Source organism: Chenopodium album, chromosome 2, assembly GCF_948465745.1.
Source record: "Chenopodium album chromosome 2, dcCheAlbu1.1, whole genome shotgun sequence".
Taxonomy (NCBI): Eukaryota; Viridiplantae; Streptophyta; class Magnoliopsida; order Caryophyllales; family Amaranthaceae; genus Chenopodium; species Chenopodium album.
Genome location: NC_137835.1, coordinates 59,996,743 through 60,140,921, shown reverse-complemented (window position 1 = coordinate 60,140,921; position 144,179 = coordinate 59,996,743). Strand labels below are relative to the sequence as shown.

Genomic DNA, 144,179 nt, shown 5'->3' with positions numbered 1-144,179 from the left:
GATGTTTGTGATTGGGGTATTCTGGGACGTTTAGACTGATGACATGGACTATTGGATCGTTGTCTATTTTGGGAGGTTTGGATTTATGACACGGACTATTGGGTATAAGGTTCAGGACATAAAGAAAGGGTAGGTATAGTTTAATTTTATTGTCATGTAAACATATATATTGTCATATTTCAATATGTTATTGTCATATTTAACTTGTATTTGTCTAATGAAAATAGAGATCAGTTATTGTCATTTGTCATGTAAACATTTATATTGTCAGGTATCTTGGTGTCATTGTCCTACGTATATTGTTTACTGTCTGATTATGTCATCAATAACAAAAAGTCTTGTTGGCATTAATCATAAGTACATAAACTTTGGGATTGAGTTCAATTTCAATTAGGATTGTAATTAGGATTTAACTTCGAATTACATTGTGACTATAATTAGGAATGTTTAACTTGTTTAACTATAATTAGGATTGTTAATTGTTTGACTATAGTTAGGAATGTATATTGTAGTGTAACATGACTTTCATTTAAGGTTTTTAAATGGATGTCACCTTATATTAGAATCAATTAGGATTTCTAAGGATTGTTTATTGAGAATTGAATTTCAAAGGATTCAATTAGGATTAGTAATTGGGATAAGTTACATTTAGGATTGTAATTAGGATTTTCCTTTCAAATACATTGTTAATAGTTTTTAACTATAATTAGGATTGTTAATTGTCCATTAGCTAGAAATGTTTATAGTGTGGAACTTGACTTTCATTTAACATTGTTAAATGCATGTTACTTAATATTAGATTCAATTAGGATTGCTAAGGATTGTTTGTTAAGATTTGAAATACTTCAAAGGATTTTAAAGGATTCAATTAGGAGAAAGGCCTCTTCTCTTCAGATTAACATCAGTTTAATCCAATTAGTTAAGTTCAGTTCTCAGGAATTTAGTTGAACATAATTGAACTGAACTGAAGCGAATTCAATTAGGATTAAGGAATGTTTATAGTGTGGAACTTTCATTTAACATTGTTAAATTCATGTTTATAGTGTGGAACTTTCATTTAACATTGCTAAGGGCTGTTTGTTAATATTTTAAATACTTCAAAGGTAATGTATTTAAGTTTGGATTACAAAGGATTTAATTAGGAGTAAGGGCCTCTTCTCTTCAGCTTAACTTCAATTTAAATCCTTACCTTTTGAGTTCTGTTCTCAAGAATTGAGTTGAACTGACCTGAATTGAATTCAATTAGGATTAAGAATTCAGTATAATTAATGTTGATAACAATGTGATATCAACATTCCAAATGTTGTTCATTCAATTAGGATTAAGAATTCAGTCTAGTAAAAAATCAAATCCAATTAACAATCATAAATGATTAAGAATCCATCTAACAACACTATTCTAAGTTGCCAACAATTCAAATTAGATATAATTGTAACAGTTATTTACAAAATTGAAAAAATTGTTGTCAAATAGGGTATGAGTTATTGTCATTGTAGCATTAAATTACTGTCATCCTAGTTATTTACCGTCATCCAAAACAAAACCACCCACCTTCGACTTCCGACAGCCCCAAGCTACCCACACAACCTCCGAAAACCCACCTTCGAAACCCACCCATCCTTGATTTTTGACCACCTTACGCCATCCACACAACCCAAAAACCCACCTTCAAAACCCACCCGTCATCGAAAACCTAGAAAACGGCAGGGGTGGTCGGTAAGAAGAAAAATGAAAAAGGGAAGAAAGAGGGACAGCAGGTTGATGGGAGGGGGAATGGGAAAGAATTTGGTGGTAGAGGAAGGCCATCAATGTTGGCTTAGAAGAGGAAGTATTGAGGAGAGAGAATAAAGCGGGAAATCAAATAGAATTAGGGAAGATGAACAACGGAATATACATAATGAAACGGGTAGGTAATTCTCTTATAGTTGTATAGATATACATATGAACAGTGTCAATACAACCACAATACTTTCATTAAACGTGAAAATGACCGCCTTACCCCTGTGTTGGTCCAGCACCTTGCTGGGTTGAGCCAGCCTCCATTTAATATTGAAAAAATTGGTGTGTTGGTCCAGCACTTTGTTGGGTTAAGCGTCACCCCTCATACTCCTCCATATTAAACCAAAAAAAAATTCCATCCTTAAGACTTCTACTGTTCTACTACCCTAGTTCACTCTGAAATTATCAATCAAATCTCTTCATTATTCTGTTTGCCTATGAAATCTTTGTATTCTGACTTTGAATTCCACCATTTTGGTTAAAATTTTGTCAGGTTTGCTATACCATAAATTTTCACCTTTTTATTTTCGATTTGGGTAAGTTAGGGTTTTTGACCTTTAATGTATCTGATGAAAATTGAAAAAGCTCTGAAGCTTAAGCCACCACATTCTATAGAATATAGAAAGAAGAAAATGGCGGTATTTTGAAGAGGAAAGTGTTAGTTGAGATGATTAATACAAGAGGGGGGGTGAATTGTATTGAGTTCCTAATGATTACTTTTTGCGGATTAATAAATAATGCATATAGGAACTTGCTAGCACACACAGATTTTACGAGGAAACCTTCCAGGGCCCAACTGAAAGTAAAACCTCGAACCTGCCTTAGGGATTTCAAATACACAAACTTCACAATAATAGGGCAAACACCAAGTTACAACCTATTAGACACGAACCTTTAGTTTCACAAGATCCTCACTGGACTTGCTACTTGATAGGACCCTATCCTACCCAACCTAAGCACCACACTTAGATTCACTCGTACCACCAAAGAACTACACGTACTGCCAAAGTACAAAACTCTCAGCCTCACCAAGAAGCTTAAAAAAGTGTGTGTAAAATAAATAATAAACTCACCAAAATAACCCAACCCAATACAAGTGTACGACACCTAGTATGATAGGTAAGCAATGCACGAAATCCGAAACTAATATGACAAGTTAGAAGCTTGGTAAACTTACTCAATTATAGCACAATGATTTCTTCACGCATAAACTCACAAAAACCTAAATCCATTTTACTCTCCACTATTTATACAAGTAACACTCGTATAGAAAGTTGTTTTCTAAAAGATAAATAAGTTAACTTAACTTATCTTTAAAACATGGTTTTATGTAAATCAAGTGAATAAAATCTTTTCCGAAAAATAAAGATAAAAAGATATTTTGTTAAAAAGAATTATCTTTTTAACAACCCGATTTAAAGGAAATAAAACTTTTTAGAAAATATTTTCCTAAAATCTATCTTTTATTACTTTCCGTATTATTTTATATACCAAGCCAACTTGTCACGCCTCTAATAAATTTCGTGCAATAACCTACTTAACATATTAACAATAATCTAGAAGATAACAACCTTAACTAAAGTAATTGCTGCGCCGCGCCTTTGTTCAGGTAGATTACTTGAGCTCCAAGCTTATTAAGTTCCACCAAAGAACTTAAGCTTACTGTCTTCAAGTTCCTGTTAGGGAACTCATTTCTTGTTAGAGAACTAGTTCTTGTTAGAGAACTCTTCTTCTAATTTGTTTAACTTCTTTGATAAAGATCTCTTCATTTCTTCTTAGTTCTAGCTACCCTTCCATCACCATGATCAACTTCACCTAAACTAATCAAACACTTGAAAACCTTTATTAGTCGAGTTTGCTTTAGTTTAAGTTCCTCATCATCAAAACCTTTATGCTTCAACAATTTCCCCCTTTTTGATGATGACAAAAACTTAAGCAAACTCTAGAAACAATATAAACAAAATAGAAGGACATATTTTTGAGTTTTTGGTTTATTGACTGAAAGTAAACACACACTGAAATAAAAACAAAAACAAAGTAAACTAAACAGAAATAAAACTAAACTACTATAGCATCATATCAGAGAAATTTCTGATAGTTTCTCAACTAGAACCCAAAACAACTTCAGCATCCAAGTTTGCTTCTTCTTTCCCCCTTTTGGCATTATCAAAAAGTCTTGCTTTTTCAAGTTTATTAAGCATCTAGCCACAGCCCCAGAAGCAATTCATCGAGTGTGGGAAACTGAAGGCAACGCTGCTAACTTCCCTTTAGTTAGTTCCACTTTCCTGTATAAGCTTTTATAATATACACATACACACATGTATAGGCAGTTCCAAAAAGCATTCATAAAAAAAACCAAAAGATTAACCATCGTGCTGAACAAATTTTTACAAACCAAAATAAATTGATCAAGCATTGAAAACATAAACTGAAAACTTTCATGACTGCAAAAGAAACTGGGATAGGCTAGAAAGGTTAAGGCTTATAACAGGCTAGAATGGAGAAGATCCATAATATTTTTACAGTCCTCTCTTTGCTGTGCAATCAGGGCTTCAATTTTGTCTTTAAGACCCTGAATTTTCTCATGGAACTCATCTTGTTGCTTCTTCAGAATCTTGTCCTGTTCCTGGATCATCTTTTTCAGAGCTTTTAGCTCTTTGTTCTGATCTTGCACAGTCTTCTCCGGCTTCTGCACATGACTCTTAGCAGCATCTTTTTTCACCTGTCTGCCAGTTCTGCAACTTGCCCCTCAAGCACTCCTGCATCAGTATCCAGTTCCATTGGTGTCTCCATACTGGTTTGAGGAAGAGTACTTGTTGATAGCTTCCTGCTTTTCCTAACAGGTTGCTCCACCACTTCTTTTTCCTTTCTTTTTCCTGTTCTCTTTTCTTTCTTCTCCTCTTCCTTTTCCAACTTCTGTATTTTCCCTTGTACCACCTCTAGACTAAGACCAACCAGTGTTTCTCCATTGATTACATTTTTTGGCTTCTCATCCAAACCACCATACTTCCCTTTTAACACTACACCCATACTTTCAAAGATAGTAGACAAAATAACTCCATACCCTACTTTGGTCTTTCCAGGAATACAATGTGCTAAGTGTTGATACATTAAAGAAGGGAAATTAACCTTAATTCTCCTAGAAATGCAGAAAATTACTGCCATATCCATCAAACATGCTTCCCCTTTCTTAGCAGTTCTAGGCAGAATTGTTTTCTTAACAAGGTTAAACAGCAATTTATTCATAGGGTTAGATCATTATGACTCATAATGTTCTTCCCCCCTTTTCCTCCTAAAGCTTCAACTATATCCCCACTCAGATAATTTCCCACTTTCACACTAGCTTTTCCTTTGATGTAAGTTTCATATCCCTCAGTAGGAGTTTTCAAGATTTTACCCAGAGTTTCAACATCAAGTTCAATTTTAATACCATCAACTTCACTCGTAATTACCCCCAATTTTGCTTCAAAATTTTGACAAAATTCAGTCATTGCAATTGGATACATGAAATTATCTGAGGCTTTAGTCAACATATATTCCCACCCCTGGAATTTAATTAAATCAAGAAATTCTAGGAACTTAGCTTGTCTACACCAATTCAAATCAATTTTGTGACCCACTACATACCTCCCTGCTTGTGACTCAAGTTCAGCTTGATCAGCGATCTCCTCTTCTTCTTCCTTCTCCGATTCCTCTTTATTAGAATTCCTTATCTTCTCAGCGAAATCCTCAACTTCCTTAATGTGTTCTTCAACCGTCTTCCTCTGTCCTTGCTTCTCTTTCCATTCTTTCAATTTTTCGATCACTTGCTCATAGGTTAGGTTTTCGATTTCAGCGGATTTTGGATTTTGCATGCTGTTTGAAGGAGGGGGTACTGATTGTGTTTCGGTGAAGGTTACAATTGGAAGTGAAATTACTTCTTCCTAGTCAGAGTGATGATTATTTTGATAATTTTCGAAAGAGGCAATTGAGGTGATTATGGCCATAGTTATCTTCTTGAGGGTTTTAGGAAGGTTGTAGAAATTTTTCACTGAGGTATAAATTTGGTTTGACAGTGATGACATAAGGTGGGTGAAGATTCCTTTTATATTTAATGAGGCGGTGTAAAGAAGTTAAGGATTTTATTGAGCAGTCATTAATTAAACACGTTCAATTAATTTTCCAAAATCAATTTGGCAGGATGAATTTACCAAAATTCTTTTCTTTCCAAATTCATTTAATTTAAAAAAAAACTTTCTTAAAATAAACACGCAATTGGAACACACTTTCTACACACATGCAATGTACATTACTGCTAGAAAATTTAATTGAACGTTAAATGAACTAGCCTCCAGTGATCAACAACGGTGACACTTCAGCTATGTTTAGCACACCAAGATTGTGCTAAATGCTCTTTTTGCTCTATTTACATTATTTTCGACTTTGCCATATCTTGGAACTTCAGAAGCAATCAATTCAGCTTGATCATCCCAAGTTCCAGTCTCAATTTCTCAAATCTTTCTTTGTTCAAGGGTTTGGTCAAAATATCTGCAAGTTGATATTCCGTATTACAAAATTCCAATTTAATATTGCCTTGCTCCACATTATCTTTTAGAAAGTGATGCCTAATGTGGATGTGTTTTACCTTAGAGTGCTGAACTGGATCCTTAGAAATACATATAGCACTTGTCTTATCACAGTAAATAGGCACACATTCAAAAATAAGACCAAAATCTCTTACCTGTTGCTTTATCCAGAGTACTTGTGAACAACATGTTGCTGATGCCACATACTCAGCTTCAGCTGTAGATAATGCAACTGTGTTTTTCTTCTTGGAACCCCAAGAAACTAAACAAGGTCCTAAAAATTGTATCATACCTGAAGTGCTTTTTCTATTAACCAAATCACTTGCATAGTCAGCATCAGTAAATCCATGTAAATCAAATGAGTCACTTCTAGGATAGAAGAGACACAAGTCATCAGTTCCTTTCAAGTATCTAAGGATTCTCTTTACAGCTTTCAGGTGAGACTCCTTTGGATTTGCTTGGAACCTGACACACAAACCTACACTGAAAGATATGTCAGGTCTACTAGGTGTTAGGTAAAGTAGAGATCCTATCATACCTCGATACATAGGTTGGTCAACACAAGTTCCATTTGGATCTTCATCCAATCTAGTTGCTAAACCCATTGGAGTATCATTGGTCTTTGCATTTTCAAGCTTGTATTTCTTGATCGGTTCCTTGGTGTACTTTTGTTGATGGATCATGATTCCTTCTTCAGTTTGCTTGATTTGCAATCCAAGGAAGAAATTTAATTCTCCCATCATACTCATTTCAAACTCTCCACTCATAAGGTCAGCAAAATACTTGCACAAAGATTCGTTAGTTGCACCAAATAAAATATCATCTACATAAATCTGTACAACTAGGATATCAGTTCCATTTGATTTCAAAAACAAAGTTTTATCAATTTTAATTTGCCTCGTTTAAAATCATTTTTCAAAAGGAAATTTGATAACCTTTCATACCATGCTCTAGGAGCTTGCTTCAACCCATAAAGAGCTTTGTCAAGCTTATAGACATGGTTTGGGAACTCCTGACTTTCAAATCCAGGAGGTTGTTCCACATAGACTTCTTCATTTATAAATCCATTCAAAAATGCACATTTAACATCCATTTGGAACAACGTGAATCCCATATAAGCAGCAAAAGCAATAAGTAAGCGAATAGCCTCTAACCTGGCTACTGGAGCAAATGTTTCTTCATAGTATATTCCTTCTTGTTGATTGAAACCTTGTACAACAAGTCTTGCTTTATTTCTGACAATAATACCATGCTCATCTAGCTTATTCCTAAACACCCACTTTAAACCTATAGTCTTCTTATTCTCGGGTCTAGGTTCCAGATGCCAAACTTTATTTCTTTCAAACTCATTTAGTTCAGCTTTCATAGCATTAATCCAGTCTGCGTCAGTTAAAGCTTCAACATAGTTCTTAGGTTCCATAGAAGAGAGGAATGCATAGAATGCACAGAAGTTTCTAAGCTGAGATCTGGTTTGAGTTCCTTTTGAGATATCACTCATAATTGCATCTATAGGATGATCCTTCTGATATTTCCATCGCTTAGGTGTAAATTCCTTGATTGGATACAATCTTTTCTGATCATTGTTGACTGGTTCTTCTGTAGGAACTCGTTCTTGAGTCTAAGTTGCAACTTTACAGGATCTCCCTCATTCTGATTTATATTCTGTTCTTGAGGGGGAGTTCCTGGTGCAATCTCCATTTCTTGACCTTCATTTGCTTCAGGATTCGTTTGCTCAGCAACTTCAACTTGCTGCTTCTGCAATGATGTTGATTCTTCACCTGGATTTGTCTTGCGTACAAGTCCAATTTCAAAATCATCATCACAATCCTGTACATCATTCAATTGTTCATTTTCATTAAATATAATATGTACAGATTCCTCAACACACATTGTCTTTTTGTTATAAACTCTATATGCTTTACTGTTAGAGGCATATCCTAAGAATACAGCCTCATCACTACGTTCATCAAACTTTCCTAGATTCCTTTTACCATTGTTATGAAAAAAACATTTACAACCAAAAGATCTAAAGTAATAAATATTAGGCTTTCTCCCTTTCATCAGCTCATAAATAGTTTTGTTGGTGATGGCTCTAACTGATACTCTATTCAGAATATAACAAGCTGTATTCACTACTTCTGCTCAGAAGTTCCTAGGCAGACCACTAGAGATCAACATTGTTCTAGCCATGTCTTCAAGGCTTCTATTCTTGCGTCCCACCACTCCATTTTGTTGTGGATTTCTTGGGGTAGAGAAGTTGTGATCCATTCCGTGCTCATTGCAAAAGTCGTCAAATTTTGAATTTTCAAATTCAGTTCCATGATCTAATCTAAGGTGAATCAATGGATTACCTGTTTTTCTCTGTTCTTTTTTTACAAAAGCTAAAAATTCATCAAACGTTTCATCTTTACTAATAAGAAAGAAAACCCAAGTAAATCTTGAAAAATCATCAACAATAACTATAACATATCTCTTACCACTTCTGCTTTGGATTCTCATAGGACCACATAGATCCATATGAATGAGTTCCAAAGGTCTTTTAGTACTTACCATATTCTTAGACTTAAAAGAAATTCGAGTTTGTTTACCTCTAACACAGGCATCACACACTTTGTCATACAGAAACTTAATGCAAGGAAGTCCTTCCACTAGTTCCTTAGATCTCAATTTATCAGGTAAAGTGAAGCTTGCATGGCCAAATCTCTTATGCCATAATAGAGGATCATCCTCAATGACACTGAGACATGTTAGACTGCTGTTAGGAACCTCGTTAAGATCCACAACATATGTGTTCCCTTAACGAGTTCCTTCTAAAATAATGTTCCCAGTTTCATTGTGAATGATTCTACACTTATTGGAAGTAAAGCTTACAGAGTTACCTTTGTCACAAAATTGTGAGATACTTAACAAGTTGTGCTTGAGACCCTCGACCAAAAATACATAATCAATAGCATGGGAACTTGACCTTCCTACTTTGCCAATCGCAACTATATCTCCTGCCATGTTATCACCAAAGGTCACAGTTCCCCCATAGTAGGCATCCAGTGAGAGAAATCTAGATTTGTCTCCATCCATGTGCTTAGAACAACCACTGTCGAGGTACCAAGTGTTGTTCCCCCTCACTGGAACCTGCATGAGAAATCAAACGTTAGTTTCAGGAACCCAGGTTTCCTTGGGTTCCTATGTAACAGCAGCAGGTTCATCATTCTTCTTGATCCAAATCTGTTCTACATGTTTTTCATTTTTCTGTGTACTCTTTTCTTTCTTAGGAAACTTAGCCTATTTGTGTCCAGTTTTGCCACAGAAATAACAAACAATACTACTAGGCAGGTCAACATACTTCTTTTCCTTTTGGAACTTCTTTTTGAAACCCAGACCTTCTGTTCTCTTTGTTTGGGCTTTAGTGATCCAATCTGGAACTCTGTAGTCTATAGGTTGTTTAACTTTCCTGGCTTTCTCAAGTTCCCCCTCAATTATTTCCCTATCCGCTTTTATATCTTCCAGATCAGATTTTAGTTTTTTAAAATTCAGATATTGAGCAATGGGAGGAACTTCAGATTCAGGATTTTCAAGCAATAGTTTCATCAAGGATAGTTCCACATTTAGCATTATGTTATCATGTTTCAACCTGTCTATAGTTTCTTTCAAATAATTATTGTAATCAAACAAACTAAAGAATTTATATTGAATATCAAATTTCATATTATCGACCCACTCACTGTTTTCTTTATAAGTTACCAAAGCTTCATCACTTTGCTGTTTAGCTCTAAGCAATTCTTTCAATTCTTCTTGGATTTCTAAAACAACAAATATTAAGTTTTCTTTAGAGAAATTTCTAAGTTCTTTTTGAGAAAACCATACCTCAGATTCTAGTTCCTTCAGTTTTGCTGTTTCATCAGTTTTTTCCATCAAGCATAGATGTGCAATTTCTTCTGACGGTTGATCTTCCTCTGAATCTGAATCTGAATCTCCCCAAGAAGTTAGCATGGCTTTCTTCACATTGTCCTTGGTGAAGTAAGGCTTACAGACTCTTGACTCTTTGGATTGCTCCTTGCCCTTTGTCTTTACTTTCTCACCGTCTGGTAGAGGACAATCTTTGATGAAGTGATCTTTAGACCCACATTTGAAACAAGTTGTGTTTCTGGAACTTGCATACTTCTTGTTCCTATCAAACTTCTTGTAGTTCTTCATCCTTTTGAACTTTCTAACTAGCATTGCCATTTCTTCCTCATCAGCTTCGGATTCCTCTGAGTCTTGAGCCTTAAGAGCAAGACTCTTGTTCTTGGAACTTTCAGAGTTGGAACTCATGTGAAGTTCATGAGTCATCAATGATTCAGCTAGTTGTTCCATGTTAAACTTCGTGAAGTCCTTGGCTTCTTGCATGGAAGTAACCTTGGATCTCCATCGTTCATCTTGTGGTAGGCTCCTTAAGATCTTCCTAGCCTATTCATCAATAGGAATGTGTCTGCCAAGGGAGTTCAATTCATTAATAATATCATTGAACCTTGTAAACCTTTCCTCTATTGATTCCTTTGATTGCATTTCAAACCTTTCATATCCAGACATCAATAAATCAATTTTAGAACGTTTTACCTCATTGGTACCTTCATGAGTTACCTCTAGTAGATCCCAAATCTGTTTAGCAGACTTGCATCCCATGATACGATTATGTTCATGAGGTCCAAGTCCACAATGCAAATACTTTATAGCTAAAGCATTTAATTCAAGTTTCTAATAGTCTTCCTTATCATAATCAGAAATAAGTTTAGGAACTACCTCGTTTGGTTGCAGTTATTTCAAAATCACCAGTTTCAATAACACGCCAAACCTGGTAATTTTCAACCTTGATAAAGATCTCCATCATGTTCTTCCAGTAGGTGTAAAACTTACCATCGAACATGGGTGGACGTTGGGTGGAATACACTTCTTCAAGTTTCTCCTTATAATTCATCTCTCCAGGAACTTACTCAGCAAAGTTATTTGCTTACACGTGAGAACCTTGCTCTGATACCAATTGTTAGTTGAGATGATTAATACAAGAGGGGAGGTGAATTGTATTGAGTTCCTAATGACTACTTTTTGCGGATTAATAAACAATGCATATAGGAACTTGCTAGCACACACAAATTTTACGAGGAAACCTTCCAGGGCCCAACTGAAAGTAAAACCTCGACCCTGACTTAGGGATTTCAAACACACAAACTTCACTATAATAGGGCAAACACCAAGTTACAACCTATTAGACACGGACCTTTAGTTTCACAAGATCCTCACTGGACTTGCTACTTGATAGGACCCTATCCTACCCAACCTAAGCACCACACTTAGATTCACTCGTACCACCAAAGAACTACACGTAATGCCAAAGTACAAAACTCTCAGCCTCACCAAGAAGCTTACAAAACTGTGTGTAAAATAAATAATAAACTCACCCAAATAACACAACCCAATACAAGTGTACGACACCTAGTATGATAGGTAAGCAATGCACGAAATCCGAAACTAATATGAAAAGTTAGAAGCTTGGTAAACTTACTCAATTATAGCACAATGATTTCTTCACGCATAAACTCACAAAAACCTAAATCCATTTTACTCTCCACTATTTATAAAAGTAACACACGTATAGAAAGTAGGATTTCTAAAAGATAAATAAGTTAACTTAACTTATCTTTAAAACACGGTTTTATGTAAATCAAGTTAATAAAATCTTTTCCGGAAAATAAAGATAAAAAGATATTTTGTTAAAAAGAATTATCTTTTTAACAACCCGATTTAAATGAAACTAAACTTTTTAGAAAATCTTTTCCTAAAATCTCTTTTATTAGGCATATGGCAAAGTGGGTGAATAAACCAGCCTCCATGGCCGCTGTTTGTCGCGGCAGACAGAGAAAGATGGATTCTGTAATTCGTTAAATCCGGCCATCAATCCCGCTGATAATATTGTCTCTACTAAATTAAGCTTCTTAGGTATTTTTATATTTCAATTTTAAAGGATTTTTCTGTTGATTGTTCAATTTGTTTTATAATTTGATTGATTTCACACTATAGTTATTATTTTATTTCGTGTTCTGGTGGAAATTTGTTTTATTTTAGCGTTAGATAACAGTATTGTTGTGTATATTGTTGATAATTTCATACTCTCCCTTTTTTGAAATATTTGGTTCGATTAGGTGGAATTTAGCCTTTAGTTTACGGCTATTTCATCAAATGCCACTGAGTACTTAAAAAATTCAACAAATGCCATTACGGTCTGTTTGGATACAACCATTTCATTTGAAATTCTGCATTTAACTCAATTCATTTGTTTGGATATTTACAATATTTGGAATTGTATTTAAATGAATTCCACACACATTTAAATGTAACTTATATTTTGGAATTTCAAATTCAACTTTAAAACATGTCATTTCAAATTCAATTCATCAATTGTGTCATGATATTTTGGGGCTTGCGACTTCACTCTCAAAAGATGCTCTTATCTTCAACCGTATAACTATAGGCGCATAGGGACTATTGGTTTGCAAATATATAGGATGGCAAAGCTGATAATAAGTGGAACTTTATCACTGATGAGTGGGGCCTGAAAGTGCCAATTGGGATTCAAAGCCAACGGGAGTATGAGAAAAAATAACGGGGGGTGAATTTTGAAGCGGGAAACAAAATTTACCCCACTCCCCAAAAGAGTTACTTTTTGCAGAATAGAAAGACTCAGCAGCTTCACAAAGCTTCAATAGTGTGTTCCGCCATGAACACCTAATCTCAAGCGATTCTTATAGCTAGCTAAACCAAAATTGAAGTTAATTTTTGAATCCGGACTACATTTGTACAATGCGAAATCATTTAGTTGATATATTGGGAGTTGACTTAGCGGAAGCATTGCGGGAAGAAGAAGGCCATGGTTGCGCAAGGAGGGAGTTGCGTTTTGATAGTGAGAATGTAAGTGTTCGAAACCCTATGTAGATCGTTGCGTTGCATGAGGTTTTTTTTTTAACTTAGCAATCTAATGCATGAATGAGTACAATTAACACAGTTCAATTGAATTAGCTGAAAAGTTAGGGTTTTTTTGTGGTAATTCGAATTACATAATTGTTGATATTGAATGTGACAGTGCTTAAATTAGGTGGCATACTGTTTAAATGTAAGTCATTTTTGGAGCAATTGATGTTGGTATTACAAGTCAATTTTGGAGGAATTGATGTTGGTATTGCAAGTCACTTTTGGAGCAATTGATGCTGGGATTGTAACTCGATTAATTGATTTGGGCGTGGTTAATACGTGTGTTGGGATGGTTGATTTGTGTGTTGTGTATGTTGAAATTTGTAGTTGCTTGAAATTAATATTAACATTTGTAGTTAAATTTTGAAACTAAAAATTGGAAAATGGTTGTTCTGTTCTGAAGCTTTGTGTATGCTTGAAATTATAGGTTATTCTTAGTTACTTGTGGTGGTGTTGTGTATGTGATTGTTTTATGTGTGTCATTGTTTTAGGGTGGTGTTGGTAGTGATGATGATGATGATGTTGTATGTGGTAATGAGGAGGGATTTCAGAGTGAGCATGGTTATAGAGAAGGGGATGAGAAAGAGGGATCAGAAGATGATGGAGATGAATAGGGGTCTGATAGTGAGGGAGAGGAAGGGTGGTCAGATTCTGAAGAAGTAGAAGAGGAGGAAGGAGGTGAAGATGGAGGTGCAGCGGCAGGAAGTTCTACTTTCATAACCCCGAAGAAGAACCCCGTACTGGTTAGCACAGTATTTGGTGTGGAAGAGGAAGTACCAGCCCCGAGTCTGGGTATGGTATTTGGTAGTTGGGATGAGGTTGATAGTTATTTTTGGAGTTATGCTAGGCAAAAGGGGTTTGGTATAGTGAGGGCTACTGCTAGGTTTGCCAAGGTGAAGAGTGATTTGGGGGGATGGAACGTTTTGTAAGCAGAAGAGGAATGCTAAGTGGACGTGTGACTGCTACGGAAGACCCTCCAGGAAGCGTAAAGTGGATGTACTTAAGGAAGGGTTGTTGCATGATGAGGAAACAGTTGTGAAGCGGAAGACGAAAAAGTGTGGGTGTGAGATGGAGTTGTATGCTAGTGTTGATGAGGGAGGGAATTGGGTTGTTCGTAGGGTACACTTGGAGCACAAAGGTCACAAAGTCACACCGGGGAAGTCAAAGGATGTAACAATGTTCAAGAAGCATGAGTTGGTGTCTAAAAATGGGCACTTGGTGAACCGAGTGTGTAATGCAAATAAGTCTAGGGTAAAGGTATCGCAGATGTATAGTTGTTTTGCGAGGGAGAAGAACGGGGTGGATGAGATGTCATTTACCCAGAAAGACTTGGAAAATGCAGTTGCTGAAAAACAAAGACTTGAGCTAATCGAGGGTGATGCGAATGGAATGATAGAGTACTTCAACAAAATGAGTGCAGACAATCAAAATTTTTTCCATCTTTGTAGGTTTGGTAAAGATGGTGCATTACAAGATGTTGTTTGGGTAGATGCGAGGTGTAGAGCTGCGTATGAAGAGTTTGGAGATGTTGTCTGTTTTGACAGTACATACTTAACGAACAAATTTCACCTTCCTTATGCTTTGTTTGTCGGTGTGAATCACCACGGGCAGAGTATACTGTTTGGCTGTGCATTGATCTCTCGGGAGACGGCAGAGACCTACGAGTGGGTGCTGAGGACATGGCTACATTGCATGGGAGGCAAAGCTCCTACCTCGATCCTGACGGATCAAGATCCGGCTATTAGGAAAGCTGTGCATATAACCATGCGTGACACTTGTCATAGGTGGTTCATTTGGCACATCCTTCAAAAGTTTTGGAAGTACGTGGGTAAGCATGAGCAATATGATGCTGTGAAGGATGAGTTTGAGAATATCATATACGGTAGTTTAGATGCAGAAGAATTTGTAGCTCGTTGGATAGATGTAGTGGAGTATTATGAACTACAAGAAAACAGTTGGCTTGAAGGTAAGGTATCAGCTTTATGTGATTTGTTTGTTTTTACTGCTTTGGGTATATGGTTGTTGGTTGCTAAAGCTGATCTACCCTTAAGCTTGCTCGGTTACTCCACTTGCAGTTGGGGTGATTGTGCGTGCAGCATGGTTGAAGCAATTTTAGTGTTGTGGTGTTGCATGCATTTGTGTTATTATGACCACTGTATGTGCTGGTTGCAATTTAATAAATCAGGTGGCATTTATTTTGTACCACTAAGGTGGCAGATGCTATTTTCCATTATTAGCATTACTGACTCTAATACGATCCGCTACGTGAGGCATTTAAAGATGGACTTCCCTACGGAGGAGGTGTTCCAGAAGTGCTATACAGACACGAAATTCAAAGAAGTTCAGCGGGAGTGCACCAAGGTGTTGTATGTGCGATGTCTAGATCAAATTGAAATTGGAGATAGTGTGATTGAGTTTGTAATGGAGGACCGTGTTTGGATCAAGCCAAAAAATGCAAAGAAAGAGTCTGTGACAAAGGTTCGGAGATGCTATAGGCTTTTGTTTGATAGAACCACATATGAAGCAACTTGTGACTGTAAACACTTTGAGTGTCATGGAATCATTTGTCGACATATGATCTTGGCCTATGACCTTAGTGGTGTGGGAATTGTTCCTGAGAAATACATCCTTCGCCGTTGGAGAAAGGATGTTCAACGTAAACACACACGTGTAAAAGTAGCTTATCATGATCCACTTAAAACTGAAGAGGTGAGGCAGTATCACAAACTTATGGGGACTTGTGAACCAATTTGCTTGAAGGCGTGTGCATGTATTGAGGCCGTTCAGGCTGTGTCAAAAATGCTGCAACTCATAGACCTGAGAGTGGATGAAGTGTTGGCAATGGTTGCCAAAAAGCAGGAAGAGGCAGCTAAGGCCAATGTAGATGATTTTCCTGCAGAAGGTGGTGAAGGTATTGCTGGGACTCCTTCTTCTGTGGCGCAGAACAAGCTACCCATCCCACAACCACGCCAGTGACAGTTGGTTCCGATCTGCCAAACACCTCAACTCCAGTAAGTGGTTTCCAATGCAGTTGCGAAGCATCTGCCTCGGGGAGGATTAAAGATCCACCATTACCGAAGAAGAAAGCCCACCGTACTACAAATTCGCAGTACCCATCATGCACAGAAATTAGGTCATATTTGAGATAAAGCAGGAGTGCTTGCTAGTGACAATAACGTTGCACTAAAATTAGGTCGTATTTGACATTTGCAGACACAATTCTTTTATTACATTATTTTTGTTGTTGCTATTTTTACTGTTAGTTCAAAGTCAGCATGGAACAACGTACTTAGTTCCAAGTTAATGGTACAACAGGACATTTAAAAATGGTACATTTATAGAGAGTTTAATGTGCCACTGGAATTAAAAGAGTACATAACATTAATAAAACTACATGGAAAGCATTAGAAAGCAAATGCAAGAACTAGCAGGAATCAGTCGTCGTCCAACCCAAAATCATGGTATCCTTCCCACGGATCCACGTATGGGTCATTATAATCAGGCACATGTCCGTCCCAAAACTCCCCGGAATCCGGATTGACCTTGTTATCGTACATTTTCTTCGCCGCCTTCAACCTCTGGACATACCACTGTGGGTAGTCATCGTACTCAAAGGGCTCCCTAGTGATGAGATCCAAGTGTTGCATCTCATCGTAGCCATTTTCAGCCAACATCTTGCTCCTAAAATACATGCATTGCTCCTCGCTCGAATGGATCATTTCATAAGGATCCTCGTGCGAGAAATTCATCCACTCTACAGTGACATGAACCACGCCTTTGTCATAGTCGGACGTGAAATCATGGCCAAGTAGTAGAAGACAATACTTCTCACCTTCCTTACAGTGGTTGTTGAGCATGTCCTCCACATTTGCAGCCCAATCATAGTAACTCATAAAGAGTTCCCAAAACCGAAGCCAATGCCTGCAGTACCACGAAGATCGCACACAATCTATCATTGTTTCATAGAAATCTTTGAGGTTAACACTAACCGCAATCTTGTGAGCATCCACAAGGTAGTGCATGAAACAATACACCTCTTTGCGAAAGTCTCCGGGACCTCCTATTTTAAACGGTGTGAGGAATGGGTACTCGGGGTGGAAATCAATCCCTGTAATGGGATTTTGAAGCCCACCGCGAGCTATCGTCGCGGATTGGTGCGACCACATCATCTCTTTACCTCTTTTAGGGAGGTAAAAGTCTCGAATGACACCGTTAGCATCGTGATGGCCATTGTTTTTCATGTACTCCAGACGCTTCATAAGTCCCCTTGGGGTCTTACGAGTAGCCACTTTCTTTTCATCACTTAATCCCTTTGCAGCAAACACTCTCTTGCTCCTATTTCTCCCCATTTGTGTTAATTTTTTTTTTCTGAAAATATTGTATGCACTGACTTAGCTAGGCATGTATGAAGTTGGTCCTCTGAAACCGTGTCTTATATTTCTAAAGCCTTAATAAATTACCATCCAACTACTTTGTGAAATAAAACAATTTATATAATTCCCAGTGGAAGACTAAATGTGCCACTAGTGTAGATAAATAATAAACTGTTACATATAACTATACTTTCTCATACAATAGTGTATCACTGCATTCCACTCACTCACCTCACAATAAATAGTTATTTTTTATGCAAGAGTGTAATTCTGAAGTAGTTAGTTGGATAATAACTACAAAAAATAACTCCCCTACCGCCGTAATTAAAGTCTCAAAGTCAGAAGGGATAAAAGATTGGATACAAAATTTTACAGTAGTACATTAAAATCTCGTTGGTCTCCATATTGTGTAAAGTTAGTACATAAGCTTTCATATATTATACCAATAGCCGGGTACTTGTGTTTGTTATGACAAGACATCTCTGTCCCCTAGTCCTAATAGCTGAACCCCCTACGAGCTGGGAAGGACTCACCAATAAATGCATACGATTGAATGACTCATGGTGATTTGGCTACGAAAAATCAAGGTTACAGTGGTACAAAATGATTCTATATTGTACCACTTCTATATTAATGGTGTAAAATATATGATTTTTTGTACCACTATGTAACAAAAGGGTAGAAATTGCAGGCCCTTTGGGTAGGGACTTAGTGTGCTTAAAATTGTGAAGTTCACAAAAAAGCTTGAGTATTCCATGGTTTGGAGGTTTATTTAGTAGATATTATGGCGTTACGAGTCATTGGTGGTTTGGTAGAGGATGGAGTTACGTCTACCTTAAATCGAAACACATACGAATCGGAATCACTATCTTATCCTTGTATTGAGTTACTTTGTAACACAACATACACTTCCATCAACCCTTGTTTAGGTAGTTATTCAGCTAGTACGCACTCTATGCTTGTCGCTTATCGGAATCCAATTTTTAGTGCTTCAATGTTCTACCCTACTCCTAAAAACATGTTTAGGGACTATAAGGTCTCTTAATAATACCCTAAACATGTTGTATTCACCCTAATCTCAATGACCTTAACCATAACCACTTAAGCAGTGGTACATTTAACGGTCACTATTGTACCATTTTGGACGATATGGTACACCGATATTTTGTTAGGGTACCATTAAGAGGGAAACACGTTTAGGGTACCACTTGATTCTATATTGTACCACTTCTATATTAATGGTGTAAAATATATGATTTTTTTGTACCACTATGTAACAAAATGGTAGAAATTGCAGGCCCTTTGGGTAGTGACTTAGTGTGCTTAAAATTTTGAAGTTCACAAAAAAGCTTGAGTATTCCATGGTTTGGAGGTTTATTTAGTAGATATTATGGCGTTACGAGTCATTGGTGGTTTGGTAGAGAATGGCGTTACGTCTACCTTAAATCGAAACACATACGAATCGGAATCACTATCTTATCCTTGTATTGAGTTACTTTGTCACACAACATACACTTCCATCAACCCTTGTTTAGGTAGTTATTCAGCTAGTACGCACTCTATGCTTGTCGCTTATCGGAATCCAATTTTTAGTGCTTCAATGTTCTAACATACTCCTAAAAACATGTTTAGGGACTATAAGGTCTCTTAATAATACCCTAAACATGTTGTATTCACCCTAATCTCAATGACCCTAACCATAACCACTTAAGCAGTGGTACATTTAACGGTCACTATTGTACCATTTCGGACGATATGGTGTTTATGGTATAAAAAACGTTCTGACTTAATATACCATATTATGGAAATGTCCACGTAATGGTACATATGAAAGGGATAAATGTCCCACTATATGTGTCGTACTTAATGGTAACAGTCAAAATTGAGCTCGGTAAATGTAGGGTTCCAGTAAAAATCAGGCGCCAAAGAACAACAACTTTCCCGCTCTTTGTGGTATTGATCATTTACCCCTATATATATACTTCTTTCTTCTACCAAAGGGATTCCCTGTCACACTTCACCCTTAATTTGTAGCTCCGACCATTCCCTTTTCATACACAATCTCACTTGAGAAGCTTGCAAAGTGGTACTCCACAAACTATGTCAACAATGTCATCAGCCTCTTCGGGGAGTCGTGTAATTCGTCGACCCTGTGCATCTGCTGACATCTCATGGATCTCTGCAAAAATCTGCAACTGCTCCGGGGAAGATGCTACCCTCGTCGAATTCCGCATTTCGATGTCCGAAATGAATCCGAAAAGGTCGTATTATAAATGTCGACACTGCGGTTACTAGGAATGGGCCGTTGATTCCGACCTTGTCAAGGACGGACCACCGAACAACATCGGGGGCGTAGTTCGTAGGGTGGAGGTGTTGGAGCACCAAAACACAAACATTGTTAAGATCGGTCTTACAATTTTAATAATTGCAGTGTTATTGTATTTCAAATTGTAATTCTAGTCATTTGGGTAGTATGGTAATGCAAATGGATTCATGGTATACCAAGTTATGTAAGAATGAAGTACTCTTTCTATTGTTATTGTTTACAAATTATTGTACCAAGTTATTGTACTCTGTTTTAAGTTCATCTAAACAACCAAACCAGTTAAGCATCGACTAACATTGTTCTGTTTTCAACGATTTATATTGTTCTGTTAAGCAATGAATTTGTTATTGGTATTTTACTTAATCAAATAAATCATACATAAGTGCAAGTGGTATATTAGATATTGTTAAATGTACCATTGCGTATGATTAGGAACCTCAGTTGTCCTTTTAATTACCCCCATAAACTATAACACCATTGCCATCTATAAAATACATTTAAATGAGAAATGGTACATTATTCACGAATGTATGTGCTATCTTGGAATTGGGGACATTGAATGGTAGGTTCCTAATTGTGACATAGATTGGCGCGAAAACATTTGGATTTGAAGGGTTGTGTTTATACGTCACCCCATGATCTTATAACTGAATAACTTCCTCCTCCCACTATTTATTTATTCAACTTCCCCCTCCCACTATTTATTCAACTTTTATTCCTCTCCATTTCATTAACCACTCTCCGAAATCTCTTTCTTCGAGAAGCACAAATATTAACCTCTTTATTTGTTCCAAAAATGGTGAAACAGAACAAAGGAAAGCAGCCAATGGAACAATCACAAATAGATCAACCCAAATATTCAGAGCTACAGTTCCTTAAAATAAAGGAAGAGATGTTAACAGAGCAATTAAACCACCATGAATTCATATGCAATAGCTTGAAGGTTCAGTTGAATGATGTTTCAGCAGCCATTGCTAACATTAACAAAGAAAGGGCACAAACCAATGTTTCTCAGAGCACAAGTCTGAACAAAAGTCCCCTAAGGTTGGGTGGTAGGAGGAGACCCACCAGGGGAGCGAAGACGGCGGCTATGAAGAGGGTGTATGGTGCAGGAGGAGAAGCAGGAGGTACTGGACGAGGAACCACATATGCTGGTGGATCAACTGGGCAAGATGGGGGAGCAATCTAACCGCCGGTGCAGGTCGTGACACCAGAAAGGCCCAGGCGGAGTGTAGGGAATAAATTTCAAGCGTTAAACCCTTAGCTTGAACCCCACTGTGATCATACACTAAAGTATGGTGGCGTCCAAAAGAGAAGAAGATAGAGCAAAAGAGTCGCCAACAAGTTTTAGGAACTTGTAAACCATTCATAGGATGAAGGTTACATCCCTTAACGATTCAAGAGATCGTCAATTCCATAAGGTCTAGAACCAAATAAGGGTTCGGGGATGAAGGTACAAATCCAACCTAAAAGAGATTGAACCTGCCCTAATAATAGGCCTCTACTTTATTCAGATCGTATTCATGTGCGCTTTTTTATTAACATGCAATCAATAGGTTACCCAAAACCTGTTTATCTATATTGGTTGAATATTAAATGCACAAATAAATCTATTATTGGCGATCACTTGAAATTATAATCAAATTAACCCTAAACAAGATTATTAATTATCTTATTAAGCATGATTACAAGTACAAATTCCCTTTAAACATGCATAAAAAGGCGTGATCAAGCAATAAAAATAAATATAATAATCAATCATTAGAATAAACATGAATAATAATAATCATCATCATCATCATCATCATAATAATAATAATAATAATAATAATAATAATAATAATAATAATAATAATAATAATAATAATAATAATAATAATAATAATAATAATAATAATAATAATAATAATAATAATAATAATAATAATAATAATAATAATAATCATAAATTATAACAATTATAATCATAATCATGTTCATGTTAATATTAAAGCATAATAATAATAGCAAGATCCTAGGCATGATACTAACAAGATTAATAAAAAACCCTAGCATGTCACTAAGCAATAAAAATCAAATATTTAACCCTAACATGATACTAACAATCATAAATATTAGGAAGAACATAGGAAGCATCGTAACAATCATATTTAATATTAAAATTACCCTAGACATGATACTAGGAATATCATAATAATAATGTAAACATGATTTCTACATCATAATATCAATTAAAACCATTAAATTACTTACTTTGATGCCTCGTTCCTCTTTCTAATAACAAAATACACACGTTAGTAACTTCAAGGAAAATAAATAATCAAAACAATTAAATTAAATATTTGAAATAGAGATTTGGGACCAAACCCTCAGAAATTAAACCTTTCACGTCTAGGACGAAGGCAACTTCGAATATGGCTAGGTGTTTCTAGATCTAATGAATGCGGAATTTTGTATGTGAAAACAAAGTTTAGAGAAAAAAGAATTGATGAATGAATTAAGAGAGAATTAATGAATTAATGATTGCGAGTGAAAACTGATTGTAGGTGAGAATTCGTGAATGAAAACGGAGTTTTTAATACGTTATTTATAGAGAAATCAGCCAAAAAGATAAAATATCAAAACAAAGCACTTGGCGCACACAAAACGAGATTAGCGCACGCAAAACAGAGCTGGCGCCAACCCTGTCTAATTGGCGCCAGGCGCCAATGGCTAGCACCAGGCGCCAATGGCTGGCGCCAGGCGCCAGGCCTTGTTCCAGGCGCCAATGCCTGGAGTCAGGCGCTAGGCCTGTTTTTGACGCAATTTCGAAAATCAGATAAGTTTGCCGTACTGGAGGATAGAATCATATCTTTTCCTCGAAAACGCTTTTTGATTTTAATTAAAACTCTGAAAAGTCAACAAAAGTCAATTTATCAATGCTAATTGAATTAGGAATGAAAATAACCTTCTAGAAGAATCTAGAAGACTAAAACCATTCCTAATTGCATTAGGAATGATAAATCATATTAGGCCCTCCCCTAGATCATTGGGCCGCATATAAGACTCAAAACGGGCCCAGTTTTGTAAATTGGCCATAACTTCCTCAATATTCATCGAAATTGGGCTTATAATATATCGTTGGAAAGCTCTTGTCAAGCCCCATCCAACAACACTACTATTGGACCCATATCATGGACCAACCAAACTGGATTGGCTGTTTTCTTAAAATAAGTTTTCAAAAACAGAGAGAAAAGAAAAGAAATTAAAACTATCCGCAACGCTAGACTTTCCACACTTTCGCTTCATTCGATTATGATTCGACGCGAAAGGTACTCATCACTGGGTTTGGTTTTGGGGAGACAAAAATGGGTGTCTACAGAAGCCCCCACTTTGACTGAGTTTGGAGAAACGCAAGTTTAGAAAACGAAAGTCAAAGTATCGATAGGGACGGAGAATGATTCAGAACGTTCTGCGATCCTAAATCACTCTTGTAACGCCGATACCTACAAAACTAGCGTTAGTTAAACAGATAAAAGAGTCAAGAAACGCGTATCTTGCACCGTCGAGCACACGTTTCTGAAAGTAACCGATTCGTTTTGATGACCTCCTGCAAGCTAGAGAATGCCATCCCACTTGAAAACCGCTACGCCTGTAACTGCTTCCAAATTAGAAGATTGCTTCGCCTGAAACGATCCTCCTCCGCTTTGATAATATTCCACATCCAAGGGAATACTATCGAAGATTGCTTCTCTTGAAACAATCCTCAGTTACTTTTTGACAACTTTCCACAATCTATGGAATGCCATCTTGCTGCTTGTTTTGACGATCTTCCGCAATCTAGGGAACGCCGTCGATCAATGTTGCTACATCTTGAGCCTTTTCTTGAGTCATAGTGACAACCTTTCCTATCATAGCAAAAGTCATCGAAGACCTCCTCATCATGAACCGCTCTTCTCATATCTTGGTGACAACCTCCACAATCTTGGCGAACGCCGTCGAAGACCGCCCATCTCGTGCTATCTTCTCAAATCTTGGGTGACAACCTCCACAATCTTAGCGAACGCTGTCGAAGACCGCCCATCTCGTGCTATCTTCTCAAATCTTTAGTGACAACCTCCACAATCTTAGCGAACGCTGTCGAAAATAACTTTACTTGAAGTTATCCTCAGTTGTTGCGATAATATTCCGAAGAAAATTACCGAAGACCAACACTTGTCGATCTTTAAAGCTCGCTCGAACTTTGCTTCCGCTATGCCTGTACGTGGGCTCTTTCGTTGCTTTAACCCTATACGCCGTTGCCTTTTCTGCTTTTGAGCCAATGCTTAGGCGCTTTAAGCTAAGTGAGACGATCTTTCATCAGGTCGATCACCTATTTGCGGTTGTAATCAAATCGACTACTCAATCATGTCAAATTGCTTATGGGGGCTAACTGGCGTACCAAGGAACCCGAAATTGCTGTATGAGGTCAAAATCACCTTTCTGAGAGGCTTCGAGCTCTGTCGTTGTTGAGATATTTCTGGCGCCAAGAATTGACTCTGTCGCCGAATGCTGTGATAGGGTCTTCCCTATTCTGCTGCACCTGTATTTATTTTTTACTATAGAAATTTTCCAATATTTTTAATTATCTTAGGGTTGACCTAAGGCTTAATTATCTTAGGGTTGACCTAAGATAATGTTGCTTGACTCAATAACTTGACACGACTCAAGGTATAAACTTGACTCGAAGTGATCGACTGACTCGAGGTTGACTCGACTCGAAGTGAAATGACACGTGTGACTCATGACCCGTGTGTGCATAGTGTTGATTATGCGACTCGAAAATGCAAAAAGCAAAAATTTTCCGTCATTTTTGTGGAGGGTACCGACGTTCTCCCGAAAAAGAAAGACGCGAAAAAAGAATCAAAAGTTTTCGAATGCATGTTGAATGAGCTTAGTCAAATGTTGTTTGATACTATCTTTCAAGGTGCAAGGATTAATCCATCCTAGGCTATCTCAATGGGTGACTCAGTGATGAAAGTATTTGGGTAACTTAGGCACGGAGGCTAAGTACTTCATACTTTGTGATGCGATGACAATTATGATTGATGAGTGATGTGACAAGGCATGCTTCATTGTTATGTTAAGATTTCATGACAAAGGGTTCCTAAGGGAAGTATATTTGGTCATGTATCTGTGCGGTGTGTGAAAGTGACACTAAAGTTAGGCCGCAAGGGCTAAGTGTGTGGAAAAATATATTGAAAAGAGTCAAATGGTGGTGACTCTTAGGCTAGGTAAGCTAATGATGTAGGGATCAAGCCCCCAAGTCTAGCTCTAAGTGAATAGGGATGAGCATTGAAGATCCCTTGATATTATCATGGTGTAAGTGTGTGAATGTGAATATGAATGCATGTTTATTACGGCCGCACCTCGATGTGAGATTGCCTACGTATCCGTTAGGAATCAGGCCGAACGTAGCTCTAGCCGAACCTCGCACAAGTGTGTATACCTCAAAAAGGTCTTTTTAAGGGTTGTAACGTGGTTAGGCTAAAGGTTTAAAGAAGAAGGGGATAAAGGCTCAAGACCCTAGATAAGCCCCCAAGGTGTGCAACCTTGCTTTTGAATCTTTGTATTTTTATGCTTGAGGATTTTAACTCTTTTTTAGCTCTTTCTTTTGTTTTAGCATCTATTTTATTTTTATAAGTGTGGACAATCCCGAACATGCGGTCTATCACTCACTTGGCATTCATGTTTCTCAGGCACGGTACCGAGCACTCGATAAGAGATGCAATCTGAGACGTGTTCATATCAAAGATATTTTCATATCAAAGACATTGGAACACTTGCCCTTTTGTACACTTTTATTTATATTTGCTTTTATTTTTATTTTGATCTTTTGAAATCACTCAAGCTTTTTTTAGAATTGCATAAGTTGCAGACCATCCCATCCCAAGGTTAGGTAGATGTAGGTTGAAAAAAGAAAGGTCTATCGTTAGACGAGGCTCAAAGTGGTTTATGAAGAAAGGATTGTAAATTTGAAAGGTGAAAGGAGATATGATGTGGCTACAAGGGGTACCTCAAATCATTGGTATACCTTGTGCTCAATTCGACATGGATTTTTTTTTTTTTTTTTTTTTGCAATAAAATGAAATGATCATATATAAGGAAATAAATGCTCATTTTATTAAAGGAAAATAAATAATGATCCTACAAAATAAATCTAAGGAGATTAAAAGGGTGCCTATGCTAGACTTATTGGGGAAAGGGTAAATAAAAAAAAGAAAAAGAAAAAAAGGTCACGGAATCTTGTCGTTGAAGCTCGCCTCTTGTCTTGTGTTGTTTCCTTTATCATCACTCTCTCTTCTTGTTAACTGGAGGCATGGGAAGCTTGTTATTATCAATCAAATGTTGGATAGCCTCCTTTAGCTTCCAACAGCTCTCAGTAGTATGACCCCTACCTTGATGGTACTTGCAGTGTTCGTCTGGATTCCAACTAGGCAATCTCTTTTTAGGTGCAATGGGAGTAATGATTCCTTTGGCATGGAGTCGATCGAAGGCAGTATCGTAGCATATCCCAATGGGGGTGAAGTCTTTTCTTAGTTGCTTCTTAGATCCTTGGTTATCTATGGCTAAAACTTCACTGAGATCAAAGGTACTAACATTGTTACTAGAGTGGGCGTTTTTGGAAGAAGAAGGATTGTCTCTCTTCTTTCCTTTCCAGCCACCGTGGTTACTATTGTTAGTAGCTTTTTGCTTTGCAAGGTCATCTTCGATTTCAATTCCGATGTCATAAACGGCCTTGAAAGTATTCAAATTGTGTTGATATTTTAAGTGCTTTGAATACTTTTTTTGGAGATTCTTGATAAATATCCTCACAGACTCATTTTTGGTGGGGACCTCAATCATCTTGGCGGAAGTTTCCCTCCATTTATTAAAGAAAGAAGTAAAGCCTTCATTCTCTTTCTGTCTTAGCATCTCAAGTTGTCTATGATCGGTTTCAACTTGAATATTGCACTTGTACCTATCAACGAAAGCATTTACTATCAATTCCCAGGTAGAGGTTTTCTCTTTATCAAGGGAGAAGTACCATTGTTGGCAAACGGTTTCAAGAGACAGTGAGAACAGAGAGGGGAAAACCTTCTTATCGATACCCTTAATACTCATTATGGTTTCGAAAGCTCTTAAATGGAAGTAAGGATTATCTGATGCCTTGAACTTAGGGATGTCAGTGGCGTTGAACTTATGTGGAAGAAGTTCCTTGTCCAGCGAGACCCCTTGTGAACTCATTCCCTGAAATTTATAGTCGCTAGATAGCTTGCTTAGCTCTCTTGCATGAGGTTCATTTGTTGTTGCTTCACAGGATCGTCGATCTTGAGTGTGAGTAGCTTCAGTGTCTCAGTCACGGTAACCAATTGGTTCCTAAGCTCATTGAATTCCTCTTGAGTTGCCATTATCTTTTTAGCCTTCCTCTTTTGTCGAATCGGTTTATCAAAAAGTGAGACTTGAATAAAGAGGTTGTCCTTGATTAATCGCCCTTCTCTCCTCGACCAAGTACTATGGAAAAGGAAATTGGGGATATTCATTGTTAATTATTTGACTCAAACTTTATTCAACATGCAATAGATGGAGGAAGTGAAAAAAGATTGGAATAGAATGTGAAAGAAGATTTAGATGGAGGGATATGAAAAATTAGGAATAGAATGTACCCCCAACTCAAATGACGGAAAAAACCGACTCATGTATGAGCCTAAGACATGGTCATGGTGTATGTACTTAAAGTGTTTGCTAAGACTAGTGAGTGTAGATGGTGCGTTAAGACTCGTGTCATGACCATGTGGCTAGACTATGTGACTAGACTCGATTAAAGACTAAGTTAAGACCTCACGTATATGCATTAAACTGGATAGACTGTGGTATTTTAGCCATAACTTTTTATCTGTGACTCTGATTTGGATGAAACCAACGCCAAATTAAAGATAAAACTCGGGGCTACGAATCCATAGTTTACGACTCGTAGTTCTTCCTATAACTCCGGCTATGACCAAAACAAATTGACGTTTGTGCAGTATACGGGAATAAAAATCCGGGTTGACTTAAAGGAACTATGACTCGATTTTATATTTATTTATTAGCTCAAATTAATTAATTAATTAAACAAAGTCCTTTAGTCATTAATTAGTTTATTTAATTTTGACACAAGTCAAAAAAACTGTTAGGAAAAATCACATAAAGTATGCATAACAAATAATGCACAATTAGTCAAGTAGGCACAATATGATGCAATGAGTTTGCAACCTAACCATGGCTCTAGTTCTCTAAAGTTCGGGATATGGTTTAGTCAATAGAGGGTCCATGGTTAATTTTCCGGATGCACCGCGCGGAAGCCTAACCGTGAAGGGTTGGCGCGAGTGGATGGGACACCGCGAGTTTTAGAAAAAACTCGCTTCCATGGTTTTGTGAATTCAACAATCTCGGATGTACCCTTTGTTGCACGGAGCGTTCAATCGGGTAGATGGAGCATGAGTTCCCAGAGGGTTATGTCCATATGTAGAACACATATGGGTTTCAAAAAAGTGAGAAAAAATTCAATCAGGAAGTAGGATCGAGCAAACATTACGAAAAACTGGTCGAAATTAGAACACATATTTCTGGCTCGGTATTGGGGGAAATTGGCGCCAGCAAACAGAGACTGGCGCCAGCTTTTAACTGTAGCGCCTGGCGCCAATACTGGCGTCTGGCACTACGGCTAAAATTCTGGCGCCAAGCTCTGGCTCCTGACGCTACTTCCCACATGCCTCAGCAGCTTTCTATGCTCGATAAAATTTTCCAGTTTCGCGCGGTGTTATTACGGTCCTAGTTGTGAAAGATATTTCTCAAATTTCCTACGTGTAAAATCCTATGTTTTTAACTCATTACGGATGGTCTTTCCAATTAGATCTTTTTTATGCATATGACAATAATGTTAATCAAAATTACGCACATGAAATACTTAGAACGTTTCGAGTCTTATCCACTCATTCTAAATCATTGCCGAAACAAATTCAGGAATTAAAATAGAAATCCTCCCCAGCGGAGTCGTAAAAAACTGTAGGGAATAAATTTCAAGCGTTAACCCCTAGCTTGAACCCCACTGTCATCATACACTAAAGTACGGTGGCGTCCAAAAGGGAAGAAGATAGAGCAAAAGAGTCGCCAACAAGTTTTAGGAACTTGTAAACCGTTCATAGGATGAAGGTTACACCCCTTAACGATCCAAGAGATCGTCAACTCCATAAGGTCTAGAACCAAATAAGGGTTCGGGGATGAAGGTAAAAGTCCAACCTAAAAGAGATTGAACCTGCCCTAATAATAGGCCTCCACTTTATTCAGATCGTATTCATATGCGCTTTTTAATTAACATGCAATCAATAGGTTACCCAAAACCTATTTATCTATATTGGTTGAGTATTAAATGCACAAAAAAATCTATTATTGGCGATCACTTGAAATTATAATCAAATTAACCCTAAACAAGATTATTAATTATCTTATTAAGCATGATTACAAGTACAAATTCCCTTTAAACATGCATAAAAAGGCGTGATCAAGTAATAAAAATAAATATAATAATCAATCATTAGAATAAACATGAATAATAATAATCATCATAATAATAATCATAATAATAATAATAATAATAATATTCATAATCATCATAAATTATAACAATTATAATCATAATCATGTTCATGTTAATATTAAAGCATAATAATAATAGCAAGATCCTAGGCATGATACTAACAAGATTAATAACAAACCCTAGCATGTCACTGTAGGGAATAATTTCAAGCCTTTAAAATCCCACTAGCTTGAACCCCAATGTGAACATACACTAAAGTACGGTGGCGTCCAAAAGGGAAGAAGATAGAGCAAAAGAGTCGCCAACAAGTTTTTAAGGAACTTGTAAACCATTCACGAGGTGAAGGTTACACCCCTTAACGATCCAAGAGATCGTCAACTCCATAAGGTCATGAACCAAATAAGGGTTCGGGGATGATGGTACAAATCCAACCTAAAAGAGATTGAACCTGCCCTAATAATAGGCCTCTACTTTATTCTGCTCGTATTCATGTGCGCTTTCTGACTAACATACAATCAATAGGTTTAACCCTAAACCTGTTTAATCTATGTTGGTTGAATTTAATGCACAAATAAACTATTATTGGCGATCACTTGAATTATAATCACAATTACCCTAAACAAGATTATTAATTATCTTATTAAGCGTGATTGCAAATACCAATTCCCTTTAAACATGCAATAAAAGGTGATCAAGCAATAACAAATAAAATAATGTATCAAGCAACATAATAAATAATAATCATGAATAATAATTATAAATAATCATGACAATAATGAATATCATAATCATAGCAATCATATATATTAATAATCATAATTATAACAATATTCATGTTAAAGCATAATAAAAGTAAGATCCTAGGCATGATACTAACAAGATTAATAACAAACCCTAGCATGTCACTAAACAATAAAAATCAAAGCTTTAGCCCTAACATGATACTAACATGAATTAATATTAGAAAGAATATAGGAAGCATCGTACTTTTAATCATACTTGATATTAAAGTTACCCTAGACATGATACTAGGAATCAAAATAACAATCTAAGCATGATATCTACATCATAAAATCAATTTAAACCATTAAAGTACTTACTTGGATGTCTCGTACCTCTTTCTAATTACAAAATACACACGTTAGTAACTTCAAGGAAAATAATAATCAAAGCAATTAAATTAAATAATTGAAATAGAGATTTGGGACCAAACCCTCAGAAATTAAAACCTTTCACGTCTAGGGCGAAGGCAACTTCGAATATGGCTAGGTGTATCAAGATCTTGCGAATGCGGAATTTTGTATGAAAAAGTAAAAGAAAGAAAAGAAAAGAATGCTAAAGAATGAATGAAAGCTTGATGAATGAAGAGAATTGGTGAATGCTAATTAAAACTAATTGTTGATGAGAATTCATGAATGAAAACGGAGTTTTTGATACGATATTTGTAGAGAAAATTAGCCAAAAAAGATAATTTAACAAAACAGAGTATGAAGATCGAAAAACAACCTTGGCGCCAGCCCTGGCTAGTTGGCGCCAGCACCAGTGGCTAGCGCCTGGCGCCAATCCTGGTTCCAGGCGCCAAGGCATGGGGTTGGACGCCAAACTGATTTTTAACACGTTTTCAAAAATCCGATAAATTTCCCGTACTGGAAGATAAAATAATATAATTTCAGTCGAAAATGCTATTTGATCTTGATTAAAACTCTGAAGAGTCCTAATTGAATTAAGAATGAAAAGAACCTTCTAGAATGTTCTAGAAGACTAAAACCATTCCTAATTTCATTAGGAATGATAAATTATATTAGGCCCTCCCCTAGATCATTAGGCCGTACATAAAGCTCAAACCGGGCCCAGTTTAGTAAATTGGCCATAACTTCCTCAACATTCATCGGAATTGGGCTTATAATATATCGTTGGAAAGGTCTTTGCAAGCCCCATCCAACTACACCACTATTGGACCCATATCATGGACCAACCAAACTGGATTGACTGTTTTCTTAAAATAAAGTTTTCAAAAACAGGGAGAAGAGAAAAGAAATAAAACTTTCCGCAACACTAGACCTTTCCACACTTTCGTTTCATTCGATTATGATTCGACGTGAAAGGCACTCATCACTGGGTTTGGTTTTGGGGAGACACAAATGGGTGTCTACAGTCACTAAGCAATAAAAATCAAATATTTAACCCTAACATGATACTAACAATCATAAATATTAGAAAGAACATAGGAAGCATCGTAACAATCATATTTAATATTAAAATTACCCTAGACATGATACTAGGAATATCATAATAATAATGTAAACATGATTTCTACATCATAATATCAATTAAAACCATTAAATTACTAACTTTGATGCCTCGTACCTCTTTCTAATAACAAAATACACACATTAGTAACTTCAAGGAAAATAAATAATCAAAACAATTAAATTAAATAATTGAAATAGAGATTTGGGACCAAACCCTCAGAAATTAAACCTTTCACGTCTAGGGCGAAGGCAACTTCGAATATGGCTAGGTGTTTCTAGATCTAATGAATGCGGAATTTTGTATGTGAAAACAAAGTTTAGAGAAAAAATAATTGATGAATGAATTAAGAGAGAATTAATGAATTAATGATTGCGAGTGAAAACTGATTGGAGGTGAGAATTCGTGAATGAAAACGGAGTTTTTAATACGTTATTTATAGAGAAATCGGCCAAAAAGATAAAATATCAAAACAGAGCACTTGGCGCACGCAAAACGAGATTAGCGCACGCAAAACAGAGCTGGCGCCAACCCTGGCTAATTGGCGCCAGGCCTGGTTCCAGGCGCCAATGCCTGGAGTCAGGCGCCAGGCCTGTTTTTGACGTGTTTTCGAAAATCAGATAAGTTTGCCGTACTGGAGGATAGAATCGTATCTTTTCCTCGAAAACGCTTTTTGATTTTAATTAAAACTCTGAAAAGTCAACAAAAGTCAATTTATCAATGCTAATTGAATTAGGAATGAAAAGAACCTTCTAGAAGAATCTAGAAAAATAAAACCATTCCTAATTGCATTAGGAATGATAAATCATATTAGGCCCTCCCCTAGATCATTGGGCCGCATATAAGACTCAAAACGGGCCCAGTTTAGTAAATTGGCCATTACTTCCTCAATATTCATCGGAATTGAGCTTATAATATATCGTTGGAAAGCTCTTGTCAAGCCCCATCCAACTACACTACTATTGGACCCATATCATGGACCAACCAAACTGGATTGGTTGTTTTCTTAAAATAAGTTTTCAAAAACAGAGAGAAAAGAAAAGAAATTAAAATTATCCGCAACGCTAGACTTTCCACACTTTCGCTTCATTCGATTATTATTCGACGCGAAAGGTACTCATCACTGGGTTTGGTTTTGGGGAGACACAAATGGGTGTCTACACGGAGGCAAAGGCAAGTAAGGCAAAGGAGTCCCGAAAGCCCCAAGGATGTTGCTCCATATGCGTCGTACCATGTCCGTGATAGGTGGTCTCCAGAGGTTTCCCACACGAACTTCGGTGCGTACGGACACTCGGCTTCAACCATTGAAAAACTCAACTGACGGGTTAACTAATCTACGCCAAATATTTATGTTTTTTTTTTTAATTTCTGATTTCAATGGTTTACTCTTTTTATGTAATTGGCTTAGTTAGATGTTGTCTGGTTTGATATGTTTGAAGATGAACACTTTGTTTAATCATGCTGCTTTTGAACACTTAGTTTAGTTTTGGCTTCTGTTTTTAGTACTCAATCACAGTTTGGAAGGTGTACTGTAATTATATTACATGTGATTAACTGTGATGGTGGTAATTATTATGAACACTTTGTTTAGTTCTGGATTCTGTTTTTTGCTCTTAGTTTCATCTATATTCAATTACATTATTTGTACCATCTGGAACAAAAACCATGCATACGCCTTTTTCAAAGTACCAGTTAAATTATTAGTGGTGCGAATTTCATATTTATTTGAACCTTTAAAAAAATTTGGTGCAAGGGTAACTAAATGGTACATTTAACTTTACAAAATGTACCACTAACCTAATGCGCACCCTTTACCCACACGTAGGTTAATTTATTTAGGTAGGTAATATTTGGTGGTACAGTAAAACCTATTAAGTTGGTCAATGGTACATATATATACCATCTTCTTCTAGTTAGTGCTTCTTTTGACAAGACAGCTCTTCGGCCTAGTCCTGCACCTAGTGAGGCTACTGTAGTAGGTTTACCACGGTAAATGGAAAATTTTGAAAATTACATTTTCATTTTCCTTTCCCTCCCACAGAACTGAACTAGTAGAATAAGAATACTACCTCCATAGGGCTCCAACCAATTCTCTAAAGTAATTAATTCTCTTCTTTGCTCTCCATCTTCTTCCAACCTTTCTTCACAACAATGGAAAGCTTTCATCCACTTCCTGTTTCATTTGTTCATGTCGTTCCCCACCCACATTTGCCTATAATGTACTTCCAGAAATCGGAGCGGGAATACAACGAGGTGAACTTAAATCTTGTGAATTATTTCAAGACAACTGACCACTTAGTGAGTGGTTCTTTCCACCCTATCCAAAATTTGAGGGCACGGTTGCTACAAGGAATGAGCTCCCCAACTCAATTCATGCTTCTCGGAGACGGCAGCCCTGTTCTTGGCCATTTACCGCTAGTAGAGGATTTAGTGGGCTGCTACAATGAAGGAGTTGTTGTATTGATATTTTGGCTGCTCCAAGCCTTCTATTCCTCTTCTTCGTTGCGCACGATACCCTGTGAATTGGCTGAAGCAATTGATTTGGAGCCCGTTCTGAACATATTCGAGGTACCCATATATGCCTTCCCTATGATGTGGCGTAATATATTTGTTGGGTCATACACGGATACGCTCCATGTATTGAAGATCGTTGACGGACATACCCACATGAGGCTCAACATATCGGGTTGCACGATTAAGCCCAAGGTCCACCAAATTCTGCCTATTAGAAAGAGATACCACCATGTCATTTACACAGGAGAGTATCTGGCCTCAAGCCGTAGCTACGAGACTACCATAGAGATTGGCTCGTTCGCTTTGTGTTAAAATGTCAGAGGATGCACAAGGCCTTTGTTTGTTCGTAACTTCACAACCCTGCATCATCATTTTAACTTAATTTTACTAATCATATTGGAAGCTCGTGTAGGCAACCACTACGCAAAGACCGAGCTGTTGGGTGATATCCCAGGTGACTATGAAGTTGAGGCAGCTGGTCCAAACAACAACCCAGGGGAAGTTTTGGTGTTCTGGAGGCCAAGGGCACTTACTGCTAATTTCTCGTACACATCAACAAGGCCAGAGGGAATGGTTTTGGATGTCGTTTTTCGGGTATGTCCTCTATTAGCTTCACATAGTTCGTACAACTTATTACTTTAAACTAATTACGTTGTTTTTAAGTTTTATTAACAAAAATATTTTTAAATTTGAAGCCGCCGCCACCAACATGGACTTACATCCCACCCCGGCAACAACCACAACTGAACAACGACCCATGCAGCTCAGACGAGGAGCCTGACATAAACAGCCACTGGTTCGCTTCAGACTTGGCTTTTGATGGGTCGCACCACGAACAGTTCGGGAAGGACCTTTGATGTGGAGGTGATCCTGATTGAAGGTGGCGTTGTCTTTGGGTACTAGCTCTTGTTCTATTTTGGGTTCTACTTTAAGCAAGTCATGTATTTCTTTTGGTTGAGGATCAAATGTGTGGAACAATCATCTTATGTAGTAGTAAATTAACTTATTTAATACTCATTTCCTAGTGAGACATTTGAAGTAGTAAATTAACTTATTTAATACTCATTTCACTTTCTAGATACTAGTATTAGTGTATTATCCTTGATTATCGAGGAACCTGGTGAGACATGTGGGAGTAACAGAACACAAACGAAATCCTTAAGTTAAAGATGACTAAAGGTAAAATATCATGAACTACCTAATAAGTGGTACATTCATGTATGTACATGTCAAAATATTGTACCACTGTCTAACATAGATACAAATATGTCCCACTAACTACCAAGTAACTACAATAACTTGGCGTAATACCATCAATGGTACAAACAAGAACCCCAAAATGTACCACTAACAAAGTCTATTTAGAATTATGAGTTAGTAAGCTAAAACGCGCATAATCAATATTGTTCAAAAAACCAGTGATCACCAAAAATATTGTTCAAAATGTCATTAAACAACCAGAATATGCCTCTCAACGATGATTCCATCCCCGTACTCCAGCTATCTCCCCCTTAGTGCCTTTCTAAGTGCGGGAATCAGTGATTCTAGGTTATCAACCAAGTCATTAGTTTCTCACTGCAGGTCGTCCAGAAATAAGTTCTCCCTTGCACTATGAATCTTTCCCTGCATAGAAAGAGTGCATATGGTGAGCCACTTCCCAAAGAAACAAACAGGGGGTAAAATTGCTTTAACACTACATTTTAAAACTCACTACACTGAACTTAGTTGTGAACCTTCCAGCACAAAACTTTATGCAGGCCAACATGTAAACACCACAGTAAGCCCTACACATTATCTATGGGAACCATAAGCTCAAATAAAAACAAGACATATTACAAGTGAAACATTCAAATCCAACAACAAAACAAAACTCACGCATCTAAAGATCCCGACACCTCAATTGTGCATTTTTTCCAACCACTTATTTCTCCCGTTACCCATTTTGAGTTACTAAGGCTGAAGAGCACATCAACGCCATGTAGCTGCGCATTCGAATAAAAATCGGAATATCAAGCTCCTTATCATATAAATTTTATAAGCACGGACACAAGTAACGGTAACATTAAACAAGGGAATACGTACCAGAATATCAACCTCCTTAGCATGTGTGCTGAAAGGCTCGGGGTAGAGGGAATCTATGATCCACAAATTCCTTGCTTTCAAGTCAATGTCTAGGCACCACCAATGTGCCTCCTCGGGCTTTTTTGCCGGGACTTCAAGTACCGGGATAAAAACCTGCATAATCATTTCATACAAGGGTTGAAACATGAACTTTAAGTTTTCTCATTTCACTAATTAATTGTAGTTCTTGGTCTCCCATTTACCTTTTTAATCCTTTGAAAATTACAGCTTAAAAATAATTTACCATATGTCTACACAACGTGCTCTTCGTTGCCCTCCTGCAGCAGCAATCGGTTCTACAAGACACACAATCATACTCAGATATGCTATCTAGCAATCACAAACCCAATACACAACAAATTTATAATCACCACCAAACAACCTAGAGCCACTTACTGAATAGGATGGATCAAGCATGATACGCTTGCTCCGGTTGACAAACTCTCTGGTAGCCCAATGCTTTGTGTACAGCACACTAGCCATCCGGACATAGTCTGACCCGACCCTCGCTCTGGGATGCACAACACCATAGCAGTCCCTCTGGTCAGCAGTCATCTCATCACAGGATATGAGGACGACACCAGTGCTGGAATACACACATACACAGAAACATAAATGTTTTGTAAACCAGTTAAGTGATTATAAATGGCAAAATTTACAACTTCATTACACAGAGATCAGCAACACATACCAAGTAGGGTCTTTCAACTCCTTCCATTGCCGCACGTACAGCAGCATCCTTGCCTCCAGCGTCGTGTGCCTACGGGTGTCTGCAGTTCCTGCTATAGCAATAGGTTTTATAACCCTCTTGTCTGCATTTCCTGAATTTTCATTGCCATTGGACGGAGACATCTCTTCACCGTCAGAGTCTGTCTCACTACACCCGGCAGCCACCAACACAGTCGTCCCCCTTAACCCGACCGTTTTCACAACAAACTCTCCTCCTGCTTGGGGAGACTCAGCATCCTCCTGTTCTTCATCATCTTCAGAACGAGGAGTGTCTCCCTCATTTTCATTGACATCATCCTCTTCAACACCTTCAGAATTTTTACCCCCTTCACCACCCTGCTCTGCACCCTCATCATCAACACCCCCCACCAAGGCATCCTTCAGACACTCAGCTGCAACCTTCTCAACACCAACCTCAGTTGTTTTACCCCCATTACCAACATTACCAGCTGCAGAATTAGCAGCTGCACCGTCACCACTGCTTTCAAACAAATCATTCTCCTTCCCATCTGTTTTATCCACCTCCACCACACCGGAATCAACCACAAATTCAGGTTTTTTATTCCCATTCTTATTCCCATCTGTTTTATCAACCTCAGAGTGTTTTTCCTTCGGTAAAGTTTTCTTACCAACCCCTTTCACTGGTTGCTCAGTAGCTGTCGACGCGGCCAGACTCGCTTTGAACATTTCATTCATATTATATAGTATTGTACCCATTTTGTCATCAATTGCATCCATGAACTTTGGAGTCAAATCAGCCACCACTCTAGAAACCACCTGCATAGATAAAGAGATTCCATAAAGAATTAACTATGAAAGACATCGAACTAACCATGAATGAAAATATTTTTTATCCGTAAAATGAAACTATTAATAGAAAACTATAGTGGGAAACCAGATCAAGAGCTAGGATCAATTACAACACCAAAAACTCCAGGTCTTAATAAAGCAAATAAAAAAATAATAATAAAAAAATAAAATAAATAGACAGACCTACTTAGTGATCCCATCCACATCAACAGCGGTTGCGGGTGCAGCTGCAGCTGATTTCCATGGGACTGGACCTTCACGGGGTGCCAGCGGATGGTCCTCACCGTATGCAATATTCAAGGACTGCACAGCAAACAAACTTAATCAAACGAAACACAACTACACAATACACAATGATGTCAACTAGTCAAGTAAGACCACAATGATTTTAACACTTACCAGCGACAGACCATAGTCCCCTGTCTTCTTTTGGTCCTCTTTAACAACTACGTTGATTTCTTCCTGTGACCAGGCCGCCAATCTCGGAGTCATCCCCCAAGACTTAGGTACCCGATCCAGATGGTCAATATAAAAGATCTACAACATATATGCATTAAAGATTATGTCAACAACTAATCATAAACAAGAGCAATCCCTTCACGTGTAACAATCTAAAACATTATTCAACAACAATTTATAAGATACAGTACTACATTGCTTACCAACGCAAATAAAATGCAACCTCCACCGCCTGCAACATAGCCTCTTGCATCAAATTTCTTCTGGAATTTCCTAGCTGCTGCGCACATCCAAGAATAAGTCAAACTGCACCAATTGTAGTTCGCAGCATCATTGTAAGCAGTGAGAGCAGGTCCCAAAGCTACTGCCAGATTTGATGTGTTTGTGTTGGTACATAGTATGTACCCAAGAGCAACAACCAGAAATGCAATCTTGAACTCAGACTTTTCCTTGTCTGTTTTAATAGGTAACAGCTTCCCTTTTTTGTCAGCACGAACTGTGGCAGCAGCAGCTAACAGTCCAGAAATTCGCTTCCACTCAGCTTTCATCACTTCATCCTCTGGAATGGTAGATGGAACTGGCTTGGAACCCATGGGTATACCAATCACCCACTCCACCTGAGCTGGACAGAGAGGACATACATAATCATCTCCAAATACCATGGAACCATCTCCATCAATCCTTGACAACAGCTAGTAAGCAAATTTACGAGGCAAATGATCCAGTGGCATGCTTAATAGCCCACCAAACCCCGTTTCAATCACCAAATCCTTCCTCGTCTTATCAAACTGCTTAACCAAAGTTCCAAATGCCTTTACACCATTCAGATTAAAAGCCTACACAATACAAAATAGTTGCATAAACAAGTTAATCTCATTCCAGATACATATCTAAGCTTGTCCTAATACCTCAACACACTATCACTTTAAGATAATGGTGGTACATTTATTTTCACATGGATTACCTCAAATGCATAGACAACTAAAACATATTCAAGCAACATATCTAAGCTATTCATACATTTATACATAAACTACAGTAATGGGTCATTTATACACTTCTTTTCCCATTATTATTACTTGGCATCATTTTCAACAATATGATAATCAATAATCACCACTGAGTACACAAATGGTACATTCCAACAACCTCAAATGTATCACCTAGACTGGGTTTTAACAACCAACACATGAGTCAACACAATTAAGAGATTACCTTCTGAGTCCTTCTAGACTGGGTTTTAACAACCAGCTCTTCCTCCTTCACTAACTCACCTTGGTTTTTCTGAAAAATAACAAGGATTTTTACCATGAATGAAATTAACATCACAATATTGACAAAATACCACACACACAACAAGAATCACAACCATTACCTTCGCCTTTTTTGCTGTTTTGTTTACTGATTTGCCACCCTTCCTCTTTCCTTTTTGAAGTCGTTCCTGCAGCAACTGCAAACAGAGTTCTTGCAGCTTGTCATTTTGTAGACCAGAAGGAGGAGTATCATCCTCTTCTTCCCCACCCTCACCACCGTCTCCCTCATCTGATGCATCTGAATCATCCTCTTCATCAGATTGTTGCTCTTTAGAGCCCTCCTCACTACTGGTATCCCCCAATTCCTCTTTCTCAAAATCAGGATCTGCATCAGAATCAACATTAACCTTCTTCTTGCCTTTATTAGCACCTTTGGGTTTCACCCCATCATTCACCTTCACTGATTTCCCCTACAACCCAAAAAATTACAGAAATTTACAGCAATTAAGTACACATAAACCGTAAACAAACAAAAAAAATACAATCAACACAAACACATCAACTCACCACATCCTTTCTACGAACAATACCACTTCCACCGGCTTCAGATTTCCTCTTAGTCATTATCCAATCCTACCACAAGCACTTAATTACTCATCCATTTTTACACAACCAATGGAATCAATAACCTTCATTTACACACTGAATTCGTCCTAAATTAACCAATACCTCTAAAAAAGAAATTCCAAACAGCTGAGGTCTAGAATAAAGGGAGGACATCATTACCCTACTAATAAGCCCATATTTTAACATACTCAACATTCATTCGATATACAAACTCAACCTCCTCATGCATGAATAACTAAATCACAGAGTGTAAAACGCATCCAAGTAAGATCCACAGCACACTTCAATTTTTTTGAGTTAAACCCTAATCACAAACCCTAGATGATCAGCTTTTCCCAGAGTTCGAAGGTAATAAGACTAAAAAACCATTTTATACTAAACAATTTCGCCACAATTACAATTGACATTAGCGGAAACTAACCACAAACCCTAAATGACCTGCAATTCCCAAAATTAAAAGGTAAAAATCGCAACAAACATTAAATTCGGCTCAATTTCACCAAAAATTACATGAAAAACACTCACAGACGCAAATTCATACTAACTCAAACCCTACCATCGACCACGTTAAACACCAACACAAATTACACAAAACCCGCAAAATGCACAATTCAACGACTTACCTGGGAAGATAGGAATTCACCACTTCACTTGAACTAACAACAGCCGACGGTATGCTCTGAAGAAGCCCTTGAAGCGCAAACGACGGAGGACGAAAGAGGAGAAGAAACCAGAGAACTTAAGAGAGAGAAGCAACTAAGTAAGAAGAGAGAGAAATAATTAAATGACAGAGAGAGAGAATGAAACAAAAGGTGAATTACAATTTTTCAAATGCCCCGTTACAATTCAAAAAATAACGGAGTCAATAATAAAGTCAACACTTTAAATAAAAGAAAACATATTGTTTTTATTGAGTCAGCCAGCCGAATTTACTGATATGCCCTCCTATTTACAATCTTTGTAAATAGTCCCTATGCGCCTAGATGGACTCTCTTCAACCTTTTTCCAGGAATTATCTCCTCCATTTTTGTCTTCCTCATCTTCTCTCTCCTTAAAACTCCATTGTTGATGCCATTAGAGTTCAAATAATAAAGCTTATTGTGCCTCTTCATCCCTCTAATTTGCTATATGAAAAACTACGCATCCTACGACAATTTGGAGATATAAGATCTTCTCTTATTGTTATTGAAGACTTAAATTTTGTCTTTTTGAGATTGTTACCTTCAATTGCATGTCTGTTTATAAGCTTCAATTGCAATAGCTTGTTTGGTTATTTTTCATTTTTTTATCATTGTAAATTGTAGTCTATATTATATTAATGTTATTTTTGGGTTTTAATTTCCCCTTTTGAGATTCATAATCTTCATAGGTAATTGACCAAATTGATACTTCGTATAAATTAATACTTGTAATTGCAATGACTCATCATACCAACTTCTTATACAGCTTATGGATTCTTGAATTGAAATTCTACAAATTCCCAAACAAATGATTTGGAATTGAATTGCAAAATTTCAAATTCTTGATTTCAATTCCATAATTTGAAATGAAATACAAGTTTCCAAACACAACCTTAAGGTTTTTCTAAATTCACCAAATGTCATCGAGCTTTTAAAAAATTCACCAAATGCCATTAATGACTAACGGTCGTTAACTCCGTTAGTCATTAAGATTAAATCTTGACACGTGTCATAATATGATTGGTTCATTTAATTATTTATTTTAATTAATAAAAATGATATTTTTTTTCTTCATTATCGTGGCAAAAATTGCTCGGGTATAGTTTTGGGGGTCATTTGAACCTTTATGGAAACAAATTAATCTCGGAATTGACAAAAAAATAACGTAAATGCTCCATTTAGTGTGTTGAAAAATATTTCAATTAGCGTGTCGTTATATTTTAACCATCAAAATTGATCAGGTAAGGTTTTGAGGGTCATTTTGATTCTTTATGGATACAAATTAAGCTCAAAATTGACAAAAAAATAACATAAATGCTCCGTTTTGTGTGTTGAAAATATTTTGATTAGCGTATCGTTATTTTTCAACCATCAAAATTGATCGGGTAAGGTTTTGGGGGTCATTTTGATCCTTTATGGAAACAAATTAAGCTCAAAATTGACAAAAAAAAACATAAATGCTCCGTTTTGTGTGTTGAAAAATATTTTGATTAGCGTGTCATTATTTTTTAACCATCAAAATTGATCGGGTTAGGTTTTGGGGGTCATTTTGATCCTTTATGGTAACAAATTAAGCTCGAAATTGACTAAAAAAAAAACATATATGCCCCGTTTTGTATGTCGATATCGTAATTTTTTTTTTCAGAAAAAATGCAAAACGGGGTATTTATGTTTTTTTTACCAATTTTGAGTTTAATTTGTATCCATAAAGGATCAAAATGACCCCTAAAACCTTACCCGAACAATATTAATCACGAAAATCGAAAAAACGTATTATTTTTATTCATTAAAATAAATTATTATTGTGTATTAATTTTAAAAAGTAATAGCATTTGGTGAAATAATTTTCCAAAGTAATGGCATTTGGTGATATAAGAATTGCATTAACGGAAAATTAACGTCCATATGCTATTAGTGGCACGAGGTGTCATTGTATTATTTGTTAGCAACATTTGGTGAATTTTGAAAACTTTGATGGCATTTGGTGAATTTTTTAAGTACTCAATGGCATTTGGTGAAATAGCCGTTTAGTTTATTATTGATTTGTGTAGTTCGATCCTAAATTGTACTCCCTCCGTCCCCGATTTATAGTCACTTATGTCATTTTTGGGCATCCAAAATATTCGTCACATTTGCTTTTTTCAAGTACCATTAATGTTATTTTTTTACCAAAATTCTCTAACATTCATTTGTGCAAATTTAACTTTCTACTGTAAATTTTACTTTCCCATGTACTTTAATTACTTTCTCTCTCTACTTTTTTGCATACCCACCATGTACTTTAATTACTTTTTCTCTCTACTTTTTTGCATATCCAATGTAAATTTACTTTTTCAATGTACTTTCTTTAATTCTCCTTAGTTTTTGTGATTTTTCTTCAAAAGTGACTTATCAATCGGGGAAGGAGGGAGTATAAAATCATTGTATAGTTTTGATCTTGATTCAATATCTGATTTATTTTTTGAACATGTTAAGTTTTCATTGGTTACGTTTTAACCCTCAACTTGAATATTGTATGTTCAGTAGTTGCTTATAAGTTTAGTAGATTTTAATCTTGTAGATCGTCTCTTCCTAGACGAAAAATACCCCCTTTTTATAGTTGATCCTCATAATGTTATGCACCTATCATATTAGTTATCGTCGTATTGGACAGAAATTTGATTGTGGTAACAATTTACTAAAGTCAGAATTGAAATTTGCTAATTGCTCTTTTAGCACCAACTAATTGTAAAATAAAAATTAATGATTGTGAATGCATAACATTGTCACAGATAATATGTTAATGCAGCCAGGCTAGCCACTGAATCTATTGTTGTTGATGCAGCCGATGCCGATGCCGATGTTGAATCTTTTGTTGTCATTGTAAATGATGTTGTCTTTGTTATAGATCTGTTGCATATTCTTTGTTGGTTGCTTGAAGAGCTACAATTGTTATTGAGATGGGCTAAAGCTTTTTTTGTTTGATGTTATAGGACTTCGGTGAAGAGCCGGAAGGGCCAATGTCGTTCAGCAGCACATCATGTCTCACAAATGCTCACATATGAGATCCCTTATTGAACTTGACTGGTTTTACGCTTCCAACAATAGTAACAAATTGATACGTTCTGGCCTTATCAACTTCTGCTCAGCAGATTATGTTAAGTTAAAGTAGAAGACACGAACATAATTATAGATTGTATTTATCTAGTTTTTAGTGTATTATAAACACAAATAAAATAAATGTTGTAACTTTTGTGTATTTGTATGTGATTTTGCACTAATTTCGTTTAAATAAATGCAATTTTTTCTTTTTTATTATATATATTTTTAGGTTTGTTAGCTACGGTAATATTTATGGCAACAAAGTTTGGAGCCACAATACAGATTTGAGGTAATGAAGCTTATTAGTTACGGTAATATTTGTGGCAACAAAGTTTGTCACTATGGTAGAATTTGTTGCAAATAATGTGTTAGCCACGTTAGTATTCGTGGCAACAGAATATTTTTGCCACGTGAATACTCGTAGCATAAATTTCAAAATTTGCCACGACATTCATTTTCCCGTGGCAATTTTCTAGCCACAACCTTGTGGCAAAATTTAAAGATTCTTGTGGCAAAATTGCATAGCCACGGGAATTTTAAACTTGTGCCACAGTTTTACTTGTGGCACGAGGGTCAAATTGTTGTCGTAGAGCAACAACATTAAAAACCCTAGCATAAATAACACAATCAATCAGTTCAACAATTAAATTATACAATACAACATCTAATCACATATATATAAATTTTGATCATACAAATAAGAAATCATAAAATTTACACACAATAATATGAAATACAATTAATACAAACTATAATTTATAATAATCAAACAACTCCAAGCATTAAGGTTCGTGTGATATTACATTACATATAATAAATAACATAACCAAATTATTATCAAACAACTCCAAAATATTGAGATAGCGTAATCACCTTTCCAATGAATATTAAAGTAATGAGACACAGTTGATAATCACACCCAAATTATGCAGTGAGGGAATGATGAGAAAATTAATTAAGTCAATCATGTTACACGTCACTCGAAACTCACGACCAACTGATCACTTGTGAAATTTGTATCAAGACTGAATAATAAAAGGCTTGATGATAAAAGTTTGGGTGAAATCATAAATCATGATGATAATCAATATAGGTTGAGCTATTGCTTAATAAGAAAATCAAGGTTATTATTGTTCCAAAAGCAAGGTCCTATTTAAATAAAATAGGGTTTTACAACTTTCCAATTCTAAAATAAAAATATGAGATTAGGAAAGTTAATTAATAAATAAAAATATTTTTTTTTATAAAAGATAATATATAAAATCATAAAATATTCAGGTATTACAAGTCAACTCCCTTAATTGTACATATTTTGATATGTTCCTATAATTTTTCTCAATAATCTATGTAGAAGAACAATAATTCATCATGGACTATGATTGTATCTAATGTACTATATCAAATTTCAAATCAGGTAAATGTTCATTCATTTATGTTTTAATATTGAAAACAAATTAGCAATTAAATTTCCAACTTAATGAATGTTCATAAAGATGATTTGTTCTATTCAAACTCATAATTTATATTTTTGTTTCTTTATAGGGTTTCCCCTAAAGTGAAGATTTATTAAGTTATTTGTTTATTTTTTTTAACCTTCTTTTTTCATGCTTATTCTAAATATTTAAATCCTTAAATTTGATTGAATTTTAATTACAATTAATATTTATTGCCATTAAAACTTATATGGACTTACCAATTGCATGTATCGTTACCTCATCGCTATGGTGTTTTGGGTTTATTTTTCAAATGAGAATAAAACTGTGAGTTGCTCGTATCTTGTGTTATTAACTTATAAATTCAATCTCCTATATATTTTAAACTTTTGCTAATAATTTTACCATTGCTTTTAATAGTTGTTCACATTCACATATAATCTAATATGTATAAATGTACAAAAATCAAGCGCTCTTGAGAATTGATGGACTAATGACTAACCTTTGAACCTAAATTTGAAAACGGAGAATTTAAAAATGACAGTGACGCCTTTAAATGTTGTTTGCTACAAAAAGTAATAATGAATTATTTTGGTTTTGTGCAATTCAATAAATATTGTAATTATTGTATGAAAGGAGAAGGTGAGTATCACTCTTAAGTATGAAATTTTTCCATATATATAGCATGGCCATGTTAGTAGTAACATTTTTTTTTTATGTGTTATATAGTAAGTTATGGGTCGAAGAGAGAACATTAATGTATGAGTTTTAAAAAAAAAAGTAATCCAACAATGTCATTTATACATGTCAAATTATAAATAAACTTTATCTCATAAAAAAAAAAATAAATAAATAAATAAAAAAAATTAAAAAAAAAAAAGACATTTTTGTAACATAATGTGTTAAGTAATAGAAGGCAAAAGGAATTGTACATGCATTGTGTGCGCATTACGATAAAAAAGGAAGTAAATACGGAATATTTCAAAAGAATTATTGTAAAAAGAAAATGTAATGATTAAAAAATAAAAAAAATCACAGAGAGTTTTCTACTCTGTAATCAAAACATGAAAGGGGTGTTTTTTCCATCACGTTTAGCGCGAGGAGCTCTAGTATTCTGTAGGATTTTTGGCCAAACACTCCAATTCCTCCGATCTTGGACCATTTTCCAAATACCCAACTCCGACAACGAAAAGTCAAGTAACTTGTCTGTTTCTGAAGTCTAAAGTTAACTAAGATACAGCACTAGAATATCTTCCACTGAATTAATAATTCTAGAAAAATCCAACATCTTCCCAAAAATTACAATGTCACTCATTTTCAAAACCTCAGTTGCATTTAATACTCCTTAAAAAATCTTCTGCAACTTTTAGCATCAAAAAACAATAACAATGGTGGTTTCAACTATCTCTCATTTTCACCTCAAATTCCCACCAAAACATACCAAATTCTCCACTATTCACCCACCAAAAACCAGGTCCCAAATTCTCTGTTGCGTATCATACGACCCTCCTGCCTTTGACTCCTCTAATGCAGGAAAAACAGATAATAAGAAGAAGGAATTGAGAGTAGTATTTGCCGCGGGCGGTGCCGGGGGTCAAATATTCCCGGCAGTAGCAATAGCAGATGAGATCAAAATCATAAAGCCAGATGCTAAAATTCTGTTTATTGGTACTGATTCAGGAATGGAATGCACGGCCGTGCCGTCTTCCGGGTACGATTTCTCTGCTATACCAGCTACCCCATTACTCCGCCCTATATTGTCCTTCAAAAATTTGAGCATTCCTTTGAAATGGGTAAAGTCAATGATTGCAAGTTGGAATATAATGAAGGAATTTAAACCCCAAATTGTAGTTGGAACTGGTGGTTATGTCTCTTTCCCAATTTGCCTAATTGCTGCTATTAAAGGATTAAAAATGGTTATTCAAGAACAGAGTTCTGTTCCTGGGTTAGCCAATTGGTTTCTTTCTCTTGTTGCTGACTTAGTTTTTGTGGCTTATAATTCGTCTGTTGATCGGTTTCCAGCTGACAAGAAGAAGGTTGTTGTAAGTGGGAATCCTGTGAGGTTGTTGTTAAAGAAGAATGTGTCGACAGCCGTGGCACGGTCGTATTTTTTCCCTAGGTTGGCTAATGTTTCGGATTCGGAGGTGGTGGTGCTGCTTGTGCTTGGGGGCTCTTTTGGGGCTAATTCTATGAACATTGCTCTATTTAATATCTACTTTCAAATGTTGGAGCAGCGGCCGAATTTGCATATTATCTGGGAGACTGGTGTGGAGTCATTTGATGAGATGGAGAGTCTTGTTCGAAATCATCCTCGATTAGTTTTGGCACCGTGAGTTTTTGCTTATGTTCAATTTCACTTTTATGCTGTGCCATAGGTGTTTTGGGAGATATTATGTTCAAGATTGCATTCGATATCTTTTTTTCATTTACTTATTAGGAATGTGTATTTCACTTAATTGTTTCTAGCAAATGTTTTCAGTCCATAACTTATGGATGTTATGGTTAATCCATGGAAAATACTTTTCTGATTTTGTTATAATTTCTGCAGGAAGTCAAGTCTAACATACATTTGATGGTTTTGGCATATGATTAGTTTTTCTTATTGTAATTGAATCTCCTAATGGCTTCATTATTAGGCATGTGACTCTGCAAGTAGTTGCTAGTTTTGATTTCTTTAGTAACAGACCATGTGCCTTGTGGTCAATCCTATGTTTCAGCAAGTAATTAATTAATTATTAGGCATTTTCTATTGTTTTCCTTAAATTGTTGATATTCCTAGCATGTTAATTTACAAGAAGTCAATATAAATTAGTGGGCAAATTCATGATCCCTTGTAATGCAGCATTACCTTTTCACATGCAACTTCAAGGAGAATCTCTTGTCTAATGTCTAATGCAATAGGTTACATTTTCCAATTTTTGTTTTACAAATACAATGTAGAACTTTATATGATTAGATGCAAAAAGAACTGCGTTTATGCAATAAGTTCTTACTTTTAAGAAGAAAATATGATCAGATATTATTTCTAGTGATATCCATACTTAACCATGTAAAATTTTTGTTATCACTACATAAATAATAAAAAAAAAATGGCAAGGAACTTTCTTCTTTGTTATAAACCTTCTTCTTTATCTTCTTTGAGTTTGAGAACTTCTATGGTAAAGTTACATGACAAGCTAGTATGCCCACTGCATCAAATTTTGATTCCCTGGATAAAATGTTTTGTCAATACAATCATGCTATCTTCACTGTATATGATATGGCCTTGCTATGTAATGTTAAAGCATTTGATGAACATAGGCTGATCTGTATCTTTTTTCTGGTTTACAGACATGCGTCTGTTGTCAAATTTTTATCTAGCCTTTTTTGTTAGTGTATATCACAGAATATTATTCATAAAACTGTTTGTTTGTATTTTTTTTTATTATGTGTCAAGCTTTAATTTGCATCTTTTGAGTCCATGAGTCTGTCTAATAGCACAACCACTCCCCATCCTTTTCAGAATTTCAGTACATGATCTGAACATGATTTTTATTATTTATCTTTATAAGGTTTTTGCGTTCTATGGACATGGCATATACAGCAGCAAATCTTGTTGTTTCTAGGGCTGGAGCGCTTACTTGTACTGAACTACTGGTTACAGGGAAACCTGCCATCCTGGTAACAATCTTAGTTTCCTTTATGGTTTTTTCTATCCTTTAAATTGTTATGATCATGTCAGGTGGCTTGTATTTGGTTTTGATCATTTTTTACAAGATATTCGATTATATTTTGTTGTTATGACATCTGATATGACAAATCTAGATTAATACTGCAACCTATCTCTAGATAGAAATACTCCTTCTGTTTCTTTAATATTCCATTTTTACTTTTTCACCGTCACATGTACTTTGACCATATTTTTCTACTAGTGTATAATAGTGAATGTTATCATGTAAAATATGATTGGATAAGACTAAATGTGTGTATTCAAATCATCAACTCTTTTTTTTCTTACTAAAACAAAATTTGAGATTTTAATGACTAAGGTTGTGCACTGGCAAATGTAAAGGTAGTACATTTAAGAAGTTAAAATGTTGGGAGTAATAGCAAAACTCCACACCTCATAATAATTAGCAACATATCTGTGGATATTAGGGCGTGTGTGTGTGTGTGTGTGGCAGTGTGGGTGGGTGGGGGGGGGGGGGGGGGGTGATGGGACATGACATGGATGAAGAATGGTCATGGAGAGCAGAATGAGGTTCATAATCTAGTCTTTGAATGTTTTAGTAGGGAAAAGAGAAGAAAAGTATAAGATGTGTGTTTAGTGTTGGATTGCAGTACTAGAATTGTCTGAAATGTTGACTTATTGATGGAATGGAATGAAAGCATAGGATGGCACGGGATTCATTGATTGAAGGTTTTTTTTTTCTTTAGATTTTTCCTATCTTCTTTGTATTAATGTAGTTATAAGGCTTACATAGGCTACCCATGGCACACAAGGAAAACACTATGTTTGGGCGTAGGTGAGTTCAAAGCTCTGAATAGGCTTGGTTCATGTAGGTAAGTAATTTAGGCCTTCTGCATTGCAGATTGTATTACAGTTGTATGCGTGAATGCGGATGCATATATGATTCACTAAAACTTATATGACGTCATGGGGCAGCTGCTGGCTGTGGCTTGAGGCTCAATTACAACAGTATTAAACTAACCTTTAGTAGCCCGCTCTTACATGATCATCAACCAGAACTTGTCAGTTCTTTATGATGGAGAGATTGATGTTTCCTTATGGTTCTTATGGTGGACCTGCACTTGGTGTAATTAACCTTGAAAAGAAACCACCATGACACAATGTTAAAGTTGATTGAACAATGTACCCGAATTGGACATCCCAGAAAATAAAAGTGATGAGTGCCTTGATATGTGAAGCTGAGCAATTGGGAAATGAGCTGAGATCACCATGGGGTTTATCTCCTTAAAAGCAGAAATATTCAGCACCTGGGATAAATTAGAAAGTTTGACCATCTCCCAAACATCATATGTTTTAGTAAACGTCCTTTAACTTTCTTTGTGTAGTTCATGCTGTACTGATGAACTATAAACATGCCTAAAAATTAAGCAAAGCAATAGACATATTATAAATCATAATTGGGATCAACTTCTTTGCTTATTGGCTGCTGACTTGCACAAAAATAATACAGTAGAAAACTGTCTCAAGCCAATGTTTACAAAAGAGACTAATCAGATTGATCACCTGTCATTTTAAGCCATGTATTATAAAAATTTGGAAAGAAATGTATCATTTTTAGATCCAATCTACCACTCCAATTGGTTAAATAGCTAAAACTATACTTTCTTTTATTTTATAATGTAGATATCCTGTTTTCCTGCAGGTAGAACTTTTCTAGGTACTGTAGTATCTTTTGCTGTTTACAAAATATATAAATACATGTCCTTTAAAATATTGCATCCTTATGCTGGTGAAATTGTGTAAAATTATAAATATTCTTCGGTGCATTCTTTTACTTATGTGAACATGAATGTCATTCATTGCCAGTTTGCCATTTGCATTTGAGTGTCTTTTGTTTTAATTGTAGTGCTTTGGCTACCATTTATGTCATCAATCTCTGTATAAGTCTATTGTAAAGTTACTTTTATCAAACGATTTGCAGATTCCTTCTCCAAATGATGCAGAAGGACATCAATTCCAAAATGCATCTTTGATGGCAGATTTAGCTGGTTCAAGAATTTTAACTGAAGATGAACTTGATTCAACAACTCTACGAAATGCGATCAAGGATATTATAGGTATATCAAATTTCCTTTAAGCTTCTTAATTATTCAAGAAACAGTAAGATATGCACTTCGTTATGATCACTGCATCCTAGAAAGATTTAAAATTCTGTTTGGTGTTTAGGACATTATCGGTATACCATTTATTCAGGAGAAAAAACGTTGTTTGTTCTGCAATTAATCACTTATTATAGGTATCCCATTTTTTGTTGTGCACTCATGTTTTTTCTCCTGTTTTGACCAATATAGATGATTTATTTCAAAGAGTGAAGTAGTTAAGTTTGTAACTTTAGAAAATTAATCAGTTACCTAAATAGGGAAAATTCTTCCACCTCTCTTGTTGTATTTCCTTTCCTTTGTGCTTCCTCAAACATTGATAACTTTATTGATGGGCAATCCAAGCATGTCGTTAATTGCTCAAACCTCATTAACAAAATTTATATACTCAACTACACCAAGACATAGTATAGGGTAAGTCGAGGTCGATCCACGAGGAAGGTTAAGTGCTATAGTCTTTCTTAAGCTATTCCGAAGAGAATGAAAATGGTTTGGTGTAGACTAAGTTTTAACAGCTAATCAAGTATGAAAAATTAATATCATAAGCACTAGGGATTTAGGATCCACATACACTCACAATAGAATTGCTAATTGGATGGGAGATTGATCAATCAAACATTGCAAGGAAAAATAGCAATTGCAATCAAGAGAACTCGATAACCTATTTCCTAGGCGCCAAACTAGGGGTCTCTATGAATGACTAACTAGGAATATCACAAATCAAGTTCAATCGATAAATGTAATCTCCAAATCCATGTGTCGTATCATTGGAGAGTTACAATGCAATTCAGCTTGAGAATCAAGGTTAGCTACTCCTTGACAAATCAAACACATGCACAACTTCCATCAACTAATTTAATCACAATATCATATCAATCAAAATCCACCAATTAGATATGATATACCATTTATGCATGTTTCACCACATCCCCAGCAAAGAATCTACTCACTACACATGGTGAAAATAAAGAACAAAACTAAACAAATCATCAAATCATCATCATCATTACAATCAAACTATCAACAATCAAATCAATTAATAAACTAGAAAATTCAACAAATCATCAAAATCAAATGCAAAAGATTGGATTAAAAAGAAGAAGATTCTTACAAAGTTTGATCAAAATCAAAGAAAATGTGCTTGCATTCAAAGAAGAAGGAAATAAAATGTAGCAATCATCCAATTCTCAAGTTTCTATCTCTACAATCTAAGAACTAGAATTTCCAAACATAAACTTCTCTATCTAAAAATCTACTCTCCAAAACTCACTTTCTCTAAACTAGAAGGAAAATCTATATATAGTAAAACTAACTAAGGAGAAATTAGTTGGACGTCCAAATAAAACCCGTACAGGCGCGCCCACACTCCGGAATGCGCGGCCACGAAAAGAAGGGTACGAAACAGGAAGCAAGTGCCGCCCCGGAGCAGGGAACTTCCTCCATGCGATTATCGATGCAATTCGTGCGCTCCACTTGATCGCCATTGGGTATGGCAGTCCCAAAACATGATGATGATGGGTTCAACACCACTTCTTCATGCAAGCGCAGCATGAGAGCACATGCTCGAAGTCTTGGAACTAGCATATCTTGCCTTGTGAGCCACAATGGGGCATCATCCATCCATCTTGAGCATCTTAAAACCCGAGGAAAAGTCATGGAGAGCCTTGGACATTGAGAACATAGAAAAATAAACAAATAAAAGAGAAAAAGCAATAAACCTGTTGCTAGGAGTTTAAAGAAGGGTTGGGAAGGAAACACCGGAGCTCATGCCTAAGCAACCAATCAAACACCTCATCATCATCATTTTTCGCATTGAAGTTCACTTGCTTTAGTTGAGTGATGTCAAGGTAGAGCTCTTCTGCATCCCTTACCGGAGTACATGAAGCTAGGTAACGATCATACCCAATCGGATCGTAGGATCGCACGATCCTACCAATTTTCAATTTTAAGATATAGTACATGTATAAAATTGGTATAGGATCATATTTTAGGTAAAAACAACACTAATAATGCAAATATTTGGTGATTTACTCATTAAAAAGGCGATACTTCATTAAAAAGCTAATTATAGTGAATATTCGACATTTTTCTCAATAAATTTGTACACAAAAATCTTAAGAACAAGACAATAGTTATGAGTTCAATGACAAAATAATACACATAATGACATAAAATTGTTTTAATTACAATTTTTACAAAGCACTTAGATAGTTAGATCTTAGTTTTAATTAGATTATATTCATCAATCATCATATCCAAAACTCAAATTGCCATAATCAACATCATCACTTCTAACATTAGTTCCTCCTATACTAGTTGGCTCATTTTCAAAGTTGTTGCCATCACCAAAATCATCATCATCATTAAATTCATTTGAGCCCATATAAGTTGCTGCAATCTCATCATCATTGTCGCTCAAATTTGTTACTTCAACGATTTCATCTACACAATGTGTGGCAAAAAAAATTAAAAAGGTGAAAGAGGAGAAGATAAGATTTTATAAATACTGAAAATTGAATGAAAAGGAAAATAAAAAGCTCACCATCATGGTTTTCATGGATTTCATCTCCATTTCTTGTAACTTCTCTAGCAAATCTCCTTGCTGCTGTATCAAGATTAGTGAACCATGCATCATTTGTTGGAATAACAGGTTCTTTGGTTGTGTGATTGACTTGCTTGCTCGTTTCTCATGCCTTCGCTTCAATTTCAAATTATACATCACAAAAACTAAATCATTCATTTTTTGTTGATGTAATCGATTTCTTTTCTTTGTATGAACCTGTTAAAATTACAAAAAAAAAAAAAAAAAAAAAAAATTATAAGACATCAAATTACCCAAAATTGTATAATATAAAGTACAAAATAAATTAGATAATATTTTACCATTTCAAATGCACTCCAATTTCGTTCACAACCCGAGGAACTACAATTGAGGCTTAATATTCTTATGGCAAAGTTTTTAAGCTCTGGACACTCATCCCCATATGAATCCCACCAGTCAGCTTTATGAATTAAGACACATTTAGAATAGTATGTTAGTATTCGATTTGATGTAATAAAAATAAGATGTAATTTTATACCCAAAATCCAAACCTGGAGCTTTTTTTGTTCTTGTCATGACAGCAGTAGGCAACCCAAAAAGCCCTCTGGCATTTTTAAAGGCATCCATTTGTAAATCAATCATCATTCTTTCGTCCGGATCAGAAACCATTCTTTGTAGACAATTATATAAGCCTATTTTAATGTCAGCATTGGCTTGAAAATCAGGCTTATACTGAAATTGTGGATTTAAAAAATAAGCTGCTGCATGGAGGGGCCTATGAAGTTGATCTTCCCAACGCTCATCAATGATATCCAAGATTGGTTTATAGCTACATTATAAGAAAAAGTTTATACGCAAGTATACATTTAAAATTATTATGTACTAACAAGTAACAAGTAACAACATAAAACAAAATAAATTATAAGAAACTTAACAGCTTACTTTCTTTCAACATTGTTAAAATTTTCCTTGATTTGGTTTTTAGCTTGGGCCATAGCTTCATAGATAAATCCCGTAGCTGGGTTCTCATCGGAATCCACCATTCGTAGAACTTTTACAAGTGGCAATGCTGCTTTCAAACACATTATAACACTCTGAACTTTTTTCCCTTCAACAGATTTAGAAAACTTACTTGATATCCATTTTTATTAGATGAAAACAAAGCAAGTAATGATCCTTTATGCTCATTTAAGCACCTCAATGTCAGGTAAGATGAAGCAAATCGCGTGACACCAGGTCTAATAAGCTCTCTATCTTTGGTAAACTCTTTCATCCAAGTGAGGAGTATGGTTCTAGAATATATGTAAGTTATCTTCCTAGCCTTAGCAATGGTAACGTTATGGACCTTAATCTTCTTATCAAAATCCTCCAACATTAGATCAATACAATGAGCAGCACATGGCGTCCAAAATAATTTAGTCCTTTTCTCCATCAATTTTTCTCCAGCGGCTTTGTAGTTTGCAGCATTATCTGTGACAACTTGCACAACATTCTCTTCACCAACCTTTTCTACAACCGCATCCAACATTTCAAGAACTTTGTGAGAGATCTCAGATGTATCAATTGAAGATAAGAACACATACCCCTTAGGGCTATTCACTAAGAAATTACAAATGGAGCGTCTTTTTCTATCACTCCATCCATCTGACATAATGGTGCAACCTGTTTTTTTCCATTCTTCTTTGAATTCCTCAAGCATGGTCACTACATTTTTCACTTCTCTACTCAAAAATCTCACCCTTATTTCATGATAGGTTGGTGGTTTAAGTCCAATCCCATACTTTGCAATTTTTTCAACCATGATAGGAAATTCAGGATTGTTAGCGGCATTGAATGAAAATGCACTTGTGTAAAAAAAACGAGCTATTTGTTGACAAACTTCTTCTCTTTCTTCCTTTTTATATTTTTGATTAAGTGTTGTTTGCACTCTAGTTTTGCTTCTACTCACAAAAGCATCCATTCCCCCCCCCCCCCCTCATGTTCAAATTAATACTTTATTGATATTCATAAGTATCATCATCCTCACCTATATCATTAAATTTTTTCTTTTTTCTACTAGATTGTTCTGCATTAGCTTGTAATAGGTCTCTAAATTTATGTTTCACATCATCCGGAACTTGCAAACATCTCTCAACATTACAACCAGTCCCAGCAAGGTGATGTTTAAGCCTATAAACATCACCAGCACGCACAACACCACAATATTTACATCTTACTTTCTTAGTTTCACTATCTACCTCAGTACCATGTTCCCAGCATGGGTAAGTTCTACTACCAGCGGAATTTTTCCTTTTCTTTTTAACAGAGCTTGCAGAGGCCGACATAATTCGAAGTTCAAACGATCAATTTTAATAGAGGTGCATAATTAATACCGACCTACGTATATAGAAAGGGAATTTCAATTTGAGGAAATAAATTCAGCACTTCAACCTTCAAATATCAATTTAAACTTAATAATAAATCTAGATTGTCAACATAATTTACTAGTTCTAACATAAATTCTAAAAACTAAAGTTAAATTAACAAAACAAAATCTAAAGTCTAAACAAAATCCCTAAATTGAATAGCAGTAGAAAATCGAACAAAGAACATGCAAATTTACCAAAAAAAATCCCTAAATTACCAAGCAAATAAAGAAAAAAATGAAATATTCATAATTTAAAAACATACCAGATTTGCCGCCAGATTATTTGCAAGCTTGTAGCAAAAATATGGAGTATATGTATGTGCTTGAATAAGATAATGGTGAAAATGGGGATTTGAAGTTGAATGTCGGTGAAAATGGATGGGAAAAAGTCAAAAAGGGTTTTTATACATCATTTTTTGTCCAACTATAAATAAGATAATGATATCTTGGGGCTAGAATATTAATGGGCCAGCCCATAATTTGTTTGGCTGACTAAACATACAAATTTATGCTTTAGAGTAGGATCGTTGGAATCGACATAGAATCGTGATCCAATCGATCCTATACGATCCCAACGATCCTATGCCCGATTCTTTGCAAAACCGATCTTACCCACGATCCAAGTCGCTTGATGAGATATGGATCGTACCGGATCGCGATTTTGACAACATTGATCATACCTAAGCTTAGAAGCCAACTTAGTGATCATGCTTCCACACCCTGGTCCTCCTTCCACCTACCATGGACTCACAACTCCTCATAAAAATGTGCCCCATATTCAACCTCCTTCGCCACTCCTTTCTAGTGGCTAACCAAACCACAACCAACTCTAGCTTCGACATCTTTCCCAAATCTTGTTTTGGGAAAACCGAGTATCCCATAATCCGATGTAGAACCCGAAGACAAGGTTCATAAATGTTACTAGCCAAGGAGTATCGGGTGGAAAATCTATCCTTGCTCGAGATAACATTCCGCCAAGCATATTCTGCAAACCCATTGAATGCTGGGAAAAGGAGGTCGACGGCCGGGTTGAAGTCTAGAGTCGCATTAAATTCTGCAAGGGATGGAGTGTGGGGCTCGTCAAAGAGTTGGAAATAAATTTCAAATTTGGCATCACCCACCGGAGTAGTAGTGAAAGATGCAAAGAACTCTCTTGTAGGCTCAAGATATGTCCGATAGGAAGTGTTCACAAAGACACGAATCCGGAGGTTTTCAAATAACATCCATAAATACTCATTGATACCCAATTTGATCATATCTTGTTTGTGATAGTGGCGAGAGGGTCTTAAGGTTCTTTTCTTGAGATCATTGTAGATTGGTTTATGGAGTGGGTTTTTGAATTTAGAGTGGGCAAAGGTAGAGGCTCATCGGACTCTCGTGTTTGGGGTGTAGGTTCCTCGATTCTCACTTTGGTTTCCTTTCCTTTCTTCCTCTTTGAGGACAAAGATTTCAAGATTTTTGACATGATGATTCCACAAAGATGAAAACCAATGAACCAATATCACAACCACAAACACTAGCAACACCACCAATATTTCAACAAAACTACCACAACCAACACCACAATGCTACTACCACAACTAAGAGGCAATTTCCAACTTCACCAAATAGCCACCAAAATTGCACAACAAAGATAAACAATCAACAACAACAAATGTTAAGCAAAAAGAATTAGCCAACAACAATCATATGCATCAACATTATCATATTAATTATCAAAGTAACCAAAAACAATAATACTACTATTAACAATCATGAAATAATCAAAGTCTCAATAAAAAATGATGAAACAATCTAAAAATAGGAGTAGAGAAGTTGATTATACCATACAAGGAGCAAGATCTCTTCTATATTTATGATTCAATGCATCCAATGAATATCACCTAGAACCTCTGCATCTTAGTTATGGCCTGCATTAACAATGCAAATTTTTGAACAAGACACAAATTATCTTGACAAACATGAAGTACAAAAACTAGCCAATTTTTCTCTTTATCCGATGGAGATAGACTCTATATGGGCCACCATCTTGTGCAACTGTGAAGAAGATCAATTTGTTATAAGTTGGTTTAGAAAATGTGGCGGTGTGTTTTTTGGTTGCATAAATCCCAGCATCAGTACAACCATTTATTGGTTCATTAAACTTTCTATGTTTTTTATCTATTGTGAAGGCCTCCTCCACCCGTAAAACCAAGTTAGAATGCTGTTGTCCGGCCGTTGGATGATTTTGATGGATGTGAATAATTTTTAAACATCAAGGTGGTTTGTAATGAAACTATGCTGTTTAACTGCATGAGATAAGTAATTACCAGGATAGAGGGAATTTTCAAGTTAAGATATGGGCACTAGATTGTAAGACCAATATCAAAGTATCAGACATGTTACTAAGAGTCTAAGACTACTAGTTTTTGTAACTTCCTCACTTGACCATCTGAAATATAAATCTCATGAATTTAGTTACAAACTGACAATGTACCCAGTGAGTAGTTAACCTCAAATACCAAATTTTCTGTAGTGAAATTAAAGTTATACTGCCGCCTTTTCAGCATTTCAGCAGAATGGTCATAGGGAGAAAAGAAGAGGAAGATAGAAATAGGTATACAGCAGGGTTTGATTGTTTCTGTATGGATTTTAATGTGCTGCTTGGAGCAAGATTTACATAATGGGGATGCAATTTAGAAACAGACAGTTATCATGGTGTCTACGAGAAAATAACCTGTTAAATGTTTAAAAGAAAAAAAGAAGGTTAACATTCTAATCGAAATCATCAAACGCATAGTACAGCAGAAATATATCAGTGCTAATCATGATGCTTAACGTCAAACTAAAAACTGAAACAAAGAACCCTATGTATTTTAAGATGCTAGATTATTTTCAAACGACAGTCATTTATTTACAAAATATGGAAGCTATACAAATTAAATAAGTGCCCAAATTTTGATTTATACAGCAGAGTTTGTTAACAAAGACCTTGTAGTATTTTTAAAAACTCTATTGGTTCCTTCCTTGAGTTTTTACTTAGTTATTTTAAATACTACTGGCAATGTAATTCATAAATTACATGACAGTTTGGTATCATATGTCAGTAGTCTTTGAATAATAACTCTCAAGATGTTCTGCATTTCTTCCACAGCCAAGAGCAAGCCTAAGCTTGTTGTCTCAGACTTTGCTTCAAATATGTGAATACTACACAATCTGTTGGATTACGTGGGTTCAAAAGAAAGTTTATATGATCAATTACATGGAATTATAGTCATAGTTTCTTTTCCTTTCTCAATTATAATTTAATTTGTTAGTGCCCTTTAGTAATTCTCTTGCCTTTTGTATTAGCTTTTTATGAGTTCTTTTATTTATTTTATTGGTTGTGGGAATCATTTTTGTCCTATGATTCTAAATTACGAATTTAGGTAATATTAATACAAGTCCTCGTCATTATTGTCATGTTTCCTGACTTCTGCTTGTCGGTTGTAATGAAGGTTTTGTAATCTGGAATTTCATTGCAGATAATGATCTTCTTATGGCAGCAATGTCTGATAGAGCTTTACAAGCAGCAAAGCCAAATGCTGGTGCTGAGATTGCTGAGCGTGTGGTTGCTCTGGTCGAATTAGCATCTGTGAATGCCTGATAGCTGAAGAATGGGAAAGCTGTTCTTGAGTTGTAACATGATCCGTATGCTCTCGAGTCATGCACGAGTATCAGTGCTGTTGGCAATTTTTACCAGTGAAGTTGCCAATTGGTTGGACATGGAGCGGCGCATTTTTATGTTCCTGTGGTTTACTCTTCTGCAGGATACATACTTCGGACCACTGATATTTCACCTTCTGCTTGAAATGGCGTCCCTGCATTAGTAGTACAGTGAAAAGAGGATTGTGCATAACATATATTACCTCTATACTCCTATGACTATATTAGTCAGTTGAAATAAATGTCAGGCCATTTGTAAAATAGCTGATCCCATTTGATCCTCACTGTTGCAAGTAACTCAGCTAGAGTTTTTCTTGCTTGAAATTTCATTTCGTTTTTTTAAGTATTTAAAGTGAGGGATGTGTAGAAGAGCCTAAAGTAAATTCATCAGCAAGAACAAAAGTAAATTAGAAAGGGAGGCGCAATTATTTGGTGTTCTCAGCCCTAGGAAGATTTCTCATTCTTTATATATCACCAATTTACATTACTGTCCAAAAAGACAACAAAGCAGTTAATCACCGAGAACAAACTATGCACATTACAAGTTCATCGTGAAGGCTAACTATTACTTCCTCTAATTTATTACTTGACCTATTTCATTTAGCAATTTAGGCACACAAATTTAAGAGAGAGAGAATGTAAAAGTAAGGAGGGTAATGCATGTGGGTAGTTGCTTTAATGAATCCCTTCTCCTTAAGTATCTTGTTGCTTATAAAAGGAGAGAGCTGCATTCACTACTTGTAATAGAAATTTCTCCACACCTTTTCGCTTTATCATTAATCTACTTGCTATTATACATCTGACTATTTGCAGTAACAAACCAACAATGGAGAAGATCTTGATGGAAAGGATGAGTGGATGACATAACCATGAAAGACTCAAGTTTCACATGATATGCTGATTGCAGCATGAAATCACAATTGATGATGATCTTGTACATACTTTAGTTTGGAAGAAATTCTGCAATCAGAGGCAGAGACTGTGCTTCGAGACTCAAACTCTGATGAAGAAGAAGAGGTATGGATTTGTAGCGATCTTGAAATGGATAGTGATATAGATAGAAAGTGATGCATCTTTGCATGAAAATTCAGAGATTACACACCTAACTGAAAACTAAACAAGTAATAAATCAAAAACCTAGGGAACAGACTAACAAACAAAGGGAGTATTTATCATAGAGGTTGTTAGCATTGTCTAAGGAATGGAAACTACCAAGAGGGGCATTAAAAACTTGCATGCTGGTCAACAATTCAAAGTATGTGGAAAAACGTTGAGAAATAGGAGCTTAACATTTGATGTCAATCATAACAAAACTGTTTGAAGTCAGTCCAAGGACTTTGACACAGAGATTTTAGTCTAATTAAGCCAAATACAGAGAACCACTACAAGGACCTTTGTCATAGCTTTAGAAGTTAGCCCCTGAACTGTATACAAGCTTAATAAAAAGGGCATCACCGGAGAACATACAAATTCGATTCGTCTCAACTTACGTATAAAGAGTTAAAATATTTATCGGCAAGAGTAAAAGCAAAAATTTTGCAACTAAACCAAAATAGAGGAACCGCACACTATAGGCGTCGATTGAAGTGCGTCTTGCTTAGCATATGTGAATATCTTTGGCAATCACAGGAAGTTAGATTAGACATTATAAGGAGCCACCAACAAATTTTAAAGGTGAACTTGCAAACCGTTTATGGATCATTTAGGGCAACCACAAAAAGAGACAAACCGAAAGCAACAATAATTTGATCCATGAAAGTTACACCCAATTTCATAATTCATGATATTACTAACTTCATAGTGGTCATGAACCAAAATTGGATATTCGGGGTTGATGGTACGAAATTGAGCATGTAAATCCATTATGCCCATATTACTCTAATCGATTCTTATAGCGACATGCATTAATTGCAACCAAAATAATATTAATATTCAATTTACTCTAAAGTAACCTAAGTTGGTTAAATATTTAATGCACGTATACACTAATTATTGTGATCATTTTGATAAAGCAAAAATTACTAGGAACCTAAACGGGTCGTCCAAATTAATTAGGCGTAATTTTCAAAATCTATCTTGATTAAAATATGCAGAATGGTGATAACAACAAATCAAGTAAACATGCATATTTATACCAAGCAACTTGATAACAATTGAAGATCAAATTAAGGCACCCTAAACATGGTACTAAACAATTATTAATACAACCCAACATGATATTAGTAATTGAAATCAAACCTTAACATGATACTATATATTCAATAGAAATAAAAATAAGGAAAACATCACTTTAATAATTCTAACTTTGACCAATATGAGTAATCTCAACCTTTGATTATTCTGGAATAACTTAACGTTCACATGCGTTTTCTTCTAGCATATTCAACCAATCAACAACAGGTCAATGACCTGTTTTCATTCATAGGTCACTTGGGCACATGTCAGTATGTGATTAGTCCAAAATTATAAAAATTATTTAAAAAATAAAATAGCCACCAACCAACCCTCAAACCGGAAAACAATGCTATCACTCCCACCCCTAACCCTGGGAAAACGCCCCACCTCCTGAAGTAAGTGAAGTTAAGTTATCAAAATTATTATTCCAATTGACGATTCAACTAATTACAATTAATTTAAGACATAAAACATAAGACATATATATATATAACACAATCAATCAGTTCAACAATTATATTATACAATACAACATCTCTAATCACATATACATAAATTTTGATAATACAAATAAGAAATCTTAAAATTTACACACAATAATATGAAATACAATCAATACAAACTATAATTTATAATAATCAAACTACTCCAAGCATTAAGGTTCGTGTGATATTACATTACATATAATAAATAACATAACCAAATTATTATCAAACAACTCCAAATATTGAGATAGCGTAATTACCTTTCCAATGAATATTAAAGTAATGAGACACAGTTGATAATCACACCCAAATTATGCAGTGAGGGAATGATGAGAAAATTAATTAAGTCAATCATGTTACACGCCACTCGAAACTCACGACCAACTGATCACTTGTGAAATTTGTATCAACACTGAATAATAAAAGGCTTGATGATAAAAGTTTGGGTGAAATCATAAATCATGATGATAATCAATATAGGTTGAGCTATTGCTTAATAAGAAAATCAAGGTTGTTATTGTTCCAAAAGCAAGGTCCTATTTAAATAAAATAGGGTTTTAAAACTTTCCAATTCTAAAATAAAAATATGAGATTAGGAAAGTTAATTAATAAATAAAAATACTTTTTTTTTTATAAAATATAATATATAAAATCATAAAATATTCGGATATTACAAGTCAACTCCCTTAATTGTACATATTTTGATATGTTCCTATAATTTTTCTCAATAATCTATGTAGAAGAACAATTATTCATCATGGACTATGATTGTATCTAATGTACGGTATCAAATTTCAAATCAGGTAAATGTTCATTCATTTATGTTTTAATATTGAAAACAAATTAGCAATTAACTTTCCAACTTAATGAATGTTCATAAAGATGATTTGTTCTATTCAAACTCATAATTTATATTTTTGTTTCTTTATAGGGTTTCCCCTAAAGTGAAGATTTATTAAGTTATTTGTTTATTTTTTTTAACCTTCCTTTTTTATGCTTATTCTAAATATTTAAATCCTTAGTTTTGATTGAATTTTAATTACAATTAATATTTATCGCCATTCAAACTTATATGGACTTACCAATTGCATGTATCGTTACCTCATCGCCATGGTGTTTTGGGTTTATTTTTCAAATGAGAATAAAACTGTGAGTTGCTCGTATCTTGTGTTATTAACTTATAAATTCAATCTCCTATATATTTTAAACTTTTGCTAATAATTTTACCATTGCTTTTAATAGTTGTTCACATTCACATATAATCTAATGTGTATAAATGTACAAAAATCAAGCGCTCTTGAGAATTGATGGACTAATGACTAACCTTTGAACCTAAATTTGAAAACGGAGAATTTAAAAATGACAGTGATGCCTTTAAATGTTGTTTGCTACAAAAAATAATAATGAATTATTTTGGTTTTGTGCGATTCAATAAATATTGTAATTATTGTATGAAAGGAGAAGGTGAGTATCATTCTTAAGTATGAAAATTTTCCATATATATAGCATGACCATGTTAGTAGTGACATTTTTTTTTATGTGCTATACATTAAGTTATGGGTCGAAGAGAGAACATTAATATATGAGTTAAAAAAAAAAGGTAATCCAACAATGTCATTTATACATGTCAAATTATAAATAAACTTTATCTCAAAAAAAAAAAAAAAAAAAAAAGACATTTTTATAACAAAATGTGTTAAGTAATAGAAGGCAAAGTGTGCGCATTACGTATAAAAAAACAAAGTAAATACGGAGTATTTCAAAAGAATTATCGTAAAAAGAAAATGTAATGATTAAAAAAAAAAAAACACAGAAAGTTTTCTACTCTGTAATCAAAACATGAAAGGAGTGTGTTTACCATCACGTTTAGCGCGAGGAGCTCTAGTATTCTGTAGGATTTTTGGCCAAACACTCCAATTCCTCCAATCTTGGACCATTTTCCAAATACCCAACTCCGACAACGAAAAGTCAAGTAACTTGTCTGTTTCTGAAGTCTAAAGTTAACTAAGATACAGCACTAGAATGCAATTAAAATTGTAATATATATATATATATATAAGATCTTGTGCGAACTAGCTTGAATAATAAGAACTGTGAACTAATCTTAGTCGTTTATCACGTTAGATTTGATGGTCTACATTACGCTCACGTCATTAAGGGTATTTTAGTAATTTTTGAGATTGAATGACCTCTGTCTAATTCTCTCTCTCTCTTTCCTACTTTCTCTCTCTACATTATGACTTTCTCTCTACATTCGATCTCTTTGAAGGCGATTTCACTGTTCGAGTTCTCTCTTTGATTTCGCACTTCGATTTTATCGATTTTCCTCTTCGATTTTGCATATTCTTCAATTGGTCTTCTGTGTCTTTCCTTTTATGCTGTGATTCGAACATGCTTGAGAGGTAATTTTCAGATTTTTTTGTGTATGTTCTTTATTGATTCATCATATAATTAGGGTGTATTCTTAGGTTTTGTTCGATCTCGTTGTCAATTTCTATTATAATTGCTTTTGGTTTGATTTTTATTGTTACTCGATTTCGTTTTCGTTGTCGATTTTTGTTACTGTTGCTTTTGTTTTTGTTCTTCTTTATTGATTTTTAGTTTAGTGGAGGAGTAATTTTGATTTTGTTTTTTATTTCTTTTAATTATGTAATGCAATTTCTTTAAATGTTTTACTTAAATTTGATTATGTTATGTTCAATTCTGCCTTTTCAATATATTGATGTATTCTATTAGTTTTACTTATTAATGGTTTTTAATTACTTTATATTTATCATTATTTACTGTTGATTAGAGGGTTGCTTTGTGATGGAATTTCATTTGGGATTGTAGGTTGTAAGAGTGTTGTTCTTCATAAATGTAGTCCAAGATATTAAGTTTTTTTTTAAAAGTATTTAACACAATTTGAGCTGCCAAATGATGATATGTGAACATTTGTGCAAGGGCTTTAAGTTCATTTTTTAAAATGACTATGAAATTTTGTTAGGATCTGATGGCAGCAGTTCATTAATGTTCAATTAGATGTATACAATGAAGGCAACGATATCCTTCAGGTCAAGACTGGTTTGATTATTGTCATGCAGATTTGTGATTATGTCTGTTTTCCTATAATATCTTAGATGAAAGTTCCTAAATAGGTTATACCTTTGATTTTGGAATGGGTAAGGAGAGTTATATATGATATATAATGGTTATATTTGATTTTAATCCCACTATTGCCCTTGTGGATTAGCATATAGAGGATGATATATAATGGTTATATTTGAAGCAGGGAAAGCAGGAAGTTTCTGGTTTATATTCTTAAACTTATTGGTAGTCTTTGTAATCATATATATTTCATTTTTGTAAGTAGATGTGGTAATGTTGCTGACTTGCTGCCCATAAACTTGCTCATGCTATTAGAGAGTATGTGGAGATGAGAGTATAGGAGGCTAATGCTTCTTAGATTTTATCTTGACCGGTTGATTTCCTTATTTTTAATTGTTTTCCTTTTACTTTTAGTGATGTTTTGTCTACCTTTAATTTGGATTAATCTACTTTTCAGGATGTTGTCTGAAACATTTTTTAAATATTTCTTTCTTTATTACTACCTCTGGTCCAAGTTGCGAGTAATTTGGACCGGGAGTAGTATTAAATTGTTTTGCTTTTAACTTTAGTAATTTTTTTTGTTTACTTTAATTATACTTTAATTTGGATTCATCTACTTTTCAGGATGATGTCTGAAATAGTTGGGCTCTCTTCTCCTGATATTCAAGCAGGAGATGTTAATATAAGCATTTTAAAAACTCATTCTCATGATGTACTACCTAGCTAGGACATTTTGTAATTCTAAAGGTGGTAAAGAGTTTATTCCTAGTTGTTTTATGGAAAATAAGCCTATTTTTGGAATGAAATTTATTTGTCTTCAAGGTGGAATTGATTTTTATTATAAGTATGTTAGTGAATGTTGATTCAAAGTCCTTCATAGTAATAGCAAGGTAGAAAAGAAGTTGTCTGGTGACAAAAAGGGTCTTGTACTTCTTAAATATTTGGTTGTATCAAAGAAGGTTTTATCAATGATAATAAGAAAGCTAGATAAAAAAGATGTTGAAGGTGCTGTGTTTAGGAAGAGGACAGTTAGGAGGATTGAGTGTCCTGATATGATTAAGTTTAAGTATTGTGATGGTGGAAAGTATGTGGTTTATTTCTTTCATGAAAGCCATTGTCATCCCGTCTCAACTCCAGACATGTTACTAAACCATTTGATATTGGGTTAACTTGTGTTTATAGGAAGTTTATATTTGATAATTCAAAGTTGAACACTAGAGCTGTTATGTCCTACAAGATGATGAAAAAATATTTTGGAGGTTATAAACATGTGAGAGGCACTAAAAATCAATTTAAAAACTTTTCTCGTGACTTAAAAGTTTATATTTCTAAAGCCGATGGGGCTATGTTTATAGAAAAACTTCAACAAAAAGTCAAAAACAATAATGGTGGTTATTATTTGGACTATTGTGTTGATGTTAATAGACATTTAACACGGGTTTTTTGGGATGATCCCATAGGGAGAAAGGACTTTTGTTTGGGGATTCCATTTCTTTTGATACCATATATGATACAAATAAACACTCATTATTCACTCACTAATGGAAAAAATGTCATTTGTAACACCCTATTTGTAACGGGCAATCATTTTCCGGTTACAAAAAACCTATTTGTAACGGGCAAAAAAATAACAGTCTGTTACAATAAAACAACAAAGTGGTACGGATAATATTATTCGTAACGGGCAAAATGATACCCGTTACAAAAATTGTATTATTGGTAACGACAAAATTTTGCCCAATACAAATAAGTTGGTGTTTGTAACTGACACCGTTTGCACGATACAAATGAGTCGTTAAAACCATAAAACTCACATCCTTCTTTTTCACTTTCTCATAGCCGTTTCACATACTCTATTTTCTATCTCTCCTCCTTTACTCACTCACTCTCTTTCTCTCTCCTCTAAGACCCTTCAATGGCGATTCTCACGTCATTCTCTCTTCCACCTCTCCTTACCTCCATTTTCGCCCTCCTTCCTCCGTTATGAAAATCCTCCATTCATTTTTAGCCCCTAATTTTGTTTTCTCTCTCTTCCTTCCATGTTCAACAACCATTCATTTTCAGCCCCCAAAACCCTAAAACTCCTGCTTGAAGAAAATGGTACGGCGGAGGTTGTATTGTCTTCTACGCCGAACTCAACTACTAGTGTTGAAGTGAGGGACCTTTGCGCATCGATCATTAAGGCTACTCGGATCGTGCCCAAAATATTCTTGGTAATTTCCCCCTCTTTTGGGTTTTTAATTTGATCTGATTCATTTTTTTTTTGTGTTTCTGCGATTTTGATTTATTGTTGTTTGGAGTTGATTAGGTGAGAATGAAGAAAGATTCGGGAGCTGAGCTCGATTGTGCAGAAGAGGTTATATTCGCTAGGTATTTAATGTATTTTCGATCTTTTCGCTCGATCTGGAACAATTTAATTCCAATTGACAGAAATTATTAGGTTTTATATGTAAGAATTTAATTTTATTCAGCTTTGGATGATGGTATTTTATTGCGACCGTTTTTAATATTTTCAACGACCGCAAGGGAAACGGTCACAAATATTAAATTGTACGACCGTTTTTATAAGCAGTCGCAATTTTGAGAATTAACGACGGCCAAAGGCAGTCGCTAAAAAGTTTTTTTTAAAAAAAAAAAAAAAACCCACCCACATCTTGTACCCCGCAGCCAGTTATCCCACCACCCAAACCAACTGCACCCAACGCTACTACCCACCACCATCACTTCCCACCCAAACCACCACCACCACCACCCTAAAAAACACTGACCCACCATCGCCACCCACCCAAAAAGCCACCACCGCCACTTCATCTCAACCCATCGGCTCTCACTCAAAACAACCTTAACACACAACCACCAATTGCCTCTCACCTGAAAAACCCTCAACCCACAACCTGCAACAGCCTCTCACCTGAAACCACCTTTACCCACCAAACACCTTTGACCCAAAACCACCCTTACCCACCACCACCGGCCACAAAATTATCAAAAATTGAAAAAAAAAAACCCCACAAAATCACAAATAAAACAATTATACAAAATATAGAAAATTACCCATAAATTCGAAATGAAACAATTATACAAAATACAAAATATTACCCATAAATTCGAAATGAAACAATAATGAAAAATTTTCAAAATTTATAAACTAAAATTACAATATAACAATTATACATAATCATAAATAATTAGAAACAATAAAACTATATCTACAATCTACCTAATTTAAATATCAGATCTAGAATACCTTGACTTGTTTTAGGTTCGTTCTTGTGACGGTGGAGGTCGTGACGGTGGCTCGAGTGTGCAGTCGTGACGAGCAACGCGAAGGAGAGAGCAAGCGTCCACATCAACACCACAAGCGAAGCTTCTGATTTGAGCCAAAGCTTGATCGAGAAGCGTAGAGGAAAAATATTTCACACCAGCAGCGAATTTATCAACTTCTGATTCTTCAATTCTTAGGAAAGAGATGGAGGATGAGGAAAGAGAAAGGAAGGAGAGGAAAGAGAAAGAAAAGAGGAAAGAAATCAGAGATTCAGAGGAGAGAGGAAAGAGGAAAGAAAAAGAAGAGAGGAGAGGAAAGAGAAAGAGGAGCAACATGAGGGTTAGTAAATTAGGGTTGGGGTGAGATGGGTGACATTTTATACCCGAATTTTTTTTATAAAAAAAAAATTCTTTTTGCGACCGTCTTTGATGGTCACAGATTATGACATTTACGGCCGTCTCTGTGACGGTCGCAGATTATGAATTTTACGACCGTCGCAGATTATGACATTTACGACCGTCTCATTGACGGTCGCAGATTATGAATTTTACGACCGTCTCATTGACGGTCGCAGATTATGAATTTTACGATCGTCTTTGACGGTCGCAGATTATGACATTTACGACCGTCTCTTTGACAGTCGCAGATTATGACATTTACGACCGTCTTTGACGGTCGCAGACAATTTATTTTAATTTAGAATTATTTTTAATTGTTCAAACATCCTAGCGACCGTCTAAAAGGCTAAAAACGGCTGCAAAACAGTCGCAAATTTGCGATCGTTGTCAAAGCAGTCGTAATATCGCGACCGCATAAAAAACGGTCGCAAATTTAATATTTTGCGACCGTTTTTCAGACGGTCGTAGAAAAACGGTCGCAATTTAGCCGAATTTTAGTAGTGGAAGATGAGATGATTCCTTTAATTCGTCATGCCATTAATTCTGGCATCACTTTTCTTGATACTTATGATATTTATGGCCCATTTACTAGTGAAATTCTTGTGGGAAAGGTACAATTTCTTTAATTTTTTCAATTGTTTTTTTGTTAAAATTTGAGATTGATTGTAACTTTAAGAAATAATTGTGGGTTTGATTATAGTTTTTGTATGGTAAAATTAATGGGTCTTGTTGAAAAAGCTGCAATTTTTCATATTTGTTATAAAGCAATAATTGGTTTGTTTTCTCTTATCTTTTTTCAAATTGAATGATTGTTTAATTGAAATACACTGTACGTCAAGTTGGTTGATTTAGTCTTTGTTATTCAAATTGAATGATTAATTGTTTGATGGAATTGATATGTTGTTTGTCAATTTGATTGAATTGTTTGTTTAATATAATTGAATATGATGGATTGTTTAGGCTTATGATCAACCGGACCTGAGGCCATATGGGCCTTATTACCTGGAAGGGGAAAGAGTAATTGGATGGCATTTAGAAGTTGCTGAGTGTGCCTTCGACTGGTGCAAAACAAACTGCACTGGGGTATTTTTTTTTCTTTGTTGATTTTTTCAATTTCATCAAATTGATCAAATTGCTAGTTGGAATTCAAGTAATGTGCATTTTATTTATGGTTTGATGACAACCTCTGCCGAATAAAGAATGGCTTAATGGTTGGAGTATTAAGAAGCTTCTTATGGGATGTTTGCATGTTTCACTTCCGTATCAAAGCTGTAGGCAGCAGGCTAGCAGCTATGGTTGATTGGTTAACTGGATTTATATTGTAGTAGTTGAGAGAGTCAATGATAATAAACTATAACTTCTATCTATGATATATTAGTAATGCATGCTTTGGGATTGTTTTTATTCTTCTTCAGCTTGGGGTTAACTTATGCAAGTCTAATAGAACAAATACCAGTTTTTCCATGCCTCTTGCATTCTCTTTTTCTTATGGATGGAGTGGGTTTGAAATTTCATTTAGCCTTAAGGGTGTTATTTAAAAGTTAAATTTACCTGTTGTTTTCTGTTTCTGAACATACGAAAGGATTTTCCAAGTGAAATGAATTCTGCAATCGCTGCATTTCGAGGGTTGTCTATGAGCTTATCATGAGGCCAGGCAAAATTTTCTAGTTTTTTCGAGTGGCTGCTCATGAAGCGAAAAAAATCTCGGTCTCAAGGTCGAATATTAAGTGTGGTAAGTGATTTCAGTTATTAACCATTGAATTTTGTACAGTGGACTGTTCATGAATTCGAAATGTTTGGTCATGTAATTGCTTGTCAGAAATCTTTGATGATTGATTGTGAAGATAAACGTGAATCATGTATTTCTCATTCATATAAACAGCCACATACAAAAGTATATATAGAGTAGGATACTTGGAGGGCAAGGTTAAATAACCTAAAGATAATCACAAAATATACTCACAATATTTATCTTTCCTAATACCCCCCTCAAGTTGAAGAGTACGGATTTCGGACACCCAACTTGCGAAGTAGAAACTCGAATTTAGCTTTTCCCAAAGCTTTTGTAAAAATGTTAGCCAACTGAACCGTCGTAGGAACATACGAAGGTATGATCGTCCCATCTGTAATCCCATCTCGAACAAAATGACAATCCGACTCAATGTGTTTTGTTCGTTCATGAAACACTGGATTCTGCGCAATATATAACGCAGACTGACTATCACAATAAAGGTGCATCCCATTCTCATGTCGAACACCTAAGTCCCCAAGTAGTCGCTTCAACCACTTTAATTTACAAGTCGTTGCATTCATACAACGATATTCTGCTTCTGACGAAGAAAGAGCCACCGTAGGCTGCTTCTTGGTTTTCCATGACACTGGAGATAAGCCAAGAAGCACAAACCAACCACTCAAGGATCGTCTGGAGAGAGGACAACCTGCCCAATCTGAATCACACCAACCTTCCAACTGTAATGCACTATCAGATCTCAATAAAATACCTTGTCCCGGACTCTTCTTCAAATATCTAACAACTTGCAGAGCTGCTTCCCAATAATCAATCTTGGGTTTTTGCATAAACTGTGATAAAATATGTACAGAATATGCTAAATCGGGTCTCGTAACAGACAAATAAATCAGTCGCCCTATGAGACGACGATATTTCTCAATGTCATGAAAATACTCTCCCTGGGATAATGCTAACTTGTGATTTTGTTCCATAGGGAACTCTGCAGGTTTAGCATCAAGTAAGCCAGCCTCAGTAATTATATCCAGTGCATACTTCCTGTGGCTGTTTATTCCGAGCTACCTCTAGCCCCAAAAAATATTTCAGCACTCCAAGATCTTTCATCTTGAAACAATCTCCCAAATATGATTTAAAACTGTGCATAGCATTTTTATCGTTGCCTGCAACAATTAAATCATCTACATATAATAACACATTAAGCTGTATTTTACCCTTTGTCAGAGTAAACAAAGAATAATCATAATATGACTGTTTAAAGCCATAATTTTTCAAAGCTGTAACAAGCTTTGCAAACCAGCATCGAGGAGCTTGTTTAAGCCCGTACAATGATTTCTGCATCCTGCAAACTTTGTCAGAATTATCTTTCTCAAAACCAGGGGGAATTTTCATATATACCTCTTCTTCCAAATCACCATGAAGAAATGCATTATGAACGTCCATTTGATGAACTTCCCAATTATTCACTGCCGCTACTGCAAGAAAGGTTCGAACAGTCACCATTTTTGCCACCGGAGCAAATGTTTCGTTGTAGTCTAATCCTTCAACCTGATGATTGCCAAAGATGACTAATCTCGCTTTTAATCTCTGCAAATTCCCATGCTCATCGTATTTTTCTTTGTACACCCACTTGCTTCCAAGTGCCTTTTTACCCGATGGTAGTTTCTCTAGCACCCAAGTACCCTGTTCTTCAAGCGCCTGTATCTCATCTGCCATTGCCTTCCTCCAACCCTCGTGTTTCATAGCCTCCTTGAAACTTTTGGGTTCATTTCCTCCTGTAACGGCAGCAATATATGTTCTATGCTTCACAAAAAATCGATGAGAATCAATAAAATGTGTTATAGGGTAAACAGTACCCGAGGAAAGTGATGTCGCAGGTGAACTCTGAGATGATGTAGATGGACTTATATTTCGGATCGTGTGTGTCACAAAGTCACGATGCTTCACATTCGGAAATTTTTGTCTCATGCCTTTACCTAAGGCTTCGGTGTCCCTTGTTTCATTGCAATCCGTCTCACACTGCCCATTTTGAGTTTCTAAACGCTGTTGTTCTGCCTCGTTTTGCGTGTTGCCAGCACCCCAAGCAGCCCCCTGTTGCGTGCTTCCAGCACCCCCAGCAGCCCCCTGCTGCGTGCTTCCAGCACCCCCAGCAGTCCCATGCTCCACACTGCCATCGACCCCATCAGACCCAGCAGCCGCAGAAGAGGCAACGTGCTGGTCAGGGAGGATGGCAGACTCCTCGGAGCTGTCTGCCTCCCTTTCCACCCCCGGATCTTCACTCACACACTCCCCCTCCATCATCACGCACCACTCATCATCACTATCCCCAACATCTCCACCACTCACACCCACCTTTATGGGCTTCTCACTAGGTGCATAAAAAGGGAAGTCAGTCTCAAAAAATGTCACATCTTTTGACACAAAAAGTTCACAAGTTTCCAAGTCGTACACCTTCCATCCCTTTTTCCCGAAAGGATATCCGAGAAACACACACCTCCTACTACGACTTGCAAATTTATCACCCTTACTCTTCAAATTATATGCATAACACAAGCACCCAAACACCCGAATGCACTCATATGAAGGTGTTTTGCCAAATAAAATTTCACAAGGAGTCTTATAATTAAGTAATCTAGAGGGAGTTCTATAAATTAAATGACATGCCGCTTGCACACACTCCCCCCAAAATTTTATAGGTAAATTTGCTTGGAATCTAAGGGCTCTAGCAACATTTAAAATATGTTGATGTTTTCTCTCGACAAGCCCATTTTGTTGAGGTGTGCCCACACATGAAGTCTCAAAGTAAATGCCATTATAAAAAAAAATACTCTTTCAACAAATTGAATTCCGTACCATTATCACTACGAACCCCTTTAATTTCTTGAGAAAATTGACGGCGAACAATAGCAACAAAATTATGAAACATATACTCAACTTCCGTTTTATTATTTAATAAATAAATCCACACACTCCTAGAAAAATCATCTACGATAGTTAAAAAATAATGAGCACCACAAGACGATGGTGTCTTGTAAGGCCCCCACAAATCTAAATGAACTAGTTAAAAAATACGACTAGCTTTATTTTGACTCAAAGGAAAACTACTCCTATGTTGTTTTTTTCTATGGCATACATCACATGAATTAAATTTGCTACGACTATGACTCACAAACGGAAGTTGTTGAAGTACTTTTCCCGAAGGATGCCCTAACCTTTGATGCCACAACTTTGTCGACCCATCCACCTTTATCTTCAAAGTCTTCACCATAGGAACACCCCGGAAATAGTAAAGTCCATCTACTCGTTCACCCGCTCCAATCACCTTCCTCGTCGTTAGGTCCTGTATAACACAAAGTTTATTAGTAAATTGCATGACACAATTCGATTCATCACATAATTGAGTCGTTGAAATTAAATTGCAATTTAATTGAGGCACATAAAGAACATTTTTAAGAATTAAGCCTCCTTGCAATGTCACCAATCCCAATTTAGAAGCATTTGCAAAATTTCCATCCGGCAATCCCACCGGATAATGGCTCACATTTGATGCATTCATCAATAAAGAAACGTCACAAGTCACATGCTTTGAGGCACCAGTGTCAATAATCCAACCCATATCTTGCTTACCGTGAAGCTTGGGTTTAATGGAGTTCAAGTGGTCGAGTAACTGCTGAATTTGGGCCGATGAGATTCCAGCAAGAGCCGCCCCGTCTGAGGCAGTGGCGGCAACAGCTTGTGAAGGCTGCGAGAGCTGCTGCCCGCCCGTCTTGTTTGCTCGAGCAGGAGGCGCACCACCCCCCCTGCCCTGCCACCTTTCCGTCCTCCACCGCGGCCAGCTGAGGCTCCACCACGTCTTGGTCCACGCCCACCACGTGGACAATCTCCCCACCAATCCGGAAAGCCGTGAAGCTGGAAGCAACTCGACTCATCGTGACCTTCCCTGTTACAGTGAGTACAAAATTTATCACTGCTTTCACCATGAGGCTTTTGCCCTTGCAACTTGAAGGCCACTGCATTACTTCGATCATCAGTAGGGACATTCACATCCCCTCCCCGCAAGCGCTCGACCTAGATGGCCTGTTGATACGCCTTGTCTTCCGTCGGCAAAGGTTCTTGGGCTAGAAGTTGAGCCCTTAAAGCCGCATAAGCAGAGTCTAAACCGAGTAGAAAATGATGAATAAAATCATCTTGCCTTAATTTCTCAACTTGTTGCACAATGTTACATGTGCACTTCCCGCACTTACACTCCGGAACCGAAACATAAGTGGTTAATTCATCCCAAATCTTTGACAACCTGCCAAAGTAAATATAAATCAGTTCTGTTTTACCCTGCTTACAATCTATCAAGGCCGTCTTCAATTGACAAACCCGAGTTCCACTCACAACACAAAATCGGTTACGAAGATTATCCCAGAGCAACTTCGCATCATCATAATCACCTAGAGTCGACCGTACAATTGGATCCAAGGTATTAGATAGCCATGACACCAACATAGAATGCACAGCCACCCAATCCTCAATTTTCTCAGAGTCACTCGGCTTTGCAACCGAGCCATCGATAAAGCCAAACTTCCGCTTGGCCTTCAAAGCCGTCCTCACAGCCCTTGCCCATTCATCATAATTGTCTCCCCGTAATTGAATCGGAGTGATGACATTACCTGGCCCATCACTTGAACCTAGGTGGAAGGTCAAGTCGACCTTCGATTTTCCTCCATCTCCCCCTGACATCTCTTAATCTCACGCAAGAAATAAAAGAAATTTATGAAAGGCAGTCAAAGAACTCACAGCCACGAATAGTATTTATGAAAAATAATGCTCAAAAAAAAAAAAAAAAAAAAATTGTGGATCTCACAAGGCTCTTGATGCCATGTTAGGTTTAAAGTATTCTCTGTATTTCTCATTCATATAAACGGCCACATACAAAAGTACATATAGAGTAGGATACTTGGAGGGCAAGTCCAAATAGCCTAAAGATAATCACAAAATATATTCACAATATTTATCTTTCCTAATATTGTCACTTTAGATTTTGAATGATTAACTACCCATGTTGCATTTGACCTAGTTTTCTGGATTAACCTATGAGCCTTTATGTACTAATTGTTCTTTATCAAAGCTATTTTACACCTTAATTCCCTTGTTTAGTTGCCTTTAACCTAGAAAATTTTAAGGTGAAAAGAAGTCATTAGTTGAAACCTATACAATCACAGCCTAACATAGCCTTATAGGAGTTTGTGAAAACACACATATATATCATCAGGACATCAGGGGAGGCCTTATGGCCAAATGAAGGCAATTGTGATGGGTTCTCCCACAAAATATATACCACTTATATCCTAGTGCAAATAGCGAGCATAGCCTAGTAGACAGCTTGGTCAATTCATAACTGACTTCCCCAGACTTATATCCATGTTAGAATTAATGTTGACTGACTTTCCCAGACTGTTTCTGTAGGGAATATTTCAAGCATTAACCCCTAGCTTGAACCCCCAGTGTGATCATACACTAAAGTACGGTGGCGTCCAAAGGGAAAGAAGATAGAGCAAAAGAGTCGCCAACAAGTTTTTTTTAGGAACTTGTAAACCGTTCACGAGGTGAAGGTTAGTTACACCCCTTAACGATCCAAGAGATCGTCAACTCCAATAGGTCTTGAACCATGACTGGTGTTCGGGGATGAAGGTACAAATCCAACCTAAAAGAGATTGAACCTGCCCTAATAATAGGCCTCTACTTTATTCAGATCGTATTCATGTGCGCTTTCTGACTAACATGCAATCAATAGGATTACCCTAAACCTGTTTATCTATGTTGGTTGAATTTAATGCACAAATAAACTATTATTGGCGATCACTTGAATTATAATCATATTAACCCTAAATAAGATTATTAATTGTCTTATTAAGCGTGATTACAAGTACCAATTCCCTTTAAACATGCATAAAAAGGTGTGATCAAGCAATAACAATAAAAATCAAGCAACATAATAACAATAATCATAAAAATAATTATAATCATAAAATCATAATATTCATAATCATATTCATGTTAATATTAAAGCATAGCAAGATCCTAGGCATGATACTAACAAGATTAATAACAAATCCTAGCATGTCACTAAGCAATAATAATCAAAGCTTTAGCCCTAACATGATACTAACGACCATAAATATTAGAAAGAACATAGGAAGCATCGTAACAATCATACTTAGTATTAAATTTACCCTAAACATGATACTAGGAATATCATAATAACAACCTAAGCATGAACTCTATATCATAACATTAATAAAAACCATTAAAGTACTTACTTTGATGCCTTGTACCTCTTTCTAATAACAAAATACACACGTTAGTAACTTCAAGGAAAATAATAAAACACAACAATTAAATTAAATAATTGAAAGAGAGATTTGGGACCAAACCCTCAGAAATTAAACCTTTCACGTCTAGGGCGAAGGCAACTTCGAACTTGGCTAGGTGTTTCTAAATCTAATGAATGCGGAATTTTTATATTTGAGAGAAGGCTAGTTTAGAAAAGAGAGAGAGTAATCAAGAAAACTTGATGAGAGTTGGTGAATGAAAGAATAAGAATTGATGAGAATTGGTGAATGAAAACGGGGTTTTTAGGAAGCTATTTATAGAGAAAATCAGCCAAAAAGATAAAAAAAACATCAAAACAGAGTTCCGACGCGGATAAAACAATGTTAGCGCCAATGCCGGCCATTGGCGCCAGACACCAACATTAGCGCTAGGCGCCAATGCTAGCGCCAGGCGCTACAGCTGGCGTTTGGCGCTGACTCAGAAATTCACGCGTTTTCTTAAAATCAGATAGAAATTGCCGTACAGGAGGATGAAATCGTATTTTCCTCAAAAAACGTTCTTTGATTCTAATTAAAACTCTAAAAAGTCAACAAAAGTCAATTTATCAATGCTAATTGAATTAGGAATGAAAAGAACCTTCTAGAAGAATCTAGAAGAGTAAAACCATTCCTAATTGCATTAGGAATGATAAATCTATATTAGGCCCTCCCCTAGATCATTGGGCTGCATATAAGGTTCAAACCAGGCCCAGTTCAGTAATTTGGCCATAACTTCCTCAATAGTCATCGGAATTGGGCTTATAATATATCGTTGGAAAGCTCTTTTCAAGCCCTATCCAACTACACTACTATTGGACCCATATCATGGACCAACCAAACTGGATTGGCTATTTTCGTAAAATTGGTTTTCAAAAACAGAGAGAAGAGAAAAGAAATTAAAACTATCCGCAACACTAAACTTTCCACACTTTCACTTCATTCGATTATGATTCGACGTGAAAGGTACTCATCACTGGGTTTGGTTTTGGGGAGACACAAATGGGTGTTTACAGTTTCAATGAGACATTGCCCTTTCACAATGTGTAGTTTGTAGGACCGAGTGGCAGGTTTTGAAACTTGGAATAGAAGTGACAGGTTCTTCATTGTTGTAGTTGTTTTCTGATCATGTTTACAACTACAATTTGCGTGCTGGAATACTGAAATAAATAACACTCCCAAGTCCTAACTTGATGAACTCCTCTGCCTTGTCCCATATATTAGTGATTTATGAAATTTGAGTCATATAGCTAGTACCAAGTACTAATACTGATTACATGGCTCATTGAAACTCTCTTTATGTATGCAGAGCGCATTATTACTTATGTGTTTTGCTCTACGGGAGTAGTAGGACATTTTTGCTTTTATTCTTATGTGCTCATTATTTTTTATAGTGAGGTTGTCTAGGCAGATATAGAAAAGTCAATTTCTGAATTTTGCAAGTTGTAATCTTTGTTGTAAATAATTGGCTAATTAAGTTTTCTTTTTAGAAAACTCTGTCTTCCAGTTGAGTATCAAGAATCATATTGCAATTTTACTAAAGTTTCACTTTCTCTATCTTCCTGTTGAGTATGAAGAATGACATTTTTTGAAGTAACACTAATAAGGAGAGGTTAGCTTCATCAAATGCATATGCTTTGCTTCTTATGTACCTGTTAATTATTTTCTTTATGTTGCTTCCTTTCGTTTCAAAACTACTGGTACTTGATTTGGTGTTTTCCATGTTTATGTCTACTTGTGCTGGTAATATGAAGTTGAATGTCATTAAAATGCTTCACCAAAATTTAAGCAGTCTAATGGGTTAATTTGTAGGATCCATGTCGCCCTAGAGTTAGAGATTCAGTTGAGTTATGCAGGGTTGCTGGCATAAAGGTATGTGTCTGAACTCTAAAGTTCGTTGTGATTTATTTTATGGTACTGCAAAATTAATGATGCCATGCTGGCTGTATTTGATAGGATATCAACCATGTATATGAGACCGAGTTCAGAACAGAGTGGTGCCGAACTAATTCTATAGCTGCCCCTTGCTTTCTATTTGCAAGGAAATTCTCGCAGGAGGCTGCTATGTGGCTTTTGAGTGAAAGATGGTTACAATAGTACTCTGTTGATCGTTAGGGTACCGTGGTTATCCCTATGAAAAATTTGTAGATCTTCAATGTGACATGTCTAACCTAAACTCCAACAATACACGATCTGGGACTCTTGAGAGGATCTTTGTTTTAGTTTTAGTTATTAGGAAATAATTAAAGCAGCTTTTGCTGATTGTATATTACTTGTTAATTATCAAGTGTATACAATATATATATATATATATATATATATATATATATATATATATATATATATATATATATATATATATATATATATATATATATATATATAAGGGAGGGATCCGGTAAGAACCCCTCCTTATATAAGAACCTTAGTTATATAAGAACCAATCTCATTCGTAGGATTATATTAGGATGAGCGGTCAGGATTAAAACCAAAAACCCTCCCCCAACCTTCCAAAATCTTCTCTCTCCTCAAATTTTCAATCCTCTTTACTTTCTCTCTCCTCAAATCCTGTAAATTGAAGTATTTTCTTCAAATTTCGCATGAATTTCGCATAACCAACCTAAATTGTTCAAATCAAGTACGTTTTTTTTAGATTTTATTCAAATTTCGCATGATGTTCAATTTTTTCTTAATTTCGACTTCAAGTTTTAGATTTCTGTGTGATTTTTGTTCCATTTTTTTTTATTGTTTTGTTGCTTTCGATTTTTTGATTTCATCTTGCGATTTCTATTCGATTTTTTTGGGTACGATTATTAAGTCCTATTATTCAGTTCGAATTCTATTCTGATTTGATTTTCGTTAATTTTCGGCGATTTTAGGGGTCAAACTCAGTGATTTTAGGGCTAGAATTTTAGCGATTTTAGTTTCGAATTTCAGTAATATGGGGTAATTTCACCGCTGCTCTTGATTATTAGATAATTTCAGCCCATTTTTTCGATTTTTTTTCTTTTTGGCGTCATTTTTAGTGAGTGAAGGTGGAGATCGAGGGTGAGTAATGGTGGTGCGGTGGTTAGGAGCAGCGTGGGGTGCTACTGAATGGTAATTTGGTGGTCCGCGGCTGCTTGTGGTGTTGGGTGGCTGTGAGTTGTGGCATAGAATAGTCGTCTCTTGTTTATACTCGTACTCATATCTGCTCATATTGTTTGCGTTTTCTAAAGAGAATGCTAGTATTTGTATTAGCTTGGTAATTTGGCTTACTAATTTTTTGAGATTATATGAATTTGATTGTTGGGTATATATATATGTGGAGCCATGATGAGTTGATGACGGACTAATTGGATGCTGTTATTTATATATGTAGTTGGGTATCTTTATTCTTGATTCCATGTCATTTTAACTAATTATCATATCTTGGAATTAAACTAGATAGCTTGGTTGATTAAGCCACAAATTTTGCTTAGTAAAAAATTTAGAACATAAGTAAAAAATTTAGAACATATGAAAAATTTAGAACATAGAAAAAAATGTTTAGAACATAGGCAGAAAAATTTAGAACATAGGGGAAAAAATTTAGAACATAGTCAAAATTTTAGAACATATATTTTGATTATTAGAGAAAAATTTAGAACATAGGTATAAAAGTTTTCAATATGGGTATAAGATCGAGTTTAGAACATAGGATAAAAGTTTAGAACATAGAAAAAAAAAAGTTTAGAACACAACAAAAAAATTTAGAACATAAGAATTTTAGAACATAGGGAAAAAAGATTAGAACATAAGTGAAAAAAATTAAAAAAAAAAATTATAATATAGGGAAAAAAAAATTAGAACTTAAGAAAAGGTGTAGAAAATAGGAAAAATAATTTAGAACATAAAACAAAGTTTAGAACATAAGTTTAGAACATATGGTGAAAAAAATTAGAACATATGAAAATAATTCAGAACATATATTTAGAGCTTAGACAAAAAATTTAGAACATAGGAAAAAATATAGAACATAGATAAAAAAATGTCGAATATGAAAAAAAAGTTTAGAACATAGTCAAAAAGTTTAGAACATAGGGTGAAAATATTTAGAACATAGGGTGAAAAAAATTTAGAACATAGGACAAAAAGTTTAGAGCATAGGGCGAAAAAATTTAGTACATCAGAAAAAGTTTAGAATAGGAAAAAGTTTTGAACATAGGGTGAAAAAATTTAGTATATAGGATAAAAGTTTAGAAAATAGGGTGAGAAGTTCTAAGATTATAGATAGAAAAAGTTTAGAACATATGGTGAAATTTTTCAGAAATATATGGAAAATTCAAAGCATAGACAAAAAAATTTTAAGTAATGGATAAACAAAGTTTAGATGATAGGAAAATAATTTAGAACATATAAAAAGGCATTGGCAGAAAAAAAAATTAAAGTATTAGCAAAAAAACTTTTGAAAAACTAAAGTATTAGCAAAAAACTTATGAACATTTACGGTAAATGAAAAAAAGAAGAACATATGCTAAAAGGCCTAAAACCTATTAGCTCAATTGGTAGAGCAGTATGCAAATGCATAGAGGATGCAGGTTCGATTCCTACATAGGTTATCTCTATAAAAAAAAAAAAAAAAAAAAAAATCGAAAGTAAACAATAATAACTTAATAGTAAAACATGAAAATGAATCAAATTATTTTTTCAACTTATGTTCTAAATTATTTTTTTTTATGTTCTAAATTTTTTTTGCTTATGTTCTAAATTTTGCTTATGTTCTAAATTTCTTTTGTATGTTCTAAATTTCTTCTGCTTATGTTCTAAAAATTTTCCCATATTCTAAATTTTTTTCTATGTTTTAAATGTAAACTTTTCAAAATTACAGAAATGCCATTACTAAAGGATCATTTTAGGTGGTTAGATCAAAACTAATAAAGGGCTGAGATTGGTTCTTATATAAGATTGGGTTCTTATATAGAGGAGGGTTCTTACATGAGCCTTCCTCTATATATATATATATATATATATATATATATATATATATATATATATACTTCCTCCGTTCTATTAATATTGCAACAATGGACTTTTTGCACTATTCATCACTTTTGTTTGACCATATAATATGAGTTATACATTAAGTAAAATATAGTCAAGTGGGATTTTGTTGGATTCGTCTCATATAATACTTTCACAATATCAACTTTTTATAATTTTTACTCTTACACAATTATAGATATTTAGCATATAAAATGTGTTTTGGGATGCGTAATTTCCTCCTTGTTGCAATATTAACAGAACGGAGGAAGTATACACACACACACACACACACACACACACACACACACACACACACACACACACACACACACATATATATATATATATATGTATTGATAAAATAATTGTGCAAGCTAGCTGTCCAGCATGTGTTGGTTTTTTTTTTTTTTTAATTGGATCTCACAATATTCGTAACGGGCAAAACCTGCTTGTTACAAATAACCCCGTTATTCGTAACAGGATTTTCAGGTGCCCGTTACGAATAACTTATTATTCGTAACGGATGGTGCCCGTTACGAATAAGAAAGACCATCCGTAACGGCCGCATACGTAATGGCCGTTGTAAGTTACGAATGGGCAGTTTTTTCCCATTACGGATGACCTTTTTTCCACTAGTGACTACTTATACTAGGTGGTTGAATATTGGTTTGATGGTTTATTTAAAACATTTGTGCGTCGAATAATTTTGAATGGGTATTACATGTATTTTTTGAAAAAAAAATAGATATAATGCATATTAATTAGTTTTCATGTAATTGAATATGAAGAATGTCATGATTGGTAGGTTTAACATCATTTAAAGTAAGATTAATATTTTACAAAACCAATAAATTTACGCAATTAAGGAAGCAACATTACAAGAAAAAATAAAAATCATCATAGCTTTCTAAACTTAAAATTTAAATATTTTTCAGATGCAAAAAGTAATATACCAACATAAAAAAAACATACTCCCTCAGTCCCCTTTTGATACTTCCTTATGGACAAATTTTAGTCCCAAAATGTTCACTCCATTTGCTTTTTTCAACAACCATTAATATTAAATTTTTACCAAAATTCCCACCAATTTGCAACAATATTTATGCAAATTTAACTTTCCTATGTAAATTTTGTTTTCCCATGTAATTTTATTACTTTCTCTGTCTATTTTTTTGCATACCCAATGTCAATTTACTTTTTCAATATATTTTAAATATTCTTATTTGTGTTTATTAATGTCAAAAGGGGACGGAGGGGGTTGTTGATACCGAAATTTTGTTAATTATTAGGTGTCAGATATATATAAATAAGGAGATAAATATAAAAAAATATAAGATATTTATCTTCAGGATCTCGTAGATTATACGACACTCTATATAAAGAGAGTCGTCTTTAGGGTTTAATGAGGCTCGGATGGAATAAGTCACAAAGACCCTATTGGCCCTACCGAGGATCCAACACCAGAAAATCGATCTTCGAGATGGATCCAAACTCCTATTGCAAGTACCATCGAGGGCGCGGTCATACTACTGATGAATGCTATAGGTTTCAAAACCTCATTCAATATCTCATAGAGGCAAATAAGATCCCATCGCCTCTAGCTAGCGAGAAGACTGGATGATGTCGGAGCAAACAACACAAGACAGAGGCGAGCTTCAACGACAAGATTTCGTGACCTTTTTTTTCTATTTCTTTTTTATTTTACCCTCTCCCCAATAAGTCTAGCATAGGCACCTTTCTTTTCCTTTTGATTTATTTTGTAGGATCATTATTTATTTTCTTTTAATAAAATGAGCATTTATTTCCTTATATATGATCATTTCATTACATTGCATTCAAAAAAAAAAAAATCCATGTCGAATTAAGCACAAGGTATACTAATGATTTAAGGCACCCCTTGTAGCCATGTCATATCTCCTTTCACCTTTCAAATATGCAATTCTTTCTTCATAAACCACTTTGAGCCTCGTCTAACGATAGACCCTTCTTTTTTCAACCTACATCTACCTAACCTTGGGATGGGATGGTGTGCAACTTATGCAATCCTAAAAAAAGGCTTGAGCAAATTCAAAAGATTAAAATAGCAAAAATAGCAAAAAATAAATAAAAGTGTACAAAAGGGCAAGTGTTCCAATGTCTTTGATATGAAAATATCTTCGATAAGAACACGTCTCAGATTGCGTCTCTTATCGAGTGCTCGGTACCGTGCCTGAGAAACATGAATGCCAAGTGAGTGATAGACCGCATGATCGGGATTGTCCACACTTATAAAAATAAAATAGATGCTAAAACAAAAGAAAGAGCTAAAAAAGAGTTAAAATCCTCAAGCATAAAAATATAAAGATTCAAAAGCGAAGTTGCACACCTTGGGGGCTTATCTAGGGTCTTGAGCCTTTATCCCCTTTCTTCTATAACCTTTAGCCTAACCACGTTACAACCCTTAAAAGACCTTTTTGAGTTATACACACACTTGTGCGAGGTTTGGCTAGAGCTACGTTCGGCCTGATTCCTAACGGATACGTAGGCAACCTCACATCGAGGTGCGGCCGTAATAAACATGCATTCATATTCACATTCACACACTTGCACCATGATCATATCAAGGGATTTCCTATGCTCATCCCTATTCACTTAGAGCTAGACTTGGGGGCTTGATCCTTACATCATTAGCTTACCTAGCCTAAGAGTCACCACCATTTGACTCTTTTAAATAATAATATCTTTCCACATACTTAGCCCTTGCGGCCTGAGTTTAGTGTCACTTTCACATACATCACAGATACATGACCAAATATACTTCCCTTAGAAACCCTTTGTCATGAAATCTTAACATAACGCTGAAGCATGCCTTATCAAATCAAAATCGCTCATCAATCATAATCGTCATTGCATCACAAAGTACAAAGTGCTTAGCCTCCGTGCCTAAGTTACCCAAATACTTTCATCGTGGAGTCAACAATCGAGAAAGCTAGGATGAATTAATCCTTGCACAACATTTGACTAAGCTCATTCAACATGCTCCTTCAAACTTCGCTTCTTCTTTTTCGCGTCTTTCTTTTTCGGGAGAAAGTCGGTACCCTCCACAAAAATGACGATTTTTTTTTGCTTTTTTTGCATTTTCGGGTCGCATAATCAACACTACGCACACACAAGTCACATCGAGTCGAGTCAACCTCGAGTCAGTCAATTACAGCGAGTCAAGTTTATGTCTTGAGTCGTGTCAAGTCAATGAGTCAAGCAACATTAAGCCTTAGGTCAACCCTATGATAATTAAAAAGATTGGCAAAGTTCTATAGTCAAAATAAATACAGGTGCAGCAGAATAGGGAAGACCCTACTCCAATTCCTGGCGCCAGAAATATCTCAGCAACGACAGAGCTCGAAGCCTCTCAGAAAGGTGATTTCGACCTCATGCAACAATTTCGGGTTCCTTGGTACGCCAGTTAGCCCCTATAAGCAATTTGACATGATTAGTAGTCGGCTCGATTACAATCGTAGTAAGTGATTGACCTAACAAAAAATCGTCTCACTTAGCTTAAGCGCCTAAAACACTGGCTCATTACAATCGGTTCAAAAGCAAGCACTTAAACGACAATATTTCCAAATATGGATTGTCGCGCATTCTTATTAAACGACAAAGTTTTCCAAAAATTGGATTGTCATCCCCAACTGACAATATTTCCAAATATGGATTGTCGTGCATCTTATTCAACGACAATTTTTCCAAAATTGGATTGTCATCTCTGGCAAAGTTTCCAAGCGTGGATTGTCGTGCTCCTTCTTTGTTTGGCAAGTTTTTCCAAGTTCGGATTGTCATACATTCATAGATCGCTGGCAAGTTTTCCGAGATTGGATTGTCATACACCCAGTTCCCTATGGCAAAATTTCCCAAAGGATTGTTGTAGGTCTCTATTCATTATAAATATCGACAAAAGTTCCTCAACGTGGATTGTCTTCAGCAAGTGGCAAATTTTCCCAAAGTGGATTGTCGGTCGACTCTTTTTTTGCAAATGTTCCAAGACGCGGATTGTCAATTGTGGCAATATTTTCCTAAAAGGATTGTCGCATAGCGTTGGCAAATTTCCAAGGTGGATTGCTTTCAAGAGTTATATTCCAAGATGTGGATTGTCGATCGTAGCAAAGTTCTTATGAAAGATTGTTACGAAGAGTTGACAACTTTTCCAAAAATTGGATTTTGGCAAATTTTCCGAGATACGGATTGTCGCTTCATCGTGACAACATTTCCAAGGATGGATTGTAATACCCCGTATTTTTATACGCATTTTATTTAAAGTATGTATTTTATAAAGTATTTAAATAGTTGTAATTATTTTAATTAAAGTATTTTAATTAATATTATTATTAAAGGAAAGTTTATTTAATTATTTTATTTAAAAGTTGGGGTTTTATTTTAGGAAAGTTTAATTTTCAACAAGTTTTATTAGGGAAGGAATTAGGAAAACCTAGAAGAGGGTTAGTAGAGAAGGGGTATAAATATCCCACTTATGAGGCAAATCAAACTTTGCCCAGAGTGGAGAAAACCCAAGGTAAACTTCTCTCTCTCTCTTCCTTATTTTTTTCCTTTTTCTTTTTCCCCCTTCCCCTTAAACTTTCGGCTGCCCTCCCTCACCACCGCTGCCAGCCACCGGCAGGCTGGTGGCCGCCGCCGCCAGCAGCCGGCAGCCGATGGTGGCTGCCGCCCTTCTTCCCCTTTCCCCTTTTTTTCGAACCTTATATAAAAAAAAAATTAAAAAAAAAAAATTGAAGCTTTCTTGTTTTAATTGAATCTATTCTTGGATCTAAATATAAATTATGAGTTTGGGGGTTTAATTTTGATGTTTGATAATTGTAATTGTATGAATTAATTTTCAGATTTGGTTTTTAATTAAAAAGCCCCAATTTTTGAAACCCTAGGTCCTTGATTTATGAAAATTATGAAAGCATATGAGGAATTAATGTTTAGATCTTCAATTTAAGTGTTTTAAGACTAAATTACAGCAAGTTTTAATTAGAAATAAAGTGCTGGAATTTTATGTAGAACACTTAATATTATGTTTTTGAAGGAAATTTAAATTACCCATTAAGTTGGACTTAATTAGAGTGTTTTAAATATAATTTCAACTTATTCAAATTATTTTAAGAGGGGTTTTAGGATAGTATATATTGCTGGAAATTTGTTTAGAGTGAGTTTTAATGCTCTATTATAATTTTAATGTGTAGGAGACTTCGAAGTGAGCAATTTTTACTAGTCGTGACGATTTTAAGATCGTATTCAAGGTACGTTCGCGTACTTAGCATATTTTGATGATGTAGAATCATGCTAGGTTTAATTTCAATCAATTACAAGTAGTATCATGCTAAGGTTTATGTATTGAATCGTGAATTATTGGTGTTGGTGATTAAATTGTGAAGCATGAATTACTTGTGATGGTTTATGGATTGGAAAATTATATTTTGGCATGATTATATGGACTACATATTTATTTATGGCATGATAGAGAGCATGTTTAATTAAACTAATTGTTTAATTATGTTTGGAATATTGAAAGGAAATTTTATTATGGTTCATATAATTTTTATTCACGCTTTAAGCATGAGAAAGGAGCTATATAAGTGTCTATGTACACAAGGAATAAATTGTATGTTGGTGCCTTTGTGCACTTAAGGTGTTTAAACACCGAGGTATAGGATTGTTGGCGCTTTATGCGTTTAAGGTGTCTTCGACACTGAGGTTGAATTAAAAAGGGTTCAACATTAAATATTATGTGGTCACTAATTATTCAAGAATTAAATTGGTATATTTGTTTGATTGAATAATTATTGTTGATTGACTTATTATGCCTTGAGAGTCATCACCAAGTCTAATAATATGTAAATAACGTAAAGTGAAAGAGATTACGCACCAAAAATCTTGGAACGTATATACCTTGAGTATGAACATATGGGGGGAGTTATGTGACTTTATATTTGATCATAACTTCTAACGGAGTACAGGACGCTGTATATTCCTTTTTTTTATGCGCTGGAATTCCGCCACCTATGTGTGGCACAGGTTTGTTGCTGGCACGGTTAGCTCCCGTGTCAGTTAACCCCAATTTATTGGGATAGGATTAGTTGGAAACCCGTTCGATGCGTAATCAACGCTAAATGAATTATTTAGTGTCTAGTTAAAGTGTCTTGTTGATTGTTGTGTGTGCTTGTAAACAGGTGCAATGAGGTAAGTGTGTGTGATGATAGGAGAATGCATGTTAGTGTGTTTAATTACGCTTATGTACTCAGCTTTGCTGATTGTGTGTGTTGTTTGTGTTTGGCCATGTCTTTATCTTGGCCCTACGGTGATCCATTTTAATGGAGAGTAGTGGGGGCAAGTAGAGATACACTTTTCAGGTATTGAAGCATGTTCATGACGGGGCATGAGTGAAGAGAGAATCATGCTAGCTTCTATTAGAATATGATGTGTTTTATGCATTGAATGTTTTATTATATTACTTTATGGACTAACACAAAAGATTGGTTGTTTCGGTTTTGAATAAGGGCCTTAAATGGTTCCAAGTTGTAGTGGATTTTAATTGGCTTTGGTTTTGTTGATTTTCAACTTTATTTTCGTTGGTTTGGTTTTTAAATTGTGTTATTTAAATAGTTTTGGTTTTCAAGTCTTCCGCTGTGTATCTTTGATAGTTGCCTTAGCCGTTTTCACGGTGGCGGTAATGTCTTAGATATTCCTAAAACGTATTTTAAAAGGAGTAAAGTGTGCATTTAAAGGAAAGGAATTTCTAGGGTGTTACATGGATTGTTACGTGGCATTGACAACTTTCCCTAAATCAGATTGTCATACATCATATAAGAGTTGTGTTGGAAACTATTCCCAAAGAAAAGAGGATTGTCATCACAGCAAAAGGCACCGACGTACAGGTTCAAAGCAACAGAAGCGCCGACATACAGGCATAGCGGAAGCAAAGTTCAGGCGAACTTTTAAAGATCGACAGGTGTGGGTCTTCGGTAATTTCCTTAGAAAAATTATCGCATCAAATGAAGATGACTTCAAATAAGGATATCTTCGACGGCATTCCCTAGCTTGCGGAGAGTTGTCACAAACAACTGGAGGTAATTTCGGGCGAAGTTGTCTTCGATCATATTCCCTTAGGCATGGAAGATGATCATAATGCGGATGGAGATTGTTTCAAGAGAAATAATCTTCGATAGTATTCCCTTGGACGTGGAATATTATCAATGCAGATGAGGATTTGTTTCAAGAGAAGCAATCTTCGATGATATTCCCTTAGACGTGGAATATTATCAATGCGGAGGAGGATCGTTTCAGGCGAAGCAGTCTTCTATATTGGAAGCAGTTACAAGCGTAGCGGTTTTCAAGCGGGATGACATTCTCTAGCTTGCAGGAGGTCATCAAAACAATCGGTTACTTCAGAGACGTGTGCTTGACGTTACAAGATACGCGTTTCTTAACTCTTTTATCTGTTTAACCAAATTCAGCCTCTAAATACGATTTTTGAGCAGTTTTTTATTCCAGGCAATTATTGAAATGCTAATCACCATTCCAAGCAACTTATCTCCAAAAACCATTTATAAACCGCAAGCGTCCAGGGGGATTATTTTTTTTTATTTTATTGTGATGCCTTATCAATTGATGGTTGGTTAGCAATCAATATTAATTGATAGAGCTACATTAAGGGAAATTTTAGCAATCGCTATCCCGAATTGTTAGCTTCACATTTTACTTTAGATGTTTAAAAGATTTGTTAATATATATGAGGGTGTTCGTCTTGAGAGCTAAACCTAGCCATTTCTAATAGTCATCCTTGTCCTATATTCAGGAGAAACCAAATGGCAGGGGGACGAAGTTCAGGTAGTGGTGGAAATGATTTGAATGCTGTAGTGAGACAATTGGCAGCGGTTGCCCAACAATTGGCAAGGAACTCAACTGGTAAAGGGGATGCTCAAGGGGAGCTCTTTAAAAAGGTGGCGCAAAGCAAGCCACCAACCTATCAGGGCGAGCCTGATCCTGTGGTGTTGGAAAACTGGTTAAGGGAATTTGAGAAACTTTTTGGAGCTGTGGGGTGCCCTGAAAACTCCAAAGTAGGTTGTGCTACCTACTATCTGAGGGGTGAAGCTGACCTTTGGTGGCAACAAAATGAGGCTACCATTAGAGCGTTACCTGGGTTCAACTGGACCAAATTCCAAGAAAAAGTGAGAGACAAGTTATATCCTAGCTTTTTGCAGAAGCAGAAGGCTGAGGAATTTTCAAACCTTAGAATGGATAAGATGACAGTTACGGAATATTACACTAAGTTTATTGAGTTGTTCCGTTTTGCTGAAGGATCCGTCTCCACGGAGAAAGCAAAAGCTAGGAAGTTTGAGAGTGGGTTAACTACTGATCTGCAGTTGAAGCTGTGCGGGAAGGTATTTGAGACCCTGGATGAAGTATATGGAAGGGCCGCACACCTTTATGCTCTGAAAGGAAAGAATAAGAAGGAGCTAGCTGAGATAGAAGGGAGAGAGAAGAGGAAGGAAGTGGGACAAGTTTCTGGAAACCAACAGGGAAACCAGAATGGTTTTAAGAAGCAGAAGTACCACCATAACAATAATTTCCCCAATAATAATAATTTCCAAAATAATAACCGCCAAGGGGGACGTAGCAACAATGGAGGGGCTAGAAACAATAACCAGGGGAATAATAAGAATGGAAGGTCTTACTACTGTAAGAGGTGTAAGAACAATCACCCTGGGAGGGATTGTGAAGGCAATTTGGTTGCTTGTCGCGCTTGCAACAAACTGGGGCATAGGGAGTACGAGTGTTACTCCAAGAATGCTAATGGAAATAAACAGAACAACTATAACTCGGGAGGAAACCAGAAGAATTTCCAGGGGAACAACAACAATTTTTCTGGGAATAAGGGAGTGCAACAAAATGGGGCGAGAAACAGTAACACCAACAATGGTAACAACCAACAAAAGGGAGGAACTGCAGGGAAACTGAATGTTTTGAGTAGGCACGAGGCAGAGGCCACGAAAGATGTTATCACTGGTACTTTTTCTATTAACTCTATTCCTGTTAAAGTATTGTTTGATTCTGGTGCAACTTTCTCTTTTGTTTCTAAGGGTATTGTTTCAAAACTTAGGGACTGCTTAAAAATAGTAGAGGCAGTAGATTTACCTATAACCATCCCGACAGGTGGGGTAGTGAATTGTACCAAAACTTTTAGAAACGTGCCTTTAGAAATAGAGGGAAAGATATTTCCGTCTGACCTTATCGAGTTTGGGCTGAGCGACTTTGACCTTATCTTGGGGATGGACTGGCTAAGCAAGTATAATGCTAAGATTAGTTGTAGATCACAGAAAGTGAAGATGATCACAAATGGAAATGAATCAGTGACTTACTGGATGGATGGTAAAACAAAGTGTCCAAGGATAATATCAGTGTTAAAATTAGCAAAGTACATGAAGAAGGGACATCCAATATACTTCTGCAGCGTTAGGGATATGAACCATGAACAGGTGGCAAATCCAGAAAACATAGAAGTGGTCAACGAATTTCTGGATGTGTTTCCGGAAGAGATCCCTGGGATGCCACCTAAAAGGGCGATCGATTTTACCATAGATTTGGTACCCGGAACAGCCCCAATATCCAAGGCACCATATAGAATGGCACCTGCAGAAATGAGTGAACTAAAGGATCAGTTACAAGATTTGTTGGACAAAGGGTACATTAGACCAAGTGCCTCCCTTGGGGAGCACCAGTTCTATTTGTGAAGAAAAAGGATGGAAGCATGAGACTGTGCATTGATTACAGGGAATTAAATAAGGTGACCATAAAGAATAAGTATCCCTTACCAAGGATAGATGATCTGTTTGACCAACTAAAGGGTGCCACAGTGTTTTCGAAAATTGACTTGAGGTCTGGATATCACCAATTGAGAATTGCCGATGAGGACATTCCTAAGACGACATTTAGGACAAGATATGGACACTACGAATTTACAGTTATGCCTTTCGGATTGACGAATGCTCCAACAATCTTTATGGATTTGATGAATAGAGTGTTTCATCAATTAATGGATAAGTTTGTAGTGGTGTTCATAGATGACATTTTGGTATACTCAAAGGACAAAGAAGAGCATGCAGAACATCTAAGGACAATTCTGCAAACATTGAGAGAAAACCATCTTTATGCAAAATTCTCTAAGTGTGAGTTTTGGTTGGAGAAGGTAGCATTCTTAGGACACTTTGTGTCCAAGGACGGGGTAGAGGTAGACCCAGCCAAAATAGAAGCTGTTAAGAGCTGGCCGACACCCAAAATAGTATCTGATGTGAGAAGTTTCTTAGGTTTAGCAGGGTATTATAGGCGTTTTGTTAAGGATTTTTCCAAGATTGCTAAACCTATGACTACTCTAAAGAAGGACAAGAAGTTTGAATGGGATGAAAAATGTGAAGAGGCGTTCCAACTCTTAAAACACAAATTAGTTACAGCACCAGTGCTTACACTTCCAGATGATAGTGGACTGTATGATGTATATAGTGATGCATCAAAGAATGGCTTGGGGTGTGTGCTTATGAAAAATGGAAAGGTGATTGCATACGCATCAAGGCAGCTAAAAACACACGAGGTAAACTATCCAACTCATGACTTGGAATTAGCCGCCATCATTTTTGCACTGAAAATTTGGCGCCATTATTTGTATGGAGTGAAATGTAGAATTTACACAGACCACAAGAGCTTAAAGTACATTTTCACCCAAAAGGATTTGAACTCTCGTCAAAGGAGGTGGCTAGAGTATACGACGGATTACGATCTAGACATACAATACCACGAAGGGAAGGCAAATGTGGTTGCGGATGCTCTAAGTCGTAAAACTAGTCATGGATTAAACTCGCTAGTAGTAGCTAATGAGTTATGCAGAGAAATGGCGAAATTGAATTTAGAAGTCGTGGAATGGGGAGTACCAGCAGGTATTCTTGTGAACCTGAGTATCCAACCAACAATATTCGACGTGATTTGACAGAACCAAGAAGGGGATGTAAAGTTGGATAGGATTCGTGAGAAAATTAAGCAAGGAAAAGCTATAGACTTCAAAATTCACGAAGATGGGAGCTTGAGGTACAAAGGTTGATGGTGTGTACCACAGAAATGTGAGGAAGTGAAGAAAAAGTTGATGGAAGAAGGACACAACACACCTTACTCAGTACACCCGGGAGGAGACAAGTTATATAAGGATTTGAAGAAGATGTTTTGGTGGCCTAGGATGAAAAAGGAGGTTGCTGAATTTGTAGCAAAGTGTTTAACATGTAAGAAGGTGAAAATAGAGCACAAGAGGCCTCAAGGGACTGTACAATCATTAGAAATCCCAGGATGGAAGTGGGATTGCATTTCAATGGATTTCGTGACTGGCTTACCTAAGTCAAGGTGTGGAAATGACACCATTTGGGTAGTGGTGGACAGACTTATGAAATCGGCAGTGTTTATACCAATGAAGGAAACTTGGAAAATGGAGCAACTTGCTAAGGCTTACATCAAGCATGTAGTAAGGTTACATGGAGTTCCAAAAGATATTGTTTCTGATAGGGATTCCAGGTTTCTCTCAAAATTCTGGAAAAGTGTTCAGGAAAATTTTGGTACCATACTTAAGATGAGTACAACATTTCACCCTGCCACAGATGGGCAAACCGAAAGAACCATCCAAACCTTGGAGGACATGTTGAGAGCTTGTGTAATAGACTTCCATGGAAGTTGGGAAGACAGTTTGGATTTAATTGAGTTTTTCTATAATAATAGTTACCACGCAAGCATAGGAATGGCACCATTCGAGGCTTTATATGGGAGAAAATGTAGAAGTCCAATTTGTTGGAACGACATTAGTGAAACTATGATTCTTGGGCCTCAATTGATTGAGGACACAGTCAAGCAAGTAAGAGAAATCCAATCTAAAATCCAAGCAGCTCAAGATCGCCAAAAGAGTTATGCAGACTTAAAGCGAAGAGAAGAAGAATTTAAAATCGGCGATAAGGTGTTACTAAAAGTTTCACCGATGAAAGGAGTGATGAGATTTGGGAAGAAAGGAAAGCTCAGTCCAAAATACATCGGTCCATATGAAATACTACAAAGAGTAGGCAAAGTAGCTTATAGGTTAGCCTTACCTATGGAGCTTAGTAAAGTACATGGCGTATTTCATGTGTCCCAATTGAGAAGGTACATCCCCGATAAATCCCATGTGCTACGACCCGAAACCATCGAGTTAGATCAAAGTTTAACTTATGAAGAAAGACCTGTCAAGATTCTTGACAGTAAAGTGCGTAGTACACGCAACAAGAACGTTAAGATTATAAAAGTACTTTGGTCTAACCAAGAATATGAGGAAGCCACCTGGGAGGCAGAGGATGAAATGAAAAAGAAATACCCAGAGTTGTTTCAGGTATGTAGAGTTACGGGGGCGTAACTCGTTTTCTTTAAGGGGGGGTAGAATGCGGTAGAATTTCGCGCTTTTTCCCTATATTTCAGTTATTTTTGTGCTCTTTGCACGAATTTAAACAAGTATTTCGAGTATTTATGCTCTCAAAGAGACATAAAACAGTAAAGGAGTGACAAAAAGTACAACAATACTATACATATTAAGGAAAAAGGTTTAAATTTCGTTCCCCAAGTTTCGGGACGAAACTTTTTTTAAGGGGGGTAGACTGTAATACCCCGTATTTTTATACGCATTTTATTTAAAGTATGTATTTTTTAAAGTATTTAAATGGTTGTAATTATTTTAATTAAAGTATTTTAATTAATATTATTATTAAAGGAAAGTTTATTTAATTATTTTATTTAAAAGTTGGGGTTTTATTTTAGGAAAGTTTAATTTTCAACAAGTTTTATTAGGGAAGGAATTAGGAAAACCTAGAAGAGGGTTAGTAGAGAAGGGGTATAAATATCCCACTTATGAGGCAAATCAAACTTTGCCCAGAGTGGAGAAAACCCAAGGTAAACTTCTCTCTCTCTCTTCCTTATTTTTTTTCCTTTTTCTTTTTCCCCCTTCCCCTTAAACTTTCGGCTGCCCTCCCTCACCACCGCTGCCAGCCACCGGCAGGCTGGTGGCCGCCGCTGCCAGCAGGCGCAAGCCGCCGGCAGCAAGCAGCCGCCGCCGCCAGCAGCCGGCAGCCGGTGGTGGCTGCCGCCCTTCTTCCCCTTTCCCCTTTTTTTTCGAACCTTATATAAAAAAAAAAAAAATTGAAGCTTTCTTGTTTTAATTGAATCTATTCTTGGATCTAAATATAAATTATGAGTTTGGGGGTTTAATTTTGATGTTTGATAATTGTAATTGTATGAATTAATTTTCAGATTTGGTTTTTAATTAAAAAGCCCCAATTTTTGAAACCCTAGGTCCTTGATTTATGAAAATTATGAAAGCATATGAGGAATTAATGTTTAGATCTTCAATTTAAGTGTTTTAAGACTAAATTACAGCAAGTTTTAATTAGAAATAAAGTGCTGGAATTTTATGTAGAGCACTTAATATTATGTTTTTGAAGGAAATTTAAATTACCCATTAAGTTGGACTTAATTAGAGTGTTTTAAATATAATTTCAACTTATTCAAATTATTTTAAGAGGGGTTTTAGGATAGTATATATTGCTGGAAATTTGTTTAGAGTGGGTTTTAATGCTCTATTATAATTTTAATGTGTAGGAGACTTCGAAGTGAGCAATTTTTACTAGTCGTGATGATTTTAAGATCGTATTCAAGGTACGTTCGCGTACTTAGCATATTTTGATGATGTAGAATCATGCTAGGTTTAATTTCAATCAATTACAAGTAGTATCATGCTAAGGTTTATGTATTGAATCGTGAATTATTGGTGTTGGTGATTGAATTGTGAAGCATGAATTACTTGTGATGGTTTATGGATTGGAAAATTATATTTTGGCATGATTATATGGACTACATATTTATTTATGGCATGATAGAGAGCATGTTTAATTAAACTAATTGTTTAATTATGTTTGGAATATTGAAAGGAAATTTTATTATGGTTCATATAATTTTTATTCATGCTTTAAGCATGAGAAAGGAGCTATATAAGTGTCTATGTACACAAGGAATAAATTGTATGTTGGTGCCTTTGTGCACTTAAGGTGTTTAAACACCGAGGTATAGGATTGTTGGCGCTTTATGCGTTTAAGGTGTCTTCGACACTGAGGTAGAATTAAAAAGGGTTCAACATTAAATATTATGTGGTCACTAATTATTCAAGAATTAAATTGGTATATTTGTTTGATTGAATAATTATTGTTGATTGACTTATTATGCCTTGAGAGTCATCACCAAGTCTAATAATATGTAAATAACGTAAAGTGAAAGAGATTACGCACCAAAAATCTTGGAACGTATATACCTTGAGTATGAACATATGGGGGGAGTTATGTGACTTTATATTTGATCATAACTTCTAACGGAGTACAGGACGCTGTATATTCCTTTTTTTTATGCGTTGGAATTCCGCCACCTATGTGTGGCACAGGTTTGTTGCTGGCACGGTTAGCTCCCGTGTCAGTTAACCCCAATTTATTGGGATAGGATTAGTTGGAAACCCGTTCGATGCGTAATCAACGCTAAATGAATTATTTAGTGTCTAGTTAAAGTGTCTTGTTGATTGTTGTGTGTGCTTGTAAACAGGTGCAATGAGGTAAGTGTGTGTGATGATAGGAGAATGCATGTTATTGTGTTTAATTACGCTTATGTACTCAGCTTTGCTGATTGTGTGTGTTGTTTGTGTTTGGCCATGTCTTTATCTTGGCCCTACGGTGATCCATTTTAATGGAGAGTAGTGGGGGCAAGTAGAGATACACTTTTCAGGTATTGAAGCATGTTCATGACGGGGCATGAGTGAAGAGAGAATCATGCTAGCTTCTATTAGAATATGATGTGTTTTATGCATTGAATATTTTATTATATTACTTTATGGACTAACACAAAAGATTGGTTGTTTCGGTTTTGAATAAGGGCCTTAAATGGTTCCAAGTTGTAGTGGATTTTAATTGGCTTTGGTTTTGTTGATTTTCAACTTTATTTTCGTTGGTTTGGTTTTTAAATTGTGTTATTTAAATAGTTTTGGTTTTCAAGTCTTCCGCTGTGTATCTTTGATAGTTGCCTTAGCCGTTTTCACGGTGGCGGTAATGTCTTAGATATTCCTAAAACGTATTTTAAAAGGAGTAAAGTGTGCATTTAAAGGAAAGGAATTTCTAGGGTGTTACATGGATTGTTACGTGGCATTGACAACTTTCCCTAAATCAGATTGTCATACATCATACAAGAGTTGTGTTGGAAACTATTCCCAAAGAAAAGAGGATTGTCATCACAGCAAAAGGCACCGACGTACAGGTTCAAAGCAACAGAAGCGCCGACATACAGGCATAGCGGAAGCAAAGTTCAGGCGAACTTTTAAAGATCGACAGGTGTGGGTCTTCGGTAATTTCCTTAGAAAAATTATCGCATCAAATGAAGATGACTTCAAATAAGGATATCTTCGACGGCATTCCCTAGCTTGCGGAGAGTTGTCACAAACAACTGGAGGTAATTTCGGGCGAAGTTGTCTTCGATCATATTCCCTTAGGCATGGAAGATGATCATAATGCGGATGGAGATTGTTTCAAGAGAAATAATCTTCGATAGTATTCCCTTGGACGTGGAATATTATCAATGCAGATGAGGATTTGTTTCAAGAGAAGCAATCTTCGATGATATTCCCTTAGACGTGGAATATTATCAATGCGGAGGAGGATCGTTTCAGGCGAAGCAGTCTTCTATATTGGAAGCAGTTACAAGCGTAGCGGTTTTCAAGCGGGATGGAATTCTCTAGCTTGCAGGAGGTCATCAAAACAATCGGTTACTTCAGAGACGTGTGCTCGACGGTGCAAGATACGCGTTTCTTAACTCTTTTATCTGTTTAAGTAATGCTAGTTTTGCAGGTATCGGCGTTACAAGAATGATTTAGGATCGCAGAACGTTCTGAATCATTCTCCGTCCCTATCGATTCTTTGACTTTCGTTTTCGAAACTTGCGTTTCTCCAAACTCAGTCAAAGTGGGGGCTTCTGTAGACACCCATTTGTGTCTCCCCAAAACCAAACCCAGTGATGAGTACCTTTCACGTCGAATCATAATCGAATGAAGTGAAAGTGTGAAAAGTCTAGTGTTGCGGATAGTTTTAATTTCTTTTCTCTTCTCTCTGTTTTTTAAAACTTATTTTAAGAAAATAGTCAATCCAGTTTGGTTGGTCCATGATATGGGTCCAATAATGGTTTAGTTGGATGGGGCTTGACAAGAGCTTTCCAACGATATATTATAAGCCCAATTCCGATGAATATCGAGGAAGTTATGGCCAAAATACTAAACTGGGCCCGATTTGGTTTTTATATGCGGCCCAATGATCTAGAGGAGGGCCTATTATTAATTATCATTCCTAAAGCTATTAGGATTGATTATAGTCTTTTAGAATACTCTAGAAGGTTCTTTTAAATCCTAATGGAGTTAGGATTGATAATTATGTTTTAAAGAGTTTGAAATTGAATAAAACTACTCCTTTTAAGAATCCTTGTTTTGTACGAAGTGGAATATATTCAGATTTTATTTTCGTGCCTCATAATATTTATCCAAATTTTATATGGTTGGATAGATCTTGAATTTATCTTTCCAATGATATATTATAATATTAAATCCGAGTTATAATGAAAAAGATATGAATGAGACATGAAACTTTATCCAAAACTGACACCCTTCCACTATTTTGGCCATATCTTTTTATATACAAATTATTTTAATCTGATTCTAATTGGGTTGGAAAGTATACTTTAATAGCTTTCTAACGACATATTATAAGCCTTATTTGGACTTCCGAATCAAAAGATATGATAAAAACAAAAACGCATGAATTTCTGAAATCAGCGCCTGGAACCAGGCCTGGCGTCTAGTGCTTGCCATTGGCGCCTGGCGCCAATTAGCTGGTGCTGGCGCCAGCTCTGTTTTGCGTGCGCCAATCTCGTTTTGTGTGCGCCAAGTGCTCTGTTTTGATATTTTATCTTTTTGGCTAATTTTCTCTATAAATATCGTATTAAAAACTCCGTTTTCATTCACCAATTTTCACGAATTCTCACCTACAATCAGTTTTCAATTCTCTCTTATTCTCTCTAATTCTTATTCTTTCATTCACCAACTCTCATCAAGATTTTCTTGATTATTCTCTCTCTCTCTCTCTTTTTAAACTTTGTGTTCTCATACAAAATTCCGCATTCGCAAGATCTAGAAACACCTAGCCATATTCAAAGTTGCCTTCGCCCTAGACGTGAAAGGTTTAATTTCTGAGGGTTTGGTCTCAAATTTCTATTTCAATTATTTAATTTAATTGTTTGTTTTATTATTTTCCTTGAAGTTACTAACGTGTGTATTTTGTTATTAGAAAGAGGTACGAGGCATCAAAGTAAGTGCTTTAATGGTTTTAATTGATTTATGATGTAGAAATCATGTTTAAATTGTTGTTATGATATTCCTAGTATCATGTCTAGGGTATTTTTAATATCAAATGTGATTACTATGATGCATTTTATTCTCTTCCTAATATTTATGATTGTTAGTATCATGTTAGGGCTAAAGATTTGATTTTTATTGCTTAGTGACATGCTAGGGTTTGTTATTAATCTTATTAGTATCATGCCTAGGATCTTGCTTTTTTTATTATGCTTTAACGTGAACATGATTATGATTATAATTGTTATGATTTATGATGATTATGAATATTATTATTTTGATGATGATTATTTTATTTATGATGATATTATTATTATTGTGATTACTATAATTATTATTCATTATTATTCATGATTGATTATTTATTATGTTGCTTGATACATATTATATTTATTTATTGCTTGATCACACCTTTTATGCATGTTAAAGGGAATTGGTACTTGTAATCACGCTTAATAAGATATTAATAATCTTGTTAGGGTTAATATGATTATAAATTCAAGTGATCGCCAATAATAGTTTAAATTATTTGTGCATTTAAATTCAACCAACATAGATAAACAGGTTTAGGTTAATCCTATTGATTGCATGTTAGTCAGAAAGCGCACATGAATACGATCAGAATAAAGTAGAGGTCTATTATTAGGGCAGGTTCAATCTCTTTTAGGTTGGATTTGTACCATCATCCCCGAACCCTTATTTGGTTCTAGACCTTATGGAGTTGACGATCTCTTGGATCGTTAAAGGGTGTAACCTTCATCCTATGAACGGTTTACAAGTTCCTAAAAAAACTTGTTGGCGACTCTTTTGCTCTATATTCTTCCCTTTTGGACGCCACCGTACTTTAGTGTATGATCACAGTGGGGTTCAAGCTAGGGGTTTAATGCTTGAAATTATTCCCTACACATATATTTTTCTACCTCCTTAATTATATATTGCAGGTTTGAATTTTTATGGTTTACAAATTGGCACGCTCGGTGGGACAATTTTCGCTCTTCAACTCCAATCTTCAAGTCTCAAAACTCGTAGATTTAATGGGGGCATACCAAATTTGCTTTCAAATTCTACAGGAAAATTTCGAGACCAAGTTGCATCCAATATCAAATCTCCACAATAGGTCTCGAGGGAGCATTTGTTGACACCAAAATTTTGTTAATTATTAGGTGTCAGATATATGTAAATAAGGAGATAAATATCAAAAAATATAAGATATTTATCTTCAGGATCTCGTAGATTATTTAATAGCTATCTTGCTTACCACTCTACGACACTCTAGAGAGTCGTCTTAAGGGTTTAATGAGGCTTGGATGGAATAAGTCACAAAGACCCCATCTTCTCCCTACTACCAAACATTGTAGGTATAAAGTATGGATTAAGCCGACAAGGCCCCGTACTATAAACAAATATCAAAACCTAGCCCTTTGGAGAAAGGAATCAAGACATCTACGAGAGTTGTAACCCCACAAATTATCAATAAAATAATTGTTCCCATATATTTTTCTACATCCTTAATTATATATTGCATGTTTGAATTTTTATGGTTTACAAATTTGTTCATTTTGCTGTTTGATTTGAGCATCTTTTTCCTCCCCATCTTTCTTCAGCTGTTCAAGGATACTGCTCATTTCAGCTAGTTGTTGTTCGACCGTCTTAGTATGTGTCACCATAACAACAACAAAATTAGGTTCAGGTGAACTCACAGTAAACTCATTCTCATGTCCTTCATATGAGTGATCGAAGGATGAGTTTGTGTGGATGACAAGCTCTAATGAACCAAACACAAGACTCTCATGTGGCTCATGAGTGGAGGACATGAGAGACCTCACTGAAGCAGTAAGACGAGCGCGACTTTTTTCGTGCTTTGATTGGGATTGACGCGGCACGCAAGCTTCTTGCGGAGGAGTCAACAACAGCTTGCTTCATCCATCTAGTAACGATGCCCTCATCAGTTTGGCTGTTAAGCATTTCAGCCAACTCAGCAGCCCTTTGTTGAGCTGTAGCGGAGATCCTTTTATCGACAGGGGTCTTTGAGGCCATTTCAAGTTTTTTTATTTATTTATTTATTTTATTTATAAACGTACGGAAACAGAGTTGAGAGGCAGAGATAGTCCCACCGGGCGTGCCAATTTGTAAACCATAAAAATTCAAACCTGCAATATATAATTAAGGAAGTAGAAAAATATATGGGAACAATTATTTTATTGATAATTTGTGGGGTTACAACTCTCGTAGATCTCTTGATTCCTCTCTCCAAAGGGATAGTTTTTTTATATTTGTTTATAGTACGGGGCCTTGTCGGCTTTATCCATACTTTATATCTACAATGTTTGGTAGTAGGGAGGAGATGGGGTCTTTGTGACTTATTCCATCTGAGCCTCATTAAACCCTAAAGACGACTCTCTTTATATAGAGTGTCGTAGAGTGGTAAGCAAGATAGCTATTAAATAATCTACGAGATCCTGAATATAAATATCTTATATTTTTTCCTTATTTACATATATCTGACACCTAATAATTAACAAAATTTCGGTGTCAACATGGGTATTTAAGTGATACTCCCTCCGTTTTTAAATACTTGCTCCATTTCTCCATGGCGGAGTTTTAGAAGAAATTGGAGAAAGTAATAAAATATGGAGGTAGTAGGTTGGTGGAAGAATAAAAAATTGTAAAAAATCAAAAGTAGTGGAGATAATTGAAGGAGAGAGAATATGAAATTAGTATTGTTGGGTCCAGTTAGTGAGAGAAATTAATTAAATATTAAAAAAAGCTTTCCAAATAAGAAAATGGAACAAGTATTTAAAAACGGTTGGAAAAGGAAAGTGGAGCAAGTATTTAAAAACGGAGGGAGTATACACAATCTTTCATACAAAAAAAAAAAAAAAAAAAAAGAAAAAAAATATCGAAACACCGTCCGGGTCACTAATAAATTCAAAACGTTAATCTCTTGTTAAACGTACTCCTTCGTACTCCGTATAATTTTATGGGGAGTACTAAATGCAGGATAATTTTACCTAAATGCAGAATAAGTTATTTTTTTTTAAAAAAATTATATTCCAATTTTGTCCTTGTTTTTACTTAATCCTTTACACTTTTTTTAAATGATTAAAATTAAATCATGTACACTCTAACTACATAATCATCCCAACTGTTTAATTTACAACCATACTCTTACGTATTCAATCTCGTATCCTATTTAATACGGAGTATTCAATACTATACAAATTCCTAGACAGTAATGAAATGCACTACGACATTTTTTTTGGGGAAAATTATGTGTTGTAATAGATGAACAATCAAACAACATAAAATTTCCATCTTATACGGCTAAGATTTTTAAAGGTCTCAAGTACCCCCCGACTAGGATTTCCGGGGGTCTTAAGTACCCCCCCGGCTATGATTTCCGGGGGTCTCCAATACCTCCCGGCTAAGATTTCTGGGGGTCTTCAGTTCCCCCCGGCTAAGATTTCCGGGAGTCTCTAGTACCCCCGAAAAACAAAGTTGGGGTACTTATAATGAAAAATTATAACAATTCAACAAAAAAAATTAAACGAAAAAAAAAACCTAAGACCGAATGGTTTATGAGCGGTGAACGACTTCTTCATCTCTAGGGCTCAGATTGAAGAATTTTAAGGGAAATGGTGGAATAAAATGAATTGCAAAAAAAAAAAAAAAATTATAAAAGAAAATGGTGACTGAAATTGTGAATGAAATGAAAAAAATTGGCAAGTATAATGAATTACAAAATACAAAATGTAAAAACAAAAGGCCTGGTGAAATGGCAAATCAGTTTTTGTACTTCATTGGGTACTTGCGAATTTTATTTACCATAAATAACACAAGTCACAAAACAATCCAATTTAGTACAGTAAGTTGAAAACAGTCATACTCAACATAACTCCCATTTACACAACATAACTCCCATTTTCTCTGTGTTCATACCCACGACGCAAACCCACCTCCACCTCCACCATCATCATAATTAATCATTCAAACAGCAGCCAGCACCACCAGCAAGCCGCTGCTGCTCACCGAAATGAAATTACAAGCATAATTCTTGTTTGTCTGAGCACCAATTTATTCCTTGCTGTTGCTTATTCGTACAGACAAACAAGAAAAAGAAGCATAATTAGTTATCCAATTCAATTGAATTATCCTACAACTTTTGAATATTCTTTACTTTACTTTTCTGGCCTGCCTTTCTCTATTCAATTCCCTTAGCCAAAATCGTAATCCAATAAAGTGTGCCATAAAAAGGGACTTTCATGTACATGTTCTTATCTTCTTCTACCATGAATTCCCCGTTTTCTGTAAGTTTCTCTCTCTGAATATTCTAATTTCTTGCTTTCTCTACTTTTTTTTTTTTTTTTCAACTAAATATTTTGGGTTTTTTTTTTTTTATAAACATTTATTCACTTGTTGGCAATTTCTAAAATAACTGTATGTACGAAGTTAAGTTTGGCAAACCGCTCTTTTTTTATTTTTTTTTAAATAGAGCTCAGAACTTTTCTAACAAAGATTTCCCTCAAATTTTGCTTATTCTGCTCACTTTTTTTAAAACATAATTTTGTTTCTCCCTTTTTATTTTTGTTTTGGTTTTTTAATTGTATTATACTACCATAATTTATCATTTTAATAGGTTTTTGTTTCAGAATTTTGTTTGTAGCACAATGAAAATCAGCTAGTTTCTTCTCAAAAAAAAAAAAAAAAAAATGTTTAAAATGAATATTACTACTATATTTTATTTCATTGTTATTTTATCTGATGGTTATTTATTTAGTTATGTTAATTTTTATTTTATTTTTTTTTAATTTCAGATTTCTGCATTCACAGACACAAAGAACAGATTATATTTGTATAGAGTCATCATAGGATTGTCTCTAATATGTTTAACTTACTTCATTGGAAGTGCTTTAATTGCAGAGGATTACAGAGAAGTAAGTATCTTCTTTACCAATAATTGATTTCATATTTGCATTCAATGTATTAGCAATTTGCAATTTTTCATGAAGTGATCAACTTAAAAAGTCTTTTTATTTTTTTATTTTTTATTTTTTATTTATTTTTTTTTTTTTAACTTTTAAGGAATTGTGTAATTTGTATGTGTTAGAGATAATATCGGAAAATATATGTGTGTTATATTTTCCGTATTGATCTTATTAGGAGAATAATATATTTAGGTTAATAATATCTTAACATATATTAAACCTAAATATATTATTCTCCTAATAAGATCAATACGGAAAATATATCAACAGTATGCTTGTTGAAGTTGAGGATATACCACAAAAGTCTATGATGGATGGTACTGTATGTTGTACAATCCCGGTGTAGTGTAGACTTGGCTGGATTGAAAATTGGAAATTTTATAATTAAGACCCCTAGACTAGACGAATTATGCTTGGACTTGGGACTTGGAACTTGGAACTTGGGAGGCGTTTGGAATTTTAACATGAATACTATTGCTTATTAAAGTTTGTTATTTGATTTTTTTGAAATGGTATTTATGGTTGATTGTTTGATACAATGACTATATTCAATTCACATATATATGTTGGGAAATTCTAATTAACCGAAATGCTGCTGATTAAAATTTTTAATTTCAATTTTCTAGATTGAGTATTGCCATAAAGTGAATTATGCTAATATTGTCACAACTACCGTCCTTAGAGCGGAAGACAGATTGTTGTTGTGGAAGATATTATTAGACAGCCCTGTATCGTGATCAGTCCCACAAAATTTTATGCAGTCGATGAAATATGCTAATTTGTCACAATACACAACTACCAAAAATGGATTTTATGTTAATGGTTTGACTTGTAGATTATGTTTTATCTATTATGAGCTTAAATTCTCTCTCATAGGCTTCTTTGTATTTCAGCCTACCGGATTAAATGGTTATTGGTTAAATGATATATAGTTTGAAGGTGCATAATTTCATATTTACGTATGGTAATTCTTAAGTCATTCATTGCAGAGAATATCAAAATGGCCAATGGAAGTGATGGGCACTGCACATAGTCCAAAATCTAGTTTCTGCAGGGTTAGTTGATTGATTATTGAACTTTTAGCTAGTTGAAACCTTAAAGTTAATATTATTGAAGTAGTTCCTTTTGTTAGAATCGATGTAGGCCTCCAGGAAGTGAGGCATTACCTGAGGGAATTGTTGTCCAGACATCCAACTTGGAATTGCGACCATTATGGGATTCTGACTTAGTCAAGGTATGCAGTTTCAATTACCTCATAGGCTCTAACTATGGTGCGTGTACAGTTTTCTCTGATTTATGTTAATCTAGGTCTAGTAATTGTCAGTTTGACCTGAGAAAGTCATGGTCATCATGTTATTATTTGCTAACTTGAGTCCCATATTGTCAAAGTGTTTTAACTGACCTTAAGACTATATCTAATTGAACTAAAAGATATAACCATATACTATTTGATGTTGCAAGTTAGTGTGCTAAACTGCATGATACGTGTATTTCAGGAGAAGCTGAAGCCTTCTTTGAACTTGTTGGCAATTGCAGTGGGAGCAAAGCAAAAGAAGATAGTAAATAAAATAGTTGAGAAGGTATGTAAATGCTTATGCTCTGGCCCCTTTTTATGTTCTCTGCTACTTGCTGTTTGTTGTGCTCCTCTTTAATGCTTATTATACTCGTCCAGTTTCTTTCCAGCGGTTTTGTTATAATGCTCTTTCATTATGATGGCATTGTGGATCAATGGAGTGATTTTAAGTGGAATAATCAAGTGATACATGTTTCTGCTAAGAACCAAACAAAATGGTAACTCTCATGATCAATAAATTTTGTTTTACTGGTGTACGCTATGTTCAGAAAGTTTGAGACAGGCCTCTACTTGCATATATTTCTGTGGTGTAGGTGGTTTGCCAAGCGTTTTTTGCATCCAGATATTGTGGCGGAGTACGACTATATTTTCCTTTGGGATGAGGACCTTGATGTAGCAAATTTCAATCCACAAAGGTAATCTTAACTTTTTTATGTATCATGCTTTTGTTTTATTACAGAACGTATGATTTTCTTTTGGACTGATATCTCTCAATTGTACTCCGTATAAAGTTTTGTTGGTAAGAAAATTTTTCTGAAAGAAAGCATGTAGGACATAGAAGTCTTTTCCCTTGGAATGTTTTATGTAGGATCCAAGCAGGCTATAAACACATAAAAGTGGTAGTAGAAATTTCTAAGTTCTTTTAGCCAGTTCTCACACGAAACTGATCATAGGCACCATAAGGCTGTGGGACATCTATGAGATGGTGTTTCTGATAAAAAATTTCCTTCATTTTCAAATGTTAGGGCAGTTTGCCAAGAGAGGAAGAAGGGGGGGGGGGGGGGGAGGTGTGGATGGGGATTGCAGAAGCAGAAAAGAGAGAGTTTTATCAGCGAGTTGCTACTGTATACCTATTGCATTTTGATCTTTTTCTGACAAATGGCTGATCTTAATTCTGGTTACTGAGATGTTGGACCAAGTTTACTTAGGTAAATAAGTGTTTTCAAATTTATTACAGGTACATCAACATTATAAAAAGTGAAGGACTAGAGATATCACAACCAGCACTTGATCCTGTTAAATCAGTGGTTCATCAATCTATTACTGTTCGCAGGAAGAAAGAAAGATTGCACAGGTAGGTAATGTAGCATGTTTATAGAATATTTCTCATTCTCATCAATCTGACCTGTCAAAAGTTTAATCACTACTAAAGTTATGAATATTCCAATATTACTCAATTCTCTGCATTTTTAGATTAACTCGTTAAAAAATTTCCATTTGTATAGTCATAAAGCTGTAAGCTTTGGATTGTATCTTAGCTTGTGTGTGCAAGTTTGGTTCAAATTGTAATAGGCCAATGAGCCACATAGGTATAAAGTGAGGATACATTTGCCACATAAGTGTAAATATTGTCATTCTTGTCAACAACTCAGTGGTGACACTTAGGTATAAATAGTTATAGATTGCTACACTAGAACTATATTTTTACTGGATTAGTGGACTGTATGCACTTGCTATGCATTGCTCTTTTAATCTAATTTCCACCCATTTGGTTTGCTTACATCCTATTTATTTCCAAAATCTGTTGTTATCCTCCTATCCCACAAAGTGTATATTATATTCCCTATATACAACAACAACAACAACAACAACACAGCCTTAGTTCCAAAATGATACATTGAATTCCCTATAATTTTCAAAAGTTTAGCCTCTATTTTGAGCTATGCTATCATTATTAAAATATTTGTTATAAGTGTAATACCTTTCAAATCCACAAAGTTCGAGAATCTTTATTTACATGCTGTTTATGTTTCAAAGTAAAATAGTTTATACAATTACCTAAGCTGGAAAAACCTTTTTCCATTTGTCAAAATATACTTTTAGAGGTTGAGCTCCATAGTAAAGGAAACCTGTAATTGAATTTGTGGCAAGCTAGTTGGATATGTTATCCACTGACAATGTTTTCCATTTCAAGTAATGCTGAGAAGGAGCTTTTAATTTCTAAGGTCCTCTCTTATAATCCAAAGGCTTCAAAATAAATTTCTCTTCCATCACAAAACATTATGTGAGTAAAGGGATTCTTGACTTCAGGGGCCTATCAGGTTTTATCATGCTGCAATTCATTATTATAATATAAGTTCTCTTCATTTCATAGAAAGTTTCATTTTTTTTTCCTTTTTGGTATCTCCAAATTGATTTCGATTTTCACAGCTTTGCCTTGTCATAACGGGGTTCATACTATTGTTTTGGCCTATTAGGCTAGTCCACACTAGAATTAGATATCATTTGTTTGGTTGAAGAATATTGTGAAATGAATGTTATTTGCCTCTTTGACTAGAAAGTGTATAAACTACCGGTTTGATTTGTAAGATTAATCGTACTGCATTTGTGTTTCTCCAAAGTCACAACACCCCTGGAATTTCGGTTTATCAGTAGGAAGAAAGACAGACAGACTTCTCTGCACTACAACTTTACCATTTCCATCACCCATACCCATCATCTCTGCCTCCACTTCTGCAACACCAATTCCCTGATCCAACATTTATACAGATAATATTAATGGGAATTGTAGAGCATAATCAATCTTGCATTCTGGATCGAATACGATAGAAATAAGTAGAAATAGTAAGTTTTACAACACACAAAGTAAAAGAAAATAATGTAAAAAAAAACTAAGAAAATTTTTGGGAAAAAAAAAAGATGAATAATAGCAAAGCGAAAAAGTAGATTTTGATTTTTTTTTTTTTTTTTTTTTTGTCTTGGGAGAGGGGGGGGGGGTGTTCGTAATTGTTTAACATGTTGCTAACTTTTACACCAATGTGGCTGATGGGTGCTAATGTTCCGAGGCGGACCTAGGAAGGCACAAGGGGTAGCATTGAAAAAAGAAAAAAGTTGATCAAAGGGACCTGTTATTATAAATAGGCGGTCTCTTTGATTTAGCCATAGCAAATTGACTGCACAGCTGTACTCCATACAAAAGCCCGTGCTTTTTGTTTCAAACTAAAAGAGACCTGTACACAACAAGTCTCTTGATTTTTTTGCTTCTTTAACTAGAAAAGACATGTTGTGTACACAACTGGTCTCTTAGAGTATTTTTTTCCCCTATTTTCCTTTTGCTTCTACTTTATGTGTGCATAATTATATTAATCATGTAGTCAACTTTTAAAGATATAATTCATAATATTTTTATTTTTATTTTTATTTATTTTTTTGAAACCTAATGATCAACTTATTATTTAAAAAAACTCCTTTATCTGATGAAATTCTTACCATTCTACTACACATACTTAATTTCAATACATATATATGTAAGTAATTTATTTACCTATTTAGTTTTATATATATGAGTAACGCAATAAAGAAAATTTATAATATAAGTACAAATTACCATATACAAAGTATTAATTTTTAAACTTGTGAATGATAGATACGTATTACATAGAAAGGTAATATTTTGAACATATAAAGTACTTTAAAAGTTGATCATTGTATTATATTGATAACTACTCGTATAATATAAATTATTTCATATCTGTAAAATAAAATTTATATACCAAATTAAATGTTTAAAATATAAAGACTGTATATAATAACTCATTCTAACCATTTTTTTTCTTCTTATTATTCAATGACTCAATGCTACCCCTAGTTAGAAATCCTGGATCTGTCACTGCTAATGTTTATACCATTTTGCCTCGTTGGTCAAGTGTAAAAATTAGGATGATATGCATTATGCATAGGTTGGACATACATTGAGTCTAAATTTTTTCCTTTGTGAGCAGGAGATATTACAAAACAAAAGGAAGCGGAAGGTGTGATGATAACAGCACAGCTCCGCCATGCACAGGGTAAGCATATTGGATTATGCAATATGGCTAGTATGAATGCAACTATTAGTATCAACTTGTAGTGTTATATGAAAAATGAATTGCTTTTGCATTATTGATGAGGAAGTGCAAAGATTTTTTTACTAAGTTTATCATTTTTGAAATTGCTGATGCAGCTGGGTGGAAATGATGGCACCAGCCTTCTCAAAAGCAGCTTGGCGATGTGTATGGTACATGGTCCAGGTATGCTTTCTGCTGGGATACCAAATTTCTGCATGGGGGAATTAGCAAATTCATTTGATACAATATATAAACTAAGATTATAGTTACGAACAAAAACTTTAACGAGCACATCTAAATCAAGATGTTAAAAATTATCATATCATTTATCAGTGCTTTTAGATTCGCTGTGGGAATAACACCAATAGTAAATAGTAACACTTTCTTGCTTTAAAATAAAAATATATTGCTACTAGCTTAAACAAGCTACCAACATGATTGAAAGAAATGTAAATACAAGCTTTATTTGAAGTTTAACACATGACGTTCAAAGTTTAATGTTTTCTTTTTATATTTTTTTTCTTTGCTAGTTTTGAATTGTTGTAGCTTGAAAAATATTATGTTGCAATCCAAGTTTCATTAATAAATACTTATTGTTTGAAATTCTCTAATTATACTTTTAAACACAACATTGCTTCTCTTGGAAGAGATAAATTGTGATTTACAACATAAAATTGATGTGATTAAATCTGTAGGTGGCATTGTTTTAATACCCCATCTAGTTTTTTCGGGTAATGAACTAAAACATAACTTTTATACTGTGCAGAATGATCTGATACATGCTTGGGGCTTGGATAGACAACTTGGTTATTGTGCACAGGTAACCAATTTTCTCCATCACCCATACCTCCTCCCATTTGGCATTTTTCTTTTCAGTTTTTACTTGATTTTCACTGATTTACTGTCGCTTGCTTGCTGATTATATTGGTTACGTATTTCAGGGTGATAGAACGAAGAAAGTCGGTGTTGTGGATTCCGAGTACATTGTTCATCTTGGACTTCCCACGCTTGGAGTCTTGGACCGAATCAAGGTGCATACTCTGTTTATTATAGTTTGCAGTTATTGCTCAAATTATCGCAAATATGAAAGCAATTTTGCTGCTTCTAACTGCAGTTTGTCTTCATTCTAGAATAATGAGATTACTTGGGTATGTTTATGCTTTGAATTTTTTTGGATTTTTCTAAGCTATGCCCCTAAGGTAGTGGAGTTTTTAAGGTGTACCCATGCTTTTTCAAATTTCTAAGTTGTGCCCCTCAACTCACTACCATTAATAAATGGTACCCTCCTTGGGACTTCCACGTCACCTAAAGTTAACTACTTCCTTTGTTTCAAGTTATGTGCAACAAACTTGGTTGCACAAACTCCAAGAAGAAATATCTTAATCAAGGATTAGAAAATAAGGTGTATGTGATTGATTGGATGAGAGAGAAACTGAAAAAGTAAACACCACTCAACCAACCCAACCCGAAACCGCGTCACCACAAACCCACCCCGTAGCCACTACAAACCCACCACGAAGCTTTCCCACACACAACCCGCAACCACACTCTCACCACTGCCAAAATTTGAAACCCCACCTTAACCATCCAAAACCCATCCCACCCAACTCACGACCACCACAAACCCACCCCACCCCCGAACACCGTAACCACTATCCACACCACAAAGCTACGCCGCACCCACCACCGCTCTTTTTTCCTCCCATCTTTCACCATTTTTGCTATAAGTTTTCAAGATCAATCTCAAATTCGCTTTTCTAGGGTTTCAATTTCGCCTTTCGAGAAAGAATGTCAGCTCTAACTAGGCAAGAGAAGGCGGCAGCGATGTTAACAAGGGGGAGGAGAAAATGCCGGCAACTCAGATGAGGAGGGGCAGCAGCGGCGACTCTTACGAGGAGAGATGATGACTTGATGTGGACGGTGGTGGTGGTGTGGTGGTTGTGAGAGAAGAGGGAATAGAGAGAAAACGTGGTGGTGATTGAGAAGGAGGAGAGAGAAAATGTGGTGGTGTTTGTGGTGGATGTGGTTGCATGTGAGGGAGGAGAGAGAATGTGGGTTAGGACTTTGATGATGGATGAATCAATTAAGGTTAATTAGTTAAAAACATATTATTTAATATGTTTAGTGAAGTTAAGTAAGAGTATATTGGTATTTTCATACAAAAAAATTTACTAAAAGAGGAAAGTTTGAGTTTGTTGCAGATAATATGTAACATCCGTTTTTGGAAAATGTTGCACATAATATGTAACGGAGGAAGTATAAATTTATTAAAAAGATGATAAAAGGTAAGGATATGATACGAAAAAGACATCTTAACCACAACCCTGATAACAAAAACTAAAGCCACGAAATCACAATATCAATTAACTTTTAAATAACTAATAAGGGTACATTTTAGTATTGATAAGAAGTTGAAGGGCACCGCTTAGAAACTTGAAAAAGCATGGGTACACCTTAGAAACTCAACTACCTTAGGGATATAGCTTAGAAAAACTCAATCTTTTTTATGTTTTCTTTTCAGTTACTAAACTAAATGGCATAACATTGTTCACTTGATCATTGATCTCTCTCCTTTTCTTGCACTGACCATATATACCTGATTATATTTTACTATTATTTGTTCAACCAATCTCATTTTATATGTTACATCAGTTTGTGCCTCTTGTAAGTTAGAATTTTTGTATTTATAGATCTACTCCAATGTTGTAAGCATCATCTCTCTCTCTCTCTCTCTCTCTCTCTTTTTATTTATTTATTTAATTTTTTTTTTTTTTGGTGCACAAAACCCATCACTAAAAATATGTAACTGCATAGTTGCATGTATAAGAAATCCAGAATTGCTTCACTTTGAAGATCCTTTTGGGATTTTATTGAGGTAATATATATTTCCTTACAATAGTTTAATTGCATTTTTATGCCTATTTGCTTGCCCACTTGGTAGTTTATGGATAACATAGACATTCTTGACTACTACTATTAGAAATATCTACTCGAATTGTTAACATTGCAATGAATGCATGCTCAAAAATCAAGGGAGAGAAAGCCAAGGCATTGTTCTCAATTTATTTCAATAATATCTCCATTTTGGATTAGTAGCACCACTTTGGTGAGCATATGATTTATGCAACGACTATTTATATTTAGTGGCTGGTGAATCTTCATATTAATATTCTTGTTCTGCTGATCAAATCCACCCTTCTTACAATCAGTTCATCTTTTTGATTTGCAGGAATCATCTGAGACCCTAAGAGTTGATAATAGACCTGCTGTAAGTTTTATCTTGTATTCATCATCTCATCCTGTCAAGTACAATTTTTGGATTCTATTAAATCGTTTGCTAATTATGTCTGAGCATCATTTTGATCTTCTTATAACATAACAGTTTGTTGTTTTCATTTCTTGAATTGGAATTTTTTGCTGTTTGACCTGTTAAAAGTAGAACTACTCCATTGATGAAATTTTCTAAATCAGATTCCCACTGTAACTAGAAAAAGATTTTCCCTACATTGCTCTCTAGTGTATATAGTAATACAGAGATTGTTCATAAATTGTAGGTGCGGAAACAGTCATTCATCGAAATGCAGGTGTTCAGTCAAAGATGGAATGATGCAGTGAAGAATTCTAAGTGTTGGATTGACATGTACAAACAAACTGATCAACAAAGCAACTGATGAGTCAATTTTGAGATACATACTGGTCATACAATGACAGCCAATACAAATCTACAAATGTATATGAATAGTTGTGCAGAACAGCAGAACAATCAAGAACTCCCATGGTCTTTACAATTGCAAGATTATACATATTTGTGCTGTGCCATTCTTTCTCGGCCATGCGTTATTTACTTACATATAATCGGCCATGTATATTAGAATCTAAATGGTCTACAGGGGTTAGACACTTGGCATCTAGGAATCCTTTTGTAAGCCAAGCTTATTTATGATTCTTTCTTGATTTCAAAGATGTAAATCCTATTTTCTATGTATGGAAGAGAAATTTTTTTCCTGTAACTTCAGACAATATAGTGTTCCCCTCCTGTGCGAGAACGTATCTTTGATTGAATAGGGTTAATAAGTTCAAATAAGATAATGTATGGATGCATTAGTTCGGATAAGATAATAGTTAATAAATTTTAGTAAGATAAGATATGATAACATAAGTTGAAATAACCTAAGATAATAGCTAATTGAATTGGTGATATGAACATTATCATATTATAATAGTCGGCCAGCTCTTATCCAAGGCCAGTTCTTCCGGCTCGTTTGCTTTTGCCATGATCCGTCGAATTTGAGAGTATACACTCATACACGTTACGCCATAATATCATCGACCTTAAAACGTTCCTTTATTATGCTAGCTTGAGTAAAACCTGGTGGTGTGCCATGACCACCTTCGAAAATGGTTAGAGTTCGGAATCTACAAATGTCAATCTTAGTAAAAGCCTGGAGATGTTGCTTTGCAACACCATCCTTCGTATTACTTAGTAGCAAAACTCACAAGTCCTAGGAAAGATCTAGAAAGCCTCATTTATTAAGCATATCATCAGCATTTCTCACACATAGGCTTAGTTTGTATTAACGAAAAACATTTTAAGGAAAAATTATTTTTAAGGGAAAATACAGTTGATGTAATATTATTCCTTTTTTGTTTGCTATAACCGAGTTTCTTGAAACAAGTACATGGTAATACGTGGTACATTCTGAAAACAATAGAATATACTACGTATACTAAGTTCATTCAAGCATTTGTTGTAAACTCTGAATGAAGCTACTGATGTAAGAGTCTTCTAAACCATCCTTTAAAATGAACTCTCTCCATTTAGCATGGTTGGTCTTAACTACTGCACCAACTTCACTTCCTTCATCCATCACCATGGATATCGCCTTTTGGACGGCTTCCTTAGTAAAAAAACCATCATCCTCTCTTGGCTCAACCTCGACTCCTATCTTCAACTCTAAACTCATTTGTCTCGCATTTATAAACTGGTCGACAGCTTGAGGCATCAACACTACTTGGCATTGGCTTCCCATGGCTTCGGATAGAGACCCGATCCCACAGTGAGTTATGAAACATCCCACCGAAGGATGCTGCAAGATCAATTGTTGTTGCACCCAACCACCATGTATGATTCCCCTTCCTCTTATTCTGTCCTCGAATCCTATTGGAAAAGCTGATTCTACTGTCTCGGAATCCTTAGGAGGTTTCAAGGCCGCCAGAAATGGCTTGCCTGCAGGACATTGATTTATACCACAATTATATTTCAAGCAGTGAATCTTGTGTGTAGTCACATTGGTTTATAAAAGTAATATTCCTTAGGAGGTTTCAAGGCCGCCAGAAATGGCTTGCCTGCAGGACATTGATTTATACCACAATTATATTTCAAGCAGTGAATCTTGTGTGTAGTCACATTGGTTTATATATATATATATATATATATATATATATATATATATAGGAAGAGTAATCTATATTTATTTGTATGAGTAATAAAGTCATTTACTCATATATGTAACTCCTTTGTTCATGAAAGTAACCTAAATTTATTATAAAAATAAGGTCTTGCTCACTTCAACTTAATTTCAGTTCAGTTCAGTTCAATTCAGCTCCAATAATCAGTTCAGTTCAATTCAGCTCAGCTCCTAATTAATTTCCCTCTCTCATAAAATATTCATTTCAGCTCAGTTCAGTTCAGTTCAGTTTAGCTTCCAATCAGTTCAGTTCAATTCAGTTCAGCTCATTTCAGTAAATGTGAACACGCCCTAATACCAAGCAATAAAAGCAACCCTTATACTTTGTTTGTAACTAATGAAAGAATAACTCCACTTATTTAATAGAGTAACCCTATTTTCTCATTTATGTAATCCACATACGTCAAGATAACCCCATTTGCTCATTAACTTAACCCCCCCCCCCCCCTTTTTTTTTTTAAAAAAAAGATCTCTATTATATACTTAAAATTACATAAATATCCTTATTAAATTATTATTAGATTAGGGCATTTTAGACAATTATTTTATCCAATAACTTATACAGTATTTAAAAAAAAAACACAAGGGGAAAAGAATCAATGACTTTAAATTGTCAACAATCAAAATTTAAAATTTAAAAAAAAAAAATTTATTCAAATGAGGCAAAGCCAAGAAAAACAAGAAAAGCAACAAGAAAGCAAAAAAATACAAACAAGCAAGAAACAAAACAAAAAAACTACGGAGGTACTAGCCGAGGGAAAGCCACTCCCCTAACATCCTCCGCTAAAATATTTCTAAGATGTAAGAGAATAAAATTAAGAATTTTAAAATGCAGTCTTGAGGGACTCCGTGGTTGGCCAACCAATCTGCCACGCGATTTCCTTCACGATAAACATAATTTACTTTGACTTCCCAACTATCAATATTTAGCATCCCCAAGCATCGATTTAACTCATGCACTTTCTCACCATTTGGAGCTTTCCCCTGCCTTAGGATTTGAATGCACGCAAGATTATCTAATTGCACTTATGGCCGCTCAATCTACAGGTTTTTAGCTAGTTCAAGGCCTCATGTTAGATCGTTACACAATGACCAAAATAAGCAGAGAACCTAGAAATGAGATTGCCTTTGTGATCTCTAATGATCCCTCCACCCCTTGCTAGCCCTGGGCACCCTTTAGCAGCGCCATCGTATTTAAGCACATACCATCAGCAACTAGGAGCCTGCCACGAGATATGTTGCTGCTGCTTCACTTGCCTGGAATAAGGAGCATCTTCTTGACTATTTAAGCTGCGAAATACCTTATCTAATCTTATACAAATAAAGGCCCCTATATCAATAGGGATTTCATCTCTTTTGTTTAACACATAACAGTTACTCCACCTCCACACCTAAGCTACCCAACAATTGTGCCAAAGTGTGTAAGCCACCCTTGATCATCCATTTGACCAGAATCTTTTAGATTATGGGAAATCCAATCTTTCAAAGACCCTTGTAAAAAGCCACGAGACAGAGTTCGGGTGAAAACTAAGTGCCAGACTTGCTTAGTTGCAGGGAAATCACGCAAGATGTGGAGAGTGCTCTCCTCCATGTGACCACAAATAAAGCACTGTGGGTCCCCGTTAGTTGCCTTTTGAACCTATTTTGGTTCCCAAGGATCCTGTCATGGCAAGCCAGTCATAGGAACACATGGACACATTACTGAACAAGGGTTTTCCACACAAGATTCCAACATTCTTCATCAAGAACATCCATTTCATGGTGCATGATATAAAGAACAAATTTAATGGTAAATTTTCCCTTTAAATCACCCCTCCAATAAATTAAATCGCCTACATTCGACTCTTCTCTAACCTCATGGTTTTGGATTAGCTTCAATATATCCGAATCTAAAAATGGAGCAAATATATTCCATCTCTACCCATGATCCACTTCCCACATTTCTTTCACAGTTGCCCATGCTAATTCCATGGGGTTAGGAGCATTAGCCAAATCACTTAAAGGCTTGTTAGTAGCCCAAAGATGATCCCCAAAAAGAGTGTGAGCTCCATTGCCAATTGTTGTGCGCATACCCTTAGCTTAACGTTTTTAGTTATGCCGCTCCACGCATTTAACATTCCTTGTTTCGGTTCGAACATATCAACATCACATTAACCCTTGCAATAATTTGCTCTAAGAACACGCGACCAAAAGGAGTTATTAGCTTCGGTTAATTAAAATCCTCCAACCCAACTTAGTAAGAAAAGCTGCATTGGCTTGCCTTGCGGATGTAATTCTCACACCACCTAATTCTTTCTGTTTTTGCAATACTTCCCACGAGAGAAGATGGATTTTCTTTTGATCCTCGCTTCCAACCCAAATAAATCTCTAAGTTTTCTTATCAATATCCTTACATATGGTTCCAGGTTTTTTGGCTAACTGCATAGAATATAAGGACGTAGTAGATAATGTAGATTTATCAAGGGTGATACGACCAGACAAGGATAAATATTTTGACTTCCAACCACTAAGCCATTTGTCAATTTTTTCGCAAAGGTGGCCGTAAATCTCTCTAGTTACTCTACTAGTAATAAGAGTAGGCATCCCTTAGTACAACCCCAAGTAAGTATCCCCAAAGCTGAGCATATTTCCTCCTGGTTAGAGATAGCAAAATTCTTTGAAAATACACTCAAGATTTAGGTAAACTTACCTTTTGACCCAAGGCAGTGCAAAAGCGATTAAGGCATGTACGAATCAAATCAGCTTGATTATTCCTCAAAAAGAACAATGTCATCAGCAACAAAATAAATTTGCCAAAGTAGGACCATCTTGACTTGCTCTAATGGTTTTTGAATGGCCGTGAGAAATAGCCTCTTCAATGATTTAATTAATCGCTCAATGCACATTACAAAGAGGTAGGAGGAGAGAGGATCTCCTTGCTGAATCCTCCTACTCGGTTTGAAACTTTGAGAAGGTTCACCATTCCAAAGAACTCGAAGAGAAGTAGTAGTAATTCAATCCATGATAATATCAATCATAGTGATAGATAAGTTCATTTGCACGAAAGTGTCACGAATAAAAGACCAACAAAGATGATCATAGGCTTTCTTGAAATCAATCTTTATAGCCATGTATCCCTTAGTCCCTAGCTTCCTCTTTATAGCGTGTAAAACCTCTTAAGTAATGACTATGTTGTCATTTATTTGATGGCCCGACACAAAACTTGCTCAAGTATTTAAAAGGAAAATTTGCCCAGAATAATCCGACCTTTGCCTCATCCGCCGAAAATAATCTCACCTTTCGATTACTTTTTAATAATCCAACCTTTATACCTCTTCCGCTTTAAATGGTCCTAACCGGTCACCTAACTTGTTATTACAAGTTACTAAACACATGTTACCCCATGATTGATCAAAAAATAAAAATAAAAAAAAAATAAAAAAAAAAAAATAAAAAAAAAAAAAACTGATTTTTTTTTTAAACCTGAAAACCCAAATTCCGGCAGCCCCACGGTCCCCCTACCCAATACCGGCCACCATATCCCTTCCCCTATCCGATTCCGACCACCCCCTCCCTCTCCCTTCCCATTTTCGGCCGACCTGACTCCATCACCCATGCCGCAAAACCACAAAAAAAGCAGCCCTCATGTTACCGCTTCTCCTTCGCAAACGGCCACCACAAACCCGCAACAACATCACAGACTATCTCCCGGCAGCAAACACCAAATGAACCCACCATCACAATCACTTACCACCTACTACAACTGCACCAACAATCGCCGGCAAACACCATAATTTTGAGCAGCTTCGAACGCCCACAAATTAGCCTAAAATTGCAAACCCATCACAGCTAGTGGCCGTTGGTTTCGGTTGGTCGGCTGGTGGGTTGAGTAGAGGAAGTGGTTTCTGTTGGTGGGCTGGGTGGATAAGGTGGTTTCAGCTGGTGGGCTGGGTAGGGGAGGTGGTTTCGGTGGTGTTGGGTAGGGGAGGTCGTTGGTTTTTTTTTTTTTTTTTTTTTTTTTTTTTTTTTTTTTTTTTTCAATTTTTCAATTTTTTAAATTAATTTTTTTTTTTATTATTATTTTAGACTAATCATGTGGTAACACGTGTGCAAATAATCCCAACTCACAAATGGTAACCTATTTAGCCGGTTTCAAGTCACTTGGGACCATTGAATGTGGAACGGGTATAAAGGTCGGATTATTAAAAAATAATCAAAAGGTGGGATTATTTTTGGTGGATGAGGCAAAGATCAGATTATTCCGGGCAATTTTTCCTATTTAAAATATGAAAAAGCCAAGACTGGTTTGAAGCAATTAATAATCACTTTGGTGACAATTTTATATGCTAAATTGCATAATCCAAATGGCCTAAATTGCAAAGCCAATTCGGGTTGGTCAACCTTGGAAAGAAGAGCAATGAATATTTCATTAAATCTAGGAGGAATGCATTTTCCTTCAAGAATAGGGATGAGAGTATCTACACAGTTTGCTTTACTATATCCCAATTCTTATGAAAAAAGAGAGCTTGAAAATCATCGGGGGGCCAGGAGCTTTTAACGCCACCATCTCCTTTATAATCTCATTAATTTCTATTTTTTGTGTAGGTCAGAGTGAGAAAATTCCAGTCATTGATTTAAAGCTCCGGAAATATGTCTTAAGGGACATAAAAAAAATTGCGGATCACCTGTCTCGACGAATAAGGTTGTGAAATAATTCACAATATGATCTTTAATTTGCATTTGTCTTAAATCCAATTTCCATCCGTGTTTTTTATTGTTAGGATTTTATTCTTCCATCTCCTAACCATCGTGCTATAGTTAAATAAAGTGGTATTTCTATCACCATTTTAAAGCCAATCAATATGAGATTTTTGATACCGTAAGGTCTCCTCCCTTCAAGAATCTCATTAAGTTTTTTTTGAAGCCGTGACTCCAATTAAATCAATCCCCTATCTACCTAGCGCTAGAGATTTTTGAATGGGATGCCACCTATTTTCGCAAGAAGAGTCCTCTTTTGTTTAAAAATAACATTGCTAAATACGAGAGAGCTACTGTAATGGTTTGGTAAGTGCGCATATACGAGAGCTACTAGAATCCCAATTGCTGTGCATGTCTTTGAATTTTTCATGAGACAACCAAGTTGCTTGAAACCTGAATGGACGATGTAAATCTTGTAGAGGAGAAAAACCATTAGGGGATACAAAAATTGGACAATGGTAAGAATGGAATGATGTAAGATGCTTCATAGATGCTCTGTCAAAGCACAAGTCCCAATTTTCATTGCATAAAGCCCTCTTCAATCTACTATTTTGGCAGGTTTAAGGAGTTAACCCTCGTGCCCAATTAAGTATGGGTTGCACTCGAAAAATCCACCGCACCTCAATGAGATCCATATCATCTAATCAAGAATTAAACAAGGTTGATCTTCGAGTAGTCTCTGCACACGGACTGTTTCTTTTGGAAGAAAAGCGGGTGTCATAATAAGCCCTTCCTATAAGCCCTAGTTTATTATAAGTAGGAGCAAAAGTCTTGAGCTCCTCCCATAGTTCTTTTCTTTGTGAAAGGTCAGGGCTTGCATAAACAACAGTATAGTACCAAGAGACAGCCCCGACCCTTTTAATATTCATGGTAATATGTTGCTTATGTTGCATGATCGGATTCACAGTGACTAATTCAGGATTCCAGTACATTAAATCCAAATTCCACCACTAAATCCAATTGTATCAACTCAAGAGCATGACCAAAGTACCCCAAGATCGAGGCGACTTTCCCAGCTTGTGCACCTCCATGTAAATTACATCTAACATTGGTTAATTGTTGTTTTCTCTCTTCTCTTTCAACCTTTTGGTGTTTTATGATTTTCTTTCTCCTCCTTCAACCTTGTGTTATTTTTTTTTTCTCCTCCTTCAACCTTCAATTTTAATGGTGGAAATTACACATTTCACTATATGATGTCGAACAAGGAAAAATTTATGGAGGGAAAAAAGCTTATCTACCCTTTAGGGTTAATCATGCTCGTTATTTTCACGTTGTTATTTGGGTTTTCGTTTCATTCCGACGGCGAAACCCCTGCAAATGGTGGTGCAAAGTCGAATTTAATGGAAGGAGGAAAACTCAGCTAGCCTTTAGGGTTAACCATGCCATTAATTTCTCCTTTTGTTATTAGGGTTTTTGTTTAATTTCCCCAGCGAAACTTGTGGAAATGGAATCGATCAGACTTGAAAGAGAAGGTGAAAGTAGGCAGATATTGGAGTGAGAAGATTAAGGTGGGTGGGAAGAAAAAATGTGGAAATAGATTCGAACGAATTTGAAAGAGAAGGTGAAAGTGGGCAGAGATTGGAGGGAGAAGATTAAGGTGGGTGGGAAGAAAAAATATGAACAAGAGAAATAAGATGAGCATGAAGAAGAAGAAGGTGGGTGGAAGAAGATGATAAATAGTAGCAAATGGATAGTTAGCGGTGTTAGCTTTGAAAGTCTATTCAACTTGTCATAGTGGCCCACAAACAGTAAAAATATATATTTTGTAATAAAAAAAGCACAATTTCAATGCAACTTATTTATGAAAATGACACTTGATACAAATAATTTGTTTATTTAGGTTATAAACTGTGGCTTGCTTATAATCTATAGTATTTTCTTTCAATTTTGACAATCATATCTAAACTATATTGACACTATCAAAATATTTTACATATTTATATACTATAATCGGTAATTATTTTTTCAAAAAATACTAATATATATACGACACTATGTTAGAATAATATATTATCCTTCTTAAAAAAAAAGAATAATATTTTATCCATGATGATTATAATATTATCATTTTTATAATATTATCATGATTAATAACATCATGTAAGTTTCTAACTAAAAATAATGATAGTACAATACAATATCTTAACTAATTAATAAAATAAATTAATTTGTTGGTAATACAGTTTTTCTTCCCTTTTTTTACACGATTTTTCCCTTCTTTATTATACACTAGTTTTGTGCCCCACAATGTCTGGATTTTTGATAAAATTTTAGTATAAACTTCTTGGCTTGAATGCTCATTAATAAGATCATGTAATCAATCTCTTTTGATAATGCATGATATTTAGACATGTGATATCCAATTGCTTATTTATAGAATAGTGTACTCTTTGTAATTTTGTTTGTGAATAGATGTCTATGTTATTATTGACTTGAAACTGCAGTTATTGAACTTATTTTTTTTTTTTTTTTCTGAAATGAAAGTATTTTTACCAAACCAAATTTTTTTTTTTTACTAATTCTCAATTATTTTTTAAACTAAATTAATATATTATAAATGGATCTTATTGTAAAGAACTCTTTGAAAAGGATTTTATGATGGAAATAAAATTGAGTTATCGGATATTTATTAAAAGTTATAATTAATTTTTTATATATGAAATATTAGAAGTAGTATTAATAAAACTCTATACAACATTTTTATCTTAAAATATCTATCCGATAAATTGCTTACTTAACATCATATATGTCAAATAATACCTATTTAATGCCTACGTAGAACGACTGTTGGCGAAAAAATGAAATGACAAGTGTAGCTGTCTCGTGGCTAGACTATGATACCGACTTTATTTATTAGTGATATAAAATAGTAGTATAAATGTGTGAAATAACATGATAAAAGAGCAGTTATTAATATATGAACAAATTTCATATATATTATTAAGTAACTATTAATTTAAAAATAAAATGATTATAATTATAATTATCACATAGTAAAATAAAAAATTAATTAATTTGCATCAAACGCTTTATCACTCTAAAGTAATCCCCGTAGATATCAATACTTATATATATACTAAAGTAATCCCCTTAGATATCTCCTTAGTACACGTGTCATCATCATATAAAAAATTTTCACGCCAAAATATTTTGACATCTTTTTTTTTTTTTTTTCTATAAGTTTGTTACTAAAATCTTATTAATTCTTCCATCTCACATTAATTGTAAATTGTAATGCAGACATTGAGATTAATCTAACGGTATATCACAATTTTTATTGTACTTTTTTTTTATGTTTTTTTTTGTACTTCTAATGATTCGTTTTGTACAGTTTCTAATGAACAAATAGTAGAATATTATTGTAAAACCGTGCATAGCACGGGTTGAACTAGTTTCTTTTTTATTTTTAAAAATAAAGTCTAATACATTACTCGGGTTTTGAACTAGTTTCTTTTTTATTTTTAAAAATAAAGTCTAATACATTACTAAATTACTGTCTTTGGAATTTGTACAAATTAATTTAAACGGGTTTTTCACCATATGCCCCTGATTTTTTTGTTTATTCACCATATACCCCTGAACTTTTGTAAATTCTTAATATACCCCCGAGTTTTTACAAAGATACACCATATACCCTTGATGACTAATGATTTTTAATTTTGTCAATCATTAAAACTAATTATGAACCGCAACCATCCTAAATACATTCCCTTACCTCCGAAACTACCCATATTCCTTTTTCCCACCCCCAAAACCACCCTAAATTTACTGTTCTCATCCTCAAAATCAATCATACAAATATGATTATGGAGATTTAGAGTGGTTTTGGGGTTGGAAAAAGAAGAGGAGTGATTTTGGGGATGAGGGGGAGAGATCAAAGGTGGTTTCGAGGTATAATTAACCAAATTCCACTCATCTTATTTTCATTAGGGGTATATAGTGAATATTTATAATAACTTAAGTATATATGGTGAATTTGAAAAATTTCATGGATATATGGTGAATAAACAAAAAATTTAGGGGTATATGGTGAAAAAACCGTAATTTAAATTGAAGTTATTTTTCTTTTTAAAAATATGTTTCTTTTGACGAGTTAAAATTACGTATAATCGAATTAATATTTTTCATTACCAAAAATATTTTTTTTTCTTTTTTGGAAAAACCATGTGTAGCACAAGATTAAAGTAAATATTTTAATGCTGAACTACCATACTTACATTTTTTTTAGGAAAAATGAAAAAGAAAAATCCAACCTTTGCACTTTTCCTTCTAAAAATCCAACTTCATTTTATTCCTCAAAAATCCAATCTTTATTCCCCACCTTCTCCAACAGATGCATTTGACCTTTAACTTGTTAAGCAGGTTAAAAACTTTTTTTTTTTGTTTTTTTTTTATTTTAATTCTTTCACTCCTCTTTTTCTCTCCTCTCTCCTAAAAACTGAAACAACGGAACAAGAACGCACCTCCGCTGCCACCATCATCTCTGCCACCAGTTACCCCACCCTACCCAAACCCTTCTCCCACTCCTACCTATGCCCGAAACCACAAGCCCATACTCGATTAAACTTGCGTTTTGCTCTGATTTTGGGGCTGCAATGGTTGATTGAATGGGAGTTGTTGGGTGCGGCAATAATGGTTGTGGAGGTTGCCTTTGGGTTGGTAAATTGTTGCGTGAGGTTGGGGCTTGTTGAGGTTCGAATGGTGGTAACGCTTGGTGGACTTCGACTGCAGTGGTGGAAATGATTCGGCAGCAGCCGAATTGGTGGTCGGTTTGGGATAGGTGGCTGTAGTTTGGGGTAGTAGTTTGGTGGTCGATTGTTGGCTAATATTGGGATGAAATTGGTGGTTAGCTGCTGCAATTGCGCCAATTATGGTTGTTGTTGGCGAGTTGATGTTGTCGGTGAAGGTAAATTGGTGGGCTGAAGTGTGTGGTTGTGTAGTTGTGTTGTTGGTGTCGCGTGGTGGCGAGGTGATTGGTTGGAATGGTGCAGCGTGAGGTTGGAGTTGGAGGGTGCGTGGTGCGGTTGTGATTGTGGTGACTGTCGCGGGGCTGCTGAAACGGAGAGTGTAGGGGCAGCTAGCCGGCGGGAGGAGTGGTGTGGGTTTTCCGGTGGTGAGGAGAATGGGTTGCTGGGTTCGGTGGCTGGTGGCTGGTGGGCGGTGGGGATGGGGTGGTCAGGGAAGGAGGGTGGAGATAGGTTTCTGAATTTTTTTTGTTTTTTTTTCTAGTTTTTTCTTTTAATTATTTTTGTTTTTTAATAATTAAAAAAACAATTTGACCTATTAATAACTGACACGTGGCATATAACTTATAAAAACCGATCATCAGCAGGTAATGGATCTTTTGGAGAAGGTGCAGCATAAAGGTTTGAGTTTTGAGATATAAAACGAAGGTTAGATTTTTAGGAGGAAAAAGTGCAAAGGTTGGATTTTTCTTTTCCATTTTTTCCTTTTTTTTTTCATACTAAAGTCAATTAATTTACCTAAACAACTTCTTAGTCAAAGGTTAAAAACACGAAAGGAGAACATGATTTAGAACTAAAATGAAGTGACTAAAATGTTCTAACAATATCAGAGAGCCCAAAGACCCGCAAAGAGTAATCAAATTAAAATGATGAGTTCACATAATATGTGTTTTATTTTTTATACTCCCTGCGTTTCTATACGATAGTCTCATATGGAATCAATCACATAAAATAAGAAAAGAAGAATATTCAGAATCTAACATTAAAGTATAAAAACAGTTCATAATTAGTTTGCCTTATTTAAATTTTTTGAACCTTTTTTTTTTTTTGAAAAGCATCAACCAATATTGCATAATTCAAGGGAGGAATTTCCGTACTTAGAGATATGTCATCAATCAGCAATTAATTAATTTAACCAATCAGAATTTAATATGTATAAAAATAGGAAATAAAAAAAAAAAGTTGAAAATGAAATATATTCAATATGGGTAGATTTTTTTGAAACGCCTAAAATAACACTCCCTCCATTTTTAAATACTTGCACCACTTTCCTTTTCTGGGCGTTTTAAATACTTACTCCATTTCCTTATTTGGAAATCTTTTACAATATTTAATTAATTTCTCTCACACAGTGGACCCAACAATAATAATTCCATATTCTTCACCCTTCAATCTCTCAACTACTTTTGATTTTTTACAATTTTTTATTCTTTCACCAACTCCCCTACCAACCTATTTTATTACTTTCTCCAATTTCTCCTAAAACTCTCCACACGGAGAAATGGAGCAAGTATTTAAAAACGGAGGGAATATATGAGACTAAGGGCTTGTTCACATTTACTAAATTGAGCTGAATTGAACTAAACTAATTGGAGCTGTAACTGATCTGAACTAAATAGAGTTGAAATGAATATTTTATGAGAGAAGGAAATTAAGAGTTGAACTAAAGTGAACTAAAATGATTGGAGTTGAACTGAACTGAAATTAAGTTGAAGTGAACAGACCCTAACATTATGAAATGGAGGGAGTATTATTTGATTAAATACCAATCCGATTAATGAATAAGAGTATGTTCTCTTCAGCTTATTTTCAGTTCAGTTTAGTTTAGCTCCAATAACTTCAGTTCAATTCTTATTTTCCTTCTCTTATAAAATGTTCAATTTATTTCATTTCAGTTCAGTTTAGTTCAATTTAATTTAATTAAGCTCCAATAAATTCAATTCACTTAAGTTCAGCTCACTTCACTAAATTAGGAAAGGCCCTAAGTTCATCTATGTGATACCCTTCTCAAATCTCAAGTCAATAAGCTACTAAGATTAAAAAAGGAATATAAAACTGTAAACCGCGTTTTAAATCTAAGGGCCTGTTCTCATTGACTGAACTGAACTGAACTGAACTGAACTGAGTTGAACTGAACTGAACTGAACTGAACTGAAATGAATATTTTATAGGAGAAGGAAATTAGGAGCTGAACTGAACTGAACTGAATTAAGCTGAGCTGAAATGAATTTCAACGTAAGAGAACAGGCCCTAAGACACCTTCCTGGAACCCCATTATCCCATTTATTAATAAATCAATAACATCAAAAAATTATTTCACCATATCAATTCCAAATGGAATATTCCTCTCTATCTCTATGACAGATTCACAGTCTTTATCTCTTTGGTCACGCTAGCATATTACGAAGTGTTTTTAATTTCGTGGTTTTTCGGTCGACATGATAATTTAATTTGGTGGTCCTTTAAAAGTGCTATTATCAAGTATCAACTTTTTTTTTTCGTCGACCTTCTTACTTTGGAATTTGGATGCGTCAACAATCAACTAATTAGCAACCAATCAACTAATATATTCCTAATTATTCATTCTAGATGGAATTAATGTTCAAAGTTCATCTATTTTGGCGGTAATATGAAAAAAAAAAAAAAAAAAAAAAAAACATATTTAAAAGTGAGATTTTGCTAAATTTGTATGAACTTTTAATCTTAAAATATCAATTTTACATTTTACTCCGTATTATATTCTCATTAGTTATTGATTCACCCTTCCACAAACATATTAATCGTCAAACATGTGAATTTAAAGGAGGCCGAAGTACCTCTCAATATGACAAGCAAACAAACAATCACAATGCAAGATACACATTCCCACTAGAATTTAACACTGACAACATTGTATTATAGATAAAAATAGATAAGTAAACGCAACGCACCTGTCAGCTCTAGGCCAAGAAGAAGCTCTTGAAATTGGTGTAGATCCAGAGCACATTCGCTCCCGAGTGCACAATATATAACACTAGCAGCACCAAATCCCTTTAGCCAATCGTTGAAACGCTCCTCGAGTTTCGACGACGGGGGTTTGGGCACCACAGGCCCTGCTAGAAGCACACGCTTACCTAGAATCTTCTCAACAAACTCACAGTAAAACTCTTCCATCTCCTTACATGTCTTAGCTCCAATAGCATCACATTCTCGAAAAGATATGCCGAATTGTTCACCTAGTGTTAGACCTTTTAGTCCGAATTTCTTTAACCCTACACCCGCCATAATCTTGGATTCATGTGCTCGCATCCGAAAGATTTCGGTTGGAAGTTCCGGTAGTGTTTCTGCTTTATCGGCGGCCTCTTTCGTGGAAAAATGCTTGTTGATGAAGGTGACAAAGCCAGCGTATCTTGCTATATATCCAGTGATGTAGTGCACTGTTTTGAACCCATGTTTTCTGCCTAGTTCAGGCATCCAATAAGCGAAGTCATAAAAAACAAAGTCGGGTTTGAGTTGGGCTAGATGGGATTCAATAGTATCACGAGTCATGTCCATGGCAGTCATGATAAGGGGCGCAGCTGAGGGCGCATCGTTGGTTGTCTCGGCCCCAGGAGGAAGGCCATCGACGGGTGGAACATCGATCGGTATTAAAGTTAAGTGGTCTGGGTAGTGGTTTTGAGAAGTTAATTTGGATTGTGTTTTAGTTGGAAGGTAATAGGAGACTTTGTGACCCCTTTCAGCTAACTTGTTAGCTAATCGGAGAAACGAAGTAAGGTGGCCTAGAGCAAACCATGGATAAAAAGCTATGTTCAAAGCAACGGAGTCACTAATGTTAGCCATTTCTCACTAAACAAAAAACTATTACAGCACTAATTCCCTAATGCAATATGTTAGGCTCTATATTTGATTTTGGGAGTAATATTTGACTTTGCTTCCTTGGAATTGCGAGGGAAATTGTCGAGCTCACCGCCTCACTCATTGGCCACGTGTCCATAATTTTGTTTTTTTATTTTTTGCTGCTGCCCACGTTAATTGAATGAGGCCATGTTAGTCCAAATAAAATACTGATTAATCTTTGTTGCAGAGATTTAACAAATTAACAAAGTTACGTTAGCTTGGAAGACACGTTCAAGGCACAATTCCCGTTTGTTTTTTTTGATGCAAACAATTCCAGTTTGTGCTGCTAAAGAATAAATTTATTCTTTAGAGTCTCATTAGTCCCATAGTTTCTATATGCATTTTTTTTTCATATAGAAGGACATAAATGGAAAAGCACTGAGGCTTGACATTTAAAATGGTATTTTTAATGGTTAAAGTGGTACCTTTTTTTTTTTTTTTTTTTTTTTTTTTTTTACAGGAAAGTGGTACTTTTTTTTTGCACTATTATATATGTATATTGTACCATTATGTCTTAGTAGTACTATCGCATTTCACAGTTGTAGACACTCATTTGTGTCTCTCCAAAATCAAACCCAGTGATGAGTACCTTTCACGTCGAATCATAATCGAATGAGGTGAAAGTGTGGAAAGTCTAGTGTTGCGGATAGTTTTAATTTATTTTCTCTTATCTCTGTTTTTGAAAACTTATTTTAAGAAAACAGTCAATCCAGTTTGGTTGGTCCATGATATGGGTCCAATAGTAGTGTAGTTGGATAAGGCTTGACAAGAGCTTTTCAACGATATATTATAAGCCCAATTCCGATGAATATTGAGGAAGTTATGGCCAATTTACTAAACTGGGCCCGGTTTGAGCCTTATATGCGGCCCAATGATCTACGAGAGTGCCTAATATGATTTATCATTCCTAATGCAATTAGGAATGGTTTTAGTCTTCTAGATTCTTCTAGAAGGTTCTTTTCATTCCTAATTCAATTAGCATTGATAAATTGACTTTTGTTGACTTTTCAGAGTTTTAATTAAAATCAAAGAGCATTTTTGAGGAAAATATACGATTTTATCCTCCTGTACGGAAAAATTTATCTAATTTGAGAAAGCGCGTCAAAAACAGTGTTGGCGCCAAACGCCAGGCATTGGCGCCTGGCGCCAATAGCCTAATGTTGGCGCCAATCTCGTTTTGCGTGCGCCAGACTCTGTTTTGTTAATTTTATCTTTTTGGCTGATTTTCTCTATAAATAACGTATTAAAAACTCCGTTTTCATTCACCAATTCTCATCAACATTCATCTATATTCACCTACAATGAGTTTTCAATTCTCTCTCATTCTCTTTAATCATTCACCATCTCTCTCTCTTTTTCAAAACTAGCTTTCTCAAATACAAAATTCCGCATTCATTAGATCTAGAAACACCTAGCCATATTCGAAGTTGCCTTCGCCCTAGACGTGAAAGGTTTAATTTATGAGGGTTTGGTCCCAAATCTCTCTTTCAATTATTTAATTTAATTGTTTTATTATTTTCCTTGAAGTTACTAACGTGTGTATTTTGTTATTAGAAAGAAGTACGAAGCATCAAAGTTAGTGCTTTAATGGTTTTAATTGATAATATGATGTAGAAATCATGTTTAAATTGTTATTATGATATTCCTAGTATCATGTTTAGGAAAAAGGTTATAATGTCAAATATGCTTATTATGATTCCTGCAATGCTTCCTATGTTCTTCCTAATATTTATGATTGTTAGTATCATGTTAGGGTTAAAGATATGATTTTTAATGCTTAGTGACATGCTAGGGTTTGTTATTAATCTTGTTAGTATCATGTCTAGGATCTTGCTATTTTTATTATGCTTTAACATGATTTATGATTATTTTTATAATTGTTTTGATTATGATTATAATTTTTTTTATTACTATTATTATTATTATTATTATTATGATTAATATGATTGTTATTATGATGATTATTGTTTTGATGATTATAATCATATTTATGATTATTTATTATGTTGCTTGATACATTATTTATATTTATTGCTTGGTCATGCCTTTTATGCATGTTTAAAGGGAATTGGTATTTGTAATCACGCTTAATAAGATATTTAATAATCTTGTTTAGGGTTAATTTTGATTATAATTCAAGTGATCGCCAATAATAGTTTATTTGTGCATTAAATTCAACCAACATAGATTAACAGGTTTAGGGTTAATCCTATTGATTGCATGTCAATCAAAAAGCGCACATGAATACGATCAGAATAAAGTAGAGGCCTATTATTAGGGCAGGTTCAATCTCTTTTAGGTTGGATTTGTACCTTCATCCCCGAACCCTTATTTGGTTCTAGACTTTATGGAGTTGACGATCTCTTGGATCGTTAAGGGGTGTAACCTTCACCTCGTGAACGGTTTACAAGTTCCTAAAACTTGTTGGCGACTCTTTTGCTCTATCTTCTTTCCCTTTGGACGCCACCGTACTTTAGTGTATGATCACAGTGGGGTTCAAGCTAGGGGTTTAACGCTTGAAATATTCCCTACAACAGTAATATAATATTTTGATATACCATTTATGTACTTATTTATACTATTAGCATAATACTATCTCCGGTACTCATTATATGCAACTTTTGCCAAAAATAGAAATTTAACATTAGATGCAACTTTCCTATTCTTTCCTTTTTTAGTAAATTTTTTAAATGAAATTCCTCAAAGACCCTTACTCAAAGTATCATAAACACAATTAAACAACTAATTCAAAATTCATTAAATATTAATTTAACTTAATTAAAGATAATTCTTCTCATCAAATTCAATTCACCCCAAGTAAAATCCATTCAACTTCCATCCATTCATCTTTCACAACTCCTCCGACCACCACCTTCAACGTCACCGACCACCACCACATTCAACGTCACTGGCCACCACCACCTTCAACAACACCGAACACCAGGGGTCCACCACCACCTTCGAAGTCGCGCACGCTATCGTTCTCTATTGCGCAGATCCCTTTTCTCTCTCTTCTTCTCTTAATCAAAGCTTCAATCAAATTTTCAGATATCATGAACTAGAGGTGGTTGGGCTTGTGTTGGATGGTTTAAGAGGTTTTTAGGGTAGGTTCGAGTAGATCGAGGTTAGTGGTGGAACTGGTTTTGGGGGTTTTCGAGGTGGGTTCGACGACACTTGGTTGGGTTTGTGGTGGTGTGGGTTCAGGGTGGTTTGGGTGAGTAAGGGTGGGTTCACGGTGGATCGGGGTGAATGGGAGATGATTTCTGGTGTTTTGGGGTGAATGGTGGGGGGGGGGGGGGTTATTTCGGGTTGGTTAAGGGGTGGATATGGGTGAGCATGGTGGTGTTGCAGTTGTTTTGGATTAGCAAGGTGATTTTGCGGTGGTTCTAGGTGAGTGGTGGTGGGTTTGGGGGGGGGGTTCTAGGTGATGACAGTGCTTTTGCGGTGGTTTTGGGGTGGTTTTTTGTGGTTCAGGGCGAGTACGGTGGTTTTGCGGTGATTTTGGGTGAGTGGTGGTGGTTTTGCGGTGGTTCTAGGTGAGTACGAAGGTTTTGCAATGGTTCTAGGGTGAGTGGAGGTGGTACCGATGAGGCTACGGTTTGACTATGGTGGTAGCCTAGTAGGGTGACTGCTGTTGGGGGTGGTGGTGGTTAATTATCTCCACTCTCCCTCCTATGCTTAAATGAATACTCTTTAAATCATTAATTATTAACTATTACCAAATTTTGTCTTGGGTTCCATGAGAGCTCCAAAGCTGCATATAATGTGTACCGGAGGTGGTATTTAGGAAAATTTGTCAATTGCAGCCATTTAAAGTTTGTATTTTGCAAATTGCAGTCATTTAAAAAAAATTGCAAATTTCAGCACAAATGTTAAATACGGGTCTGGGCCGCATCCGTCACGAGAGAGTGCAACTCCACCACTTTACAAGACCAAGAAGGTGTTGGGTTTCGGTGAGTCCGACCCACCGCAGAAGGAAACTTGAGCCAAGAACAGACTCACAATAATTATAACCATGAAGCATAATTAACTTAAACAACAAGATTAAGAAAGAGATTATACCTTTGGCGCGTGCTTCGCTCAGTAATTGTTCTCTTACTTTAAAAGCTCTTAGCCCTGCTCACACGAGGACCTCCAACAAAGTCCACCCGCAACCCGAGCAACGAAAATGGTCTATTGCTTAGGAGTTAGCTAAGCCCGACCTAAACCCGAGTAATTAATTGTGTTAAAAGGTTTTCACAGTGGTGCTGCCTTGTTCAACACTTATTCAAGTGCTTTTCCCAATACCCCAAGTTGGATATTTATAGGGAAAGGCAAGAGTAAGAAAAGCTCACCCATCAATGTGGGAAATTTTATTTTTCCATTTTATTTTAAATCAAAAATAAAATTAATAATCAAGCTACTAATAAATCTACAAGTGACATGCTCACAAGAGAGGTTAGGTGAGGGCCATTTGGAGAAGGGGGGGGGGACCAAACTTGCTCCCCACTCCTCTCCCATAGCCGGCCAACACACCACCCTCAAGCCAATTACTTCGCGCCACATGGAACCCCACCACTTGGGCACCAAGGCACCCAAGGTGGGCTGCAAAGCGCTGCTTTGCTCCTTCGGCCTAGCAGGCCACACACCAAGTGTACGGGTTGCTATTGCCGAAGCCTGCTGCTACCAAGCCACACACCTTGCTAGCAAGCCTCGCACTTGGTGCGGGCTGCTAGCTTCGGCTTGCTGGCATGCCACACACCTTGTGCGGGCTACCAGCCTCGGCCAACTGCTAGTATGCCACTGTAAACACCTAAAAATGTCTCCCCTAAACCAGACCCGATGATGAACAACCTTTCACCGCTGTTATTGGTCGGGTTGATTATTTAATCTTGGAGTACTTAAATCCAAATTTCCATTTCATAAACAACCCAATTCCTAGCCCATTTCCCCAAACGATAACTTATTTTCCTCTTTTCGTGCCTTTAAACCCAAAATAATTCATTTCGTGTCCTTTAGAATCATTCATTTCATAAAAAATTTTAGTCAAGTTTATTTTGGTCCATAATATCCAATGATTTAATAGTTGTATGGATCTTGAAAATAGCTTTCCAACGATATATTATAAGCCCAAATTTGAGTTATAACGAATAAGTTATGACCAAAATATTAAACTGAGCCCAAACCGAACCTAAGCCCACCTTACCTAAGCCCACCTTACCTACAACCCAATGATCATGTGGAGGGTCCAAAGGATTTAATAACATTCCTTAACCAATTAGGATTAATTAAAAGCTTCTATAAGTTTCTAAAAGATCTTAATTATCCTTTTTGAAAAGATAAGATTAAAGAGTTTGAAATTGAATAAAACTTTTCTTTTTGAAAGTCCTAATTCTATTCGAATTGAAAGACGTTCAAAGATAGACAGATATTATTTTCGTGCCTCATAGTTTTTATCCAAATTTTATATAGTTGGATAGACCTTGAAATTATCTTTCTAATGATATATTATAATATCAATTCCGAGCTATAACGGAAAAGATATGAATGAAATATCAAACTCTATCAAAAACTGACACCGTCTCACTATTTTGGACATATATTTTATTCTAAAAAGTATTTTTAATCCGATTTTAATTGGATTAGAAATTAGACTTTAAGAGCTTTCCAACGATATATTATTTATCTTATTCCTATTTCTGGATCAAAAGATATGATAAAAACAAAAACCGCAAAAACTGTAGTGTATCGAGTTTTATTCCGATTTAATTCGGATCTTATCTTAATTCTTCGACCCTTCTTTTTTTTTTTCTATATAAATAGAGGTTATATCACCCCCTTTTCAATCATCAACAAGATTAATTATCAAATCATTCTCTTCTCCCTCTTTAGCCTGAACACTAACCTCCCTATTCTTTCATTCCTTCCTTAAGCACTCCAAGGAGTTCATACAATACCTAAAGTTCTGTACTTAAACTAAGGCGTGAAAGGTAGTATTAACTGAGGGTTTGGACCAAATCAACTCTACTTTTTATTTAATTTAATTCTTTCAATTTGATTTATATATTTATTGAAGTTACTAACAGCTTATTCATGATGTAGCAATTCAAGGAAACGCGGAAAGTGAGTAATTAATTACTTAATTACTCTTATTTTTATTCTTGTTGCTAGTATCATGATTAGGGTTATTATTATTATTAGTATTTGATTTGAATAACAATTTATTGTTAAATTGCTTTCAATGTTAATGTATATTCTATTATATTTATTGATTACTATATTGCATGTTTAAAGAGAATATGTAATTGAAAATCACGCCTAATAAGATAATTTGGACGACTGGTTTAGGTTCCTTTTTAATCTTATTGTTTAATCAAGTGATCACGATATTTTAGAATTATATGTTGCATTAATATTCAACCATTTAGTGTAATAACATTTGGAGCGAATTGAATATTTTGTTTGTATGCCTTTGAGATCGCAGGAATGCTTTTCACTATAAGAATCGAGTAGAGGCTAATACGGGCGAATGTGACTCCATGACTCACTTCGTACCATCATCCCCGATCCTCTTTTCGTGGTTCCGAACCATATGGAGTTAGTAATCTCATGGATTATGAATGGGGTAACCTTCACGGGTCAATCGTTGTTGCCTTCGTTGTCCCTTTATTCGTGGTTGCCTTAAATGATTCGTAAACGGTTTACAAGTTCCTTAAAAACTTGTTGGCAGCTCCCTACTTTATTTTTCCTTAATCGTATTATGTCAATTCCCACTTCCTATGAGTGCCAAGTATATTCACACATGCTTTAACGTAGGCACACTTCGAGCGACGCCTACAATTTGGCGACTCCGCTGGGGAGGATTCTTGGTTATTTATCGATTTGAGTGATCGATATTTAATTAAGATGAGTGGATGAGACTTGAAAGATTCTTGAATTGTATTCCTGCTATTTAATTGGCATTGTCACATATGCATATGCTTTTTAGGTTACTTATTTTGCCACAATAGTACGTGTTCTACGTACGTGACTAGCCCGGGGGATTTAAGCTCTATGAACCCGAAAACGCTCATGGCAATAAGGGTTCATCCGAGTTTTTAAATCCACCCAAAACCATGTAGTCGAGTTTGATTTCATCACGAACTCACGGAGCCGCCCGTTGGCATACACCATCAAGGGAGGCTGCCTTGCAAACGCGTCACCATGGTACCCTTTGACACCCAAATAAGCTTGACCATAGTCGAACATAGAACTTGACTTTAGGTTGCGAACTTCATTGCATCATGCGTGACAATGTGCTTATATGTGCATTTTGTTATTGACTTTTTATTTTTATATTTAGTTTTTCTCTTGTCATATCCTTATTTTTTTTATTTAAGTCGAGTCATAGATTTTTTTTTTTTTTTTTTTTTTTTTTTTTTTTTTTTGTGTCAACCCGGATTTTTTATTCCCGTATACTGCACAAGAGTCAATTTGTTTTGGTCATAGCAGAAGTTCTAGAAAGAGTTACGTATCGTGCCACCTATGGATCTGTATCCCCGAGTTTTATCTTTCATTTGGAGTTAGATTTGTCCCAATCAGAGTCACAGATCAAAAGTTATAACCAATATACTAAAACCTGTCCAGTTTAGGTGTCTTTTTAGCGTCAACTTTCTTCTTTTTTTTTTTAATATCTTTTCGTGTGAAGCTAATCTTAGCCAAGTTCTTTAATCCGTGTCAACTCGTATAACATAGGATTATAGATTTTTAGTTTTATTTTTATTTATTTATTTTTATACCCATGAGTCATAACTCTTCTAGAATTCTAGTCCTCTTCCTAGTTTCTTGTGATTTTTTGTGCTAACCTTAACATGTGTTCTTTGTATTTGATTGTGGTTGATCTTATTTATGAATAACGATTGCCAATAGACCGTTTTCACCTAGTAAATAGCATAAACATTAAAATTGGACAAAATTAATCATGTTAGTTTGTCTTTTAGTCTTCCGTGCTATTTGGTCATTGGGTCCTTTGGTTTTCACAACGTCCTCATGTCTAGCCATGCGCTCATACCACAAGTCTTAATAAACTCATCTAATCACACATGTTGAGTCATTGCACACACTTTGTCTTCTAGTAATGCACTATATTGTTTATGATCGTATACTAGGACCATGCATGCGTCCTTTTCTGTCGTAATAGTAATGAGTGGAGTATTTCCCATCAGTTTTCAAATTGTTTCATACACTCTTCCTTTCCAATCCGAGTATTGAGTGAATGCATTAAGTGAGTTCATCCTTACACAGTACTTGAATCTAAAATCACTAGGCAAGAGTTGGAAGAAAAAGGGGAACATCATTCCTTCCTTCTTTTCTTCCAATCACAGCATCAACAATAACAAACTTTTTGTCCCTCTTGGCGGTAACAAGTAATTCATAAGTAGCCATGAAAACGAAGCACAAGACAACTTTCCACACAAGATTTCATGCTTTTTTTCTTTCGTTTTAACCCTTTACCCCTAATAAGTCTAGCATAGGTTCTCCTTATCCTATGTCTATATGGCAAGTTCCATCAATGAGCATTTCTTTCCTTTGCATTCGATCATGTCATTCGCAAAAAAAAAAAAAAAAAAAAAAAAAAAAAAAAAAAAAAAAAAAAAAAAAAAAAATCAATTGTCGAACTAAACACAAGGTACACCAATGATTTGAGACACCTTTCCAACCCTGTCATTCCCCATTTACCATTGAAGCACACATTCCATTTCTTCATCAATCATTTTGAGCCTCGTCTAACGTTTGACCTTCATTTCTTCAACCCACATTCACTTAACCCTGGGATGGGAAGGTGTGTAATTTGTATAACGTTCAAAAGCAAGTTGAAAACAAACACACACACACACACACACACACACACACACACACACACACACACACACACACATACACACATAATGTCTAAAGGCAATTGTTCCAATGTCTTCAATATGAACACGTCTCAAATTGCGTCTCTCATCGAGTGCTTGGTACATGTAGACACCTAAAAATGTCTCCCCAAAACCAAACCCAATGATGAACAACCTTTCACCGCCATTATTGGTCGGGTTGAGTATTTAATCTTGGAGTGCTTAAATCCATATTTCCATTTCATAAACCAACCCAATTCCTATCCCATTTCCCCAAACCATAACTTATTTTCCTCTTTAAAAACCCAAAATAATTCATTTCGTGTCCTTTAAAATCATTCATTTCGTGTCCTTTTTATAAAAACGTTTAATCTAGTTTATTTTGGTCCATAATATGGGTCCAATAATTAAATAGTTGGATGCGGCTTGAAAAGAGCTTTCCAACGATATAGTATAAGCCCAAATCCGAGTTATAACGAATAAGTTATGGCCAAAATATTAAACCGAGCCTAAACCGAACCTAAGCCCACCTTACCTACGACCCAATGATCATGTGGAGGGTCCAAATTATTTAATCCCATTCCTAAACAAATTAGGATTAATTGAAATCTTCTATAAGTTTCTAAAATATCTTAATTATCCTTTTTGAAAAGATAAGATTAAATAGTTTGAAATTGAATAAAACTCTTTTTTTTGAAAATCCTATTTATATCCGAATTGAAAGACGTTCAAAGATAGACAGATATTATTTTCTTGCATCATAGTTTTTATCCAAATTTTATATGGTTGGATATCCCTTGAAATTATCTTTCCAAATATATATTATAATATCAATTCCGAGCTATAACGAAAAAGATATGAATTAAATAAAAAACTCTATCTAAAACTGACACCGTCTCACTATTTCGGCTATTATTTTTTTTTATAAAATATTTTAATCTGATTTTAATTGGGATAGAAAGTATACTTCAAGAGCTTTCCAAAGATATCTTATTCATCTTATTTCAATTTCTGGATCAAAAGATATGATAAAAACAAAAACTGCAAAAACTGCCGTCTATCGCAAGATTTTTAATCCGATTCGAACTCGATCTTTTCTTGATTCTTCGACCTTCTTTTTTCCCTATAAATAGAGATCATATCACCCCTTTTCAATCATCAACAAGCTTGATCATCAAATCCTTCTCTCTTTCTCTCTTTGACACCAAAAATCATTCTCTTCTCTTTCTCTCATATTCTAAGCCTTAAACCTGTATTCCTAATTACACCATTCTTCCCTTAAGCACTCCAAGGAGTCTATACTAAACCCCAAGGCATTAAAGGTATAAATACCTGAGGGTTTGGACCAAATCAAATTTACATTTATTTAATTTAATTTTCATTTGATTTATTTTTTATTCAAGTTACTAACAATTTATTCATGATGTAGCAATTTTAAGGAACGCGCGGAATGTGAGTAATTAATTAATTTAATTACTCTTATTTTATTTTTAATATTGCTAGTATCATGATTAGGGTTGTTATTATTGTTATTTGATTTGGCTAACACTATTATTGTTAAATTGCTTCCAATATTAATGTTTATTCTATTATATTTATTGATCACTATATCGCATGTTTAAAGGGAATATGTAATTGAAAATCACGTCTAATAAGATAATTTGGACGACCGGTTTAGTTTCCTTTTTAATCTTATTGTTTAATCAAGTGCTCAAGATATTTTAGAATTATATGTTGCATTAATATTCAACCAATTTAGCATAATAATAGTTTGGAGCAAATTGAATTTTTTTTTGTATGCCTTTGAGATCGCAGGAATCACTTTTCACTATAAGAATCGAGTAGAGGCCAATACGGGCGAATGTGACTCCATGACTCACTTCGTACCATCATCCCCGATCCTCCTTTCGTGGTTCCAAACCATATGGAGTTAGTAATCTCATGGATTATGAATGGGGTGTAACCTTCACGGGTCAATCGTTGTTGCCTATCGTTGTCCCTTATCGTGGTTGCCTTTTATGATCCGTGAACGGTTTACAAGTTCCTTAAAAACTTGTTGGCGGCTCCCTACTTTCCTTGTCCCTAATCGTATTATGTCAATTCCCACTTCCTATGTGTGCCAAGCATATTCACAACATGCTTAACGTAGGCGCACTTCGAACGACGCCTACAATTTGGCGACTCCACTGGGGAGGATTCTTGGTTATTTATCGATTTGAGTGATCGGTATTTAATTAAGATGAGTGGATGAGACTTGAAAGATTCTTGAATTGTATTCCTGCGATTTAATTGGCATTGTCACATATGCATATGCATTTTAGCTTACCTATTTTGCCACAATAGTACGTGTTCTACGTATGTGGCTAGTCCGGTGGATTTATGCTCTATCAACCCGAAAACGCTCATGGCAATAAGGGTTCATCCGAGTTTTTCAATCCACCCAAACCATGGAGTCGAGTTCGATTTCATCACGAACTCGCGGAGCCGCCCGTTGGCATACACCCTCAAGGGAGGCTGCCTTGCTAACGCGTCCAAACTCTTAACCATGGTACCCTTTGACACCCAAAAGCTTGACCATAGTCGAACATAGAACTTGACTTTAGGTTGCGAACTTCATTGCATCATGCGTGATTATATGCTTATGTGTGCATTTTTTTATTGATCTTTTTTTAATTATTTATTTTTTTCTCTTATCAAACCCTTTTTTTTTTATTAGAGTCCAGCCATAGATTTTTTTTTTTAATTTTTGAGTCACCCGGATTGTAATTCCCGTGTACTGCACAAGGGTCAACTTGTTTTGGTCATAGCCGGAGTTCTAGAAAGAGTTACGTGTCGTGAGTTACGTGTCGTGCCACCTATGGATCTGTAGCCCCGGGTTTTATCTTTCATTTGGAATTGGTTTCGTCCACATCAAAGTCACAGATTAAAAGTTATCACCGATATACTATAGCCTGTTCAGTTTAGATTTCTTTTTAGCGTCAACTTTCTTTTGTTTTTTTAAAATTTTTTTTTATATCTTTTCGTGTCAAGCTAGTATTAGCCAAATCCTTTAATCCGTGTCAACTCATATAACATAGGATTATAGATTTTTATTTTATTTATTTATTTTTTTATACCCTTGAGTCCCAACTCTTCTAGAATTCTAGTCCTCTTCCTAGTGCTAACCTTAACATGTGTTCTTTGTCTTTGATTGTGGTTGATCTTATTTATGACTAATGATTGCCAATGGACCGTTTTCACCTAGTAAATAGCATAAACATTAAAATTGGACAAAATTAATCAAGTTAGTTTGTCTTTTAGTCTTCCATGCTATTTGGTCATTGGGTCCTTTGTTTTTTACAACGTCCTCATGTCTAGCCATGCGATCATACCACGAGTCTTATTAAACTCACCTAATCACACATGTTGAGTCGTTTCACACCCTTTATCTTCGAGTAATGCACTATATTGTTTATGATCGTATACTAGGACCATGCATGCATCGCTTTCCGTCGTAATAGGAATGAGTGAGTATTTCCCATAAGTTTTCAAAATTGTTTCATACACTCTTCCTTTCCAATCCGAGTATTGAGTTAATGCATTAGATGAGTTTGTCCATACACAGTACTTGAGTCTAAAGTCAATAGGCAATAGTTGGAAGATTAAGGGGAACGTCACTCCTTCCTTCTTTCCTTCCAATCAAAGCATCAACAACAAGAAACTTTTTTCCTCAGTAGGCAGCAAGAAGTAACTCGTAAACAACCATGAAGACAAAGCACAATGCAAGCTTCTCACCAAGATTTCATGTTTTCTTCTTCTTTTGTTTCAAACCCTTCCCCCCTAAAAAGTCTAGCATAGGTTCTCCTTATCCATGTGTCTATGTGTCACATTTCTTACCTTCTTCATAAATGAGCATCTCTTTCTTACATTCGATCATGTGATTAGCAAAAAAAAAAAATTGCCGAACTAAACACAAGGTACACCAATGACTTGAGGCACCTTTTCAACCTATTCATTTCCCATTAACCATTCAATCACATATCCATTTTTTCATCAACCACTTTGAGCCTCGTCTAACGTTTGGCCTTCATTTATTCAACCCACATTCACTTAACCCTGGGATGGGAAGGTTTAAAATTTGTGTAACAATCAGAAAGCAAGTTCAAATTAAAAAAAAGGGAAAATAATAAGTAAATAAATATAAAAACAATGTCTAAAGGCAAGTGTTCCAATGTCTTTGATATGAACATGTCTCAAATTGCGTCTCTCATCGAGTGCTTGGTACCGTGCCTGAGAAACATGAAGGCTAAGTGAGTGATGGACCGCATGATCTGAGATTGCCTACATTGATTCACAAGAATGGAAAAAAGAAAAAAAATGTATGAAAAATATAAACTTGCAAAGTCTAATACATAATTGCATATCTTGGGGGCTTCTCTCGGGTCTTGAGCCTTTTACCCCTTTCTTCCTTAAACCTTCAGCTTAACCACATTACAACCCTTGAAAGACCTCTTTGAGGTGTACACACACTTGTGCAAAGTTCGGTTAGAGCTACGTTCGGCCTGATTCCTAACGGATACGTAGGCAACCTCACATCGAGGTGCGGCCACATTCATATTCATATCCATGCATGATCGAGTCAAAGACTATCCAATGCTTACCCCTACCCATCTAGAGCTAGACTTGTGGGCTTGAACCCACATCATTTAGCCTACCCAGCATAAAGAGTCATCATCTTTGACTCTTCTCACATCTCTTTCCATCACCATAACCCTTGCAGCCAGCCTTAGTATCACATTCACACACTTCACTCACACATCCATATCCATATCAATCATCCTTCCTTTTAAGAGCCCTTTATCATGAAATCTTGTTTCAACATTGTGCATGTTTCATCATATTTGAAGACAACATTCATTAGAAGAAACTTTGTATACTTGCTTAGCTTCCTGACCTGAGCAATATTCATTGTTTCATGCATCGCATAATGAGCTGAGAAACATTTATATATCAATGATTTTTAATCATAAAAAGCATATCGTTCTTAGCTCCTTGACCTAAGCAACGTTCATTATGCAATAACCACTTCATCTGTATACGTGCTTAGCTTCCAGACCTAAGTGACGTTCAAGATCGTTTCTTACACCATATATGATGCTTAGCTCCATGACTTAAGTTCATTCATCTATCGTGTCACATGATGTAATTGTCCTTAGACTCCTGGCCTAAGAACATGCATCATGCATAAACTATTTTCAAGACAAGCAATTCAATCCATACGATTCATTTCGTCTTGCTCAACGAGGAAGTTCAAAACTTCTTCCCTTTTTCATGTTTTTCCTTGTAAGGAAGTTTAAAAAACTTTTTCAAAATTTTCTCATCGAGGGAAGTTCGAAAACAAATCTTCATTTTTCACGTCTTTCTTTCTCGGGAGAAAGTCGGTACCCTCCACTCATGACAAAAATGACGGAAAATTTTTGCTTTTGCATTTTTAATTGCTTGTGTCAGTGCACACACTCACTCAAGACACACACAATCACAAGTCATACACATGTCAAGTCAAACTTGGTCAAGTCTTTTGCTTTTGCATTTTTAATTGCTTGTGTCACTGCACACACTCACTCAAGACACACACAATCACAAGTCAAACTTGGTCAAGTTAAACTTGGTCAAGTCAATCACAGTATATACGAGTCCCTTGGCAAATTTTATTTTGCAGGTCTTATCTACAGCCCACGTTCGGGGACAAGCGGACCATATACAGCCCACGTCCGGGGACAAGCGGACCATCTACAGCCCACGTCCGGGGACAAGCGGACCATCTACAGCCCACATCCGGGGACAAGCGGACCATCTACAACCCACGTCCGGGGACAAGCGGACCATCTACAGCCCACGTTTGGGGACAAGCGAACCAACCACAACCCACATCCGGGGACAAGCGGACCATCTATAACCCACGTTCGGGGACAATCGAACCACCATCATTTCATGACGCAAGGTTCTCGATACACAGAGACTTGCAATCTCATCATTTGTCGACTTTCCTCAAGCATGGAAAGTA

The 144,179-nt window shown here is 35.5% G+C and overlaps 6 protein-coding genes and 2 long non-coding RNA genes across 8 annotated transcripts; 6 read left to right on the top strand and 2 right to left on the bottom strand.

Moving 5' to 3' along the window:
* Window positions 1–14,137: 14,137 nt before the first annotated feature.
* Window positions 14,138–16,319, top strand: LOC145573718 (protein FAR-RED IMPAIRED RESPONSE 1-like). The gene is made up of 2 exons (XM_081631802.1): window positions 14,138–14,226; window positions 14,324–16,319. Exons 1-2 carry the CDS (start codon window positions 14,138–14,140, stop codon window positions 16,317–16,319), a joined length of 2,085 nt encoding a protein of 694 aa, XP_081487928.1.
* Window positions 16,320–46,921: 30,602 nt separating this feature from the next.
* On the top strand, window positions 46,922–60,474 carry LOC145586180 (uncharacterized). Its single transcript, XM_081642944.1, has 4 exons — window positions 46,922–47,905; window positions 49,128–49,236; window positions 51,228–51,363; window positions 59,858–60,474. The coding sequence occupies exons 1-4, from the start codon at window positions 46,965–46,967 to the stop codon at window positions 59,977–59,979; spliced, it is 1,308 nt and encodes a 435-aa protein (XP_081499070.1). The 5' UTR covers window positions 46,922–46,964; the 3' UTR covers window positions 59,980–60,474.
* On the bottom strand, window positions 53,648–55,748 carry LOC145597329 (uncharacterized). The gene is made up of 7 exons (XM_081653466.1): window positions 55,144–55,748; window positions 54,890–55,078; window positions 54,614–54,776; window positions 54,289–54,498; window positions 54,082–54,184; window positions 53,948–54,010; window positions 53,648–53,847 (listed from the first exon to the last, which is right to left on the bottom strand). The coding sequence occupies exons 1-7, from the start codon at window positions 55,746–55,748 to the stop codon at window positions 53,648–53,650; spliced, it is 1,533 nt and encodes a 510-aa protein (XP_081509592.1).
* A 4,459-nt stretch (window positions 60,475–64,933) lies between the features above and the next one.
* On the top strand, window positions 64,934–66,606 carry LOC145586173 (uncharacterized). The gene is made up of 2 exons (XR_014100813.1): window positions 64,934–65,100; window positions 66,410–66,606. It is a non-coding gene; the product is annotated as an uncharacterized LOC145586173 (long non-coding RNA).
* Window positions 66,607–67,467: 861 nt separating this feature from the next.
* LOC145586171 (uncharacterized) lies at window positions 67,468–79,747 on the top strand. The gene is made up of 5 exons (XR_014100809.1): window positions 67,468–67,998; window positions 68,094–68,155; window positions 70,409–70,531; window positions 79,361–79,420; window positions 79,505–79,747. It is a non-coding gene; the product is annotated as an uncharacterized LOC145586171 (long non-coding RNA).
* Window positions 79,748–90,393: 10,646 nt separating this feature from the next.
* On the top strand, window positions 90,394–101,701 carry LOC145573702 (uncharacterized). The gene is made up of 6 exons (XM_081631801.1): window positions 90,394–91,080; window positions 91,237–91,594; window positions 91,787–92,172; window positions 92,322–92,816; window positions 93,861–94,571; window positions 101,672–101,701. The coding sequence occupies exons 1-6, from the start codon at window positions 90,394–90,396 to the stop codon at window positions 101,699–101,701; spliced, it is 2,667 nt and encodes an 888-aa protein (XP_081487927.1).
* Window positions 101,702–103,972: 2,271 nt separating this feature from the next.
* LOC145599102 (uncharacterized) lies at window positions 103,973–114,498 on the top strand. Its single transcript, XM_081655517.1, has 14 exons — window positions 103,973–104,374; window positions 104,882–105,001; window positions 106,042–106,107; window positions 106,185–106,286; window positions 106,549–106,632; window positions 106,725–106,843; window positions 106,940–107,041; window positions 107,584–107,700; window positions 110,348–110,413; window positions 110,569–110,635; window positions 111,219–111,272; window positions 111,394–111,483; window positions 113,682–113,720; window positions 114,007–114,498. The coding sequence occupies exons 1-14, from the start codon at window positions 104,330–104,332 to the stop codon at window positions 114,121–114,123; spliced, it is 1,188 nt and encodes a 395-aa protein (XP_081511643.1). The 5' UTR covers window positions 103,973–104,329; the 3' UTR covers window positions 114,124–114,498.
* A 497-nt stretch (window positions 114,499–114,995) lies between these two features.
* On the bottom strand, window positions 114,996–129,364 carry LOC145599112 (cyanidin 3-O-galactoside 2''-O-xylosyltransferase FGGT1-like). The gene is made up of 2 exons (XM_081655526.1): window positions 128,333–129,364; window positions 114,996–115,679 (listed from the first exon to the last, which is right to left on the bottom strand). The coding sequence occupies exons 1-2, from the start codon at window positions 129,219–129,221 to the stop codon at window positions 115,186–115,188; spliced, it is 1,383 nt and encodes a 460-aa protein (XP_081511652.1). The 5' UTR covers window positions 129,222–129,364; the 3' UTR covers window positions 114,996–115,185.
* Window positions 129,365–144,179: the final 14,815 nt, after the last annotated feature.

Excerpts from the sequence above, each read along its gene's own strand:
- LOC145573718 (XM_081631802.1), top strand. The coding sequence starts at position 14,138 with ATGGTATTTGGTAGTTGGGATGAGGTTGATAGTTATTTTTGGAGTTAT. Across the intron at positions 14,227-14,323 it reads ATAGTGAGGGCTACTGCTAG|GAAGCGTAAAGTGGATGTAC; the intron begins GTTTGCCAAGGT and ends AAGACCCTCCAG.
- LOC145586180 (XM_081642944.1), top strand. The coding sequence starts at position 46,965 with ATGGTGGTTTCAACTATCTCTCATTTTCACCTCAAATTCCCACCAAAA. Across the intron at positions 49,237-51,227 it reads CAGGGAAACCTGCCATCCTG|ATTCCTTCTCCAAATGATGC; the intron begins GTAACAATCTTA and ends AACGATTTGCAG. Across the intron at positions 51,364-59,857 it reads TGCGATCAAGGATATTATAG|ATAATGATCTTCTTATGGCA; the intron begins GTATATCAAATT and ends ATTTCATTGCAG.
- LOC145597329 (XM_081653466.1), bottom strand. The coding sequence starts at position 55,748 with ATGGTTGAAAAAATTGCAAAGTATGGGATTGGACTTAAACCACCAACC. Across the intron at positions 54,185-54,288 it reads ATTGGAGTGCATTTGAAATG|GTTCATACAAAGAAAAGAAA; the intron begins GTAAAATATTAT and ends TAATTTTAACAG. Across the intron at positions 54,011-54,081 it reads AAGGCATGAGAAACGAGCAA|CAGCAAGGAGATTTGCTAGA; the intron begins GCAAGTCAATCA and ends ATCTTGATACAG.
- LOC145573702 (XM_081631801.1), top strand. The coding sequence starts at position 90,394 with ATGGCAGGGGGACGAAGTTCAGGTAGTGGTGGAAATGATTTGAATGCT. Across the intron at positions 92,817-93,860 it reads TGTCCAAGGACGGGGTAGAG|GTGAAAATAGAGCACAAGAG; the intron begins GTAGACCCAGCC and ends ACATGTAAGAAG. Across the intron at positions 94,572-101,671 it reads AATTTAAAATCGGCGATAAG|CTGTTCAAGGATACTGCTCA; the intron begins GTGTTACTAAAA and ends ATCTTTCTTCAG.
- LOC145599102 (XM_081655517.1), top strand. The coding sequence starts at position 104,330 with ATGTACATGTTCTTATCTTCTTCTACCATGAATTCCCCGTTTTCT. Across the intron at positions 110,636-111,218 it reads GTGTATGGTACATGGTCCAG|AATGATCTGATACATGCTTG; the intron begins GTATGCTTTCTG and ends TATACTGTGCAG. Across the intron at positions 111,273-111,393 it reads AACTTGGTTATTGTGCACAG|GGTGATAGAACGAAGAAAGT; the intron begins GTAACCAATTTT and ends TACGTATTTCAG.
- LOC145599112 (XM_081655526.1), bottom strand. The coding sequence starts at position 129,221 with ATGGCTAACATTAGTGACTCCGTTGCTTTGAACATAGCTTTTTATCCA. Across the intron at positions 115,680-128,332 it reads TCTTGGCCTAGAGCTGACAG|GCAAGCCATTTCTGGCGGCC; the intron begins GTGCGTTGCGTT and ends AATGTCCTGCAG.